Consider the following 142,122-nt stretch of genomic DNA (forward strand, 5'->3'; position numbering starts at 1 on the left):
GGGGCAGCCAGGGCATTTGTTTTCTCTCTAACACTCTGCTCCCCAGTTGCTCAAAATGTTCATCTTCCAAGCAATGGTCACTATTCCAGCCTGGGTCTGTGCAGAAAGGTTGTGTTCTCTGGAAAATGTGAAGGCGTGGTTTGACCAATTATCAGGAAGAAAGTAGGGAAGTTCTCAGCAGCCTTTTGGCCAAAACCTGGGAGAATGAAAGGCTGAAATTAGGCAGGGAGTAACCTCTGCTACGAAGAGCTCTTTCAGCTTATGCCTGCAAAGTTGGCTTTCTTTTGAGCACATTTTGATTGCTTTAAAGTCATGTACTGTGCGTGCATGGTACTTTTTTTGTGTGACTAAGCTCTCAAAGTGAGCAGCTGAACAAGACTTTGCAGTCTGCATGAGTGGCTGATTTCCCTGCACAGTAACGTCTGGTTAAATGTATCGTGGGCTGTGCAAAATGTGCACAGAGCCCTGATCTGGTCCCCTGCAATGCTTGGAGAGGGGCAGAAGACCCTGTACTGCAGCTCCTTGGCAAAGAGCGTGCTGCTGAAACGGCTGGCAGGACAGGCAGGGAAGATGACCTCCCCTACAGCTTTAGGAGCCCTGCAGCTGCTAGTGGTCCTGGGGGATGACTTCTCCTAGACCTTTCAGGGACAATGAGGTGGACAAGAGATATAAAAGCCAAAGCACTGGGAGATGGTAAACCACGTGGGATATTCTGCTCTTTGGGCAAACAGACGTGATGTCCACAGCTAGTTCTGGCAGGCAGCAGTGCTTCAGAGACCTGCAGAACGACACTCCTATTTTCCTTCTGTTGTTCTTTAAAGACAAAAATAAAACAAGCCTTGCCTTCCTCACAACCTAGGGAAAACGGAGGGGAATGGCTGCCTTCTCCAGGATGGGAGGCAGGATTTCTAGCCGGGGCGGGTGTGGAGGCAGCCGTAGGGCACAAGCGACTTGCCCGAGCCATGGGGTGCTGCTGGGCTGAGGCTGCACCCAAGCGCCTGGCTCTCATGCTGCCCGTCTCCCCCACGCCGCCTCCTCTCACCCCGCAGGGGCGCAGGGCCTGAGCCGCCCCCGTCTCTCTCCGTGCAAGCACTGGTGTGTCAGCATCTGCCATAGGCATTACACCCATTAGCGCTCGAGCACCCCACGCTCTGCTGGCTGCTGGACCCCCAAAGACAGCAGCTTCGTGCACGTGGCCATCGCCAGCCGCCCAGGCAAGGCGGGGGAAGGGGCTCAAGCCTAACACAGGGGTTTCTGGGTGCGGCAAGCGGGGACAAGCAGAAACGGGGGTGAGGCCGGAGGGAAGCTCTGAGAAACAAACCTGTCCTGCTCTTGGGCTGTACGCAGAGGTGTGCCAGTGTGTGGAGTGGGGGGTCAGTGCCCTGCCGGTGCCCCCCAAGAGCCAGGGTGGGCTGCTTCACCACTGTGGACCACTTGACTGCTGTTTCCCTCCATAGCCCACTGCTTCCTCCCCCATGGGAAGGGGAGCAGCGTCCTCAGAGGGCTGTGTAGCACCTGGAGATCTTCGTGAGCCCAGTTTGGAGGCCCCTGTCGTGCGCTGCGGTCCTGGTCTGGCTGGAGGACAGGACCAGTAACAGGAGCTGGCAGTGCCGTGTCTGGCATCCCGCGGGATGGGACTCTTGGTCTGAAACCAAAGGGGCCATTTAGCATTGTGAATTATTGAGTGCTTTGCAATGCGGAGGAGCCAAGTGAGCCAGCTGAGGTCGGGCCACCTGCGCTCTACTTTTAGAAATGCTGGCTCACCGGGGGCCAAAACAACCCTCCAGCCCAGCAAAGCAGCGATGCGCAGGCTGGAGCCCCCCGCAGCGAGAGGGATGTGGGGGGTGACGGGAGGCGATGCCAGGGGTCTCGCTGGTGGCGGGCCGGGCGGTGGGAGTGAGGGAGGTGGGGATGCGCTCTCCCTCTGAGGCTGGGGAGAGCAGGCTGGGCAGTGAGCTGTGAGCCTGCTGCTGGTGCTTAATATTTATTAATGACTTGGAAAAGTGGGGGAAGCAGCGAAGCATCAAGTTTTGCAGATGGCATGAAATGATTTAGGTTAGCAAAGACTGTGCAGGCACCTGGCGGGACTTACCCGAGGTAGGTGAAGGGGCAGGTGAACCTCGCTGTTGACAAACACGTCGGGGAAGGCTGCATCCGCGCCGCCGCCGCCTCGCTGGGTTCTCAATTGAACGCAGCCGCCTGGGTGACAGTGGGTGGAGGCTGGGTGTCACCGCACACAGTTCAGTGGGAACATCTGCTCAGTCTGCAGCAGCCGTCTCAAAAGAGAACAAAATGGCTGGCTATATAAAGAACAGGATAAAAAAAAAAACCTGAACGTGCTGAAAATACCACCTTTCTGCTGTCTAAGCAGAGCAGGTGAATTATGGGCTGGAGTCATCCTCTTGCATGAGTACCACAGACAAAGAACAGGGAGCAAAAATGGGCAAAGAAAATGGGCAGAGAAACTGAAAATAGCGACTGTCTTGTTCCCACTTGTATGAGGAGGATTGTGGTGGGGTGTTTGAAAAATAAATACAAATAAGTTTATCCTCCTAAATAAGCCACAATCAAAGAGACATCCATTGACACTGATGGCCAAAATGGCTAATGTGGGCAAAGGGATGGACACTTTTAAGCAGTGCATCATCAGCCCGGGGGATGAGATGGCGCAAGATGCATTGTGCACGCCAAGGCTCCAGCGTGATTCAGGGTAGGACTGGGCGTACGGGTGAATCACAAAGACATTCACGTTCCGTGTCAGGGTTAGGAGTTGGCCTGGCAGGTACCGGGGTGCAGCTCCTAAGAGTTGCCCTTGAGGCTCCCTGCAGCTTTTCCCTGCGGCACGCTAGCGGCCACACTGCGAGGGTGATGCTGAGCTGGGAGGGCAGGTGAGTGGCCCCGGCAGCGATGTGGAGCCATCAACCGGCATTTGGGAGCCATCACCACCTCTGACTTCTTCACAAAAGAGGACTGAGGTGGTGGGCTGTGTCACCAACATAGACAGAGGGGAGAGGTAGAGAAGATTGGGCTTTACATCAGAACTGCTAATCCTTGCCTCTCCACCTACCCGTCGGCAGCCAGGACGGAGGTTCGGTCTTCTCCCTGCAGTGGGGTGACGGCATTATTTTGCGTGGGGCTTTCACTGCCTGTTGCAGACCGCTGCGGGATAAACGCAGCGTGCAAAGGTTGGGCCTTGGCAGCTAATGGAGAAAAACGTGAGTTGGAAATAGCTCGCCTCAGAGATGCATATATTTGTAACACTGAAAAGGAGGTGTTTGTCACCTAGGATCTTAAAGCAGTGGGGCTGTAAACAGCATTTGGTCCCTTGCACCGGTCTTTTTCACTCCTCCAGAGCAAGGCAAAGGGAGTCATCGCTCACCACGCGCGCTTGCTGCACCGCTTTGTAAAATTCTTCTAGAGTGGTTAAATCACTCAAGCAAGACAAGCCTTCGCCTCTGATACGGCTAGGAAATGTGACCTAGTTAAGCCCAGCCGTTTTTGCGTGCGATGAAATGGAAGCGACTTGCGCTTGCTGAAATTTGACACGAGAAATCGGGCATTTGCTGCTCCCCCAGCCAGCGGAGCCACTGAGGCGGCGGTGTGTGTGTGGGTGGGCTGGTGGGTGCACGAGGCAGCACGCTGCCACAGCAGCCCCGTCCCAACCCTCCTTATCTGCTGCCACCCCTACAGCCCTGGCCAGCCCCGCTCTGTGCCTCACTCTCCTCCATGAAATCCAATTAAAGGGTGAAATGAATTTTGGAGTCACTGCTAGGGGCCGGGAAATGTCCGTGCATGGGGGAAAAAAAGGCCTGTCTGCTGGTGCTGGAGCAGCAGAGAACTGGCTCTGGTCTCGTTTTAAGCCCAGCCCCATGGAAAAGCTGCTGCCGTGGCTGCAAGGGAACTATAAACGTACCATGCAGTAACGTTATCGCTTTGGTGGATACTGTAAAGGCTTTGAATGCCCTTTTTTCTTTTTTCTTTTACACTGTGGCCTTGTACCTTGCAGCCTCCCTTGCTGTAATGTGCTGGTTTCTTTTGTAACTCAAATCCTGCCCCCTCCTCTCTCCCTATCTCTTTTAATGGACAAATACCTTTGTTTGCTGCCCATTTCCTGGAGGAAAAAAGACATGCTCTACCATTTGAGGAAAAAAAGCCTTTCTCCCCTCCTCTTCCTGCTCCCAGGGCAGGTTTATGCCTCTAAAACACTGATTAGTGCAGAGGTGACCAGAAAGGAGCTCCAGTGCAGGTTGCTCAAGTGCCTGGAGCTTTTCTCTCGGAGAGAGACTGGCCTTGTGGGAACTGCAGGCTCCTAGTGCCTCTGGAGGAGAAAGAAACTTCTTGGTGCTGAAAGTCATCGGTTTTGGCATTTTCTGTCTCAGAAATAGTTTCCCTTTTGACAGGGTTACACTTGGGGCAGTCCACTCGAATGTACTGCTCATGTCTTGGACCCTCCACGGAGCTGGCATGAGAGCTTGGGGGTGCACCACAGTGATGTGACCTTGCTTACTGCAGGGGGGTTGGGCTCCATGATCTCTCAAGGTCCCTTCCAACCTAAAGCATTCCATGATTCTATGATTCTATGATTTGCCATTTTAGGAGTGCTGTGCAAATGGCTGGACTAGCTGATGCAATGGATCCTTTCCCAGAAGGATCCCCTCCATCCTCCCTCACTTCTCAGCAGCTTTCCTCCATCCCTCCCTCTGGGATGCTTTACCCCTGCGTGCCCTCAGGCTGTGGAGCTCACTGCTGCCAGTTAGGATGGAGGCCAAAAGCACAGAGGGGTTTGCAAAGCAATTAGGTTCAGGGGAGAAAAGGTCCCTGAAGGCTATAAAAGTTGCAGGCGCAGCCCCTGGCTCAAGGAGTGGCTATGCCGTGGGCTGCCAGAGGTTGGGAGGGTTCTCTGGGGGAAGTCACACTCTACGCCTGTCGCGGCCTTTCTGCACTTTTTCCTTAAATGTCTGCTCCTGGCCACTGCTTCAGACAGCGTACCAAGCTGGATGCCCACCAGTCTGGTGAAGTGTGGTCATTCTTACATCCTGCTCTCCTAGAGTTTTCTGATTTTGTTCACCCTCCTCCTGTCTCTCCAGTTGTTTCCCTGCTAGGATGACTTCTCTTTCCCACTCTGCTCTGGCCCTGTTCTTGCCTTATACGATTTGTTTCAACGTTCAGCCCTTGCTTGGCTTCGGCTGCGGGTGACTCATGCTCCGCGCCTTGCCTCGGTCCCACCTCTTGGCTGTCTCTTGGACATCTGCTCTGCGCTGCATTGTTCAAATGTAGCCTGCCTGAAAACGAAGCCCTGCTCTGTCCCCTGACACAGCCCCGTTACAGCAAAAACCTGCCTTCCCTAGAGAGCTGAGGCTTCTCCAAGGCCACAGTGGGCTCCCCAGTGGATAGCATCACCAACAAGGCATTGGTACAATTCAGCTAGTCCTCTCCTCCTATCCCTGGCCTAAAGGTAACTTTAACTATCTCCCAATCAGCCTTGAGTCACAAGAGAAGTAGAGGGATGGAGCAGCACAAGCTCCTGCTGTGCTCATTGGGCTACCCCTGGGTACTCAGTTACAGAGATTTTCAAGGCTCGTTGGGTGCAAGGAGCCATGCACGGCCAGCTACCTGCTTGCACTCCTGCCCGGTGGCTCCATCCCCGCTCCTGCACCCATGTCCTGAACATGCCTTGCTCAGCGCACTCTGCCTGCCTCTCTCTCTTCATCACCCGCCCTGCTGTGGGGTGGCACAACTTCTCTGATGAATTCCCTTCTCGTGGGAGGAGAGGGAGGGAGAGAGCTGCTTTGTGCTACCTGAGGCCCTGCTGAGGAGAAGGGCTGCCCCATCCCTGTTTGCTTCACAAACCAGGTCCCCTGGAGACCCCAATTCCTCAGGGGCACTGAGCACAGGGAGCTCACTGTAGGAGGATGCATTTGTACCCGTAAGGATGGAGTAAGAGTATAATTTCTTTTAGTCTTACTTTCAAGTTTGCTTCCATGTAGGGCTTTGGAGTAAGATGTAGCTAGTCTGCAAGGGTATAAAATCTAACAAAAGTAGAAGGTTGAGTTTCAGGCCAGTATCATTAGACTAGACAAAACTTGATGAATGTGTTTTCTTTCTTCCCCCCTCTCCTTAAATTAATTCAGACCAGGCCAATGTTTCCTTCTTGGTGAGGGATTTCTGAGGTTCTGACTCCATGGAAAGTTTGACTGGCGTGGGTGCGTGGCCAATTTTTGAAGACAGCATTTGTTGAGGGTTTGCTCAGTGCTTGGAGTATAAAACTGAACTAAATATTCAGTTGCTGTGCTAAGAGTAAGGGCTTTATGTGTGTACTGTCCAAACACACAGAAAGGACGCTGCTGCTGCAAACCCAAACCAAATGGCCAAATTAAATACAAAGATATGCGCTTAAGAAACTCTTGTGCAGATCTGCAGTTGAATAACATCTGTGCTGGGAAGAGAGAAAACCCAGGTGCATTTCCGAGTGAAGACTTCCACAGTTTCTTAATGTCAACAATAATAAGTTCTTTTATAGGTGCTTTTCACCTTGAAGCATCTCCAAATGCCTTGTAGATCTGTGTGTATATATATGATTTGCCTGGCAATGAAGGGTAGGCTCTGGGGTGGGATGCAGCAGCCAATGTGTGTTTATCTACAGTGCCCTTGGGCACCTTCTCCTCCTTTCAGAGCCCTGCAGTGCACACACAGTGTTGTTAGCTCTCTCTAACTTCCTCCTCCAACCTCCTTCCTCTGCATTTCTCTAGGCTTTCTCCATATCCCTCCTTGCATCCCTTGCTCCCACTTTCGCCCTTCTGTGCTGCATTTCTTGTGCCTGGACAGCCCTCCCTGCTCTGGCCTGTGCATGCACCATTCCTCTTCCTTGGCAGTCCTCTGCAAAACTGTCCTCCTGAAGCACTCCCCCCTTCCTTCGTCTCCTCCACACTCCTCCGCATGCTTGAACTCTTAACTTTCAGTTGAATTTGCATGCCCTGCCTGTTTCAGCTTGCATGTCGCCTGGGACAGCAAAGATGTTTTATCTGCAGTGACAAATTGCTGCATAAAGTTACAGTGCTACATGAAAAGAACAACCACCTTAATGGTATTGCAATCTGATGGCCGTGATATGCCAGGGAGAAGAAGGTTAAAGAAAACAAAGGTCAGTGCTGATATATTAAGGTCTGAAAGCAAAGAAACATACTTAAAAGGTTTCCTGATCTAATGCTTTGCATCTTGACACTTTCTGAGATCATCTGTTGATTCCCAGAGTCTCCTGTTATAGGCAGACGAAGGACAAACTTCCTTGCACCTCAGGGGTGGCCAGAGCATACTGATCTTAAGAACCATCTAGCAAATCTCCATGGGGCTGAGGCTGAGGCTCCCAGCTTACGTACAAGATTTAAATTGTCTCAAGTGAGGACTCCAATGCCATGTGCCTAACCTCACCCAGCCCCTACCACCTGATCATCTGCCATAACTGTTCACCTTAATTTTTGCTTCTGGGCTGGGCTTCTTTGGGATTTCAGGTGACAATACAAGAGTGAGCGCTGCATGGAGTGCTGGGCAGTTGGCAAGCAAGCTGCCCTGAGCTGCTGCTCATCAACTACCTGGCACTTGCAAATCAGTTTTCCACCCTTCTTCATGCCTTTGTCCCAAGCTTCATCTCTAGCTCCTCAACACAGAGAGTCATTTATGATGTGCTCGTGTAGCACCTCACACTGCAGGAGTGAGGTGTCTATGTGCGACAAAAGTAATGGTTGGCTAATAAGTGATCTTTCTCCACCCTGGGCAGGAGCAGAGCTGATGTCAGTGCAGCAGGCAGCTTGGAGCTGCCTTGGAGCTTTGGTCCATTCCCCCATAGACATAATGGATAGTCTGACTCATGTGGCATGTGTCCATTAGAAACAGGCTTGGGATTGCCCTCACCAATTTCCACAACAAAACGGGCCGGAAAGTAGCCAGGTGACAGTACCAGGCCTCGGCCGTGGGTTCTTCTAGTCAGCAAAACACGGAAAACCAGATAGCTTTGACAGCTCAAAGGTAACTGAATATCATCGGTGTGAAATCTTAGGTTGTTGAATGAGATAGACACGTGAGGACAGTGGAAAATAGGACTGAAATGGACCTTCTGTATCATATTGCCCGATCCCCTGCTGTTTGGGTTAGCTATGGTATCTGTAAAGAACTGCCTCACCTCTGCACTAAAACAAGTTGGAATTTTTGTCCCAATAAAGCCTCCTGGAAGGCAATCCCAGAAATGCGCTTCTTGGACTTCTTCTAATTTCCAGCTGAGATGTATTCCTGGCAAATTTATAGGCACTTGTTCTTGTGCCAGCACTGCCCTTTCACTCAAATAGCTCTTCTCTCTTCCTGGTACTTCCCTCCGGGGTATTTGTAAGCAACAAATATATCTCTTCCCAGACTGCATTTTGCTAGACTCAAGAAACCAAGCTCATTTAGTCTCTTCTTGTAGAAGAAAGCGCTCTCCTCCCCTGGTCATCCTAAGAGAGAAAGGCGCAAAAAAGGCAATTTTAAATTAATTCATCTTTTATATGGACATACAATATTCTGTACTTCTGCAATGGCATTGAAATCTTGCTAGTTCTATTAGAAATCCCTCATCTGACATGTCTTAGGTTCACATTTGTCTTCTCACATCTGCATGCTATTGCCAGCTTACAGTCATTTGATCGGCTAGTGCACTCAGGTCTTTCTCCTCCTCTGTCACTTCCAACTGATGAGCTCCCAGCTGGTAGCAGAAATTCTCGTTATTACTCCCTCAGGGCATGACCTCGCATTTTGTACTATTAAATTTGATTCCATCTCTATTGCTTCTGTCCCTTTTTCGTAGGAAAACTGCTCTGATTAGTCACCATATAATGCCTTAGAGACCTAAAGACATATTCACTATATTTTTATTTTTAGAAACTGTTTGCTGTTTCAGTATTTTCATTCGGTGAATGATGCTGATGTCTCTCTGTATTACCACATCTTTCTAACAGAAACTCCAGGCTGATGTGGAGAAGGGCAGGGGAAAATTGCCTCCCAGATGAAATATATGGCAAGAACAGGTATATTTCCAAACTGTTTCGAGGAAGTAATTTTTTAAGTTATTTGTCACTCTGCTGCACAAAATGATCAGACATACTGTCCAATCAACAGCAAATCAGAAACGTACAGGTATGAAAATGTTCTGTTTCACCTAAGTGTTTTTTCCAAAGTGATCCACTGTTGCTGTGAGTGAATTTACTGCATCTCACTGCTGGGACGCAGCTCTCGTCTGCAGAGCTGTCACAGTGATGGGTCCCAGCACTTTGGTTTTTAACCATTAAAACTATTTTTGTGATGTTCAAAGCACTTCGGAAACAACTCTCTTTATTGCTTAATTGTTGCGCTCAATTACTGTGGCAGTGGGCAGCTTATGAAGATCTGCGATGGTGATGAGAATTCATTTATTCTAACTGCTCTTTCTCAATTACAAATAATGCTATATGGAGACAGTTTTGCCCAGAGAAGGTCTGATGTAATTCAAAACAACCCCCATGTCCTTAAGATGCTGTAGCAGCTCTGAAGGGTGTCTGACACTGCTGGTGCTTTGTAAGGAGACACCTTTGCGTGCTGAGGAAAACTGCCACCGCAAGAGGTATTTTATGGAAAAAATGTATCTCAGGAAACAGCTGGGGAGAGGTGCACACAACAGTACTGCAGAATTTTATTTCCCATGTCTAAATCGCCTGGTATATGTTTGTGAGGTGTTTCATAGGTCTGTGAGCTCTTTACTGCCTTTGTAGGTGTTTGAGCAGCACCTAAAGCAATGGGACGTCCTGCCTTGAGGGGACCGCTGCAAAGTCCATCCCTGCAAATGAGTATTGAGGTTACTTTGGCTGCTTGTAAACCAGAAAAGGCCGATGCATGTAGGGAGCTGTAAGTACTGACATGGTATTAAAACCAAAGGTGGTTTCAGTTTCTTCTCACTTATGCAAATGGGGCATATCCCAGAGGCACAGGACAATTTGCCATGGTGGTCTTCAGATGGACAAAATTGGGTTCTCATGAAAGAACCAAATTTTCTTTCTACACTATGTTCTGAGGATCCCCTCTGTGTTGGGATGCCGTGGGGATGGGGTGTCTGAGGGGAAGATGCTTGCTGTGTGCCCATCATATGGGCGTTGGTGGCACCTCAACGTCCTGGTCAAAGCGTCGGAGGGGCAGGATCTCTGTTCACCCTTTCAAGCTGTGCATTGTGGTTTTTTGCTGGCAAAGACTGTATTTCCTGCCTTGTCCAGACGTGCTAACGAGGCACCCGTGACATCTGACAGGCCTACCTACAGAGATGTGAAAGAAAATAGCAGAGGGAGAGGGAAGGCGAAGCATTGTTTTGGAAGCACGAAAACTTCTGAAACATTAATCTGGTGAATAACTCCCTGCCAACAGAATTTCACTAAACCACTGATCTGAATCATGTCGCAGATGGCATCGTCTTCCAAAGTGTTAGCAAAACACAGGGCTCAACCTTCAGTGGCCATGCATCGCTATTTCTGATCCAGCACAACAACATGCTTTTAAACAACAGAGCTTGTAATAACTGCAGCTCAGGAAAAAAAAACCAAAACCTGTCTGAGATCTGCATAGCTGGCTTGCAGAAGGAGAATTGCCCATTTTGTTCAGTGCGACAGGGAAGATGGGCTCATAGGCTAAAGAGCACCACATGCTCTGATAGACTGTGAGATCCGCTTTGATGCCTTTTTATAAGTGTAAAATCCCAACTGGCATTTGTGAGTGGAAGGCGAAGGTGCTAGGCTTGATAAAGTAGGAGCAGTCATGACACAATTGGAAGGAGGAGGACAAGATTGCATGTCAGCCTCCATTTGTGTTATTTCATGGCTGCAGGAAGAATTTAGGCTTGAAACATTGTTTTAAATACTAAAACCAGTGCGACCTGATGCCAGGATTGATAAATAGTAGTGCTCCTGGGCATGTGATCTCTAGGACCAGAAGCTACATCTGTATTATCTCAGCCTGAGGTCTTTTTGGCACCTGAACATCCATTCTGGCCATGTCTCAGCTTTTCAGTAAGAAGAGATTAATGGTCTCCAACCTCCCTACACCTGATTTCCATGAAGGAGGACACACTGGCTCCAGGTGAGAGCTGTGGTTGCTCTGAGTGGGTGCTCATCCACATGGTCAGCACCCTGAGGAGAGCCACAGCACACATCTGAGGCTCCCTCCAGGCAGCTCTAAAATATGAGCACCTCTCCTGGGGTGCCTGATCTCAGCTGGAGTTTCACAGGAAGCAGAGCTGAGATTTCCATCACCTTGGTTTCCCAAAGAGCGACAGGCCTCCCAAGGACGCCGGTACCTGTCTCCTGGGCTTTGCCCTGGCATATGGCCCAGAGCTACCACTGAGAAGTCTTTACAAAAGATGGCCAGCTTCTGTTAGACATCTTTTGCACACACATCCCAGCACAATGATGCTGAAAGAACAATGCTAAGGATTGCGAAAGCAAGCCCTCCACAAGCAGGAAGGCTATGGACGAGAGCCAGAATAATGGTTGCCTTGTGCAATCTTATTTTGGGCTCTATGAGCGTTTAACTCGCCTGCTATTTTAGCCCCTGGAGCCCTGCCTCTCTCAGTGCACAGACTGCAGCTGCGGAGGGGCTGAACGACAAAACACAAGGAAGGAGGAGGCTATTGCCAGTTGACCTATACTCCTTTTGTTGGAGAAGCTGGAATGCATGTAGTCAGTGAGGTGGAGGCTGAAGGAAGAGGCTGTCTCATTGGCAAGACACCGGAGTGCTGTCCCAGAGAGCTGGACTTTCTCCTTGCCTCCGCTGCCAGGTGCCTGTGGGATATCACGGACATCACTTCAACCAGGCGTTTGCAGGTATTCACTGCCTCTGTGTGCTCTTGTTTCCCAGTGCCTGCCTTGAAAACCTAGGGGTGCTGATCCCTGCAGTGATGGAGACCAGTGAGAACCCTGCTCTAAACCTTGAATGCCATGCTGACGTGCTGGTCCCTGGGTAGGCAGACCCTAGGCAGCTCAAAGAGGCTATCAGAAATGACTGCCTCTTCCCATCAGGTGGTGAGCAGGTGATAATAAATGCAGGAGTTGCTGTAAGCACTTCAGCATTATAATGGTGTTACAGAAGAACCTAAGAGGAAATTAATAGGGCCAGAGTAACCGGATTTGAATAGCATGCAGTACAAAAGGCTGAGGAATCCATCAGCCCGAGGCAAGACCTCTTGCAGAAGATGTCAGCCCAGGCAGCTGAAGTCAGGCAGCGTTAGAAGAAACTGAATATAATGCCAACCTGCATAATAGACACTGCTACCACCTATCACAGTAATGAGATTTCATAAAGAAAAGCCCATCTCGGTGGTTTCCAGAAGGATTTCCTTTAGCAGACAGCTGGGTACCTGGCCTGATTAAACACAGATACAAGTTTGAGCAACTGGAACAGCCTATCATGTTTTACTGTACCCAGGCAGTTCTAGCTAAAAAAGATGCAGCAAACACATCCAGCCCATTTTTAGCTCGTCTCTGAACGTATACACACTGTGAGCTAACTGACCATTTAGTCCCTGCAATGAACATAGTGCAGCATGGGACCCATTAGCAGTCCTTCCATGGGAATGGGCACCCTGCTCAGTCCCCAAGGGTGGGAATAGCATCTTGCAGCCTCTGCCATGAGACAGCAAGAGGCAGGATGCATAGGTTTGCTGTCACCCCATCCCGCAGGCTGATGGAGAAAAACAGGACAATGACACTTCCTCTTGGTTAGAAGACAGGAGCTGCCATAGTGCTTCCCCTGTACTGGAGGAGGACCTGAAAGCAGGACTCGGCCATGAGTCTCTCCACGCTTGGCTCTGCACGCAGTACAGCTGTGATGCTTCATGGCTGGCCAGAGCCACAGGCACAGCCCCATCCCTCCCAGCAATACATTGGTGAGGTTCTTACACCTTTTTGCTGGTTTGAAAATCAGCTACTGCCAGTCTCAGTTAAGGCACTGCCAGCTGGAGTTGGGGCTATGCTTGTGATTTTGATTTGCAATTGCCTGGTGACTTGTCGAAAGCAGTAACAGTCATCAGGGAAAGAGCTGGAGTGAAGCCTTGTGGACACTGGGCTTGTAGGCAGGGAACTCCTCAGACCTCGTCTCTCACGACAGGAAGATTTTGTTTGACTCTTAGAATGATCTGGGTCCCAGTTCCCCTCCTCAGGACTCCACTGCCTCCCTGACAAATGATGTCACACCTCAGCAAGAGAGTGGCTTCTAGCATCTAGCTTTTAGAACTGTCCTACTTTACAGCCAGGGCTCAAGCAACAATGAGACAATCCAGTGAAAAGAAGTAGACAGTGCAATTAAGTGAAGGGATGCCAAAGGCAGGGAAGGTTTAGACTTCTCTCTTGTGAATCTTTGTAAAGCTGGGACTGAGGCAAGGCCATGATTCCTTAAATCACCCAACACCTGGAAGCCCCTGGCAGGCTCACAGCACAGGCAAAATGGATGTTTCTGCTACTGGTATTATTATCATCATCAGTCCTACTAACCAAGCAATGACAGAAAAATGCATCATCCAAGGAACACTGTCCACCCTCGATTTCTGCACAATATGGCTTTAATTACACTCAAAGGATCTAATGACAAATTAGGGCCTAGTCAGTGTGCTTTGAAGTCAACAAAAAGATTCCTGTTGACTTGAGTGGGCATTGGCTGAGGACCACAAGCTACAGGGGGAAGACGGAATCGCTGTGATCCCATACAGGACTCTATTAAGGGATGGTTTTGCCTCCATGAGAAGATCATTGGTGTTAGAGCTAGCAGAACTGAGAGCCCATGGCTGCCAAAATCAGGAGCAAGGATTTACCAAAACTCCTGTGCTGCGGTGTTCCCGTTCACTTCTGATCTGTAGAGGGCTTCCATGGTGGTCCGTAAGTCTCACCACTTACCCGCACACCATCCTGACACATTCCTAGGGAGTCACCCTTCTAGGAATACTATTTTCCTAGTTGTAGAACGGGACCAGGTCATCAGCTCAGGCACCAGCTCAGAATCTGGCCTCTTTTCATATTTTTTTCCTTCATCGAGAAGAGATGGCAATCCACACTAATTTTTAAAACTGGCAGAGCTATCAAATCAGATTCAATTAGGCTCTTTCCTCCCCTTGCACATGCTTGAAATAAAGCTTCTGTTATTGGAGTTTAGCTGACGATGCTTTTGTGCAAGAAAGGAAAGGCTCCAGTTAGTTTTTCTGTAACTGAAGCCATATGGAATTGAAACTTGTTGAATCAATAATGAAACATGTCTGTGTCACAGAGCAGTTTTGATTCCAAGACATACAACGGACTGTTTGCAAAGTCACGTTGCTGGTTAAAGCTACATTTTTTTAAATCGACAAATAATTTAGGGACTCAGCTGCTTAGGAGGATATGGTCTAGCTGATTGCCTGAGAAAGTTTAAAAAAAATCCCCAAACCAGCCTGAGGTTCTCTGTTGACTCGCTTTCATAATACATTTAACTACACTGTGGCAAATGCTTGCCAGCCATTTAGGCAAGTTGCTTAAGATATGTCAAGAGACATGCAGAGTAAAAATGGTTTCAATCTCCTAATTTCCCATCCATCCTTCCCAACACATGCATGGTAGTTGCACTGAGAAGCAGGTGAGTTGCTAATGCAGATTAAGTTGTCCTTTGAGGAGCTACTGCAATTAATCCACCCAGTAACCCCTGAATAAAGAAGTATTTCCATGACACATCAGTGTTTCCAGATTTGGAAAGGACTTGACAAATGCCTAACTGAACTTGCACAGCAAGTCAACTGTGGTAGAGAAAAGAGTGTGCAGCCTCCAGAGGAGGGCATGGAATATCTAAGGTGGGGGGGTGGTGTGGGGGGGTATGTGGTAAATAACCTATTTGCTCAATGGTAGCATTGATTTTATTTTATTTAGGTGCTTGGCAGAGAAGGAGGAGGTTGGAGGATGTCAGAGGTGCTTCAGCAAAGCTTGCTGGTGACTAGGAGCTTCTTCACTTTCATGTAGCATGCCCGTAGCCACCTGAAGTCCATCTATATTACAATATGAGGTATTCCCCCTCGTTTTGGTTCTTGGCCTCAGTGTCACATGGCTTTGTAATGTGAATGTAAAGTAGTATTTTGTGGAACTCAAAAAGCTTTGGTAACTCTTTTCAAAAAGCTGAGCTTTTCTGAATTTCCTTTCTTGGTAGCACTGGGCTAGGTCTGCTCGGAGAATATTGCATTTCATAATCTCTTGGTTCCTGCTGGCCCTGGGTATAAGACAAGCATAAGACCCCCACGCTTTCTGAGCAGGAGGAGCGCTGCATGGTGGTGGACCCCAGGCTGGCAGCTCGGGTTTCTCCTCGGGGACTGTGGGAGCAGATGCCTGGAGCTCCGTTTTTTCCTGGGTTTTCTTTCTTTCCTCTCTGATTCTGTGTTGGGTAATTAAGGACTGAAAGGTTGCCTTAACTGCAGCCTTGGGAATCATATTTTACTGCAGACAGCGTTCCCTGTTATCAGTTATTGTATTACAATAGGGCCTAAAATCCAATGCACATATGACCCTTTCTCGGAAAGGTTTAGTATCGAAACACATTAACCATGGAGACAGATAAGAAGATACCTACAAATATGGTGCACCGTGGCACTGTAAATGGAGGTAACTTGAGCCAGTGTGCGCTGGAAAGAGGCAGGCACTGGTGGCAAATTGCTCAAATCCCAGCAGTTCGGTGCCTCCAGCACAAAATTTGAGTCCTGTAGCAAGGGAATGGAAACGCCACAGGGGACAAAATTGTTACTAACCAAAATAGCTGACATCATCCGCAGTTATATAGGAACCTGCCTGTTGGTAAGGGTATATATCAATTTCCCGGTGTGGATTTTCCATAGTAATTTATCACTCTGGCAAAAATAAAAACCCCAACAAAACCCAAACAAATGAAGTGAAAAAACAAAAGAGCGCAATGTCTCATAATAAGCTCTCTCTGTTGTGGCAGCAGCTGCAGTTTCTCCTCTCAGATTTCTTTTCTGTTATTACTCAGAAAGAATCAGCAGCTGCTTAGGAAATATTCCAGAAAGATTCATTGAGAAGTTCTTGGTTGTTTTTCACATACTAATCTGACAGAGGTAATGTCTTCAAGGAAGGGACTGGCTCTCCTGTTTTTCATCTGCTCCTCATAAATTAGTGGCTTCTGATAATGTGGTTATCTAAAAGGAAACAACAGCAGGAAGAATCCAGAAATAACAGGTCCAGGTGATGGGAGACGAGTACCTTTTTTTTTATGTCACAGAGGGGGTGTGGGAATTGCCTAGGTTATTTTAATGATTGGGTTTGCCTCTCTTTAAAAACTTTTGTTCGACCAAACTGCTTTCCAAGTGGGTGTATCTGGAGGCAACACCCATACGAGGGATCATTTGGAAGAGACACAACACAGGCTCCTCTAAAAGTAGCATACCTTCAGGACATATTAACTCTGGAGTTATTTCGGTGCTGTCATTGTGCTCTGTGCTGTAGGGCTGGAGCCTGCTGCCATCAGAGTCTGGCTGGGGAAGCTGTCGGGGTGGAGCTCAGTGGGACGGTCCAGATCAGCGCCTCTGAACTCCTATTGCTAAACTTCGCTGTTCTTTCTTGTGCGCCTTCTTTTACCTGGGATGCCTGCTTTGACAAGAGCATTTCTCCCCATAATGAGGATGCCTAACAAGAGTCAGAGCTGATGCCTGATCCGAGCCAGGAAGCTGGTAACCGGTGGTGGTTAAACAGGTTGGGGGGATAGAGGTGAGCAATCGTGTCAAGGCTCAGAGTCCCCCCAAACCGTGGCTGGAAGCTGTCGCCCTGAGCCTTTCCCCTGCCGTTGGCCCCTGGTTGTAAAACAAATCACGTTCCCATTTCCAGGTCTCTGGTGCATGAGGGCACTATTCAAACGTCATCTTTTGAATGATGTTTGCCCATCATTCAAAATCAAAGCCTGTCTGCCCTTCCCCTGTCCTCCTGTGTCACGGGCAGCCCCGCCTCTGAGCGCACGCCAAGCAAAATCCAAAGCTCCTGTTGGCAGCCAGAAGTGAAGACATGGGTCTTCACAGAGCCGATATGGAACCTCCAAAGCTCTCAAGACCACGAATCTTGCTGCATGGAGAATTAAATGCAAAAGCTGCTTCTTCCTCTTCTGCTGTTACTAGCGGGTAGGCGGGAAAAAAAATTAAACCTGGTAAAAGCCATTTGGACCTGTGATGTCCAGTGCTGTAAACTGCTGTCCACTGAAGTATAGAGGCCCTCAGCAATGTGGAAGAGATAATTGGAGGTTAATAGAGCTTTTACTGCTGGCTGCCTGGCCAATTATTTCTATGGAAGAATCCTGACTCTTTCCCTTTATTGGAGAGAGTTCATGATTGTCTATATAAAAGAAAGCTGTATTCTGAGAACACATATGCATTTGCATACGGATGGTGTTCTCTTGCAAATTATTTGAATAAAAATAAAAGAAGAATGAAAACAGGAGTTTTCACTCAAGGGAAAAGTTAATGAACTCACTTCTCTTTCTTTCACTCCCTGATTAAATATTATGTTACCATTTTATCTTCGTGCATGAAGAGTAAAGCCCTATTCTGTATTTTGCCAGCTTCATTCATGAAGCTTTGTATTATTTTTACTGCAATAAAAAATTAAAAATTACTCTCTCCACATGAGAAGCAGAATGGAGAAGAGAAGAGCAGTAATTCCCTGCAGTATGGAGGCAGGAGAAAGCGAAAGACGAGACATCCTCTTTTGTTTGTTTGAATAGGCATGAGATGTGCTCCAACATGTGCTGACGGGAGCAGTCGGAGAAGACCGGCTACAGAAGCTCAACAAGAAATGCAACAGGCATTGCCTGCTATGTAAGATATCAGAGAGACCTTCCTTTTTCTGAAGAGTGTTTTTTTTCTTTAATGCTCGTTATTTCTGAGAGCCCGTGGTCTCAGTAGCAGATTGTACTGATGTTTTAAAGTTGACTGCTTGATCATTCTAATTCAGATCCTGTGGATTTTCAGTGTTGGTAGCTAAGTGGATTTCCGTGGATTTTCAGTTAGACCAGCTGAGCACCATTGGACTTCCTGCTCTGCAGTGTTCAGGAAGCTCAGCTATGCTACTGTTCGTCACATGGGGCACCACCTTCTTTTAGGTGGCAGCAGAAGCGCTGGCAACATTCATATAAGTAAGTACGGATTTGTACACCAGAAGATGATTCCAGAATTGGCTTGGCATTTTATTAACACATCAGAAGGCTATTGCCATGGATTTGTCAGTCTCCAGATATATGAAACTTGCTAGGAGTCCCTGTCTAAGACAGAACCAGAAAACTAGCTCCATACAAAAGCAACTTCATGGGGAGTGCCCATCACCTGCTAAATATGGCTGGTTTTCAAATGTTCTTGAGAATGAACATTGTTGCTTTAAATCTAGAAACAGATACAGGGTTTTATAGAGGCTTAGTGTCTGAATGGCTTGCAGTCTTGTTCGATCGGCTGTTGAGATGTAAGCAGAGGCAACATGGAATCACAGAAGAGATATCCATGTGCAGATCTTGTAAAACACAGTGTTTTCTGGGGGAAAACATGTAAATTCCAAGCAAGCGAGAATGAAAAATGACCAAACATGAGAATGGGGAAAGGAGATTTAACGTTTAGAAGTGGACCCCTCCATCCAGGCATTTAATCTGTGCTGCTGTTACTGGCCCATTGCTCTAGGTAGTAGGAGCAAGGCTTCTAGCTGCCAGTCAACCATTTTCTTTTTGATAATTATTCAGATTGCTGTAGAAACGGAAATTATCTCTATTTTCTCACTTCCCAATTGAAAACTGTAATTGCAGCTGCTCCCTCCTCCTTGTTTGGAAGTTTTACATGCAGAGAGTCATCAGCCAGGCTTGCCTTAAATCAAATCTTCCCATGCAGCCTGGGTTATAATCTAGCGAGCACAGCAGCTGCCTAGTCTCAGCAAGGAGAAAAACAACACATTTCTCCAGCCACTGGCTAGGGAATTCCTGCTAAAAGAAAGGGGCTATGCCTTGTCTGATGCCTTTATAAAAACGTAAAGGAGTCAGTTTCCTGAGGGCTTTCACAGATATTGCTAATCATCTTAAGTTGAAACAGGGCTTCCAAAATCAGCATGTAAATCCCCATAACGCACCTTCGATTTCTGTCTCCAAGGCTACCCAGCTGCCCTGATCCTCCGTGACAAGCTCTGGAAATGCCGTGATACGTCCTTTCACACTAGTCCTTCCTTGCTCTTCAAGCCCCCTTGGCCTTGGGTCGTCTTGCTGGCAGGAGACACTGCTCCACAGTATTGCTGGCATGGTGGTGGGTGAAGGGCTGGTCTGAAAGCCCGTGGGAAGTCTGAGTGTTAGGGAATGCACAGGCTTTCATCCCTTCCACCAACAGAGAAATGCTGATTTCCTCAGGGATACAAGAAAATAGCCAGAGCCCCCATGCAGACCTGCCCTGTCTGGTTTTGTTCACTCATCTGTGCAAAGGCTGGATTGGAGATCTCTTTAAAACAATGCTAATAGTATTTATTCATGCTGTTTTTACCAAACCTTCTTATTCTGCTATAAGACATGCAGTTCATGAATAATAGCAACACTCCCCAGTCACAGAAGTTTATTTTGAGGGACACAGGATATGTAGCCTTACTGAACATTTTCCAGTGACTTTATATGCAGACACTGCTTCCTCATAGAGAGCCAAAATCTGCCCTCTTCTGAAGTCTCTTGGGTCTAAATTAGTGAGACTTTTATATATCGTGATTTGAATCTGAATGTGTTTCTTTGCTTGCAGTCCCTGCGGTCACGGAGTAGGCAAGGAGACTGCGCTGTAGTTTACCTTGTGATTTTTTTTTTGGCTGTCCTGGCAAACCACATGATAAGCAGACACATTCCCTGTGTTGCACGTTCTAAAAGTGAACATCCTCAAAGATACAAGATTTGCAAAGGCACAGATGTATGGAGCGGTATCCTAGCAGACTGCAGGAGCCCCCAGCTGATGGTCAGAAGGCTGTATCATCAGAAGGGCCAGGGTGAGATACAGCTTCTCTGAGAAGTTAGCATCTGAGTTCCTTCCCTGACCATTATCCAAGACTCAGAGAAGAAGTGCTGGATGAGCTGATGAGCCTTTTGTACTGCAGATACCCTCAAAACACTGCAGGGTCAAGAGCAAAGTGCCAAACTAGAATCAATGAGGCCTTATGTAGACACTCAAGAATAACAAGCCAACCAGTGGATTTGCAGGCAGACTGTAACAGCTTGTTATCTGATGTTCCCTGGGCACAAACACTGAGACATCTGCAGTTTTTGACCCTTTATTTTTTTCTCTGCTGGCTCAATAGCTAGTTAGATCGTCATCTGACGTGAAAAGAAAACAGAGGAAGAAGACAGCAAATTGCAATAGGCAGGAGATGCCGGACTATTAGGATGCCAAAAGGACTGGAAAAAAGTACACAGGTTGCTTTGCTCTCCTTTATTATTTGTGTATCAAGCGATTGGAGTTTGTTTCTGGAACTCTGTTAAAATCAGAGGTTCCAGTTTGCCAGTTGTCATTGAACTTTTATGTTGGTTTTATTCTGCATGTATTTTGCATCTCTAATCTCTTTGCTTAGCACTGCAAGTTAGAAATGAACCTGAAAAACACACACTGAGACTTCACTGACTTCCCTGATTTTTGTCTGAGAACACAAAGCTCTTTTCATATCATCTCCTTCAGTCCCACCACAGGGAAGGAAGACCCCCCAGAAGACTGACTTCTGGATTGTCCTTTGGACTCAGATCTCTGCTCCTTGGGATGTGGTGGCTGCACTAGCTTATATCATACCTCTTTCCTGTTTCTAGGCTCTCGTTAATAAAGAGTGTGCCCAGATTGTCATACGGGGTCATGATCACCGGCCCCAGCCTAATCTCTTAATTAACTCCTGTTAATATAAATGCACTTGAAAAGATTCTTTTAGCCACAGCGTTCAAGAAATTAGAAGTCCTCTCTTGAAGAGACAGCGTGTTTCTTCTTCCATGGTTCAGTACTTTGACAACACTGTCTTGCTGTATGAGAAGGATTTGCCATATCCTATGGTGCTCACTTCTTATCCCTGGATTATAGATTATTTTAAATCAACTCAGGATAATAGGTGACAGCTCAGTGTATATTATGTGTAGCATTTCAGTCTTGCATAGGCATAGACCTCCTGGCTTCTTGTTTCTGTAATTTCCATGTCTCAGAATAGCCTAAAGTCAAGGTTGGGTTATGCACCTTATGTAGTAGAAGGTAACAATATGTGAGGTTCTGGGTCATGCACCTTATGTAGTAGAAGGTAACAATATGTGAGGTTCTGGGTCCTGCCAGAGAAAGGCACTGTTACTGCTTCCGATTTAATCTGATTTATCCTCATTGCATGGATGTCCTACTCATTGCAATCAAGGTCAGAAAAGGATTTGAGCCTGCTTCTGATGTGGGAAGACAGCAGTCCCACAGGTAAAAGACACAAAGAAGAGCTAAGCTCAGATTGACCTTACTGAAAAAAAGCAAGCTCCCAAAATGGAGTGTAACTGGACTGTATCAAGAGAGTGAATTTGGAGCAGGGCGAGAATTGTACCTGTTCATGTTATAAGCAGAGACTCTCCCCTCCCTCATGACTTCAGTTTTGCCTAGGAGAATCCATATAAAAACAAACAAATGCCAACAGAAATGTTTCTATTGTTTTCCTTCTCTGTTTCTAATGAAAACTGTTCCTTTAAAACAGAGCAATATCCTCCCCTATGATTTTTGCAGTCACAACACAGAAAGGGAGAAAACCTGAAAGCAAAATTGACTCCTTTTGATTTTTCCCAGTTCAAGAGAGGAGACATGCCAGTGGGAAAGAGAACAAAAATCATGCTGAGTAAATCTGGATTTTAAACTGCCTCTAATGATCAACAGCAATCATACAAATATTTATTTCTGGTTTTATAGTTTATTTGTGTTTAAGCTGACAGCAGATCTTTAATTTGATACTCAGTCTTCCTTACATAAAAATTTGTATCTTTTAGATCGGTTCTTTAATTATTCACTTCTGTAGGAGTTCAGATAGCAAGTTGTTGGGGGATAATTTCGTCATACACTGCCTTAGCATGTACTTTCTGTTCACTAATTCTTTGGTTGCTGATGCTCAATTTGGTACTAGAGATCAAATCCTGCTTGCACTGAAGTTGACAAGAAAATGTGCATTGAATAGGGTGTTGATTTTATCCTTACTGTTCATGCCATAGTGGGAGCTGCCATAGCATCTAATGCCAAGTCTTTAATACCTATCTAGTCCTTTGAAGTGCAGCTCCTCACATTGGATAGTAAGCATTCACAATTTCAAACGAAAAGCAAGGGAAGGACCGCAGCCCTGCTGCTGGAAGTGCAAAAGAGAGGTATGAAGTGGGAGGATGTCTCATTTATTGCGTAACAGGTTGGATAACTTTTTTGCATGTGGTTTGCTCATGTGGCATCAGTGACATGGATGCGCAACCCACAGCCACGGACAGGTCTCTGCAACCTGCCTGTTTCCTAGTTATTATGGCTCTAACGTGTAGACCATCATGCAGACAAGCATCTAGAGGTATGCTGCTAAATCTATATGTATACGCAGAAATACCATGATACATGGGGTTTTCTCCTCACGTGTTTAGTGTTCAAAATTTCCATCAAATTCAACAAGAGCTCTGCATGTAATATAAAGCAGCTGTTTATGAGTGCTTAAGTAGTTAGGAATCAAACTTCAGGCAGCCAGATTTGAAAAATGTAGTCAGTCTTTAAATGATGTGCTCTATTGAAAGGAGTCTAGTCTAAAAACGCTCACGAAGTCTGAGAGTTTATGATGTAAAGAAACCTGTAGCATGCGGTGCATGCTTCCTACTTTTCCTGGATTTCATTATGCCTTCCTGCCTCACAGAACAGCTGTAACATTAAACCCATTGAAATTTGTAAAGTGCTTAGAGATCCACTGAAGGGAGGCAGTAGAGGAGTAAAAGGTACTCAATTTTCATTGCTATTATATCAGGCAAGATAGTTTCCAGAGTGTCTTCATAATAAATAAGAATAAATAACTGCAAATGTAGAGTCAGTTCTGTGCTCATTAATAGATATCTTTTGGGCTGTGGTTGAGGAGAATCTCTTTCAAGGAGAAGGTGAGTGTATATTTGAAGATTTGAATTCATATTTCAAGACCTTTCTTGGGGCCATGGCTTGAAGCATCAGGGTGCGCTTTACTAGTGCATGAACACTATCCAGGTCTACTGGAATTTGAATAATAGTGGCAAATAGTTTATTTGACCATTTTCTCCTGTCAAATTTCAACTAGATTTTCAAATAAATCATTCACCAATATTTTTTCCTCATGATTTTGTTAGCTCAATAGCCAGCTGAACAATATTAATCAAATAAATTACTCACTTTTCCCCCATCATTCTGCAAATAATTTATTCACAAATACTTTTTACATGAGGCAGCCAGCTCTAGCCAGGACAAATCAAGGTAATTTCCTACTCTTTTGATCAAATGCCAGTAGGACTTTATCTTGGACAGCTCAATAGAGACAGGTTTTAATGCATAATACATAATGGGTAAGCTGAGTTTTTCACAGTTCTTTGTGAGGTCTCTGCTATTGCCCATATTTCTGTTCAGCTACTGAGAGAGGAATGACAGGGGGGCATATATTTTCCATCCAGGTATGCTCAGAAGCATTTCACAAAACCAACCGTACAGCTTCGAGGGCATAGGGCACAACCGTGGTGGGACAGCCCCTTGGCTGGAACATGCAAGCTGTTTAATAGAGCAAGGCGAAATTTAACAAGAGCTGAGGAGAGGAAATGAAGACAAGCATTGTGCCCGCTCCAAAACACAAAGGGAACCTAGAGGCAGAATGAAATCAAGCAACATGGAATTTGGCCAGCACGCTGGGGATAACATCTCTAGCTCTTGGGAAAAGGGTGTTTAAGGAGCGGTCAAGACAGAAGACGGCACATCCCCATGTAGATGTCTCCAGAACAACGTTCGCGCTGTGGTTCCCTTTCCCCAGGGTTCTCATGCAAGCAGTTTGGAAGCCGCTGACAGTCCCCTTCCCGCCCTTAGTGGCTGCCGAATTGCTGACGGAGCAGTTGAGCACGGCCTTATCTGCCTATCCCTCTCTTTTGTTGTGGAGAGCTTATGGCTGCCACACACCAGCAGCAAGGGGCCTCACGTAGCTAAGGCAATGGGACCAAAAGATTTCTCCCCTGCTAAAGGTTTGCAGCTAGCAATCTGCACTGCACATGAGCAGCACTTTTGCAGCCCCTGCCACTAAACAGGGTGCTGGGTCTTTGTCAGGGTGGGTCCTTCTGCTGTTGGTCGGAGATGTTTGGGACTTCTGAATGCTGTTTACCCTTGTACTCCATGCTGTATGCGGGCCCGCTACGCAGTTGACTTGCCTTTGTCGTCTGCTGCTCAGGCAACAAGGTGGGGAGAACAAGAGTTGTTTATCCATGTTTGCCACGAGAGAAACTTTGCAAAAGCTAGCAAGTATATGCTGGAGGAGTGGCGCCAGTAGAGAGTGGTTGCATGTGGGTTTCTTTAGGATCAGCGTGTGTTCATGTTCATGCAGATATGTGCATGTGTATTATTTAATGTAATCCTTCAATCTTGATGGTTCCCTGAGATTCTGTTGGCTAATCTAGTACCCCAAAATGAGAGATGCCTTCATCCTATGCATTATGCAGGAATCTAGGTATGAAGAAATGTAGGCAAACATTTCTGCAGCATCATCAATAAATGGATTACATGTGGTATCTACCCAACAACAACATGCTAAACACTGAAAGTCAAATGGGATGCCTTCCTGAGAAACAAACAACTGACCACATATTTACTCTGCATCTCATAAATAAACATGGAGAAAGCACAAAAACAGAAGAAGATATTTGTCTCGACTTTATACTCGGAGAAAGCTTTTGACTCATTCTGGCTCTCATAGCTGAACTATACAAAATGGAATTGGCAAGGGGGAAAAATGACATAATCACATACATGTAACAATCCATTGAAAGTAGGGCACACAAAAAAGAGAAGAAAACAGGCTTTGAAGGAGAAGGTAGACTAACACAGCGGTCAGCTTCAGGCCTGCTCTTTCTGTCATCTATGCTGGCGATTTATCAGCCTCAGCGAAACGGTTTTCAAATTGAATGAGGGGTCTCAAACACCTGCTTAAATTGTCACAACATTACGAAACGTATTTTAATGCACCCTGTTGCAAGGCCATGTAGTGAGGAAGGAAGAACATCACTGATGAATGGTAGGATAAAGGTGCTCTCTTGGAAAACACAGATGCAGAAAGAGACTTGGGGATTCAACATGGGTAATGGACTCCACAAGCTTTTTGTGCAGTGTAGGCAGTTAACGGTCTAATTCCATTTTTAGATATGTGAGAAAGGGAAAACCAAACAATGACTGAGAAATGATTTTTACTCCATGCACAGCATGTGTGTATAGACCACAATGACATTGTATCCAGGGTGGGTGCCTGCGAGCCAAAAAACACTTAGAAACATTGGAGAGTCCAAAAAATACTGCAGTGGCTGAAACTGAATCTTACAATGTGAGGCTTCAAAGAAAACAATCTATTCAGTTTAGCAAGGAGAGGTGAGAGGAGCACCATGTATAGTTACTTATCCATGAAAATGGGATAGGTGCGTAGTTTTGTAGACAAAGGCATAACAAGTTCCGATGTCTCGAAGTTGAAGTTAGACAAATTCAACCTTGAAAGAAGCAATTTCCTAGCAGCAAGGATAATTAAACATTGGAATACATTAGTAGGTGGAGTAAGGCACTTGCCATTACTTGGAGTCTTTAAGACGTGTTGTCTTTCAAACTCACTTTGATGCAGCTGCTGGGAAAAAAATCTATGGCTTGTGTATATGGGTCAGATTAATGGGTTACAGTGGCCCCTTCTGTCTGGAAGTCTGACTATACGTGAGGGAATGTGGTTCTTACTAAATACAAAGTAAAAGAGTGAGATGTCGCTTGTTGAGAATACCACACAGGATAGCAGGGGTTTACCTATTCTTTTCACCAGTGTAACTAACAGTGCGTAGCAGTGGTGAAGTAGATGCTGGTATCTGGCAGTTACAGTAAGGGCAATAGGGAGTTTCAGACTGGACAGTCACAAGGAAAATCTTTCCAAGGACATAATGAAAGTCATCAAGTCACTGCTCTAACTTTTCAGCACTGTAATTCAGGTCCTGGACCGGTGGTCCTCAGCTAGCAACAGAGCACAGGAAACAGGAAGCACAGAGCAAACGGGGACTGGGGCTCCTGCAGAATCAGTGGCCTTGTGCATACAGTGAACTTTGCATCCACAACTACTTCCATGTGTAAGTATCAGGATCGCTGCTGCAAGGCTCAAGAGGCACAAGGGGATGTATTTTCAGGACTAGAGTTTGATGAAGGATCAGCAGTTTAACCAGCATGATGGAAGCTGACCAGTAAGGGTGAGAGGCCTTCTAACCTGTTTTCTGAATGTGATGTAAGGGACGTGTCTTGGTTTACAGAAGTGATGTTTTCCAGTGAAGAAAAAATGTGTTTGAATGCTGGCCAAAGGAGGAGAACAGAATGATCAGAAACAGGCTGCAAGAACAAACAGGCATATAAGGGTACTGTAAACATAGAATAAGACAGTCTGGCTTTGTTTGGGCAGCCCTTTCTCAGTCACGCTTGTGGATTCAGCCTCATCTGCGGTTTGGGAGCTTGGAGAACTTCAGTGTGGACAGGGCTAAGTGCCCTCAGGCGCTTCGCGGCTGCAGCTCTGCGAAGAGATCTACTGTGTGCTCAGGTAATTGTGGTTGGAGGGCGAAAGTTCTCCTCATCACTTTCAGGAGGGTCTTGTTTCATTCCTATCAGGCAACACCCTCTCTCCTGTAAAGCATTACAGAATGAATAGCAAAGTCCAACGTAAAATCCAGTCTGATAACCATGCTCGGTTACGAACACAGCGCGCACTTCCTGCTAGTGGGAGCAAACAACCTCGCCCAAGCCAAGGCATGCGCAAGACCAAGGTGCGCTGGAGATGCTAGAATAAAGCCTAAACCAGCCATTTTGTGCAGGAGCAGCAGCCCAACACTGTGCATAGGCTCCAGAGATTCCCCACACAGAGAAGCGCGTAACACGGATCTGGCTCCACGAAACAGCAGAAAATCAGGTAGCCTGAAGGAAGCCTGGGCAGCAAACAGCAAAACACACACAAGGAGAGCACCAATTTTGCAGATAATGTGGCAAGGGGATTGAAAGAGCAGATAACTCTCCAAGTTACTAGGGAGCAGGCCAGCGCCTCAGTTCTTTGTCTTTACAAACAAACAGGAAATTAAATCCCTGAGCAAACAAAAATCTCTGTGAGCAAGCCGGGAAGAAAGGCGGCGAGTGGTGGCATGAATGCCATGCAGCGGCAGCCCCTTGTTGAGTTCGGCAGGAACATGAGCAGGGGAAAAGAACCCCAGTCCCAAAAGAGGGCATGGCTGCTTGTGGGGCAGCTGCCTGGCACCGGGACTGCTCCGGGGAGCGGGCAGGAGCACAGGCCGGCCCACAGTTGCCACGGGTGCCCGTGGAAGGCCAGGGACACGAGCGGGCCCCGGTGGCAGCGTTTTTTGAGACGATGCACGCACGGATGGGGACACGAGTGGACCCTGCAGTTCGGGCTGCGTGACCAGGTGTGAGGGAGCCTCCCTTGGGGGGTGTGTGTGGACCAGCAGGCAGCCCCCGCCTGGGGCTTGTGTGGTGGGGACAGGGCTGGGGGTGACCCCCCCCCCCCCCACGTCTGCGTGGGGGTTCTGTGTGCGGGGACCCTGCGCTGGGGGTGTGTCTGTGAGGAAAGGGGGCACCAGCCCACCCCCACGCTGGGGGTACCCCGTGTGCGAGGACGGCGGGCAGGAGCCCACCCCACCCCACAGTGGCGGGGGCAGGAGCGGCGCCGTGGCGGCCCCACGCACACGCAGGGCCCCACGGCCGCCCCGCACCGGGGACCCCCCCACGGCGCCCCCTCGGGCCACGTGTGCGGGGCGGCCCCGGGAGGCAGGGCAGCACCACCCGGCTCGGCTCAGGGCTGCCAGCCCTGCGGCGGCCGGGCGGGCGGCGGTGGCGGCCGCTCTCCTCCCTTTTAAGGCGGTGGGGGCCGGGCCGGGCCGGACCCCCGCGCCGCCCCCGCTACCTGCGGGCGGGGGCGCAGGGGGGCGGGCGCTGGGGAAAGTTTGTCTCTGTGGTTGGCTGCGCCGCGCGGCGCGGCCGGTCGGGGCGGGCGGGCGGCTCCGTGTGCTCGCAGGGCAGCGGGAGGCGAGCGGCCGGCCGAGGAGCGCGCTGCCGCCGGTCCCCGGGCCGGGAGAGCGTGTGCGCCGGCCATCCCCCTCGCTGTCGGGAGAGGCACCCGCGCAGCCCTGCCAGCATGGGGCGCGGCGGGGAGAGGGCGTCCTGCCTGCCTCTCCTCCTCCTCCTGCTGCTGCTGCTCGGTGAGCCCCGGGGGGTGCGCGGCCGGGTGGGGGGGGGGAGGCCGGGCCGGGCCACCTCGCCCGCAGGTAGCGAGGGAGGGCCGGGCCCGCGGGCGCCTCGGCGGGGGGAACCGCCCGCCCCGCCGCGCCCGCCTGAGGCGCGGCGGAGCCCGGCCGGGGCGCTGCCCTCCGAGGGGCGGCGGGGGCCTGGGCAGCGCCGCCCGCCCGCCGGGCTCTGCCCCCCCGCCCCGGCTGGCCGGGCCCCCGCCGCCTTGGCGCCTTGGCCCGCGGGCGTGAAGGGCCGGCGCTGCCCCAAGGGCTCCGCAGCCCCCCCCGGCCCTCGCTGCTCCCTCCAAGGGCCGGGGCGCGGGGCGCTGCCGGGTGTCTCCCCGAAACTTTCCGGGGCCTCCGCAGAGTAGAGATGGGGGGGGGGGGGTGCTGCGTGGCGTGGTTCCCCGGTGGAGAGGGGTTTCCACAGGCGGCCGGGGCCAGGCGACGGTGTAGCCGTAGTTGCCCTTACGCGACCTGGTGCCCGGGCTGTGGCCGCTCTGAGGTGAGGGCAGTGAAACGTCACCTCGCAGGGCGTGAAGTCACTCGTGTCAGGGCCGGGGTGTGTGTGTGGGGGGTGATCCTTCTCCTGCCCGTCCCACGAGGGAGGCTGCAGGAGGGGCCCCCGCACCCCGGCAGCGGAACCCGGGGCTCTGCGGGCACACGGGTGGTGTGGGGGCAGCGAGCCTGCTCCTGCACCCCCGCTCCTGCCCCCCGGGGTCTGCCGCCTCTGCCGCGAAGTTCCCCTGCGAAGACGTGAGGAGTAATTGTGTAGGTGATGTGTTACGCCGTGTTCGCGTAATTGTGTAGCTGTCGTTAGCTTAACGTGTGGTGGCATTGTTCCTTACCGGTGTCAATGCCAGGGCCGGCAGCGTGAAGAAGTGAAGACACTAGCAAGAAGTACACAAAGGAGTAGGTCGTGGGTTTTGGTTTTTTGCTCCCCCCCTCCCCCCCTTTTTTTTTTTTTTCTTCAACATTGGACTTGTAGCATTGTTGCTAACAATGTTACTGAAGTAGCAGTGAGTTTAACTAGAGAACAAGAAGATTGTTCAGGTAAAATAGTTATGCATAGTATTTAAGTGGTTCCGTGTCAGCTCTGTGCAGTCAAAATTATGTTAGGTGCCAGTGAGCAAGCATGCCCCACAAATTACTACATGCAGTTCTTGATTCAGAACACTTGACTAATGGCAGGTAGTAAGCGGGAGTCTTTTCCAGATTTGGGGTGGAAGGAGTGAGTAACTGAACAGTGCCCCAACCCTGTGCTGCAACGCTTTTCTTTAAACAAAACTCTCTTTGCTGACTTAGTTTGTGCTTGTACTTTTGACATTGCTATGACTAATTCTTTTTCTGAAGTCTGCCAGAGCACTTTCCTGATGGTTCGGCTGTTGAATCTTTCATAGCCAGGTCTGCGGAGCAGATAGTTACAGTTGAAAAGTCAGCTTCCTAAATCTGGGCTCATCCCAGTCTCTTTCCTGAGGCTGCTTGCAGGCAGTGAGGCAATCGGGGCAGAGGGGTGTCCATCTGCAAGTCAAGGTCCTACCACACAAAGGTGTCCACCATGCTTTCTCTTACTTGCAGCTGAGGTTAGTCGTCTCGCTTATCTTTACAATATAGGCATTCTGCCAGCTGGGGAAACAGTGAAGAACTGGAGAGAACACCGTTAGTGTTTTTGTTTAGAAACAGAAAGGGAATAAAATTTTTCAAGAGAACAGTTTAGTAGGACAAGCGGAAAATCAGGACTCTCAGATACTCAAGGTCATGCAGCAAAAAGTAAAAACAATTAAGGATGACGTGCAACAGGAAAGTTGCTTCCTTCTTAATTCCAGACAAAATAATTAGAAGAACTTAAAATGTGCATGCACAGATATTTGGCCACTGTTCATGGTATGGTTTGTCTGGATGTTCTGAGTTGCCTTTTGGTGTGGTTGGTTTTTGGTTTTGTTTTTTTTTAATTGGAATGGTGCTGTTAAAATTGAAAGTGCTTTTTTGTGCAGGAAAAAAAAAAATCCCCTGAACTTTTCAGTCTTACTTGTGGTGTGTGTTGCAGTGTGGTTATCTTCTGATACCATTACTTGTAGCTTCTGTGAGATATTCCAAATGTTAAGAGGTTGGGAAGGTGGTGTTCCTCTCACTCTGGATGGGAAAAGTACGCTTCTGTGAACGTGTTTTCTAGCAGCTCTTTAATAGAGAGACAGGTTGGGACTCTTTGTTAACTAAGTGCTGCAAGTGTGGAGGAATTCTTGTATAAGGGAGGTGGAGGGAAGGAGTTGAAGCGTAGAAGACTTCATCCCTTGCGTGTACTTAGACTTGATTGTTTTGTTTGGATCTTTATGAAATAACCCAGCAAAAGGATGCAAATGGCTGAAGTATTTGGCTGTGACAAATAAGAATGTTTTCTCATCCTTTCTCCTGGATCCGGTATAGTTATAATCTGTTTGGTATGGAGATTGTGGATCCTGAGATTAAGGCTTGATCTAGTCTCTCTCTTTTCTTCCCTCCTCTGGTGTGGTTAGATGCTGAGAGGAGAGGGTAGCATGAGGGCATTTTGCACTGCCATTGCCTGTTTTATGTGTGATTTCATTCTGCAGTCAATCTGCCTAAACCTGTGAAATGCTCCTCTGGAAACCAAAACATCCCTTCTAGGACAAGACATCAAAAAGACAAAACAGGTATCTGGTGGTTATCAGGGCGCGGACTGTAAAGTAAACAGTAAGCCTTGCAGCTCCCGTTTTTTTGGTTTTTTTTTTTTTCTCCCTCTGGTTCTTATTTGAGATTCAAGGTAAGAATTTCAGTCTATCTGAAAAAAGCTGGGTTTTATTTAAGTGCTATGGGGCTTGAGGAGAGCAGGCAATCAGTAGATCCTGGGGGAAAACCATTGATGATGGGTTTCCCAGAGATGGCCTTTTTCTTATTACCGTTTAGACCTGTGTGACACTTGCTGTCTGCTACGATGAAAGTCAGTTCCAGCATGCCAGATCCCCAGGAGCCTTGTGTATACATGAATAGAGTTGTTTCCTACAACTCGTATCCAAAATTCTTTATTGTTTGGGTTTTTTTTTTCCTTTTCCTCAGAAGCTACAACAGTTAGTCATTTGAATCAAGGTTTAATTCAAGCTCTGCAATAGAAAGCTTTTGGTAATTAGTATAAGTTATTGTGATCATGAACTTCAAGGAAAAGCGTGCTTTAATCTTTCCTTGCATTTGCAGCTAAAGTGAAAGCATTAGAAAATGGGAGAGCCTCAAGGTTTAGGGCAGGGAGACGATGTAAGGATGATTGCCCACAGAGCGTTCAAGGTATGTTAGAGTGGAATCTGCTTCCCGTTCCCTTGATGGTGCCTGCTCGCCTGCCGGTGAGCTCAGGGCTGGTGCTGGTGGCCTTTGCCTGCCTGCTGTTGGAAGAAGGCAGGCTCAGATCCTCACTGGTACTCGGAGAAGGAGCTGACAGCTAGGCCTGCCTATCTCTGTTGTAGCTTTAGAGGTGGTTAAAAAGGCTTCCCAAAGGGGAAATACCGACAAGCCAGTCCCAGTCTTAGGAGCTGCAGACTGCTAAGGCAGTAGAAGCACATAGAGAGCGTTGGAATTGGTTGGTGAGGCACGGAAGGGCAGGTGGTGTTGCTGAGGAGGAAGCGCTTTCCGTGTGGTTTTGCCATGTTGATGCGTTTTCTTAGTGTGTAGGCTGTGGGAAGATGTGGGAATCAAAGGACGAGCAGTGTAGCGAGTGTTTTTTCCTTTACACCCCATGTTCTTTTGGGTTGGCGAATGATAGCTTAGTCACCTTTTCTGGCTCTCTTGTGTCTTTGTAAGTTCTTGTCCAGGGCTCCTTTTTAGGGAGTCCGGTTGCTTTTTCTGAAATTCTTCGACCTTGTTCTCCAGGTTTCTTGATTGCTACATTTCAACATAGCAACAGCTTGCTCTCTTTAGGTAGCCTCTGTTGTATTTGGCTCTAATCCCTGAACTGAGGTATAAACCTGCCTGAACAAGATTTGAAGTAAGCAGTAGGGGTCACTTAAAAATGCAGCCACATGCTTGATTAGAGGGGAATGTACTTAAGAAATAATATATATTCATCCATCTAGCTATATAAACAAACATTGGGGACATCTGAGATTTCAGCTTTCACATCTAATAAATGTATGGGTTGATTTGTTTTCATGTGGTGGTTTTTTGTTGTTGGGTGTTTTTTTTTTTTTTTTTCTTCCCCCCAGTCTCCATAATCCTTGCCAAACACTTACCTGCAAAACAGACCTGTATGTTTTTTTAATAGGGAAATGGTTACATATCTCAATAAGATACTTTTAGAAAGTGAACATTTCAATTGTTTGTTTTTTAGATGCCTTTCGCTGATTTTTTTTTTATGTGTGTGGAGTTCTGTGTTTTAGGAGGAAGGGAAACAGACACATTATCTGAAAATGTGAATTCTTTCAGATTATGTATAGAAATCAATCACTTGAAAGTTAAGTTGGAAAGAACTTGAGGAAAACATTACTAACATGAGCTGGGTCAAAGTAGGGGTTATGTCAGTGTCTATCAAGGTCTCTAGTAGTTTCAAAAGAAAGATACTAGGTGAAGGATAAAGTAAGAATCTGTATCATAATGCAAAGAAAAATATCTTTTTAATACTTTGCTTTTGACTTTTATTGGAGATGTTGCAGTTGCTTCCCAGGCCCCTGCTAGGCATCCTGCTTGCTCAGATCTGCAGTAGTGAGTGATCAAGTCTGTTTTCTAGACACCTGTAAGGTGAAATTGTCTAGTGATACCAATGTTTCAATTTCTGTCCAGAATAATAAGCAGTTTCCTGCATGACCCTAGTTCCTAACCTGGACAAGGTACCCCAAAACTGGATCGAACAAGACAGGGAGAGACTGCAACATAAGCAGTTCTTGTCTGGATTGTTAGTATGTCCTGCCCTAAAGAAGAAATGAGCTAGTATCAATGAGATACTAAGCTCCAATTGTCCAGTTTTTTGTCAGTTGATTCTTTAAAAAACCTCAAGTAGTAGCTTTCTTCCAAGGCTTGAATATCTGCTGAGAAGGGCTTCAAAAATAACGCGATGAACTTTTAATACACCTTATGCATTAGGTTTTGCAAGGGGCAAAGGTATAAAATCAGTTTCAGACCAAACTGCTTTTGGGATAGGATGATCTGAAAAATAGTTGCTCAGATGCCAAAAGCCTTGAATAATGTCTTTCCAGATCATCAGCATATCTGAAATAAGATAAGAAGCAAGACGGAAGTTATGGAACTTAAAAAAGTTTCTTAGTTTCTTGAGTTTCATATTAGAAACTGGCTTATTTGTTTACCTGTCAGCTTTCATAATTGTAAAGCATAACTGATTTCTTCTAATGGAAGACTGAGACAGAAAAAAAAGAATTTAAAAAAAAATTTTTTTTTTCCTTCTGGAGTTGGAAGAGGTTTCAAAGCTGGGTTTCTGGTGGAGACCACTATCAGCTTTAACTATGGCATTCTGACTAAGTTTAAAGCCAGCTGGATGGAAGGTAGAACCAGTGTTGCTAAATGCTTTTGTTGAGTCTTGTGAAGTTATAAAGCAGTATGGTAATGCTGGTAGATTTGAGTTGCTGTAATTGCCATGGGGACTGCTTGAAACTTGTGGTAGAGTGTTGCAGTCAGCGCTCCTTTTCTTTACACTAGATGAGGCAGGGAAAGTCTTATGTGACAAGGTCTGAAGAAGCAGCCTGGAGAACAGTATCTTTTGTATGCAGCAATGGCAAAATACTGCTGCAGAAATATGAAGAATTGCTGAAGCAAGCTGAAGTATTTGACTAGTGATAATCTCTTATGGCCAGATGGAATTTGCATGGATGCTCTAAAGGATCTGAACTGTTAGCTGAGCTATGGGAAGAATAGGGAAGCAAGTAAGACACTGAGTCCTGGACAGGATTTCTTTTAAAAAAGGATCTTAGGATGGTTTTTGGAATTAATTGACTTGTGAACTTCAGGAATGAGAACTAATTAAAGACTGGAGCTCCCAGGCAAGCTGTCACAGCTGCTGATAGGCAGGGCTGCCAGCAATGCCTGTAGTATATCTGCTTGATACTTTTTGTTATAAGGGCCATCTCTTAAATTGTTTATTATTCTGCAAGACTTTAGGCATTCAAGCTGAAATTTTCTGGGCTGGGTGTCTCCCACAGGTTGACTTTTTTTCCTAGGACATCCCCTTCCACCTCCCCCCCCAAAAGCTCCAATATTTCCAACCGTTACACTTGGGGAGGGAGCAGGGAGAAGCAGGGTTTTTTTGGGTTTGGTTTTTTTTTTTTTTTCTTTTTAATTCTTGCGTGTTCTGCATGTTCTGGCCAATTCTCCATCCTCACTCTTGAACAAATAATAATCTCAGCTGCTAAGCTGAGAAGTTCTAGCACCTCCATGCTTTAGAGCAAGAGCTGGAAATTTGGCTAGAGAGTTAACTTGCATCAAGAATGTGGCTTTTGCTGTTCTTATGAAAAATGTCCAAATTTGGCCACATTATAAGACTTGGAAAAGCATCAGTTTGTAAATGCTTGGTAGGGAATTAGTCTCAGGTCCCTAGAGAAAGCACTCTGTCATTGCTTTTAAGGTGTCAAAGGATTACAGCTGAAATTGGGGGCAGAGAAGTAGAAGCCTCCTTTTTATTCTGGTTTCAGACTTCTGTAAATGTGTTGTGAAGTCTTTTTTTCCTTTCTCTTTTTCAGTCTCTTTTTTTTTTTCCCTTTTTGTTTTTTCTTTTTTCTCTCTCCCCCTTCTGCCAAATTGGCCAATGCTGGAGCAACGTGCTGGTCTGTGTGGATCACTGATCGTATCTGCTGTGAGAGTCTGCTGCTTGTAGCACAAAGTATATATATCATCTTTCTTATATGTGGCTTTAAAAAAAAAAATCAATGTAAACTTTATGTGTGGTTTTTAACTTTTGTTCTCTGGCTTCAGTTCTTCTCTCAGGCTTTTTCTCAGATGTCCCCCATTGTCCCTTACTTCATGCTGGCTGTAAAACAACTCCTGCTGCTATAGTCGCTCTCAAAAAAAAAAAAAAAAAAAAAAAAAGAGTAAAGAACTTATGCCACTCTTTCTGTTTAACAGGCTTGATTAGTCTGGACTTGCCTTTCTGCCGACTTTCTTAAAGATGTGGTTTAGCTATGCTGCTTAGTGCTTGCTTCATGACTGCAATTTGCATGCTTTCATGCTTTTCGAGTTACTCTTTTCTTGCCGTATCAGTAACCATTAAAAAGAGTTTGGTGGAACCATTACTGGGGGTCATGTTGGTTAGCAAGAGTCCAGTTCTGACAAAAGCTAGCTCTGCTTAGGTTTGCCAGTCTTAAAAAGAATAATTGCCAATGTAAAGGACTTTGTTTCCGTGCATGTTCTGCTGTTAGCTCCAACTGCAGAGATTTAGCATCGTGTTTCAGTCTGTCTTTGATGCAATGTGACTGTGGGGAATCTTTGAGCAGCCTGTAACAGCATTGTTCTCCTACACGCATTAAAATGATTGTTGCAAGAGAGGCATCCACGGGGACCTTTGCCAGCTTGTTATTGATGTGTTCAGTTTCATCTATTGACACACTACCCTTCATTATTACACAGTGAATCCTGTGGCAGTGGAATTTGCTATTAAATCTGCCCTGCAAAAGAGAATTGGCAGGAGCTGCTTTAAAAGCAGTGTGACCTCTGCGTTTGCAAAGAATAGCTTCTAAATACGAAACAGATGCTGAACTAATAGGGGATGCTTCCTAAATTTTCAGGGTACCAAACATAGTGATTTTGAGAAAAAGTCTGTATTTGCATAATTTGTGAATAATCATTTAAGTTTTTATACCCTTTTTTCCAGAAACGTATGTCTAATCAGTACATGTATTCATTTGTGCTTGAGTACAGCAAGTAATACTGAGGTGAAAATAGGCAATTATTTGTTAATAGAAACTGTTAGAATAAGCAGCGAGGAGTTAGTCTTTCTGTCTGTGCTCTAATCCTCTTCCGAGTGCTCGAGGGTGGGTGGGAGACATGGTGCATCTTCCTTTGCCTTTTGCCATTGCCACAAACTATCTTGTGCTTTCAGAGCACCACCCATGATATTTACCCAGATGTTACAACCTCCACCATCTCCCCAAAAAAGCGTTATGTTCTTTAGAAGCCCAGTGGCATACTGTGTATTGGGAGGTGGTGTCAGTGGATGGAATTTATGTCTATGTAAAGAGCCTTTATGTTGTATGTAGAGTGTGCTTGTTCATATTCAGTTCATATGGAGATTTAAATTAATGCGGAGTAGTAAGTCTATTGCATCAACCTTGTTTCCCTTTGATCTCAGGGTTTGGTTCTAGACAAGGCATGCTGTACCTCTTGGCTTAGAGAGCTTACGTGCTTGGAGCGGGCTTCATCAGTGAGAAAATAAAGAGCATGACAGCTTATCCGAGACAAAATCACTCTGTGATTGTCTGGAGGTGGGAGGTAGCAAGGTAAACCTGGGTCTTTCATGTCTATCACAAAGCAGGGTTGAATGGACACGAAAGCTATTGAATAAGCCCTGGTTGCTGGCAACTGTATTAATAGGCACCTGTCAATAGTTGCAAACTGCTGACATCCCTAGGTTTGTGGGTTTATATATTTATTTAAAAAAAAAAAAAAGTTGAGAAAATAGCATGTATAGCCAGGAGTCAATGGGCACAGAAGTGGGCCATTGCTAGAAATTAGAGGTGGAGGAAGGAAGGTGAGGAGGGAGTCCTGGAGCAGGACAGACTTCCCAGAGAGAAAGGGAAGTAGGGGAATAGCTTGTTTAAAATGGACGCATGAGTTAAAGGTGCGTCTGCATGAGATGGTGGTGTTGGGGCAGTTATCACTAAAAACCAGCCTTGGTGAAAAACACAAGTTTCTCAAAACTCTGCAAGCAAATCTTGGAATACCCTAGTTTTCTAAGCAAAGCTTCCTGCTCACCACTGGCAGGTAAATGGAATATCTAATTGTAGACTCCTGCAGAGTTTAAAATAAGGACTGAAGTGTGATGCATGTGGCTGCAGGGTATGCTGTGGCATCTGAATTGATGCTGGTGTCTGCCTTTTGAGTCTAAAAGGGAGGGGCAAGGGGGAGGCTGCAGTACTGTGAATAGAGTTACTGGGTGGAGATGTCCTTCCAAAATAGCCGAAGAAGAAATGAGACTTTAGATGGTACCCTTGTTCCTGCTCATGACCAGCGGGTGCAGGGTGTGTGCCTGTTCGACTTTGCCTCATAAACCTGTAAGGATCAACAGAGATAGGCCAAAGCTACTTAGAAAGGAGCTGTTAAAGGTGATTTAAAGTATTTCTCACTGACCCTGCTCTTGGTGCAAGCAGTCAGCTTTTGGTTTGTATGTATATAGAGAGATTTCTCTCCTTGTCTGAAGCAGAATAAGAAACTAGTCCCCTTACAGTGCTTTCATGGAACATGCATATGCCATGCAAGTAACTGGCTGGCTTCTTTTTCTTCTGTATTTTCTTCTTTTGTGGCACTTCTGGTATTGGTGCATCAGGGTGAGAACTCACTTTGCATATGTGGGTTTGGCCAAAGTCCAGCGTGAATACTGTTCTCACATGAGTGACAGTCTGGGGTCAGCAGTAATCCTCCAGTGTCAGGGTTGCCTTGTTGCTGTAGGATCTTGCTTGCAGTTCAAAGCGGGATTTTGTTCAAGTGACTGTCATAACAGTCGTTTCTTGGAATTACTGCCCTGCAACTGAGGTTTCCACCTCAGAGGAGGCTGCTAGCATGTCACCCTGTGACTGCCACTTGGTCTGAAACAGTGTGTTCAGAGAAGGTGTTTGCTGGGCAAATAATCAGTCACAGAGCTACAGGGTGAGCCTTGAAGAAGAGCAGGCTGTGCATGGAGGTGGGAAGATGTTTGGAGGTTTTGGCAGGGAGGAGGCAAGAGCCAAAGCTGCAGATTCTGTGAATGGCATAGTGATGAGTGATGAAGAGCACTTCATGCTGATGATTGTTTCATCTTGGCCTGGTGGTGTAAGGTCTTTTTTGACCCTGGTGCACAGGAGGGGCGGTAAAAAGAAAAAAATGGTGCCTGAGGTACCTGGGTGTGAGGAGAGGGGCCCATGGGCTCACAGAAGATCTAGCAGTGACACATGCTGGACCTCCTTAGGACCTGTGTGCATTAAATGTATTGAAGGCCTGTTGAGAAGACAGATTGTAGGTTAGTATTCTTTTCCCCTACCTCCTTGCTTCTGTGTCAAACTTTTATGTTGACAGGGTTAATGCGATGGACAGCTTTGGTCTTGAAGCCTTGTGCTGATTGTTGGAGGACAAAGATACCTGATATAAGGGCCCATGTTGTGAATTGGTGGTGGAGGACGACTAGTCTCAGGGAGTTTGGTAATGTGAAGCTAGAGCTTTCTGCTTTTGAGTGTGCGTGCATGGATCCGGCCTTGTGTCTATCTTTTGCTGGGCCTCTGTAAAATGAATTACTGGTTTTGCTTCAGTTGAGTGAACATAACGTCTGCTGGCCTGAGCAAAATAGCAGCAGGTACTGGGTGGTGTTCTAGTCAACAGGGTCGCTCCCTGAACAAAGCTGAGTGAGCTCAGTACCCAGTTTCTGATACAAAACCTCCAGATGCGTGTCGGCTGTGGCTGACACATGCACATGTAGGCTGTGGAGGGGACAGCCCTGTTTGCCCTGTTCTTGACTGTTTTGTTTGTGTGGGTGAGCAAAGAACTTTGGCCTTCAAAGTTATGTGAGTGCCTCTCAGTACTAGTTAACATCACCACTTCCCTCTGTATCCCCCCATCAGTTGTTCTTTTTACATGCATTATAAATTTGAAAGGCTCATGAATTGACGATTGCTTTCAATACAAGGAGATTTTTAACTTGTGGTAATTAATGCTCTACCTTTAAGACCTCCGTATCGTCCTGGATGTACGCCAGCAGACTGTGACAGGAAATACCCTGATGATTGTTCTTGTCTGTTTAGCAAGACCCCTAAATTCCTCACAGGCAATTGCATGTGCCCACTCTCTTGTAATCTGATTATAAAATTTGCTCCTGGATGTTACGTTTATCCTGTTTAAAACGGATCTCTAGTACTTCATCAGAGGCAGTAGGGTATATGGGTAAGTCATGCTGGGTTTGGACACTTACTCTTTGAAGATGTGCAAAATGGAGCAAGTATGGCTACCCGTGCTCTTGTTCTGCTGTGGCATTCTTTGGAAACAGCAGGTTCTTACAGTGAGTGTAGCTTGGACGGTTGGTGGGAGTTTGCGGGGATCTGTGGCTCTGCTTCAGTAGCCTCTGCCGCAGGAGCCTGAGACTGTCTCCTAGCTAGCCTGCCTGTACTGAGGTGGTTCTTCTTTTTCTTGAAAAAGATAGCATGTGTGCTTTGTATCGAAATAGATAAAGGGTAGTGAATACCTGCTGGGAAACTTGAATAGCACTCATTTAGACAAAATTCTGCTTATCTGGTGGGGTATATTGTTGGCATTTTTAGGAGAGTGGAATCTCTCTCTTGCCCTCTTTCAGAACATCTGTTTCTGTGCATGAAGTAATCTTTTGCCTGCCTTTTTTCCTCCGTTTGAATCCACTTCCACCTAAACAGTCTTCTCTGCAGCATCAGAAGTATGAATGCCAGCATGGATTTTGTCAGGTCATCTTGGGTGTTTTGTTCTGCAGGAAAGTCACTACGGGCAGTAGCACTGGAGTGTATGCTTCTGATAGGGCAGAACTGTGGGAGGCTGTGGGACTTGAGCTGAGCTGAGTTTGAGCTTGTTGATGCAGGATGATAGCAAAGGTATAATTGTGCATGTGAAACTTTACAGAGGTTCCTCACTGCATCTGTCTCAGAAGAAGGACCCTGAACGGGGCAGGCAAAAATACAAGTACCTTAAACAAAACTGCCCAGGAAAGATAATTACTCAAGTGTTAAACTGAGTTTTTTTGTTTGTTTGTTTGTTTTTTAAAAAAGACCCTCTTTGGCAAAGAGGGACCTCCTTTTATGATAAAGGCAAAGAGAGGCAAAGAGTGCTTCTTTTCAATCTAGGCACAGACTGGACTTCTGTACTTTAAGACTTCCTAGGAATCCCTTGTCCAAGGCTTATTTATTCCTTGTGAAAGGGACAAAGATCTTGAAATAATCTGTGTTTTGTCTGGGGAAAGGCAAAACCTGATCTAGTTGTGTGCTTTGTACCCTGCATTTTGACTCTTGGTAAGCTTACGCCATAAAACTACAAACAGTGGAGGCATTTGTAGGCTGCTCTTGCATGGCATTATGGCCGGTGCTCTTCTGCTTGAATTCTTTGAAATGTCTTAATTTGATGTTGTGGATTTTAACTGGTTTAAGCTCATGGGAAACGCTCTTCAGATCATTAATCTCTAAAAACCTGTTCTTATTTCTGAAAAATTAAGTGGGGAGGCAGGGGGTGAGGTGAGAGGAAAGTTGTATAGTTAACTAGTTCTGTAGATGCTGTATGTACCACCTTCTATTTAGGTCTTTACTAGCAGCAGGAGTGCCTTCTAGGTACTTTGGTACTTTCTTATAACAGTAATAATACTGATTGCTCTCTAATAATAAACAAACTTTGTTATAGGATAGTGCTGTTAACATGATTTATGACTGCCATACTAACAATAGAGCTAAACCCAGTTGATTTTGTGATGTAGTAAAATAAAAAGTGAGCAGGGAGTATAAATAGCACTTTAAGACTTCAAAGTACAAATTTACAAACAATGAAAAAATTAAGAGAAATAAACAGTTTTGTTGTATTCATGTATGAAGGGCTCATCAGTCTTTTTGTTATGGTTCTTAAATTGTTGTGTATTGCTGGCATTGGACATGGCTAGATGTGGAGCTGGGAGGAGGATCCTTTATTTTTAAACCATCCATTGAGAAGTCCGACTACATGTACACTGCATCTCTTTCTGAGTATTAATGCAGGCATAACTCCTTTTCTTTTGCCCACTGGGGCTTAGATATAACAGTGACTTTTTCAAGCAATGCTATCTTTTCAGATGTTATGAAGCAGGAGAGCAAGGGGAATTTCCTGATATTGCACAGCATTCGGTGCCTTTCTTGCTTATCCTTTTTCTTGGTTAAAATTTGTGAGATCAGGCTTTCAGTTCAGTTTTGTGCAGCCTGAGTTCAAGGCCTAAGTGCCAAATGAACACCTCTTGGGTATAGGTTGGTGTGGTACAAATGTATTTCACATTTCTGTTTTCTTACGTATGGGTCCATGTTTTGTGTTTGCATCCTGAAGGATATGTCAGTTCATGTTGTCTCTGGTGCTAAGGCTGGGTGAACAGGTCTCCTTGACTTGACGTGGCTGCCAGGATATGTTCTGATAAAGGGATCAGGGCTTGCTCTGCACATTGGACAGCAATATTTCGTGCTCCGTCTTTCTTGGCCTAATCAGAAGTACCTCTGGGGAGTATCAGCTCTCCCTGTGCGTTGAGTATATCTTCTTTGTTACCTGAGGGCCGTTTGCCCTCCAGTGAAGCGGGCAGTTCAGAGACACACCTGTTAGCTAGAAATCTCAAAGGTGCTTAAAAGGTACTACTTAGAATCTTCTCTCTCAGTTTAAAAGTGTGGACTACTAATTCTAGTGTCTGTGGCCAAGTCCATCTACAGCTTTCCAGGTGAATTTTAACAACCTTGACTTTCTAAATTGGTGGTGTACTTCTCACTTCTGTTCTTATACTGATCTATATTGTGTACTGTTAGACAGCTGCTGTGTTTGCATCAGACATCATTTCTTTTTGGTTGATGTTAAAATTGTTTCTTTGCGTTAATACAGTGGCTGATAGAGACTTGAGACTTCCAAGTCTGCAGGGCACTATTGCTTTTGGAATGGGTATTTGGAACTTGCAATGTTGTTTTTAGTTCTTACGCTACATATGAGTACCAGTTCAGGATCCAGAAAACGGCTGGCATGCTCTCTCTTGGGATGAAGTTTGGCTGTAAAGTCCTTTGTTCTGTTGAACAATGTACTCTGGGACATAACTGTTCTTCCCAACATAGCAAATGTGAGGAGGCCTAGGGTGAATGCAATCTGCTGTCTGTTTCAATGTAAGCTGATTGTAAGTGCTAGGTACTGAATAATTTCAGGATATCCAAGTTTCACCCAAATATTAACAGCTACTTATTTTGTACATAGGTTGTCTTATTAAATAGTGTAACCTAGAACAGCTCTGCAAGGAGATGGGAGCAGAAAAGAAACAATTAAGTATTTTCCCTCTGGGCATCTTTCAAAAACTGTATTCTCCTCCTCCTGCTATTTTAATGTCATGTTGGTTCTCTGCCCACCTTTCTCTCTTGTTTCATGCTCTCTTCTGATTTTTAAGAGTTACTTGAAAATTCTGTGTTCTTTCTCTCCTTTTTTTTGTGTCTCTCCTCACTGCTGGGCACAGCCTAGTCACCAGCCTGGGTGTCTCTGAGGAGCAGCGGTAGTAAAAGGGTACTTCTGAGCTCCTACTTCCAAAAGCTGTAGAAAGAGAGGAAAGGCTGATACCAAAGATCCATTCAGCCTTGTGTCTTGCCTCTGACAGTGGCCAAGAACGGATGCCTGCCTAGGGAAGAGTGAGCATACCATGTTACTATCCTAGTGTATTGTCTCACGATCACCTGTAGCTTGGAGGCTTCCTAAGTGGTATCCTCCTGTTTAACCTTGGATATTTCCTCCAGGAGTTTGCTGGCTCATGGGTGTTGCATTTGGCTACCTCTGAAGTTTAGTTTTCTCAAATGTTCTGTGTGATGGTGCATATTAAATGATCTCTGACTGTGTGTTAATTTTCCCTTTCCCTTTTATCACCTGTGGTGTTGACCTTCCTATACACAGCATGCCAATGACAGCAGCAAAGTAAATACTTCTGAGATACATTTCTTAAAAGTGGGAATAACAGGAAACATTTTAATACGTGTATTTAGGCATGCTTAACTGAAAATTAGTAGCTAATGGCTGAACACCAAACTTTACTAAGACTCCAAGCAGTAATATGTTGTGATGCAGTCTTTTATTACGTGGCTGCATGTCGGTTTTTGCAAATGTCTAATGGCATAAAATTCTCCCCAAAACCTTACGTGTGTGTGACATTCTGTAGTGCTATGTGTTACTGTGTATACTAGGAAGGCTGTTCAGTATTGGTTGTAGAGGTAAGAGTAGATACTACTGCAAATGCTGCGAGTTAAAACAGGTAACAGTGAAAACTTGCTGGCATATAATCTAAAAGGAGAGAAGACTTTCAATTTGTGATGGGGAACATGAGAAGACTGCTGGACTTCTTCAGCCAGGTACTGAATTGATGAACCTTGCTATTCCGCTACTGGAGATAACAAAATACCTGCACTGAAGACAGGGCAAGGTTTTCAGAGGTGATGGAAGGCTTGAGGCTGTGAGCCTGAAACTTTACAAAGAGACTTGGTTCCCCAGAAGGTTCATGCTTAGGGTTTTTTGAAAATTGAACCTCTTCATTTCTTGAACTAGCTAACTTTGGTCACAAAAGTGGAGTGTTTCTGGGTTTTTTTTATTGCTTGCTCTAGAAGGTGCAAGTACAAAGGAGTTTGTTTCTCCCCAGGACCGGGTAATTGGGAGTGGAGTTGTACCAGGTGCGTATCATGCATGAGGTAGTTCAGCTCTCTGCTAGTTTCCGAATCTTTTGTGTGCTGCCCACATGCACATACCTGCCCACCTGTTCCAGAAAGTCTCTTCTTTTTGTCCAGTAAAATTAATCTTCTAGTAAATTAAACAGCAGCCACATACAATACCATTTCCTTTCACATGTGAGAACAGCTTTCTAGAGGTAGAATTCAGGGGCATGGACAGCTAATTACACAGCTAATTTGCCATCAAGCTCTCAGAGGCAGTGAATGTGAGCAAAGTTTTGACTCTTGCATGCTTTTTTGAAAATTTTGGCTGTTAAATTTTTGAGCAGGGAGAAGCGACATTGTGAAGTGTGGGTGGATTTCCTATGCTAGCCATACATTTGTTCATGGCTTAGCTCACATTTGTGATTTAGGAAAGGGTTTCCATTTCCACACTGAAGTTCAAGTTAAATGTGAACAGCCCTTTAAGTATCATTTAGGAGCACGCAGGCTGCATCTTTCTTACCATTTTTGTTGAGGTAAGGATTGAATTTCTGAAGGTGAATCTCCTCACTGTCCCACTTTCTGCAGGTTGCTTTTTACTGGGAAGCAATCTGAGTGTGCGATTAGGATTCCATTGGATGTAACTGAAGCAGAATTCTCACTCCAGGAGCATATCTCCTGTGCTGCAGGTGCCCTTGGGTCTTTGGCTTATGGCACCAAACCAGATCCAGTGAAAACCCCAAACATGCATAGTGTGATTCTTGGGGCCTCAGCACCAACTGCCCTCTACAGTCTTTTCTCCTTTTGGACTGTGCCAGGTGGTAAAGTAGCCAGTTGTGCTAGTCTTAAATTTCTGTGTGATGGGGGATAAGCTTTTTTGCTTTTTAAATATTAGTGGAGTAAACAAGCAGGCTGTCTTGAGTTCCATCTACTGATCTATACCTTATTCTCAATTTTCAGGAGTCTTAATGCAGCCAATCAGATTGATTTGAATGTTGCTTGTGAAGCTTTTTGCTGTGTTTCCAGAACTGTCCATGTTGGTATTTGTCTCTTTCAAATAATGAAGAGTGCTGTGGCAAGCCTGTTTTTAAAGCCAGCTGTTTTGCAGACCCATCTGGGGGTAATTTTATTTAATGGTCTGTGTGGGTGTTACACAGACCCTCTTAAAGACCTTGACCGGAATCCCTGTGTGCCTTCTAGATGTTGTTTTATGTCCGTGACCTCTCATCTTTTTCTTACCTGGACCTCTTTCCTCCTCTTGCCCCCTCTGAACTGCTGACCCCCTCCTTTGCAAGAGGGGAAACAATACTGTAATGAAAAATGTCTCTTCCTGAAACAGGGGTAATGTCATGTGTCCACTTTTTTTTTCATGCCAGAGACCAGACTAGCTGCCTTTTCTGGGGCAAGAGAGTTTCTCATCGTCAGTGCCATAGCAAATAATAAAAGCTCAGCAGCAACAAGTACTGCAAATACCTTGCAGTCCTGTTCTCAATTACAGAATTAGTTATGTAAATCTTGTATTAAAGGAGGAAGAGCCCTGATGCCTCTTAAATCACCCTGTGTGTGCACGCATGCGTACAATTCCTTTTTGTCTAGGAGAAAAATATCTGTGCTCCTAACACGCAGGCTCCATAGAGATTAGCATACTAAACAGTATTCCTCTGCATGACCTGAAATTGGCTTTTGAGTGCTAATTGGATCTATGGGCTTTGAAAGAAGGGGTTGGAAAACACTGGTCTCTGGTTTTCTAGGTTGCAGACAGCAGTATGGATATGGAGGTGCTGTAGGTGCCCAAATGAAGTTGTTGGGGGGGCTCCTGAGCTACGGAGACACCAGTTGATAGAGCACAAGCTAACTGCTTTGCATTTGCTTATGTCTTCTTTGCCTAGCTGTACATATCTTTATGTAAAGAAACGGGGTGATACAGTGCAATGAGCACTAAGCCTGAAACCAGGAGTGCCTGTGATCTATTCCAAACTGCTCCTGTTCTACTGCATAAGTTTGGTTTAGTTGGTTAATCTGTCCAAATACATCTTCCATGGCAAAAGAGCTGGCAATAGCTGTGCTACTGCACTTACCTGTATGTGCCGACAAGGCACAAGCACTCATTCCCATGCCGTAGCACCCATTCTGTGTGCATCTGTTGTTGGCATTTTTAATGTGGCCGCTTGCTTGGAGATTATTTATGGTGGAGATGGGACTATTAGATAATTAAATTACAGATGAAAAGGATTATTCTATAAGCACTGAGACCCATCCCTCCACTGGCTCCTATGGCTGCAAATCAATTGTCAAGCATGGAGCCAAGGTGAGCCAGTGCCATATGCTGCCTTGTTCAGCAGTTCCAGCAGCCTTGCTGCCCAGCCACCTCCTTCCATAATCTCTCACAACAGCAGATGCAAACAGAGTGAGGCTGCCCTTCAGGATCCCAACCAGAGAGTCTGAGAGCCCAACGTGTGCGTTGGGTTGTTCGGCATTGTGGCTGCTGGCTTCTGTAATCGGGCTTTGCCCTGTTGCTGTTTTTGCTGAAGCCTATGTGATGCCTTCACTCATCCAATGGAAAGCTTGCTGGGAAACTGGTCTCTGTACTGAGATTTGAAATGATTGCCAAAAACAATTTTTTGGGAAGTGGAGATTAAGATTAATAATATCTGGATTATGAAAGCATGTGGCTTTTTTAATCTCATGTTCCGATCCCCTTTAGAATTAAGTTGGCTTTAGACAGGACTTTGTCTGGTATGGATATGGTTTTGGGTTAAATTGCGGTGGACGAGTGCCACCAAATTTAAGCAGATTAAAAAAACCCCAAAAACAGCAACAAAAAAAACCCCTCCCAAACCCCCTAAAAGCCCCCTGCAAACCCAAACACCAAAAAACCCCACCAAAACCCAAAGCAAAACAACCACCCCAAAACCTACCACCTCACAAACCCCCCCCCCCAAAAGCAGCTTTTGAGGTGTGGTTGGCTTTTTTTTTTTTATAATTGTCAATGAAAAGTAAAAGACTTTATATTGGATTCAGCACTTCTTATATTTGAAAGCATTTGAGTGGTTTTTTGGTATTACCTAACATTGAAGATAACTTGGAAAATGAATGATTACTTCACACCAATAAAAATCAATACCTTCTGCTCTGGGAGGAAAAGGGGATGAAAGTAATGGAGATTATTTTTGGAAGACGGGAGGAGGGAGTGTTCCAGGATTTCATTTTTTAGATTTATAATTTGTGAAATTATAGATTTGTGAAATACATGGATACTGCTATATGTGCATCTTTTAAAAAGTCTTTTGACAAAAATACTTTTTAACTAGCTTTTCAGCTTTCTTACCTCTGCTAGGTGCTATGTCCTGTTTAAAATCATGCTGGTTGAAAAATGTATTAGCTTTTATAGTTTAACATGATCTTGTCTGGGATTTGGATTTTTTGTCTTGTCTTGGATTTTCAAACTCAGTGTATGATTTTAGTTAATGTAGATGCAGATTTAGAAATTATCTGTTCTAGTATGATTGTTTTCTCCAGCTAAATCCAAAGAAAGTTCAGTTTAATCCTAGTGGTGTGCTGCATGCCACATAGAGCAAAGAAAATGGTTGGTCTCTGCCCAGAGGAAATTGCAGTATAGAGCGAATGGATTTGGACTGCTCTGCTCAGTTCCAACTGCTTTGGGAAAGATTTAGGATAACAGATTAAGTGCAAGTTAATGATGTTGCAGAACAGCACTGATAATTATGTATATTCCAGTTTGAGGACTTCTTTTAAATATTGGTAAATGTATGCACTCCTCTTGAGCTGGAATTAGTATTACAGTTTTTAACCTGTGTCCTTCCTCCTCACTAAAGAAAATGTGAAGATACTTTAGATCCAGCATTTCTGCAAATATTTGCAGCCCTGCTTGCAACTGTGCTAGCTCTTCAGCTTTGAGTTGTGGGCTTTACTGCTTTGTCGACTGTTTTCCTTAGAATGTAACTTATTGAACCTCTCCTGGCAACACAAATTGCTTCTGAGGCAGAACAACAGAAAATCTCCTGTCTTGCGTGGCAGTCTAAATACCAATTCCAGAGTCCCTGGACTTCTTGGGTCAGATGTCACCAGGTAACCTAAATGGGCTGCTCTGGCAGAGTAGGGTAAAAATGGAGTTCTGTGAGACTATTTGGAGGAAAGTAAATGAAGGTTGTTAGCAGGGACAGGTATTTCAGGTGAGACCCAGGAAGAAGCAGCATGTTGACTCTTGCATTTCATTGGGTTTTTTTTCCTTCCCCTTTTGCTCCCAGCTGCATTTTGGAGACTTATCAAAAGTAGTTCTTTAGATATGGCCTTTTATCTTCAACTGTCAGTCAGTGGTAGGGAAAGGAAATAGACATCATATGTGATGGAGTTGTTTGACATCCAGAGGAATCTAAATCATGATATTTAGTATTATCTCTGCCTGTTAGATGTTTGCTCTGTTTGGACCAGTGGTGCCACAGTTCTCTGCCTGCCACGGGCCGCTCTGTTTGACAAACTAGCCTTCTGCTTTGCACAGTTGGGAAAGGTTTATATGGCTTCTCCTTTCCCCTCTACCTGCTGTATGCCTTGCTCTACTTTCCAGTAGCATACCTCTTCCCACGACTGGGAAGCAGTGATGCACAGTGGGATCTGTGCTGTCAGCAGTCGGCAGTAGTGTTTTAAACTCTAATTAGTACTGCATATGCAACCTGGTTTCTGCATTACAAGCTTCCGCTGTAGTTTACTGGTCTCTTCTTCTTGTATTGTAGCAGGAATAATCCACAGAAGCACTTATGGTAAATTCCCTTGGCTCCTTTTGGCAGAGAATTGAAATGGGTTGTGCTTCAGTGAAAGAGGTACCAGTTAACTGGCTCGTCTTACAAAGGGCAGAGCTGAACAGGTGAACAGTGCTTTTTTCCCCATAGGCAAGAGATAGCAAGAGAGGCAAATCTGCCTGTTGCAGTTGCCTTAGCAGAGTAACATGGCAGAGGAAGGTGGCTTTCCTTCTTGTGAGACAGTTCAGTGAAGTTTTTCCAAAATACATCTTTTTGGGTAGTGATCAGATGATCTGCTGACTATCTGCAGTGATACAGTGTATTTTATATAGTGAAGTATTGTTCTCTCACTGTCCCTGTCTTTTTAGATAACAAGGCCTTGTGACTGCTGTTTCCAGATCTGAACTTGCCAATTACTACGTATTTATCCAAAGTGACAGCATCCAGACACTTGTGTTGGGCAGAACAGATCAGGTCTGACTCAGTGGATGTTCATCTGGCCCATTGCGCTGGTGTGTTTGGTGTATTTAGAGTAAGAGTGGTGGGTTTTTTTGTTGATGGGTGTTCTGGGGTTTTTTAATTTTTTTTTTTTTAAAGGGATGGGGAGAAGCATGAAAAATGTATTTAGTTTTTCTGCTGAGCTCAGGTGTTTGTCTCCCTAGGCTCTAACTATAAACAGCAGTGGGAGAGAAGTTTTTCAGAGAGCTTCTCTCCATTGATGACAGATAGAGCTTAGGTAACTAGCCATATGAGGCAGCAAATACCTAACAGCTAGGCAGTAGGACTCCTGGAAATGGAAAGATGCACCATAGCATAACTTAACTTCTTGACTAATCTGGTGGCCTTCTATGATGGAGTGACTGCATTGGTGGATAAGAAAAGAGCAACTGATGTCATCTACCTTGACTTCCGTAAGTCCCACACAACATCCTTGTCTCTAAATTGGAGAGATATGGGTTTACTGGATAGACTATTTGATGGATAAGGAGTTGGTTGTATGGCTGCATCTAAAGAGTTTCAGTCAATGGCTCAGTGTCCAGATGGAGATGAGTAAAAGTGACGTCCCTCAAGGGTCTGTATTAAGACTGGTACTGTTCAATGTCTTCATTAATGACAAAGATATCAGGACTGAGTGCACGCTCAGTTTGTGGGCAACACCAAGCTGAGTGGTGCAGTTGATTCACTAGAGGGAAGGGATGCCACCCAGAGGGAACCTGACAGGCTTGAGGATTGGGCGCACATGAACGTCATGAGGTTCAACAAGGCCAAGTGCAAGGTCCTGCACATGGGTTGGGGCAATCCCTGATATCAGTACAGGCTGAGGGATGAAGGGATGGAGAGCAGCCCTGCGGAGAAGGAGTGGGGATACTGGTGGAAAGATTGGACATGAGCTGGCAATGTGCACTTGCAGCCCAGAAGGCCAACTGAATCCTGGGCTGCATCAAAAGCAGCGTGGCCAGCAGGTCGAGGGAGGTGATTCTGCCCCCCTACTCTGCTCTGGTGAGACCTCACCTGGAGTACTGCGTCCAGCTCTGCGGCCCTCAGCACAAGAAGGACATGGAGCTGTCGGAGCGGGTCCAGAGGAAGGCCACAAAAATGATCCGAAGGCTGGAGCACCTCTCCTACGAGGCCAGGCTGAGAGAGTTGGGGTTGTTCAGCCTGGAGAAGAGAAGGGTCCAGGGAGACCTTATTGTGGCCTTTCAATACTTAAAGGGGGTCTATAAGAGAGGCGGAGAGAGACTTTTCACCAAGGCCTGCAGTGACAGGACAAGGGGCAATGGTTTTAAACTGAGAGGGTAGGTTTAGATTAGATACAAGGAAGAAACTCCTTAGGATGAGGGTGGTGAGGCACTGGAACAGGTTGCCCAGAGAAGCTGTGGATGCCCCCTCCCTGGAAGTGTTCAAGGTCAGGTTGGCTGGAGCTTTGAGTAACCTGATCTAGTGGAAGATGTCCCTGCCCATGGCAGGGGGTTGGAACTAGATGATCTTTAAAGGTCCCTTCCAACCCAAACCATTCTGTGGTTCTATGATAATCAAGAACTGTGTCCTAGTGAAAGCCTTCTGGTTTGCTTAGGTGCATTTGAAATCCCTTTTCTTGGGGGTGGTGGGTGAGAGGGGTGAATGGGGAAGACAGCAGGTCATTGCTGTGCTGCAAAATATGCTGTTTTAATCCTTTCATGTGAATCTTAATCCACATGGTATAGATGGAGTCCAGCTGGGAAGGTACTTGCTTTTTCACCCAGTGCTGGAGCTGTGGCTTTTCTGAGATATCTCAGATGGCATGGAGCTTAGAGCAATCCAGCAGCCTTGCAGTTTGATAGCATTTCTGAGGCTTCACTTAAGATGCAGTATGCGTTTCTTCATCCTGATAGAGATAATGGGTTTTAAGCAATTACACCCAGGCTAATTCCTTTTGATAAGAGCTCTACATTATCTAAAAAAAGAATCCTAGCCGCCTGGGAAAGAACAATGTAAATGTCTCTCTCATGGACTCTTTCATTCGCTCTTCTCTGATATCTTCAGATGATATGCTGCAGATCTTTCAAGCCATAAAAATCTATCAGTCTTTTTTCAGGTAGGGAGCATTGCATTCAGGGAGGTAAAACAGTACTGTTGGCTTGCAAAGTATGGAGGGAGCCCTGTGTGATTCCGGGCTACTATGGTGATTACAGGTTTGACGTAAGGAATCAAATTTGGTCTCTTTTAAAGGAGCCCCTTGTTCCCTCCCTGTGCAGGCTGTCTGGTTGTAAGGTGTGGGTTACTTCTGCTGATTAGGGTGATCTAAATTTTGTAGTTTGGAAAGAGTAACAAGAGCCTACCACTTTATTTAGCATAGATCCCAGCCCTTACTGTTTGCTTGTCTGCACTGGAAAGAAGAGTATGATGATGTCGTGTGTTAAGCAGGAATGGTAAGAGATCTCACTTCCTTAGATTTTTTTTTTTTTCTTCTTTTCTTTTTGAGACCAGTAAAGAAATTTCAATAGTTAGCTGCATTTCTGGTACTTAAAGAAATTCCTTTTATTCTGCTTAATCACTTTGACTTTTCCTCTTACACATATACAATGTAGGATAGAAAAGTTAATTGATTGCATTTAAAACGGGGGGGGGGGGGGGGGGAAGAATCCCAAAGCAATATGCTGTTTGTGTAAATGTGCCACTTCTAGGAAAATCATGTGATATATTAAAAATAAAAATTGTGTTAACAGTATTGAAAGGTTTTCAAACATTGTAGGCATGTTTGTTGTATCTTGTTCTTTCTCTCCCAGATAGTCGCAGATGCCATTCTTGATGTGTAGCTGCCTGATGATAATTGGAGCTGGGAGAAGAGGCAAGAGAAAAAGGGGAAGATTGGAGATAAGGATTATAATCTCCCATGCTGATATGCTTTGGTTCTTCTTCCCCAGAGAAGAAACTGTGAATGTGTGGCATGCTGTCTGTCCCTTCACCTGCCTGCTTGCTAGGGAAAGTTGCTGAATGGCTCCCAGTGGGAGTCTGATCAGTTCTCTTTCAAAATGGAGGAAGAGGATTTGTGGTGGGACAAAAAAAAGATGCAAAAATAAAATCTTTTTTTTCCTACATTTTGTAAAATGGCTTCATGAATCACAAACAATGTAGTTAAGCAGTGCAGTACAGAAGTGGGAGATTTGGGATTTTGCTAGAAATAGGAGGCAGAGTGCACAGCTTTAATGCTGGGGAATCCATTGCTTATTCTCCAACATGGCACAAGAAGGGCTGCCCCTGCTCAACCCCCTCCTTTATACAGCGCTGCAGCAAAGTGGTGCCTAGATTGAAAATAAATGGAGGAGTTAGGGAGGGAAGATTGTTACCACCATTTGCAAAGTTGGCTACAGTATTTTTTTGCTGCCATAAACTGTTGTGAATTTGAAAGGGCTGCTGTATTTTCTTCCCAGACATGGTAATGTTTACTTGGCAAATGAAACAACCTTTTGTTCGGAAAGCTCTTTTGAGATGAAAGGCATCAGCAAAGTTGTCGCTGTGTCTCCTGTGACTGCCTTGGTTGAGGAGCTGGACTGTGTGTTCTAAGTCTTTCTGATGCAGAGGCTCTAGTGCTTAGTCTGAGCCAATTTACTCATTCTTCAGCTCTTACTTTTTTGGCTTTAATTGGCTTCCTACTGCATGTCACATTGCATTTTCCTTTGGCTGACGGACGTAGAGAGTCGACCTCCTTCTCTGGGCTGCTAAGAGAACATGTTTTCTTATTAGATAGAGCTGTCTAGCGCAGGCTGGAGGAAGCACCTTGTGTAAGAGAGTGCTGAAGCAGAAGTGTGTTCTTTGCAGTGATAATACCTTCTCAGCCTTGTGGGCGACTCCACAGATTACTTATCATCTTGTTCTTGCATAAATGGTATGTAGATGCAAAACCTGTGTGAAGATGAAGCTCCTAGAAGACTTTCCTCATCTATAGCAATGTTCCTAATGCAAGAGGAAATCCTCACCAGCCCTTTCTTTGAGGAGTTGTTTAGCTTGTTGAGAGTTTAAACAGACCACCTGTTCTGTAGATGCTGCACAATTTTGCTGCCTCATTATCTTGGTTATCGTAAAAATGGCAGGTTGCCATTTAATGTACTTGGATTGACTTCACAACCTATATATTCAGTCATCTGCTTTCCTTGTTCTCCTTTTTGAAAGGATTTCACTTAATGGCAGCAATGAGATGGTGCATCTAGGTGATGGGACAATTTAAAGTACTTCATGGACCATTGCTACGGAACAAACACTAGCTCACAACTGCCTAGGCTATGTCTGGGTGTCCTGGTTTTGGCTGGAATAGAGTTAATTTTCTTCCTAGTAGCAGGCATAGTGCTGTGTTTTGGACTTAGTATGAGAAGAATGTTGATAACACACTGATGTTTTAGTTGTTGCTAAGTACTGCTTATGCTAGGCAAGGACTTTTCAGCTTCCCATGCTCTGCCAGGGGCACAAGAAACTGGGAGGGGGCACAGCCAGAATAGTTGATCCAAACTGGCCAAAGGGCTGTTCCATACCATATGACGTCATGCTCTGTATATAAACTGGGGGGGGTTGGCCGGGGAGCAGCAATTGCTGCTCGGGAACTGTCTGGGTATCGGTCGGCGGGTGGTGAGCAATTGCATTGTGCATCACTTGCTTTGTATATTGTTATCATCATCATCATTATTATATTGTTATTATTATCATTACTATTTTACTTTATTTCAACTATTAAACTGTTCTTATCTCAGCCCAGGAGTGTTTCTCACTCTTACTCCTCCGATTCTCTCCCCCATCCCATCGGGGTAGGGGGAGTGAGCGAGTGGCTGCGTGGTGCTTAGTTGCTGGCTGGGGCTAAACCACGACACTGGGCTATCTTGCCTCTGTATTATTAATATGGCAGGCCCCAGTATTATTATTCCACCTTGAGCCACACTTTGCACATGTTCTTGGTGGACTATTTCATGTGTTCCCTTGGGAGAATCTTCTGATCAAGTGCTTGACAAACAGCCATGAAGGCTCTGTGGTTGCCCTACTTTTTGGGTGTTTCTGGCCCAGCCCTGCAAAAGCACCAGTGTTGCCTGGTAGTCCTGTCACCTGTCTAATGACCCCAAGGAACGAGTCCCATCCCTTGTGTTTGTGTGCTGGCCTCCTTACAGGGGCTCCATTACCTTTTGTTTTGGAAAATAGTTCCTTGCAGTTTCATCTGGTGGTCTTGTAACTCTGTAAAAATAAAGTTTTGTATTTAGGCAATTAATCTTGTGCTCAGGCAGGTTTGATGGTCCAGCATTGCAGTTTATTATACAGAGCCAGTTATCGAGTTCCTAGCAAATACACATCTTTGGTGGTCTCAGTGATTCTGAAAAATGCTGAATTGTCAGCGTTCTGTTGTTTTCTGTCAGTAGTGTATATGCTGTTCTGTCCTGGTCCATCTGTTTCTGCAGTTAAATGTGATTCAAGTGAATTCAGTAAGAACAAGTCGCCTTGTATTAGCTAGTGAAATATATTAGGTATCATGAAAACCAAATGTTTCCAAAAAACTTAGAGTTTGAAGCTCTCATATCATGAAAGCTGAACTTCGATTGTTCTGGAAAGACGGAGGGGGTGTATGCAACTAACACAGGGCACTGCAAGAATTAAATATTTGTAAAGTCTCCTCATTTATCTGCTAGAGTAAAATGGAGCTTACCTCTTGCCAAGATCAGTGTTTGTAGCTCTGTGCCTTCTGCTACAGTTATATGAAATGTTAATCCCTAATGCACAGCAAAGAACATAACACCTTGTTTAGTAGCTAGGGATACTCTTGCTGTTGACTGATGCAGGACAAAAGACAGAACTCTGAATTCAGAGCTTGCTTCGTACTGAGTCTCCTGGATCATCTAGAAATGCAGCTCACCCTTGGAGTGTCTGCCCTGTGCACGTTCTTCTTTACCTGTGGGCAGGGCACAGCAGATGCTCTGCAGTAAGTTCATTCTCTTGTGATGCTGTCTCTGTGGGCTCCTGCCTTACGAGAATCCTAATTTATCGTAGCAGTAACAAATGTTATTGTTTGTAAAGTATAAAATTGTAACAGTTACAGGCTGTCCCTCTTCTCCCCTGCAGCCTGTTCCGCTGCCCTTCTTCCAGCTCTGGGTTAAACAGGAATTGCTTGTGGGATTGTGCTGAGGAGGGGGATAGTCGTTGCTTTACAGCAATAGGGTACAGACTCCAAACAGATTGTTCAGGAGTCCCTGTGCCCCTATATTTCCCTTTGGCCTGCCTTCTCTTATGAAGGTGCTAATCACCCCCTACCTTCATTTAGTGTCAAAAGGTCTTTAGTGACCTTGGAAGAAGAGAAACTGAGCTGTCGGTGCTAATCTCAAACACAAATGTGCAGCCCTGGCCACATTAGTCATGCCTTTGTCACCTCTAGATTGGATTAGTGCAGTGCACAGTATGGGGGTCTACAGCTGAAGACACATGCAGAACAGCGTTGTCTGCTTGTTTTAGTGTCATAGGAGAGTCTTTTCTAGAGAGACGTCAGTGTCTGAGGAGTGCCCTCAGTCAGGATCCTGAGCTGACTTCTCTCAGAGGTCTGCTGGAAGCTGATTTGGCTGTCAGGCCGTGCTTTAAAGCTTACCTGCTGCTGTTACTGCTTTCTGTAAGAGGGTAAGTTGAAGGATTGAATGGGCCTACAACTTAAGACCTAGCGAGGAAATATATTGGAGCCCTGCAGCTTGCTTTATTTTTTGTTGGATATTTTTCTGTATCAATGATTTTACTATATGGTGCTTGTGTTTAGAGAGATGTCCTTAATGACATCTGGTTGTGAAGGCGCATTGGCAGTGGAGGCTTTTATCTCTGATTCCCATGTGAATGGTGAAGAGAAGTTCAGCTTCCTTATTAGGACTAGTCAATCACTTGATCAGGTACCTAATAACAATCTTCTGGGAGGGATATAAGGGGTAAGAGATTAACCCCAGTATGCATTACAAATAAGTTTAATGAAGTACTAATGTTGAATACAGAAGGTCATGGCAATGAGGAAATTGGACTATTATGACTAAGCCTGTACATGTGAACAGCCTGCAAAGCAGCGAGTGTGCTGGGAGTTATGAACCGGGGAGGCAAAGACAGTGTCAGTCCTTGGTTCAACTGTTTGCTGAACAGTAACTGGGGGTAAAAATACACTTTTTTTTCTTGTAGTTATGCTCAGTGTGTACAGCTGCTTGTGTAGTTTTTAAATGCCCATAGAAATCTTGATTCTTTAACACATCCTTCTCCTTTGTAACAGGTTCCCCAGTGGGTGGTTTATCTCCATAAGACTAACTTCTTTGCCCACACCTGGATACCTGTTGGCATGGTGGTTCTGAGGCAGTGAGCGGGGTCTTAATGTACAGCAAGAAAACACACAGAGTGATAGGAAGGGAAGGCTCAGCAAGTATATTGGTGTCCATGCCACTAGCTGGTGGCTTTCCCAATGTAGCTGGTGAATTAGAGCAGTTGTGGGTTGCTGGACTTTGTGTGTGTGCGTGTTGTTTGTTTAACCTTGGCTTTGCCTCTGTGGTATCTCAGATCAACCTTTTGGTCCAACTGCTTTTGATGTTGTTACAGCCATCTACTTGGTTTTAGCAAGAACTGTCCTTTGGTGTTCTGGCTTCTCCTGTTCTACCTGGCTGCTGAAATATTTTGCTACAGTTATGGAGCTGGTGGGATGCAGTAAGCTGTTCATGTTTGGAGACTTGAGTTTAGGAGTTTAGGTAGTACCCCTCTCTTTCTGAAAAGATTTCTCTGGTTGGAACTATAAATCAAAGCATTTTGCTCTTTTGGGAAGTAAGAACCTGCCAAAATCCATGTGCAGCTGCTGGGGTTATTCTCTGGGCTACAGAGCCAAATCAACCAGAAAACTCTCCTGCTGTGTCTTTGCCAGGTCCTCTGGCTAGTTTACGTGGTTCACACTTTTGCCTGGAGCATAACATACTGTTTTGCCAGCCTTCTGCAAAGAACTGCTGCTGTTGTTCTGTCCTTATAGAGAGACAGTCCCAAAAAACGTGGTCTGAACACCTTGTGTTCCCCTGCTCTGGAGGGAGCCTGCTCTGCTCATGCTCCCATGTTCTGGGACTTCCACCAAAGAGGAAATGTGTGCTAGAAACAGATGTGGTTGCAGAAATCCATTCAAGCAAACTATGTCTGTTGAAGTAAGTTCTTCCTTTTAAATCAGTTGGGAAAGCAAGGAAACTCACCTGTGTTAGAGAAGCCATGACCCTTCAGGGCAGAAGTGACTATGCTCATTTTCAGAGAAACTCAACTCCCCATTCTTATGGCCCTCAAGCTAGGGGAGAGTTAGCTTCCTACTTTGAACCCTCTACTGATGTCAGCAAAAGACTTATAAAAATGCCTGCTTAGATTATGCCCTCACTGTAGTAACAAAAACCACTTGTTAATGTTGTTTAATTGTCTGTCTTAGCATTTAGGTTGTAGTAGAGAAACTGCTACCCATTGGCTAGTTCTCCCCCTGCCCGCCAATTTTCTCTCCCTCAGTATTTTGTTACCTAAGGTGTTACTAAATAAGCAATGAAACAAAGATTGCCCGCACTAAAAATGGTGTGCTTAGCAGCTCCTGCTCCAGTGAGATTAAATGCTAATGGAAAATATTGCTTTTACTAGTTCTAGATTTCTGCAGAGTGGAGTGCCCAACCTTATTCTATATCTTTTTTTTTTTTCTTGTCAAAGTCTATCATGGTAATTCCTTTGTTAACTGTGTGTTCTTTCTCTCTTCTCCTGCCTAGCTTTCTGCAGAGGGCGTGTTGTGAGGGTGCCCAAAGGTCCTCTTATTCGAGTCGTGGGCACAGAAGTAGTGATCCCTTGCAGTGTTAGTGACTACGATGGACCCAGTGAACAGAACTTTGACTGGGAGTTCTCCCGGGAGATTGACTTCGTGCGGATAGTGAGTACCTGGGATTCTACATTCACCTCTGAGGAGTACCAAAAACGCGTGGGCCACGGGGATATCAAACTGAGACGGAGCAGCAACGATGCTGTGGAACTTGTGATTAGAAACATCCAGCCAACTGACCAAGGGAGATACAAATGTTCCACGCCCAGCACTGATGCCACCGTTCAGGGAAATTATGATGCAGAGGTCCAAGTGAAAGGTATTTCTGAAGAGTGAGGTGTGCTCTAAATTTGTTTTTGATATTGATTATGGACGTAGCCTTAAGAATGTTGAATTTCTGTTGCTTATAAGCATTCTGGGTTTTTTTTCCTTTTTCTTCTCCCTGTTCCTGTTAAATTCTCCTAAAGCCAAAATAAAAAATTGGAAGGTATGATGGCAAAGGCAAGTGAGGTAAAGAAGCAAAGAGAGGCTGTTTACTGTGAACACCACTTTCCTTTTTTCTGTCTAGTAAATATGTAAATAAAAATGGGAAAACTAAGCAGTGGATTTTCTGAAGACATCTGCAAATATTTAATGTCCTTAAGCCTCTGCATAGAGAGGCTAACTTCAGGTAAAAAACACAGCCTGTCTTCTCTCTTATTTATAGTGTCATTTAGGGATCTTTCTATATGAAGGAGGAAATCTTCCTTTTTTCCCTTTAGCATGCTGATACTGCAGTCATTCCCTAGCTTTGCTCTCTCATTTAGGATTCTTCAATAATAACTTGGGAGACCATTTTTTCAAGTGTCTTATCTTTTACTCCCATGAAAATCAAGATGGTTCTGGATAGGACTAGTCAGAATGATGATGTTTGGATGAGAAACTAAAGCGAGGGGAAGGATAAATTAATTTGAATGCTTGTCTTGTCTTGTTTAAAGTGGAGCACTTCCTTTAATGGATTTTCAGCTGAATTTCCCTGTTCCTGGAACGTATTTATGTGTGGAAGAAGGAATGATTGGCCAGGTGTTGCTCTGTGGTAGTTCTGCCTTGTATTTGAACAGGTCAGTGTGGGTGTTCTCTTCTTGCTTCCATTTTATGATGCTTGTGTCTTTTTGTCTTTTTTTTTTTTTTTTAAAATAGTGATTTCCGATGGCTTATTGGTGAGTGGTTCAAAAGCACGTTCCTCGATGTCTCTCAGGCTGTCTGAGGGTGACTCTTTCAAGTTGCGCTGCTCAGCAATTACCACCTCACCGGAGCACACTCACCTGCATGTGACCTGGCAGATCAAAAGTGGATTGACTTGGCGGGACATCCTGTCTTTGACTCATGAGGGCAAATTCCAGTCGGGTCCTGGCTATGAAGAGCGCTACCGTAATGGAGATATCCGCTTGGACACAGGAGCGAATGACACGTATCAGTTATCTGTATCCCAGGCCTCGTCAGTGGATGGGGGTGCCTACAGGTGTCTTGTGAGCGAGTGGGTGAGAGGGGCAGATAGCTCATGGCAGAAGATTCAGGAGAAGAGCGTGGAGATAGCAAGTGTGGCAATCCAACGGACTGGTGAGTGTTACTGATGGGCTGGGGTTACAGCTCGTAGCTACAGCAGTGCTGTGTTCAGACTGTGATACACTGAGAGCAAAAATTGGGTAAGCTGAAGTAAATGAGGAGACATTCCAGGAGAACCCAGAATGCTGTTTGGATAGCTGGCCTGTTTATCTCCGACTCGATAGAAAAATGCTTGGCATAATTTTTCTAGCTTTTATTTTATGAGGGGGGATGATGGCATGGAAGGATTGACTGGAACCTCTTAGATGCCTAGACCTACATTTTATCTTGTCCTTAGTTCACTTCAGATTGCTTCTGGGTTTTATATGTCTTAAATAAACATTGTATTTAATCCCCCAGCACCCCAAACCTTCCCTCTGCTGTCTCATTAACATAGGGTTGTCCCATAGCGCTAAACAGTTGCACCTCCCCTGTAAAGGTGGCTTGTGATTCACATCAGTGACAGAAGTGAAGCTTTTCTGTATGTTGTTTATTAAAATAGCATAGAAAGATCAAGAGAAAGGAGGAAGGCAGTGATAATTTAACAGGATGAATTACCCAGTGATTTTTATCACTGACACTGGATCACTGGTCTGATTGCTCCACCATGTTGGCAGGGGTCTAGGACAGTAATGGTTCTGTTAAACACACCATTGCATGCTTGACTAAGGAGACAAAAATGCATATAGTGCTGTGCTAGGATATCCAGATATCCCTGCCCATACACATTTCAGGAGTAGATGCACTAAGCACTTAATTGCATTAGCATTAGCACTGCTAGTTGGAGGAGGGAAAGTGGGGTGATACATCTTGTCACTCAATAGGTGGAAAAACAGGCAATGATGGTACCTCAGAAATGTGAGATTATGACGATGTTTTAGAAGTGTTCAGGCAGTAAGGGTATCTTTTCATTTTTGTAATCCTTTAATCACTATAGGGAGAACCCAGAACTGCTGTGCTTTTTTTGGCTAGCTCATTTGGATGTAGTTTTAGTATCCTGGTGGTACTTAGCCTGTGAAATTTGACAGGATCAATCCGCCCCCTCTTTTTCAGGGTGTCTGTTACACAGTAAAGCTTGCAGGTGCTCTCTGCTGAGGCAATGCTTGCTTAATTAAGAGCTGTAATTCTCTATTTTGTCTCACTTCTGGAGAGTTTGGTTTAAGTAGGTGGGGTTTAATCAGTGGCTGAAAACAGGGTGAGGATGGCCAGGACCAGCAGTAGTGCATTTTTTTAATGTGGTTTGGGTGTGCGGTTTTGTTTGTTTGTCGTTTGGTTTTGGTTTGGTTTTGTTTAGGGTTTTTTTGCCTTCATCTTTAGTTCTCGGTCATTGGCAGCACTGGCACTTTGTCAGGGGCACGAAGGCTTTTTTTAAAGTTACACTAAATGGGATAGGTTACTTTCCAGCAAAATGTTGTGGAAATTTTTACCTACACATCCTGTCATAGGACTTGAAGAGCATCGTGTGCTGACATCCGAAACCTCTGCACTTGCATGCTAAAATGAACTTGAGTTGTAAATGGTACGCCTGGTTGCTGCACTTCCCTCATTCTCACCTGCTGTAAACTGTGGGGCTGAATTTGTAGAAAGAAAATTAAAAAAACCCAAACAAACAAACCTCCAAACCAAAAGATGAATTATCATATCTAATAAAAAAAGTCATGCACAAGTTACTTGTGTAACTGTGTGGGTTTTTTTCTGTTGTTGCTCTTCTATCTACTTGCCCATCACTTTCATTAAAATGATGACATCTTTGGGCCCGACTTTGTTCTTCTATGTCTTTTTTTAATACTGCCTTGCACAACAGGTATATAACCCTAAGTGAGGCCTTCGGACATGTCTGTAACCAAAAAAGGAGCACTGAGAATATACATATGGGTAAACTCTCTTTAGAGTCCCTCTGTATGCATATACTGCCAGATTCTGAATGCCTGTCACTATTTCATGAAGACAGAAGTGTTCCTTGGAGAAAGGCTGCTCTTAACCTTGCAGATGAGTCTTATTTTGTATTCTGGTATTAGTCTGTTAAATTAACTAAGCTTTCCTACTGGTTCCAATCCCATGATAAGACAGCGAGGGAAGTCCCAGTGAGATACTCATCAGACAGTGGGCTTTGCTTTACTACCCGGGTGGGGCTTGTCTACCCTCTGTTCAGTTTGACTGCTCTGGGCTATCAAGCGGTCAGCGGTGAGACGAGTATTGCTTGGTTTTGTTGGCAATAGTTGTCGCTGCTCAGTTTGGCTCTGGCCTTTATATGTTGTCTCTCATTCCTGATGATAATACTAGAAAGCTTTTACAGATGGGTACCTATTATGTAGTAGAACGTGGTTTTACATAGAAGTCACTAATCTGCACCAGAGACATAGCTGCCTGTTTAAAGCAGGAGTCTCTGTTCTTGCTTGTGGTCTTGGTTGTAGAGCTGCTGAGAAGAGCCACTGCTGTAGCAGCTCTGTCTGCTGGCCTCAGTTGGGACTTTAAGAGCAGCTGCATTACACGCTGTGGGAACAGTGCTGAGATCCAGATCTAATCTTTAGGCAATGTAGAATGAGGGAGTGAGCAAGTGAAGACATGTGGTGGCCAGGTAACTTGGTGAATGATTTGCACTGAGGTTTACAAACAACACACGCGGCACTCCTCATTCACCTCTTACCAGTAACTAAGGCTAGCTATTCTACTCCTGGTCTTAACACTTTCATCCCATGGCTTTCTTTTAACAAAGCTGTGGCCAGCCTGGTAACCTACAGAATGCAGAAGGTCCTGTTTGAATGCTGGCTATGACCATATGTGCTATATATTAAAAAATATTCACTGGCCAGTGGAGGAGTTTGTTAAATGTGTTTTACGTGGCTACTGGCATTGCTTTAAAGTCCCCAGTGTGTGTTGGTCAGAGCAGTAAGTAGAGGAGTCAGCAGTATAAGGAGTTATTGCTGCTTTCTGTTTGCTTCCATTTCATATTTCTGCAACACACCTGAGGTCAGTCAGGACTCCAGTATGTGGCTGTGGCTGCTCCTCATCTAAATCTGTTCTGTTAGAGGAGTTCAAAAACATTTCAGCAGAAACCAAGTTGAGTTCTAAAGTATTTCCTAGTGATTTCAATGGACACTTTCTCTTCGGAGAGATAGTCCCGAAATATCTTGACCCTCCTGTGAGAATGGAAAATCCTGTATGTATTTTCCTGCTGTGTAAAGCTGACGTGCAGCCTGTGATTGGGACAAAGCCTTCATGGACCAGTTGTTGTTGAGTTACAAAAACTCTGTTCTCCCTCCCTTCCTCCCCCCACCCTCATCACACATCCCTTGCTTGACTGATAATATGTACTTCCCTTGTAATAGATCATGCAGCTCAATATCCAACAGGTGTTTGGAGGTAGGGCTACTGAGCTACTTCAGAAGCTTCTGTAATAGAATGTGAAGTCCTGGATAACTTACAGTGGACTTTTTTTAAAAAACAACCAAGAAAAGTTTTTGTTTGAATTTTTGTCTCTTCATTTCTAAGCTCTAGATGTGGTCATCTCAACAAGCAATGTGTCTGTGACCGAAAGAGGCTCCCTGGATCTTACATGCAACATCACAACAGACAGGAGTGGTATTTTTCAAGCAGAGGTGACATGGTATTTTTCTGCGTCACCTGATGATACCTTGTCAGATGCTCAGGTTCTGCTGAGCATGGACCATGATTCTGTTGTCAGTGATTCAACTCTCATCAGCCTGAGCCATGTAGATAGGAACTCCTATCGCTTGTTGGTGCGTGATGTGGATGTGGAAGACTCTGGCTACTACTTCTGCCAAGCAGCTGTCTGGGTACCACTGCACAACGGGAGCTGGCATAAGGTGGTGGAGAGGACATCTGCACCAGTCAGTGTGGTGGTGACAGCATTAGGTGAGTGATTCTGCTTTCAGACTTCATGGGTAATGTACCACTCATTCCTTGGTCACAACAGAAAAGGAAGAGGACCTTGCAGAATCTCTTCTGTGCAAGTTTCTCTCTCGTTTGCATCTGTCATCTATATGCAGGGTATGTCACATACGAAATTACTGATCTATACTATGGGGTTTTGGGTTTGTATATTATAGGGTTTTAGGATCTCTAGTTTAATCTTGGGGAGAGAATAGCTTCAGTTTAGAAGCAATGAAACTCAGGATGGTGTTCCAGGATGCTATAGGTAAGGTATCTGCACCTGCTAAAGTTCACAAAAAATTGGTTGTGTTGGAAGCATGAATGAACGTAGATGTGAGCTGGGGGAGAACTGGCAGAGCTGTAGTACTTGGTGTTTGTTCCCGGCTTTGACTGGATGCAACTGTCTAGGCCTAAACCCTCTCAATGTACCCGTTCAAAGCCTCTTGTCATCAGAAACTGGTGGTACTGTCCCATTACAAAGGCAGAGCTCCTCCAACATAGAAGTACTGAATGAGGCCAGCATATAGAGAGCCTGCTCTGAAGCCTGGTTTTCAGAAATAAATAGCTGTGTCACAAGGTTAAATCCCAGCAACAATGACTTGAAGTTTTGCATTTTAGCATTGTACAGAGCAGCTGAGCCGTGGCTGTTTCCAAGCATACTTGTAATGTGTACTAGAAGTGCGCAAGTGATGAATGTCTTCATTTCCTGTTCTCATTCAGCCATTCAAATTGCACATTCAACTTGTGAGTGTTCCCTCCTTCCCTCACTTGTGTGCATATGCGTGCATGCACACATGTTCAGGTGTGCACAGGTGCACTGCGTGCTCATGTACTCTCTCGTAGTGCTCATACCTGTGTTCCTTACTCTTTGCATTTCAATTTGGCATTATTTGGGAACAGGAGAGAATAAAATCTGCTCTTCAGCAGATACTTGGTTGCTAGGGCAAGGGAAAGTAGAATAAATTTTCAGCATTTGAGGTTTTCAACTGCATCCAGAATTCAGCAGCTCCTCCTCCTTAATGGAAGTTAAGAGCTGCTGGAGTATTAAGTCATTGAACTGTCAGTGAGGCTGTTCTTTGACAGCTGACAGAGTGGAGGAATGAAGTTTATCCAGCCAGCCTTTTATACTTTCTAAATCCTCTGTTTGAGTGTCTGTCAGGAGTGCCTATCTGGAGTGGTGCTGTCAAAGCCAAAACTCTCTTCTTAGCCATCCTTCCCCTGCCCGCAAATAAAACAAACCTGAAGTAATTTTCTAATAACTTGCATTTCTTGCAGCTTTTTCCTTCCTGGGTTCCTGTCTAGAGAAGAGTTTCTTCTTTCATAGTCTTTGTTGCTGTGAAAATATTAATTGGTCTTGAATGCTGCCTTCTTTTGGGGGGAAGGGGAGGTGAGGGGGAATGATAAGAAAATTGCAGGGTGTGAGCAATGTATCATGAGGCCCTGGAGAAGACTAGTCTTTTGTGAATGAGACAGGAAGAGTAGTGTAGCTGTAGGATCTATGGGGGCTTACACCAAAAGTGGGTTTTGGCCACCACCGATAATCTATGCCTTCCTTGCAGCAGAGGAATTCTGTGCATTTTCTTTTTATTTTGCCTTACTTCTACTGAAAATGCGCAGAAACCTGCACTTACGTTCACGGGTAGCAGGTACTACAGACTTAGGCAAACAGTACTTTTATACTTGTGTGTTACCTAACACTGCAGAAATTCACCATCAGTATCACTAGGTACTGTAGTGTCTGGTGTGTATTAATGCCCTTGTTCTTGCTAGATGCAAGGACACTGCATGCATAACAATGGTGAGAGATCTTTTCTGCAAGCTGACATAGCAGCCAGCTTGCTTGATACAATTGTTTTTATCCTTTGCATCTGAAGTCCAAAAGTGCATGTGCACACAGTTTGCGCAGCAGTTCTATTAAGATGCTTTATTATCTTGGCTCATTGGCGAGCTAAGCCTAAGTTTAGCCTTGGATTGCCTTCTCTGTCCCAATTATAGCTTCGGTTAATTGTTTCTAGGAGGGTAAAATGCCAAATAAAACATAAAGCAAGAAATAAATACAGAGCAGTGAATACACTTACAATGTAAAAGCCATGCGATGAGTATTGGCCGAACAGTTGGAAAGCTAGTCTTTTTTCTGAATTATAGTAGACAGCAAGACAGAAAAATATTCTAACAGTAGTAAATAAATATGTATTTCCTTTGTGGCGTGAGGTTCTTGCTGTAATCTTTCTCCTTTACTATCTCTGTAGTCTGAGAGAAAATAGTCATGCAGCTGCCTTATCGCTCTTTGGCTTTGGACAGCCAGCTATTTCAGATTTGAATACAACAGCCCCATTCTTAACCCATGAATTTCAGGCACTCCTTTTCAAGCTTGAGGTATTCCAGCCTCATAGCTGTACAGCACGTACTTCTCTATTCAGACTGTGAAGCTCTTTTGATATACGTGTTTTTGACTCTTACCCTACTTAGTATTTATTATGCTGCCTGCTGAAATTTACTGTGCACCGCTATTGGTGCTGCCTGTGGCCAGTGCCAATGGTGGTACCCATGCCCCCTGGTTTTGGTGGCTGGGTGAGGTGTTTGGTTTTTGGTTTGTTTTCTAACGTGTAGAGACATGACGGGATGGTTAAGTGTGGAAAAGAAGGCATTTCAGGATGGGAAATAGCCTCTTACCCTGGAGAGAAACTGGGGAAATGGGATGTCTCTGGTCAGCCCAAAGCTAGAGAATAACCAGTCTCCTGTTGCTGCAGGCTGCCCCAGGCATTTGAACAGGTGCAAAAGGTGACTGGCTGGGCTGAAACTGAACCCACGTGGTGGGTTCTTGGGGCCAGGCCTAAAGAAGGGAATGAATTTGGTCGACAAGATCTCCTAGTCCTGAGTTTTCTGAAATGGTCTGACTAGACATATGAAACGAAAGGTCTTGTTTGGAAATGCAGTCCTAGGGGTGCTCGTGTCAGACTGGTGCAAGTCTGAGAGCTGGATTCCAAGTACCAAGTCTCCAGCTCTTGTAAGAAAAATGCATATTCTAGCACTCGGCTTCTAGCTCAGGTGCTTTCACAGAGTGGATGTCAGAAGTGAGCAATATCTCTTAATAAGCTCTGGCACTTTGTCCCTTCTGCTTGTAGCTTCTAACCTCTTTCTTCTGGGTTTCCTCTCCTGCAGAACCAGACTATGAGGTGTTTCTGAATGCCTCTAAAACACCCAAGTTTTCAGATGACCCCACAGAGCTCAACTGCAGGGTCACAAATGCACAGGACACCGAAGCAAACATCCGCTTCACGGTTTCCTGGTACTACAGGCAGCGCGTGCGCAGTGACGACGTGGTGGCAGAGGAACTCCTGGCCACGATGGATGCAGACTGGACTCTGCTGCTTGGGGACAGGAGCAGAGAGCGGACTCAGAACGGGGAAATAATCTTCTCTAAAAAGGCTGCCGACACCTTCAGTTTACGAATCCAGTGGACTTCAGAAAGTGACAGAGGGGATTATTTCTGTGTCATCTCTGCATGGAGTAGGCACCGCAACAACAGCTGGGTAAAGAGCAAAGATGTGACTTCTGCACCCGTCCGCATTTTCTGGGCTACACAAGGTAGGAACCTTGCGCCTATTTGCTGAAACACCTGGATAGCTGAGAAAGTTCTCTCTTGAGTAGGCCCGTCAGCCAGAAGGCCTGCTAATGAGCTTTGGAAATGGGGTTCTGTGTTATGAAGAGGAAAAAACGCTATTACCTTGTGTAAAGGCCTCTTATTTATGGAGGGAAGTAACTACTTAATAGCGCTCATCAGTTTTATGCAGCAGTTTGGAGTGGAAGTGCAAACCCAGAGATACGTCAATCAAACTGCTGAGATTTGCAGGAGCTGGGCTGTCGTTGTGGCAGGGGTGGCATCCAGCAGTCATGCTGGCGTCGTTGCCCCCTTTCATGACTTGGAGTATTTCGGTCTCTCTAGGATGCATCTTGCTGCTAGCCACAGGGTTGTCTTGAGGTGAAAAGAGGAATGTCACCCACTTCTCTGCCAGTTTCAGAGGGTTTTTTTTTCCTCTCTTCTACAAGCCTATGTTTAGAAGGGACTTCTGAGGAAGTTCATGGGCATAGTAGTACCGGAGTATCAAAAAATAAGTAGGTGGCAGAGCAAAGACATTCAGTGACTTGTTTGGATCTGGGCCTTTTTTAGGCAGAAGTGAACTAGCTCTGGTCAGTATTTAAACTGACTCTGGGAGCATTTCTTAGAAGCTAAATAGAGTTACCTGAATTGCTTAATGCTGGTTTAAAATGGATGTATGTATCCTGGATGTTCTGCAGAGTGATACCGTTTTGTCTTAGGTGTGAGGTCACGCAAGAGGGTCTGTTGGATAGGGACAGAAGGAATAGAATAACCAAGTTGGCAAAAAACTGCACTTAGCTAAGCTGTATTTATCCTGGTAGATTTGTTTAATGGTCTAGCTCAGGCAGCCACAGGCAGAGAACTGTATTTCAGAGACAAGTAGTTTGAAATCAGTTTAAAGTTGTTTAGGGATAATCCCTAAACAGCGAATTGGAGAGCTGCTGCTGTGATTCTGCTTCAGTGGAGAGAGAAACGGTGGGCTGCTTGTTCAGTACTCCCTTCATCCCCAGGGGTCCAAGCATGGTCCACGAAAAGGTCATTTTTTTTGCTGAAGCTGGCTTCTCCAGCAGGAATGAGATCTCTCATTAATGCTGAGTGCTGGTCACAATTAGTTCAGTTGTTATGCCGCAACACGGAGCATGTGTGTATGTGCATGCACGCGTAATGGATCATCGCCTTCAGAGCAGCTCGAGAGACCAGCTGGAGTTGAAAGTCTCAGCCTGTGTTGACATTTCTGAGGGAAAACAAACCGTGACAGGTGTGAACATTCCCTTGTTTCTGGTTTTGTTCCAAAAGCTCCGCTAATTTTGAAACACAAATGTAAATGTTATAGTCCCCATGCTGAAAAGTATGTTTTGTTGGCAAAACTTGAGTTGGGGGATTTATGATGTGAAAGTGAGCTCTCCTGCAAACACCTTCTCCTCCTGAAAAAGCATGTTATATGTATATAAGGTGGGGGGGGAATATATAGGTTTGATTTCCTGTTCTTCCCTTCTCACCCCTCACGTAACACCCCCCCCTCTTTTAGCAGTCTAGCCCCAGATGCCTTTCTCTGTGTGCCCTGTCTGCTGCCATATCCTATTCGTGTGAGCTCCAGACTCAGCTGTGAGCCCAGTGCTGTAGCCAGCGACTATGAAGGAGTTAATCTGCTGCTGCCTCTGCTCTCTGACTGTTGTTTTGACAAGTATCTCTGGTGATTTGAGTCCCTAACTGCTCCCAATGCTTATAAAAGCAAGCAGCCAGGCTCCCACGTGTTTGCCTAAGGAGAGAACAGAAATTTGCCTCTTCCTTGGATAGCTTGTGCCTACATAGAAGCTTTTCTTCCAACTATTTCATTACTTGCATCTTCTGTGTTAACTTTAGAGAGGTGCTCGGGGGGGGGGAGGACTTTGAAGAAATCCCAGTTTGGAAAAGGTTGTTCTGAGTAGTTGAGAAAGGAGAAAGGGTTTTATGTTGCATCTGTGGGTCAGTCAGCACAGAGGGGTGTTCAGGGTAAGGAAGCTTTTGCTTGAAATGTAAACACCATGTGAAGATGTCAAAGTCCTTTTTGTGTGCGTTGTATAATAAGTTGTATGCTTGCCCATTTTAAATTGAGGTTTTTATCTTCTTTTTCTATTTTGTTCTGTTGGGACCAATGATGCTCACATATCTTTATGCTTACTCAGCTTTGCAAATGCAGCCAATTGCTATCATAGATCACCATTGGTTTTGACATGATCTGCCTGATTTATTTCTTCCCCTCTTTCTTCTACCCTCTCCCTCACCAAGGTGACAAAGAAAGCATCTTTATCTCAACTCAAAAATGAAAAGCATCGATTATATTGTTATTTTTTGCTTATTTAGAGTACAAATTCCAATCAGTAAAAAGGGGTAAAGGAAGGGAGGAAACCTTTTTTGTCTGGCTCTGTAGATGATTTTCAACCCAGAAAAAAGTCTGATAATTTAAAAGATATTTTTATTTATTAATTTGAATGTGAGTACTGCCTATATTTAAAACACAGTTGCTGTTTGCTGTGGAATGCAGAATTGGTGCTTGTTTCCTAAACCAGTGTTGTCAACTTTGGATCTGCATGGAATTCTCTGCAAAAGAGAACATTATGTTTTAATTGAAATTCCAAATCCCAAAGGTACTGTTATTTGGGGTTTTGTTAATACTTCTGTCTTTAATTTACAAAATAATTGTATTTAACATAATGTTACTTGTCCTAAATGCTTGCCCAGGCCCTCCCATCACATTTAATTGGGAGCAAGGGCATCTTAATCTTTCAGAAAGTCCTGCAAATAGAGAACAGGTGATATTTCTGCCACCCACTTGGCTTTACTATTGCTGGTGTATAATAGACACTGCATAGTACAGACATAGAGTTCCTCTTGAGCAAAAAAATTCCCATATCCATGGCACCAAGCTGCCAGGTGTACGTGCCAGTTTGGGTGTACAAACAAGAAGGTGCATTAATTTAGGTGTACAAGCCCCAGACAGGGGTGGCTGGGCTCCTCATGCCCATGGCTGCGTGAGGGTGAAGTGTTCCTGCTCTTTGCTTGGCCAGGGAGCAGGCCAGTGAGGGCGGTCTGGTTGTGTGTGCGCAGCAGTGGGGAGCGCCCTTGCGTTGTATATACGTGTATCGTCAGGCTGTGGTGCCGGCGTCAGCGCGGCTGCTGTAGTTTCAGAGCTCTTGGTATCGGAGCTGCTGGGGCTGCAATGGTACCTCAGGGTGTTGTATAGTCTCCTTCTACGAAGGCAGAGCTGTCATTACCTTAATGTCTGTTGCATTCCCTGTACTTGCAATCTAGCTAGTGCACTTGGGGGATGAAGAAGCCTTTATGAATATTGAGATGGTGTTACTTGAGGCTGCTGATGAGACATTAGGCTCTGAGGTCGCTGTTACAGCCGTGGCCATTGTGCTGCTTTTCTGACTGGTGCCAGTGGAGTGCAGGGAATGTGTCTGCTCTTTCCTAAAGTCTCCTTGCCCTTGTAGCTGTTAGGCTTCTCTAGCAATTTGACTGGCTTTAGATGAGGTGAATACTCTTTTTGGTCACTACCCAGGAAGTACTCTTGAATCTGAGCATGCACTTTGTGGTAGAGAGCAAGAGAATTATAGTGTGGCTTAACCGCTTGGAGTGGCCGGTGATGGAAGGCAGAGGCATGCGCTGCCAGGCTCCAAAGTACCGTTTATGACCCAAATTTTATCTGAATCATTTGGCTAGGACTTCTTCTGCTGTAGCCCTCTGTCTTGGAATAGCACCCAAACTGGTTATAAGCTTTGGGTATGGTTTACTTGGGGTCTCTTCCCCTACCGCTTTCTAACATAAACTTTGATTGCAGCCTCCTGTATATGACTGACCAGGGTGTGTTTTATCGTGCTTTTCATTCATGGAACTTTACAAGAAGGAGGTGAGACTCTGTGTGAGATTGCAGGGGTGTGTGTGTGGAGGGGCAAGCGTGCAGGGTGGTGGTCAAGACACTACTCCTTGGCAATTCTTGGAGGATTAGAAATGAGATCTTGGGATGCAGTTCTTGGAAGAAAATGTTCTTTGACCTCTCTGGCCCATCTTATGCTATAAGATCTGATGAGTAGTTTTTATTAACATAGGAAACGTGAAGAAACTTGCCTTTCCCACTTAACTTTTTCAGATTACTCTTATTTCTAACCTAAGTGCCAAAACTTTGGTTTCTCCTCTTTCCCATAATGTGCACTGTTACACACGGACACAACTACATGCTATTCTAGGTGGGGCTGATTGAGTGCTAATTACATTTCGTCTGCTGCTACTGAAGGAGAACAACTTTGGCACGGAACCATTCTGTTAAGAATGGCGATCCAGGCTTTTCTAGTTGATAGACACGGGGCTTTTTTTGTTTGTTTTTACTTTACTACATATGCAGGTCTCTAACATTATTGCAGATTCAAAAATGTTCCTTTGATCTTTTTTGACTTTTCTTGCAACAAGAAACATTCAGCACCTGCATGTGCTATTTTTTGTGTCCTCTTCTCTATTCTGGTCTGTATTTTTTATGGTCTCATATAAGAGGAGGTGCCTCTGCCTTCTGTATTCATCCAAACTAAGGAATTTTGGGTTTTTAAAAGGTAGAAAAACCCTTTGAAAGGAGTTTCATAAGAATATATCTCCCTCTTCTCTGTTCAGCATCCTAATTTCTAACCCTTTTGAATTCTACCACTGTTCTCCAGCTGCATCTCTGGGCCTCAGCTGTTCTCTTCCACAAAGTCTACAGATAGCGTTTCTGCTACTGTCCTATGCTACCACCACTCCCTTCTCCTTTTCTTTAGCAAAAATAATTGGTAAAAGCATTTTCTGTTGCCCTCAAATGGAAAGTCAAGATAGGATGTCTAGGAGCAAAGTTTGCTCTGTCATTACTGGGGACAAGACACTCCCTGTGTACTGCTGCCTGACCTATGGCTCAGGGAATAGTTGAAGTAAGGTGTTTGGAGCCAAGATAGTAGGGAGAGCTGTGTCTTCTCAGCTGCATCTGTACTGCTCTGATCATGTGAAGGTATTTGTCTTAAGTACGTGTATGAGAGACCAAATGTAAGATTTTTTTTTTTTTGGGTGTCTAGGACCCAGCGCTCTGACATGAAGATCGACAACACAAAGAACATTTGCATCAGCAGGGATTTTTGCCCAGAGCCTCCTCACAAGGCTAGAAAGCAGCAAAGCTGTGCTTCTGCTTTGGGGGCAAAAATATAATTGTCTACTAGATTCCTAAAATATGTGATAAGCTGGTCTGTGCTGGGCTCCTAAATGCTGCAACCTTATGAGGAGGGTAATATCAGAATCTCATGGACACAGAACAAGGGAAAAATGAATTTGAAGTCTAGAATCAGATGCATGATGAGTTCTCGCACAAGGAAGCAGAGAATGACTCTGTGTGCAACTTCAGTTGTGATTGTAGCCCGAGTACCTAAATGTGCAACACTTGTATTCCCACTTGCCTAGCGGGTGGAAGTGTGTGTGTGGGGTTGGTGTGGAATATCAAGTAATTCTGTGCTCAGCTAGACCACTAGAAGCAGCTCAGCCTTCCCCACTCCTGCTGTTTCTTTATATAGCTTTGCACTGTGATCTGCTTTATACAGTACTGATATAAAGTTGTCATACTGGGTTTCTCATCTTGTGGGCTGTGTTTACTCATTGTGAAAACTGCTGCTTGAAGGCAAAACACTGCAAAATGTAATCTTGACAAGTATCTTGTTGCTCTTGTGGGGAGGGCATAAATATTACTGCATTTAGTTCAGTTTTGAGGAATGTGTAACAATCTCACCATTGCTTATTTCCCTTTTCCTGAGAAGTTTCACCTTGCATAAAGGTGATCTGTGTAGTTTTGGGTTTTTTGGTTTTTTTTAAAGACGGGGTTTTTTAAGGGGGGGGAAGGGAGAGTATGCTGCAGCAAAGTAAGTCCAGAAAGTTGAACTGGCTGAATTCTTGCAATAGAGCTACTTCAGGAAGTAGCTGTAAGGTGTGTTCTGCCCCAGCACCCTTTCCTTAGGAAGAGCCTGAATGTGGGGGATGTCTTTTCATCACAGAGCCAGGAGACTAGCAACTCCCTTGCCTTTTATCTGGTTCTGATTTCAGTCACTCTTCATTTTCTCAATTTCTTATTGTGAGCTTGTATTTTTTTGTGTGTCTTGGGGCTGTGGTCCTAGATGTATAATTTTCCCAAACCCTGTAATTAAGGGATTCTTGGGATTGAGGAGCCAGCAGACTTGGAGAATGCTGAAGAAAGGAAAGGAAACTGAGCAGTATGTGTTGCTGGCATTTTTGATGCCAAGTGGGCTGTTGGGAAATGTCAAGGCTTCTGGTAGGCTTGTACTTGGGTGAACACATGAGAAGCAAGGGAAAAGAACACACATGGAGGCAGAGGTATACCAAACTCTTTCAATGCGGAGGTGTGTGTATGGGGGTGCTGGGGATGGAGAATTCTCGTGTTACTGCCAAGTTTTTTGTCATGCAGTTTCAACCGATCTTGGAAGTTCAGCTGTGAATGTGTCTGGATTGCTGTTAGGGTGGATTTTCAAGGAAAATAAAAGAAGCTACACTAAGTGCTGCTGATTCAGTTAGTGGCAGCTTTTGCCACTAGTCATGAGTACTTCTGCAGTATCCTTGTACCCTGTTGCTGAGGGTGCTCTTCCAGATCCAGTGTAAAAATGGGACTCTGAGTTTTATCTGACTAATATCTTTACTCTTGAATAAAAAAGTCCTGGAGGTCCTGTCATGCTATGACCTGTGTATTGCACTATCTGTTCAGCATTTGGTGTTCATTTGAATCCTTGCATCTTGACCCAAACTGTTGTGTACTGGTGTGTGTGTGCTGTTGAGTAGCATTCTGGGATGTCCATATGTGTTTAGATAAATGTGCTGGGATTTGTCTCTCAAAAAAAAGTACTTTGCTTATATGTAATCTTCTAGAATGAAAGGTGTTGCAGAAATATCTGCACCTATTTATTAACCCCTCTCTTGCTGCTTATTTCCTTCCCTCTTCAGATTACACACTTACAGTGGAGGCGGTGAAATTGAAGCCATTCTTTGTAGCAGGCCACACCTTTGAAATGACATGCAAAGTGTCTTCGAAAAACATCAAGACGCCACGCTATTCTGTCCTCATTACAGCTGAGAAGCCACTAACGGATCAGTCGAATCCCAATGGAACCACTCGCATAATCTCCTTGAACCAGGATTCAGTAGTGCGGCTGGAAGACTGGAAGGACCAGACTCGTGTGGATGGCGTGGTTCTGGAGAAGGTCCAGGAGAATGAGTTCCGCTACAGGATGTATCAGACCCAGATTTCTGATGCTGGGCTGTATCGCTGTGTGGTGACTGCGTGGTCTCCAGGTGGTGGTGGCATGTGGCGTGAAGCAGTGAATGGCTTATCCAACCCTATCCAGATAGACTTCCAGATGTCAGGTTGGTACAGAATCTGGCAGCTGTGTGTCTAAGCCAGAAAGGGAGAGAGTTCTCTGACACTCTCCCAGTGGTTTCCATGTCTCTGGGAAATACCTACTCTTTGGAACATGGAAGGGGTCTCCAAATGGTATGATGGCTGAGAGCTTTGCTTGTCCGCTTTGGTGGTACATTGTGTCCTTTGTGGTATTGATTGTTTACAGAAAGATGTTTAATGAATTGGCTTAATCATAACCCCTGGGTTTTTCTTTACTAATGCAGCTTTTACGGTCCTGCAGGCTCAGAGCTGGTTCTCAGTATGGAATAACTGCTGCCACATTTGCCAGTTTTATCACTAGATTGCTGTTAGGTGGTGGCTGCTCTGGAAGAACATTAATATAAAAGTAGATTACTGTTCCAAAACAGACTCGATTAGCATAGCATTAAGTTGCCTGAGCACACCTTCCTGTTGATGTAATTGCAGAAAATGGTCAGGTCAAGGTAATGGTAACATTTCGGCCATCTCAGCAAGTGTATCCTGACACTGGAAGACCTTAGAGACCCCTTGTGGCTGGACTACAAAGCTCCACAAATTGGGGGAAATTTCAGTATCAGAAGTGCATCCTGTTCCTCACATCCTTGCTGAAACTCTCAGCTTCAGCTGTAACGTAGCCTGCCTGTTGAGATTTTTCTCGAGAAGCTTGCTTGTCCTCGTATATTGTTGGGGGGAGGGAGAGGGGGACTGGGTTGGTTTGGATCATCAGAGATGCATGTTAACACTAACTTCCTATCATCCTGCATGGGTGGGAAGTACCGCAGAGTTGTTTTTATAATGGTGGTGCACTTACGAGTGAGGGGCTCATCTCATCATTTGATAAACCAAACTGGTGACTTCTTGAGCAGTTTTGAAGAGCTCTCGGTGTAGCCCAAAGGTGCATCCTATGTTGGAGCTCTCTAGTTAGCTGCTTTATCTCAAACCTTTTGCACTTCCCCATTCCTATTCACAAGCACAGCTTGGGAGAAGGTCTCCCCTCATATCCCTTGTTCTTCATGTGAGTTATTCTGGTTATAATAGTGGTGCTGCAGGGTTTTTAGATGTGTCTGTGACTAGGCAAGAGCAGCCTGACTTCTGGTTGCATCCATAACTAAGGTAATCATTCTCTATGAAGTGATTTCTAAAAACTCAGTCGTCTTTATACTAGGCACGCTGGGAAAAGGACAAGGGCTGAGCATAGGGGGACAGCCTTGCAATGAGGATATGGCTTTGTAAGAAGCTTTGAAATGTAGCATCCTGATACAAGCCCTAATGAAGATGCAGCCTGACCTAAGCTGGCCAGAGAGAGGACATTGACTCAGCTCAGTGCTTCTCTCAGTTCTAGGTAACTTCTGGTTGGCTTTTTGTTTAGTTTTATGGCGAGTTACTGTTCTGAAAATAATCTGTTGTTTGCCTATGCTCCAAATGCCTCTTAGAGCAGCACTGTCACAGCTGAGTATTGCTGTATACTTGTTGTCTTCTCAAGATGGTTTAATGGGCTACAGTTTTAGCCTTATTTCTCTTGGTATCTGGGTCAGACACAGTGGGAGAGCAGCATTTGCAAAAGCGTGATGCAAGTAATCAGCAAGAATGAAATCTGTCCCAGACCCCGCCCCTCCAAGCTCTTACGTGGAGGCTTTCCTGCACAAAAGTGGTGGTTGGTGACTCTCCCAACATTGCTCGCATTATGTCACTTTGAACTCCCATCCAAAAAGTTTGGTGGTGTGCTATTAATATCCATGGTTCAGGGGGAAACCTGTGAGCTATGCAAGGGAGGAAAGTGTGCATGTTGCAGTCTTGACTACTTTTTGCTGTCACTCTCTACTCTCAGCCTCTTCACCCAGATAGGATTTCTGGCCCATAGAGCGAAGAAAGGGAGGCGGCCTGTAGCACTGCCCTGGGAATGTGTGAATTCCAGTAGCAAGGCTGGAGCAGGGGGAGGGGTGGTCCTGAAGCCCTGTCAGCCTTTCATTCTTTACAAAAGAATGAAGAGAGAAATGAGATCCCAGGCACAATTTACTGGAGAGCTATTTCCCAAAATAATCTTGGCATGTAGCAAAATCTGGCTTGAAAACCTTCCTTTCTTCAATTGGTGGATGAACTTTGTGTCCTTCAGTGGTTACTCGGATATCCTTGCTGGACATTCATCTCTGGGCATGATGAGGACATGTGATGAGCACCGTTAGAATGGACTAACTGTGGAATTACTATTTGGAAAATTACTTGGAATCGGGCGTACAAGACAGAAGATGTTTTGTGGGTGTGTTACATTGGTTTTGTTTGCTGAGGGTGTACTGTCTTTGATGCAAACTGTGACTGAGTCAGGGAGCCAGAGATAAATGGTAAAGTTGTTAAGCAGCTATAAAAGCACAGCTCAGATATCACGCCCTTGTCTTGCATCCTGTGGTACAGGCAGCTGTCAAACTTGTTCTTCAGAAAAAGAAGTTGGTGCCAGATTTTCCCTTACGGGAGTGGTGAAAGGCAGAACTGCTGAGGTAGCTAGTGGTTTCTAGGGAGAATAAGAGGCTCCCCAAAACTGGAGGGAAGATACTAACAGGAGAGAGTCAGAAAAAGCAGAGGGGCATGCAGCTCTCCAGGTAGCTGTAAAACCTGGGGAGCACTGCTCTGCTAAATCCTGAGTTAAACAGGTGATGAATAGCCTGTGAGTGGTTCCCTAATAGTGCAATTGACTTGTTAACAGTTTTCCCAACTTTTGGGGGTTCTCAGAGTGTAAGAGAAAGGCATTTTAACTGTGACTGTTGGGGGGGGGGGGGGGGGGGAGATATAATAAGGCAGTACAACTTTGAAAAATAGAAGGTATTCCAGTCTCCTCCGTGCTTTGAAGGCTTGGACTTTGACAGCATTTTTCAGCCTGTACCATGAGGGATGAAGTGAGGAGGTGATCAATACGGAAGCAGCATTTTCAGCAGAAGGAAGCCCTTAAAGGATTTTACACGAAGCTTTTAGTCACAGGAGGAATTTCTTTCTTGGTTGTTTTTATTGATTCCTTTTTGATAGGGCGTGGGGAGGCTTGATAGAATTGGAAATCCTTTCTTCCAGTTTGACTCCCTCCCAGATCTCTGAGTTGAGTGATGTTTCAAGGAGGGGTTTTTAGTGTGCATATGCATTGTGCAATGTGATCTATCTGAATGGCAGGAGGCCTGTAAGCTTTTTATATATGAGCTGGGGACTGCGCACATGAAACTTCAGTGTTTCCTGCCACAATAGGCTTGAAATGTGGCAGTGCTCTGAAATGTTTTTCCATGAACATCTGTGGAAAATGTCTTGCTCAGATTCTTTCCATTCAAAGCAGAACTTGCTGGCTGCAAGCAGAGACCTCCTCTCTTCTTTCTCCACTTGCTGTTGCAGAGGGACGTATTTATTCCATTTGGTTAACGATCTGAAATCTTAATGTAAAGGCATTTGTTTGAAACTTCCTGAACTAAAAAATGAAATGTGGATTTTGTCCACTGAATTATATAAACTGGAAGTTGGGGGGTGGGGGTGGTGAGGAGGAGCCTAGTAGGTCATTAGTTTTCAAATATTCAGTCAATAGCAGATTGTTCTCTGCTGGATATATTTTAAGACCAGAGAGGATCTTGCGGATCCTCTGGTCTGGCCTTGTGAATAACATGGATCACTAGAGTAATTTCATAAAATGAATGCCTGCTGTATGTCCAGTAGCTGTAAGCAAACTAAGCTTATTTGGGGGGCAGGGGGAAGCTGTCCCTTATGAAGACTTTGATACTCTTCAGTGCTTTTTTTTTTTGTTTTCCCAGTCTAGAACAGAAGTTCTGCTATCTCTTTTTCAAAGGTTGCCCAGTAAAGCGAGGGACAAGAGCAGCTGCCAGTGCTTGTCTTGAAATTTTCTCTTAATTTCATTGCATCATTTCTGCTGAAATGCAAATACATCCTCTCTCCTCCTGAACTATTGGATGATGTATGTGTGCATAGCCTTTCTTTCAGCCTGGAACACACTCGTCTTCTCTTCCTTGCTGTTCTGAAGCCAGTGTATCAAGACAGTTTCTTGTAAGACTTGTAATCCTATGCACCCAACCTGAAATCTCTCACTTGTCTTCTGGTAACCTGGAGGTGTTGCTGCAGTGGCAATGCCTTTGCACTGCAAGGGCTGAGCAGTGCATGAGAGAGGCTGTCTCTTTTTCATGCTCCCCTTTGCCTGCAGCCTTAGCTGAGCTGGCCAGCAAAGGTGGGAGTCAAACAGCTGGGAACTTGCTTGAGATCAGAGTGCTTAACTGATGCAGGTCTGTGTCCTGCTATCTGGTTCACATGGCTCCAGCTGGCCTGCAGCTGTTTTTTTTTTTTTTTTAATGCTGAGGCACCTGGTCTCTGTGAAATCCACCTGGTTTATCCTGGCATCATAAATTCTTCTTTGGCATTCGTCCTTTAATTTTCTTTCCCTTTTACCCTGAACCCAGCAACCCAGGTTAGTGTTTAGAGTGTCTTTGTCCACTATACGCTCACAGGGATTTCCACAAAAGTGACTTATTTTCCTTTCCCTTGATGGAAGCAGGGAGAAGGAAGCTTTTAATCTCATATTGAGAAGTAAGGTATGAGAGAGAACCATTTAGAGCTTGGCTGTGCTCTGAGCTGGCTCCCCCTGTGCCATTCAGCAGAGGGCAGAAAGCTCTGGAGAGGCAAAAATAAAAGAACTTTAAGGGAAGCATCTCAATGAGATCTTCAACTCTGGATTACATCTGCATGTGAGCTCATTGCACAGCAATGCATTATCATGCACTTTGGAAGAAGCTGAGATAAACGGGGAGCTGCTGAAATATGAGCTGAGTATTAGTGTTGAACTTGCAGTTGAAATGAAATGATGCCCTGCAATGACCCCGAGAGATACTCAGTTTCAAGAAAGGAGAATAGAAAGATTCTTAAAGGAAAGAAACCTTAATCATGGAAATGAATGAAGAGCAATACAGCAGAAACCCTTTGGCAGGAAAGGCTGGTATTTTCCAGCCACTCTTAATGGGCAGGAACATGCTTTGTCATTGTGTGCCTTTGTGCCTGCGTGCATTAATTTGTAGCTGGAAGTAGAAACCACAGACTGAGCTACCGGGGACTTCTTCCAGTAACAGCTATTATGAGGCTTGGGGTAAAACTTGTTAGGGAACAGCTCCATGAAGAAGCAGGGAGAGGGCAGGGGACTGGAATAGCGTGGGTGAAGGAGCTCATTAGCTGGAGAAAGGCAAGTCATGGGATTCTCAGTTCAAGAGTGAATGATTTGGTGCCAGGGCAGATATGAGTAATATTTTGGAAGACAGAGAACTTGTGGGTTGCATCAGGTTTTTTTCCCCATTGTGGTCCATGGTGCTGGCTGATTGCAAGTAGGGAAGCTGCGTGCGGTGTTTGCAGCCTCCCTGCTGGGTCATGGACTGGGTGCAGGCTTCTTGGGTGGAACAGCCTGCTCTGGATCTCTGTTGCCAGTCAGATTACTTGACCTTTCTCTGCTCTGCTTGTTTGGAAAATAAAGCTAACTCTTGTCTGTGGGGAGTCTATACCTTATTTTTGCAGAGAAGTACTGGCAAAAATGATAGAGAAAAGGCGAAAATGTCACCTAGGACCTGGGTAATTAGGATCTCTTCTGTTGTAAATCTAGATTTTAACTGGCTCTTGGTTATTCTCCCTCCTTTTCCCCTTCTTTTTCTTGCAGATTTAAGGTGTTTGGATTACTGAGCAGGGAAGGAAAGCAGGGAGGATCGGGTGGCATCAGGTAAATAGGGCTCAGGATGTTTTTTATTTTTCTCCAATATGTAAATCCTTAAGCTGAGTAGATTAACTCAAACTTGAACTCCTCCTTTCCACCCTGCAGCCTGTTCAGTGTGAATCTAATTGAGCACAAAAGTAATAAACCAAATTTGGTGCAGCTTATAAACGCTTCTTCCATTTACGTATGTGGAAGAATTTGCAAAACACTTTTTAGCTGGAACCTATATCACTATAGGATTTGGAACCTGGAGTTTCCTTCCTGGTTGCATGAAATCAATGGTTTGAGCAATGAGATCTGCCATAAAAGGAGACATTCAGAAGAAATTACACCAGACAGGGCCTGATCCTGGAACCTGGTTTCTCTTAAAGCACTTCTAGATTTGTACTAGTAAACTTCTAACCTCAGTTTCTTCACTTTCTGTTTAAAATTATATAGTGTTTTTCAAGCATTCAGAAGTCAAGAAATGCTCTGAAAACTCTTTATTCCTGTCCTTACTGCAGATGCTTTTTAACATAAAATTGTTATTACTCTAGTAAAGAAAACAACTTATTTTAGGGTTTGTATCTAAGCTCACATATGGCCTTACTACAATGAGGAACAGAGATTTTGGCTTAGTTTAAATCAAAGGTCCCAACAGAAGATAGCAATTTAGGGGAAGGTTGATGCTTAGCTCTTAGAATTGGGAATGCTGGTTGGTTTTGTAAATCTGTGCTCTTTAGTTTCCATATTAGCTGAGGGTATGACATGTATCTTCAAACCTGAAGTTATTAAAATCCAATTATTTCTCAGCTTTCAAACTCCTGAGAAGCTTTCCTACACTTAACTTTGCTTTGTTCTTGATGAGCTTTACAGGTCATGCTTGATCTGTCAACCCTGCATTTGAAACTGAATTCTGGCTTGTTTATTCTCATGAGTGACCAGTAGGTGCCAATAACAGTATTTCAAACTGTTAAATACAGGTGGCAAGGTGAGCAAAGCCACATCATCTGTTATCTGTAGAGTTCTATTTTTCTCAGTATTAATGTAGCATGAACTGAGATTTCATTGAAGGAGAGCTCATATCACCTCCCCAACCCTTCCTGTGACACTGCAAGTGCTTGAACGTGGCGATGCTGAGACCCTGATAGTCAGTGTCTACTGCTAGTTGCCTGTTATCACATGCCTGCATCTGTAAGCTTGTGATTGAGTGTGTTTTGTTTTGGTGTGTTTTTTTTTTTTGTCTTGGAGGGTAGAAACTTAAGAAAAGCACTTGGGTTTTGTGTGCCAAGCCCTGCTTGGTGGAGTCTAGATCCAGGACCTCTTGAAAACTGCGGTGTGATGATGATGGGGGGAAAAAAATCCCAACAGGATCCCACACCTTGCAGAAGGTTTTTGTGTCACATTTGTGACCTCCTGCGAAGTCCTCAGGAGCCTTGAAAATGTGTCTGGAAGCATCCTGTGTTTGTTCTGGTGCTGTTTTTTGCCCAGGTGCTTTTCCTGAGCCTGCAGGTAAAGCAGATGTCCAGTGAAATAAGGTGATGGTTTCACCTGTAACTCACTAACAAACACTGGTTTGCTGCTGCTTTTTTTTGAGATTGGCATGCAGCTCATTCCTGCTTCTCTCATCTTGCTGCCAGACAGGTTCAGTTGAAGCCAGAGTAAATTGTTTAAGCTGGGGACATAAATCAGGCAAGTTACAATCAGGTTAAAAGCACTGGTAGGTTGGGTTTTTTTAGAATAAAATTGAACAAAAACATGCTGTCCTTTCATGCCTGAGGGCAGCCTGAGGCCCAGGGCATGTGGGCAGAAGGCCTGAGATACTTCCAAAGAAGAAAGATGCTCCTCCTAAGAAGTTGCAACCACACAGTTTTCAAGACTGAACTAAGAAGCTTTCACTGTAATGAAACTTGCTTAGGTTTAAAAAAAAAAAAAAAAGAATTGTTTTCCCTCTTCAGCTGGAGAGGGAAGAGCACAACCCCGACACATCTCTTGACTGTTGAAATCCAGTTCTTCTAGCACAGGACAGTGAATTTTCCCTGGAGGTACAGATGTAATTTGCAGGAGTTGTACCCTGGTAGGGAAATAACCAAAGGGAAATAACTGTTTGTGGCTTACCAAGGGGAAGTACTATTATGAAATGACAGAGCAGCTGCTGCCTAGTAGCAGCCTTCTTACTGCTCAGGAAGCTTTGACTTTTCGTGTAGGAGGCAGGGTAGAGGTGCGCTTGGTGACCCAGAACTGAAGAGTATGTAGGGAGTGCTGCACTACCATGATGCATGGCCTTTCCTGGCTGAGTGACCAAACAAGCTTAGCTTTTACCCTCATGACATTCAGTGGCCAGGAATGCTCAGACTCCACTCTGCATTAGTGGTTTGTTGGCGTGCCAGGGTTTGAAGCCAGCGCCTGCTGAATGCAGTAGATGCCTGGACTTTGGATAGAGGCTGAGGAAGCAATCAGATTAGTCTCTCTCCGTTTCCCCAGAAAAGGATCCCATCATGCTGAGCTTAAGTTAGGGCTGCAGCCTGCTTGTGAAGTCACTACCTGAACAGCTGAACTTCAAAGCGTTCTGGGTCTCTTGTGAAGTCACTACCTGAACAGCTGAACTTCAAAGCGTTCTGGGTCTCTTATTTCCTTAAATATGTTCTAGCATGAGCATGTAGGTGTCTCGGCTGGTAGTCCCCATGTAACTCTACTGCATCTCCATTTATCCTTGCTTGGTGGGGTAACTTGCAATCTTAATTTTTAAGAGAGGGGACTTCTAGTGTCAAAATGGGTACAAACTTCTGGGATTATATGTCTACATACTGCTCTTGTGTGCAAAGTACAACTGCTTCTGGGGCAGAGAAGAGGGCTGCAAGAAATTTATGGTGTAACAAAGAGCAGCACATTGTGCCTAGTGGAAATTGTGGGGGGAATTTTGGAAGCCACAGAAGTAATTACTGCACTGTAATTGGAATTCATTTCTTAGTGTGCTGTGTAATCTCTGCTGACCAAAACAAGCAAGGCCCTTGTAGTCTAGAATAATCTCACCAAAAATGACAGCTCTAGCTTCACGGTACATCCAAGTTTTTTTCCAGAACCTCACTTTGGAGGTGATGTGAGTAAGTATGTGCAGTGTGGTGAGTTACCAGCATAGCTTTCCACAGAACCTGTTGGGAGGGCAAGGGACACGTGGGTTGTCTTGGATGATTTCCTTAAATGTTCTCCATTAAAAACATTGTTTGCCACTGATCTTCACTGGATTTGAAATTTACAGTTCCTGTACTGAAACAGTAGCGTGTAAGGATGGAGGAGGGCAAATCTGCCAACAGTTTTTCTTTCCTCCCAAACCACTTTTCTGTGCTTCTTGCTGTTGCTGCTGCTGTCCCAGAGGTAGCTGAGCCAGGTAGTGATAGCAGCTAATGGAGTCCAGGGAGGGTAAAAAGGGTTACTTCTTAATCTAGAGTCCCAAGTTCATTCTTGGGTTCCCTGGCCCCTTCCCCCAAAGCCATCCGGGAGGCCACCATTAGCATCAGCTTTCCTCCTACTCATCTCCTTAGCCTTCTTTAGTAGAGAAATCAGAAGGGGTATTTTGACACATTCTTCAGTTTCTGCCCTGTGAAATAGAGAGTACTAGCGGTGCTGGCATATCTGAGGAGTTGTGGTTTTGTTAATTTTGTACCAGAGATGTAGTTGTTGTCAAAATTTGGGGAGGTTTTGTTTTTTAACTTATATACCTCAGAAGTCAAACACCACATGTTGTCACGGTGTCTGAGCATTTCATAACAGCCTAATGGTTTTCATCAATATCATCACTGCTTTGCAACTGAAGGGGTTACTGTTCCCTTGGGCTTTGAGACATCTTCTATAGAAGCAGCTATCTGTGGCAGAGCCTGAAGGAAAACCCACAGAAAAGTGTTATCAGATGCACTTCCTGTATTGTCCGTGTTTCAGTTCTGTAGCAGAACCATCTGTATTGTTAAAATACTGTTTTGCTCTAACTTGAATTCCTGTTGACAGCCTCAGCCAAAAAGATCTATGCTGGATTAAGTGGAAGACCTGAACTTTCATGCTCTTAGAGGAGTCACCAGTGGAAGACAGGCTCCTTTTGTCCAGGACAGTAGAAGGCAGACTTGGGCAGCAGCGTCTGTGTTGGGTAACAGTTTGGGTACTTTGTCTTAGTGTAGGAATTAATGTCTAAAAATGGCTAACTATTTTGTGAAAACTTGCGTGATTGCTTACTCCTACGTCAGACCTCTGTCTTCACAAACTAGCAGAGAATACTTCATGCAAGAAAGGTTTTGGACACTGAAGAAAAGCCTGTCATGATTAATTGTGGTTACTCTTTTCTAGGTCCTGTGTTTAATGTCTCGGTGCATTCTGACAACCCGACGATTTACCAGGGTGAACTGGCAGATTTGATGTGTATCGTCACAATGGAAGGAATGGCACTTGAGCCAGGTATTTTGGTAAAATTATTTTACTTGTAACTCATTTGCCTTCACCAGGCAGACTAATGCCAGCAGTTACAACCCTATGTCCTTTGAGTGAGGCTGGAGAATTGAGAACCAGCATTGAAAATCCTATAGAACTAGATACATACAGGAGAGCATGTTTGCTTTACACAGCCCAATTTAAGAGAAGGTTTTTTTGTTTCACATTTTGAGGGGAGGGGGAAAAAAGTGTTCTTACTGCTAAACCCCACTGTCCTGTCTGCACCAGCTGACCACACTGCTGGCAGTCTCAGCCTACAACCACTAGATGGGCCATGAAAACTATTCCTGTTTCCTTTAATTGGGAATGAGGTCCATTGGCAAAACCTGTTAAGAGAAAATGATCATCTGTAAACAAATCTTAAAGTCATCTGGCCAGTCAGCTTCACGCTTCAGAGTGAATTTAAGGCTTAATGTAAACCTAAAAATCACAGTAATTGACTACTGCAGCCTAAATGCAAAAAATGAATGTTTATTGCTGATGCCTTCAAAGGTGAGCCTCCTTTTTTGTGTGGAAAAAGAAAGAAACACAGTACCTAATTGCTGCAAAAAGGGTAGTGAACACTTTAAAAGCAAATTTTTATGAAGAGCTGAAAAGTGCAGAGAATAGCTGAAAACCTAGCTGCTCGCCCAGCATTGCCTGAGCTGCTTTTCATCAAAATGCTGTGAGAATAACTGTGGTTATAATACCCAAAATTTGGGTTTGGAGTGAGCTTAGGGGTTTTTTTAAAGTAATTTTTTCTCTCTCTGAATATAAAAATGTATTTAAAATAAATCTGTAAAAATGTATGAAAATATAAATATATATATCTAAGTATAAAGATGTCATGATTCATGTGAAACTTAGAAATCTAATCGTAAGCTACTACAAAAAATGGTGCTGTGCAGAAAATATTACTTACAATGTAGTAGCTGGTGAGATTGAGTACCGAGCTTAGTAAAGGCCCATCACTTTGAAATTCCAAGATGTCTGTTCTGCATTAAATCTGAGTGTAGTGGGGAAGCAATTTGCTAGATTACAGTTGTGTGCTGCCTGTGAAAAAATTATAGAAGTCTGTAGATTGTATTATTGAAATGCTTGGTAAGGAGGAAAACCTGAGTAAACTTTATTGCTGTCAAAAGATTCATAGCCTGGGATATTGGACGCAGTAAGCAGCGACGTATGCCTGTATGTATACCTCAGCCTGGCCCGCAGTTTCTGCTCAGCAGGAAGCCTCTTCTAAACTGAGGTGTGCCCAGGCTCTTACAGGTATCGTTGCGAGGCAGTACCCAAAGCAGCTGGCTTCCTTTGCAAAGCAATAATTGCTGGCAGGGAGCAGCTGCTGCTTCTGCTGGTGTTCGACAGCTAAAATAAGCTTGGGGTTGCCTTGTGAAAGAGGCCTCAGCATCCCTGACTCGCTTAAAACTTGAAAAGAGGCCACTTAGTAACAGTGGGGCTCTCCTGCCAGTGCTCTGCTGCAGTTGGGTTCGTGATGGTTTTTTGTGCGTTTCATAGCTTGAGACTGGGAGAAGCACTGGCAAGATAAGGATAATCAAAGGGATCAAAGTAAAAAGGTGTCCTCTTTGAGGAGCTGCTCATCAGCACAATTAAGTTTTAACTGAACAACTTCACAAAGGTTCATGGATGCCTGTTGAATTGATAGATGATGCCTGGAGTTGGAAATGGCACTGTTTCCAGCGGTCATGAGCAGCCAGTGCAGAGTTTTAAATGTCAGCACGGTTATCTGTTCCATAGCTGGATAATGTCATTTTGAATGTGGCAGATCTCTGCTTCTGTGGTGGTTTTTTTGTTTGTTTGTTTTGGGTCCTGTGGGTTGGGTTTTTTTGAGTCTATAATGGGGCAGATGAGGCACAGGCAACAGATACGCCTAGAATGGAGTAAAGTATGCCACTATGGCAGGTTTTGAAGGAACCTTTCAGTCCATGCTCTCAGCCTGCAGTTTGCTGAATGAGCAGGATGGCCTAACTAGCCATGCTGTGTGGAGAAACCCCATCTGGGCCTTTCATATGGGCCTGAGAAGCTGGCCCCTCTCCAGTCCTTGCTGGTCCTCTGGATGAGACTGGCAGAAGAGCTGCAGGGAACAGCTGGAATCTATTGCAACATCTGTGGGGTGTACAGACTTCCCTTGTCAGTCTGCTTTCTTGGCCTTGGGAGGTGGAGGGGACTAGAGCAGTGGGATAACAGAGCAGGTTAGGTGAAGAAGGGTCTTAAGGACTCATGATAACAAACAGATGTAGTTCCTCAGTAGTAACCTTATTCCCCTGTATCGTGTCTCTGATCTGTCTCTTTGCTGAGTCAGTATCACAATTTAATTCACAACTGGAATGGAGAACTTGCTTTTTAAATGAGTGCCAAACATTAGACAGACTGTGGAAATAACAGGGCTGTCTCATCCCAGTGGGGAAATGAGTCATGTTGTTAGGGAAAGCCTACACCAGGTAATCAGATGAACAGAGCAAGAGTTGCCAGCATCTCCTAGAAGAAAACAGATGACAGCAGTACAGACATGGTCTTTCTATTTGGGAACATGATGAGAAAGGAGAGCAGAGCAATTGCAGTTGGCTCTTCTGAGGGGCATGATGGTTTCCAAAGGCCATCTACTCTTCTGGTGTCAGACCTGCCGCACGCTGTGTTTTGGGCTCTCTTGTGAGCAAAGAAGGATCAGGGAATTTCATAGGATGTCTTCTTAAATGCACATCCAAAACACTTTGAACGCACTTGGTATGCCAGCCAGCTCTGCTCTTGTACACATAGGCACTCGACTTTGCAAGCATGCATGCGAATTAGTATGTATGCTTCCTGTAATAAGCTGAGGTGTCAGGTGCCACCTCTTCTCCCTCTTCATATACACAGTCAGAAAAATAAAGTACTTCCAAGGAGCTGAGGAAAAGTTAAATGACCAGTCATCTTTGTCAGTGCCCTTCTTTGTCATCTTTAGATTGATCCGTTTGTTTCTGGAAGCGTTAACTTATGGGTTGGACCCTTGTTGGGTAGAGGCAATTCATAATACTCTGTGTGTGTGTTTGTGTGTACCCACCCTGTGGGAAATTTTTAAAAGGATGGAAACGGTTTTGGCGTGACTGCTGCATGCTTTAATTTCCTCTGCTTCTTTGAGACCGTGCTGAAATGGAGTGTGTATTACTAAGCTCAGTAACATGGCAGCAACTGCTCCATCTAAAGAAGTGCTACTTTGGCTTGGCAGCTGTGGTTGGTGTTTTGAATTGATATGAGGGGAGTATGTGTGTGTCGGGGGGAATAGTAGTTCTTCTGTGCCCTGAAGATATAAAAGCTGCTTCTGATACTTCTGTTGAATACACGTTTTTCACAAATGATCTCTCGAGACTTCCCAGATCACCCCTTCTTGGGCTATGTGCTTAGGGATTTAAAAGTATTACTTACTGTGCCTGAAAGGAGATGGTTTTTTATCTGCTCCAGACAGACCCAGTGGGCACGCTGGAGAATTTAACAAAACCAGCTTGTTTACCTCTTGTATGGCTTGAAGTGGTTTGCTCAGCTCTCTAGGAAGCCCTATTCAGCCTCATTTAAATGTAGTAAACAAAAAGGGTCTCAAAATTGTGATTCAGCACTGTAACAAGATGCTGAGAGAGCTCCATTCTAACCGGTGGAAGTGTATTGTTCCTAAGAGCTGGTCTAGAAATAGGATTCCCTGTTTTGAGGAGTGATTGGCCAGGGAAGCAGCTAAGACCCAGACAGCTTAGTCCTGTGTGTCAAATTGAAATGTGCATAAAGATGTGCTTTATGCGTTGATGATCCTCACTAACTGAGGAGGGGAGGATGCACAGCACCACTGTTACTCTGCTCACAGAGCTCTGAAGCGTCCAGCTCCCAGTGCTTTGTGTTCCTTTATGAACGCAGCTGAGTTGCATGCCCTGAGGGCACCGAGGTCCTTGATGGCCTTCTGAGCTTGGCACTGGGATGTTATGCTTTCCTCTAATGTGGGGCACCTTGTCCAGGTGTCCCACACTACTTACAACATTGTGGAGCACAGAGGGAACCAGTGGAAGAAAGCTTTGTAGTGTTAAGTGTGAGTGTGGTTCTTATGGTTGGGTTTGGTTTTTGTAGACTGGGGACAAAAATTGTGAGAGTGACTGGTCAACATTGTGCGCACTGGTACAGATGCTTTTGGGAAGCCTAGTGTGTGACCAGTTTTATGTCAGTAAAACTACATATTTATTAGCACTTGGGACCTGCTAGGCATGTTCATCACTGATCTTTAGAGAGCACCTGACTATGTCCTGGTTTTGCTAAATTTTCCTGTGTTTTTATTGCATGAAAACCAGAGATACATAGAAATGAATTGGATGACTTTGCTGTGCTAAGCTATTTCAGGGAGGATAGTGACAAAGAGTACTTGGAGCCAAATCCTCCCTCTGACTGTCTGTAGTGAGTCACTAATTGCACACTGTGTATACTGACTAATAAAATATGTTGGCATAATACTGTTGTCCCATGTTGTAATTATGGAAGATAGATTCAGCTATTTCAAAATGACAGCAAGTGCCTGCACTCATCTTTGTATGTGGAGGGAAGGGAACCTCAAATTAACTGAGACTGAAAAGGAGGAGTTCTTCAAAGGTAGCAAGTTGCCTGGGAATCTGAAGGCTAGATTCTTCTTTTTAAATCTAAATTTATTGTTTAAAGCTAAAAGCAAGTGCAATGGTGTGTTCAGCTTAGTTGGACTTAGCCTGAAAGGTGTCCATATGCTCCTGTGGTACCTGGAAACACAAGAGCTAATGGCAGTCTTGATGATCTTTGGAAGGAATTGGTTGTTCCCAACATGACTGCCTGCGGACCAGTGCTATTACCGTATTTGGCATAAACAGGCAGCAGAGATGAGGAGTAGTTTATAGAAACAGAGCGCTCTCCAGCAGAGGCCCTGTTTCCCACAGACAGTTGGATGAATACACAAAGCAGGGGTCAAAGTTTGGTGCCGTTAACTGAACATGTGTTTATGGTAATTTTTATTAACTTTAATTTCAAGGGAAGTAGTCCGAGTGCTATGCCAAGTAACTAATAGTAGTATTTGTAGTATGATAGGCAAGAGAGATTGTTGGGAGGGCTGCTGGTCCATATGACCTATGCTGACGCCCATGTAGGACTGGGAAACCTACTCCTGCTGTAGGGCTGCAAAACAGGCAGGGTGCTCTCTTGAGCTTCTGTGCTGTCACACGGAGCCGCTGGCCGTGGCCGGCAGGGCAGGAAACTGGCTGACATCTCAAAACAGTTTGATCAGCCAGAGACTCTGGTAGTAACATTTGCTTCCTCATCTTTTTGTTTTGTTTTTGAAGATGTGTGTAAACCAGTGCACCTTACAGGGGAATTAATTATACCCCAAACAGTGGATGGTTTTTGTCTGCAGTAAGGGATAATGTTCCACCTGGCCAGCTGATGCTATACTTCAAGTAGCAGAGCTGAGGATGTCCCTTTACTAAACTTTAAAATATTATTTTAATTTTAATATTATTTTAAGGTTCCCTTCCTTCCTGAAGTGTTAGCTTGCCTGATGGAGGCTTAAAAATTGTCTTCACTTATATCTGCAAAGAATTTGAGTACAGCAGCAGGCTTAGGGCTTTAATTTTTCCATTAGCCTGGAGATCAAATGTGGAAGTTTAGGAAAGAGCAAACTCAATTAGATGAAAGATCAGTTTTAAATTTCAGGTTGCTAATACTGTATTTTTCAGAGATCTCAATACTAGCAAATGGTGGTTTTATACATTGCCAAAATCATTGAGACTCTCTTAAATGTGAAAAGGTTAAGCCCTGTGCATACATTCTACCAGTACCCAAAACTCAGGAAAGAAATAGTAACCAACCTCTGTTTCCAGTTGGGTCCCATTGGTTTGCTTAGGTGCAAGGAAGGAAGACCTGTTGATGAAGCAAGTGAGCAGACTTTCCTGTCTATGCTCTAGGTCATGCCAGGTTTCAGATTCTGACAGTGTTGTTGTGCTCACATTAGCAAAGAATAGCAGTAGTTTTTAAAGTAGATACTCAGCTACATCAGCCTAATAGGGTTAAGACTGAGATCTGCTAATGGGATCAATAGGATCTTGCACGAACATAGAAAGAGCTAGATGTGTTGATGAACTCTGACTACCTGTCAGCTGTGTTAAATGTTAAAGATGTTGTAAATGCGTTTTATAGACTATCTCCTTGGGTGGTAAAACTTGTGCAGGGCATGATGCCTGGTGATGTGTGACAGTAACCCACAACTCTGGAAAAAAAAAAAAAAGTATAAAAGCATTGTGGTCAGGCTTTGCTCCTGAATGTTTTGTATTTTTGTAGGTAATTTTTTGTGCTCTGTGTAGAATCTCTATTTTAGGCAGATGAAATGTAAGAAAGGAGTCTTTGGGAAAGAGCTGTCTGACTTGGTGGTAGTGTAGGCCCTGCATGAAGATAGTAATTGCAAATCACTCTCTGCTAGCAGATACTTAGCACTTCCAATCCCTTTTCAGTGTAGGTTCAGCATAGTTATAGAACTTATGACACTAGGCCTGCTTGGTGAAAACTTAGATCAGAGATGAAATATAAATTTTAGAATGGCAGGCCAGGAAAGCAAGTAATCTCCGATCTGTTGTCCCTGTAGTAAGTTACCCTTTCTGTGCAGCTACATTCTTCATGCCAGTGGATTTCATTGCAGTTCACTGCTTGGAACCTCCCAGAAAGGATGTGTTCAGGACACTCTTTTTTCTTTTTTTTTTCTTTTTTTTTTCTTCCACTGTTAGACCAATGTTGGCTATGCTCCTTGCAGAATAACCTTTCTGTTGAGAAGTGGCACTGTGAATACTCTTTGGAGCTCACCAACATGTCTGAATTCTTCTTTGTCCACAAATGCAGATGATATGTCCTTTGATGTCTCCTGGTTTGCTGTGCGCTCCTTTGCATTGGACAGAGAGCCCATCTTGCTGGCCTCGCTGGACCGGAGAGGGATTGTCACGCAAAGCAGGAGAAATGGGAGCAGTGATCTCAGCCTGGAGAGAATCAGCCCACTGGAATTCCGTCTCCGTGTACATGGCTGTGAGGACCATGACTTTGGGAACCACTACTGTGTAGTGACCCCATGGGTGCGATCTGCCACCGGCGTATGGCAGCGGGAACCTGACATCAAAGCCAAACCCATCTTTCTATCTGTGAAAATGGATGGTAAGAGATTACAATGTGTGTTATGCAATTTTTTTTTTTTTTTTAACACCTTGTTATGTCTTTCTGTGACAATTATTCCCCATGGCTATTTTTAAAGGTGCCAGTGATAATCTCATTAGATTTTGTTACCCTTTTCTATTGTTTGCAACTTCTGATTCCAGATTCTGTAGACTAGGTAGGCCTGAACAGATCATACTCATAAGACTGGAGTGTTCTCTTTCCTGATCGTCTCTTGGTGATGTTTTACATAGCTGGGGCATCTTTCAGTCAAGGCATAGTAGTCTCTCCAAGTGTTAACCCTGCTGCTGCCTGCAGGAGGAAGCTTTGGTTTGCAGATGGGGCATGCTGAAGTAGAGTCATGTTGTGGTTAATATCAAAGCTGAGAACAGAAAGTCAGAGCTCTGACTCCTTCCTCCCTCTCCTAACCACAAGATGTGCTGCTCCCTGCACTTAGTGCCTTGTCTGCTTTCCAACGTGAGTTGCAGGTGTTGCTAGACTTCATGAGAAGCAAGTTGCACACTAGAACCTGCATTCAGCACATAGCTAAGGAGGAAAATTAATGCAGGAGGGGTTTTGAATTCGTTGCTTTCTTCTCAATATTTCCAGGAAAGGTCATATTGGGAAGTTCCATGAACTTGAAAGGAATCCAGTTTTTTCTCTCCCTACTGTGGAGATAACTATTATAACTGTACTTTCCAAACTCCTTACAGTTCCTGACCCTGCCTTTTAACTGAGCAGTAAGTGCCTACAAATCAAATTTCTTGTTTGGTACCAACTTTGGAGGTTGATTAGACAGGGTTGCCGAGTGGCAGTGAATATACTGTACAAGTAGTTCTAATCAAGCAAAGTGTAAAGGAGTCCACTCCTTGCCGTTTGGAAACATACTACAAAGAGTGCATGCACAGTCTGCCTCTGATGGGGAAACTTTGCAGAGCTTTTGTTTGGAGGAACAGGTGATGGAATACCTCTGGAAACTAGCTCTACTTTGCTGTCTCACTCCAACGTTCCTGTTGTGCTTCCAGCCTCCCTGAGGCTTTGAAATGGTGGAGGAAGAATTAGGGTGAGGAGGTAAGGGAGTCCAGTAAGAGACTAATTTTCCAAACCTCAAAAGACAGAAATGAAGAAGGAAAATTAGTGTAATTTCCTTCTGGAATAATTAATCTGCCCATGGCTGAATAATGTGGGATTTTCTCCTTTTTTAGGCAAGAACAAATAATGGGGATCTCTGAATTTGTCAGTGATATCTAATGACTTTGCCTTCCTCTTTCAGTTCTGAATGCTTTCAAGTATCCCCTGTTGATTGGCATTGGTCTGGCCACTGTCATTGGACTCTTATCCTGCCTCATTGGCTACTGCAGCTCTCGTTGGTGCTGCAAGAAGGAAGTGCAGGAAACAAGACGAGAGCGTCGCCGGCTAATGTCGATGGAGATGGACTGAGCGTGGGAGCCAGACACTTGCATTTCGAGAGAGACTCACAGGGCTCTTGGACTGTGCTGAGACACTCACTCACAGGCCCAGACAAGACAGTGTGTTTCCTCTCTGATTTCAGCCTGGACCTCAAGCTTCTCCTTGTTACACATCATGTCCTGAGAGCATTCAGGCCAATTTAGCGACTCCGAGTTCCCCTTTTCAGCAGCACTTTCTGCATAGGGATCGTGTCCTTCTAATGTGCAAACTGTCGAGCCTTCTTTCAGCAGGGCCCTGTGACAAAATTCACTAAGGTTTTTTTGGTTTTGTTTGGTGTCTCCCCCCGTCCCTGTCCCCCCCTCCCCTTTCTTGGTTTTGAAAAGATGTCCCTGTATGAAAGCATGATGGGCAGGGCAATGGGTGGGAAAGGGACTGGTAGAAGTGTTAGACTTTTGTTGTATTAACCAATCTACTATTCCCCTCTACCCCCATCACACCATTCCCCTTCTCTGTCCACCTTGGTATTTCACAGACTTCTCTGCGTTGGATTGAAGGCTGGAGAAGGTTCCTCTGCTGGTGCCTCATGAGACTGTTCCAGCAAAGAATTGGTTTATGGTTGTCAGCATGCCTTCTTTTCCCTGGCTTTCAAAGGGTTTGCAGTTACATAACATAACTTGCCTGGAGGTCTTTGAGACACTTGCTCTTAGCTGTGGTGAATAGGGGCTAACTTGGCAACCCTGAAGAGTCAATCCTCAGACAAGTGTTTGTTGGATGTCTGCTTATGGCCACCTTCTCCCCCACCCTTCCGCTGCCTTTTCTCCCCACTACAGCTGCTCGTGTTGTGCCTGAGACCCTGTTCTGCTTGTGGCAGGGGGCACATGGTGTCTAGGAACAAGGCCCAGCCTTCTGCTGGCCTTGGCAGAGAGGTGGGACACCTTGCCCCACTGGTGATGGTGTGACTTATGGGGGGGGGGGGGGGGGGAAGAGATGGATCTTTGTCTGCAGTTGGCCCGCTTGATCATGTTTAGAGAAGACTTGTAAACTATGTATTACCAAATGCACAGACCAGACTCTAGTGCTGCTTCTGCCGGTCACTCGGTAACCCTTGAACCAGTGAGCAGAGTCTGAGATCTGCAGTAGCTGAAGTGCAGCTCAGGGTAGGAATAGGAGCAAGCCCAAGAGGGCAGTAAGAATCCTTCAGGTTCCAGTGATTCTGGTCTTGTGCATGGGCCTGCAGCAAGGCTTTCCCCATGGGTTTGAGACCTATTCCTAGGTGCTATAGTATAGAAGTCCTGCTTTGGTCTTCCACATACACTGACCTGGCTCCTTAGTGGGAGCAGTTCCTTTTCCAGGCAGTTCTGTCTTCCCAGCATAGCTGGTGTTTTAAGCAATAAAAGTCAGAATAAGGATACTGTGTATAAACAAACAAGGAAGTAGGACTGTACTGCAACGTGATGTCACAGCCAGTGTTTGGCTCGCATCAAGAAGGGTGAGAAACGTAGAGTTGAGGCCAGGGCTCAATCCCTTCTAGATTTTTTTTTTTTTTTTTTTTCCAAGATAAAAGAAAAGATGCTAAAGGAGAGCATCCATGGAAGGTAGTGGCTGTGGTGTGCTGTTGCCAAGCTAGACATTCGTTACATATTCGGTCTGCTTCACTAATAGCTCATCCCACTGCATATTCCAGAGGAGCTGCAGGTCTAGTATCTGTGCTATGATGGCTTCATTTTGCATTAAGTGTTTGTGGAACCTTGCACTCAACACTGTTGCTATCCCGAAATCAGGCTTTTTTTGCGGTAAGTTTTCTTTGTGTGGGTTTTTTTTCCTGTCTTGCATTGTGACCTTTGTTCTGAGGCTGACACGAGGGTTTTTTCTAGAAGGCTGTTCTGCTTCCCGCATGCAAATGTACATGCAGTCACATACATATACGTATGTATGCATAGAGGTGTCCAGTGATTTTTTGGAAGCTGAATGCGAGACATCCTCAAAATGGACTTGATTTGCAGAGTTGGGGCTTGCAACTTGTTATTTGACTCCCTAAGACATTGCATGTAGTGTTCCAAAGACTGGGACACCCAAAACCTATAAACCTCTGGAAGACTTTGGCCTGAACATTCATAGCGACTTTTCTTTCTGGCCTGATGTTTTCATTTCTGGAAGAGCTCTGAAAAGGCCTTTGTTGCAGGCAGATGTAGAACAGGACAGAAGCAGTCTCTGCCTTCCACTGTGAAAGCCCAGAAATCTGTAGCGATGCTTTCCAAAGGAAGGGAGTTGAGGAAAGGATTCACTCAAATACTACTTTGACAGCGAGAATTTTTCGTCCTTTCCCATCTGTCTGCTGTAGTGAAAACTTGCTTTTTCCTTGGGTGTTATGAAACACCATTCTGATGTTTGAGATGCTGTCTGTCCTTCCCGCACTGATTTAGCAGCTTCTTTCCTGCATTAACATCCGCTTTCTTTGCGGAAGGCCTGTGGCATTGGGGCATCTTGGGAGGAGTGGTAGTGGTGGTGAATTTCGAAGCACAGCATCAGTCACTTTCTGTCCTTGTAGACTGACTCCTTGTTTATGTGCTCTTGGTTAAGTTTTAGGGAGAGAGGATCATGACTGTCATGCAATAATTAGGGAATGAACGAGCAGGGAACCGCCAGCTCTTCTCAAGCACACAACATAGCACACTTTCTCCCTACTGGAAAAAACTCAGGGTTATTTTTGTCAGAGCTCCCTGCTCTAGTGAAAGGTCCCCATGTCCTTAGCTAACACTGACCTTCCTTCATGGCCCATAACAAACCATCTTTGTCATTCTAAGTGAAGCAAGTTCGCTGCTAGCTCGTACCGCTGCCAGCCCCTTGGGAGGCAATGCTGCATCCCCTTCCACCCTGTATTTGCTGTAGCTGGAAGGTTAGAAGCTGAGGGGCTAGACTTACCCCCCAGCTTTCCTTCTACTTGTGCCAACTTTGTATTATCCCCCTTTTTTAAAATAGAGTGGGAATCTTATCTCTAATGAAAAAAAAAAAAAATCTAGGTCACTTTTCATGTTTTCTATTATTATTATTTCCTGTGTGACCGGGGTTTGTGTGAGTGGAGGTGTGTGCATCTGGTTGTGTATTAAACCTGCAGAGTATCAGGAGAGTAAGCTGCCTGAGATGCAGTGCAAGCATCCATATCCTCCCTGCTGCAACCTGTGGTATTGTCAAAGTATCCTAAGGGCTCATGTTGATCTTCCTCTGTTCGCATTGCCACATCTCCTGGTTAAGCTGGTAAATTCCTCCAGGCACTTGGAATTTCGATCCAGGACAAGCTTGAACATCAAATAGCAGAAGGGCAAGATATTTTCTTTCTGTTGTTTTAATTTCAAAGTTATAAAATAAAGTGTTTGGCACAGTTCTGGAATGCAGGTACTGAATAGTTCTAACAATGCTGTGTAAAATGTTTCTTTTTATGTTTAAAATAAAGAGCGAGCCTTTTTGATTATGTCTGTGCTGTGGGTCTGGATGTTTGAACTATGGGCAGTTCTTTCCTTGTACCTTGCATCTATGCAGACACTATTGTTGAGGCAAGGGTATCAAATGTAAACCTTACAGTCCTGTTTCCAGCACTGCTTACCCTGTAAAATAAGCATGAGCCCTGTTTTACAGTAAATTTTAAATATTTGCCTACATTTATGTGATGAATTGGGGACCGTAATTGTTTTCTGAGTCTGTCCTGTTTCTACCCCACTGGAAGTCAACCTTTTTGTTGGGGGAGTTTCCTTTTGATTACCTAGGGCCAGGAGTCACAGTTAGGAGTGTGTGTTCAGTATCTGCTGTAAAACCTGGGCATTAGATGTTGAGTCTTCTTTGAACCCTTCCTGAAGCTTCTCATTTCCAAGGTACCAGGAGGAAAAATCAGTAGTGTTGGAAGTAAACTTCCTGCTTACCTTGCCAATGGCTGAATTTAGGATTATTTTTCCCCCCAGCAACCATGTAAGGACACCATGATAGTACGGCAAGGAGGTGACTTCCTTTCCAACAAGAAGTTGCTTGAGGCAGAAGTAGTTTTGGGAGGCCAAAACAGGTGTTGGCAAGGTCGGTTTGCATTCAGACTACTTCATGCTCTGTTCAAGGTGGCTGCAGTGCAGGCTAGTTGACAGCAAAGTGTGTAACTTTGGCTTCTTTCCAGATGGTGGTGTTGCAGCTGGAAAGCTATCCTCTGTAGAGTGTGCTTACAGGAAGCTGGGAGGTGCCACCAAGCTGTAAGTTTTTACGGGGTGACAGAGACCATCAGCTGAGATAGAGAAATATCATAAATGGTCTCTGATCCCTCAGCAGAGCCTTCGGCAGCTGCAGATGTTCAACACATACATGCCCATGAATAATGAGTGGCATGCTTATGGGACAGCAGCTGTTGGCCTCTAGCTGTCCAGGTTACAGCTTAGTGGTAGGTTTGGCTTAGCTTTATGAAACCCTCTTGCCTCCCCCACCCCCTGGGATGACCTGGATCTTAATACAGTTCTTGAAAGCGTGCTAGGATTTTATCATAAAAAAGAAAATAAAGCCAAAACTTTGATGAAAGGGGATACCTGCAAATAACTGCCTGAGTGTTGCAGTAGATGATGGGAGTTACCAAGTCTCCAGCATCACCTTGTATCTGCCATGGGTTCAACTCAGTTACCTGCCTATAGAGGTACCTAGCTGCCTAGTGTCATAGAGACTGCCTGAAAAGCACGTTTGTGCCAGAGCCTGGGTGTTTAGTTGCTTCTATAGCACCAGGCTCAGGCAACGTGCTTGGCTGTGCTTGTTTCACAGCAGAACCCAGGCCAGTCCTAAAACCTCCACTGGGCTGAAGTTGACTGAAGTGGACTAGCCTGCATCAGAAGACCTGCCTCCTCTATCATGTGAAGGTGAAGTTGGTCATGCAAATCTTCCAAAGAAATGTATGGCTTTTGCCTTTTCAGTGGGACTTTCTATGTTTCTATGATTGCAGGGGGCTGAGGTCTGCACAGCAGGTAACAGGAGAGATGGTGTTTCAAGAAAGAGCCTTTAGCAACGGATCCAAGTTGTGGGACATGCTAACTGAAGAAAGAGCCACTGTTCATTCTTGTGCGAGGTAAATACACCTTCAATACAGCACGTAGTCTTCTATCGGATAACCCTTTGCCAGGCATCTCTTTCCATTACTGAGGAAAACGGCATTAGACCATAGCCAGCAGATGATTGATACTGAGAGCTCCAGGGGAATGCTTGGGTTATTGAGGAAGCCAGGTTCTGTGAATTTCCAGGTCCCTCAGAAGAGCTGCCACAAAGACAAGCTGTTCTCCTCTACCTGGCAGCAGAGCTGCATTCCACAAAGTACCAGAAGTGTAACTGCATGTCTGCTTCCACCTCTGCCAAGGGGGTAGAAAGACAGGACTTCCCAAAGCAGACTTTATGAAAGCAAGTTAGTATTATATCATACTTTGTTCATGTGGGATTTTATAAACTCCAGCATGTACTGGGCCTAGACTAGACCACAGACTTAGTCTGAGTGCACCTCTGCTGGCTTTAGAAGTGAATAGTGAAGCTTCAGCTAGATGGACATGAAGTTCTGTTTCTTGTTGGCAACTTGACCTGGATCATGCCCTTTGGTTCCTTGCTTGTCTGATCCTGCCAATGATTTGGCATATTCAACAGATGGCAAGGAGTCTCAAAGATTCTAAGTGCCTAAAAGTTTCTTAAAGAGTGGGGCTAGGGAGAAGGGAGGATGCTTCCAGAGCTCCTCCAGCAAAGCTAGCAATATATGAACATACCAGTTACTGGGCACCCGAGAACCCACAGAGATGTCTGAGAGGACAGGACTGGTGTTGCCTTTGTGGCTCTTGCCCCTGTGCTGACTTCAGCTCTACAAAGGTCCTGGGCGTGGTGTGCAGCAGCTGGGATGTTAGGGCTATGGTAAGCAGGGAAAATATCCATGCTGCTTAGCATCTGCCTGGATGTATGAAAGCTGTATGTGGCTACGGCCAAATGCAGGTTCTGAATGCAAGTACAGGTTTCAGGTACATCCTCTTTCTTTCTGTCCCCAACCTTGTTTGCTCATTTCCTCCATGGTTTGTTCCCTCTGCCTCCCTTCTTCCATTTCCTGTTCTTTCCTTCAAGATTCTCTTCTTGCCTTTGCTATCTAGACTGATGTTTGTCTCTGCATCTCTAAAGGACCATGTTCTTTTGTGTTCATCTCTCTGAGGAAGAGTGGGGGGTATGTTGTTGTGGTGCATCCTTGAGTCATCTGCTGAGAGCTCAAGCTGCAGAACTCCAGCCCAGTGCCCACTACATACAGATCATCTGCAAGGCTGGCACCATGCACACATGCACATAAATGTTTTGTAGTCTCTTTCCTCATGAGGACTCCAGAGAATATGCAAGGAAACTAAGCATCTCTGATGGGGAAATGACTCCAAAGAGACATTCAGATTCCCTTTCCTAAAGTAGAAGGGACGGATTTTCTTTCTAAGTAAGGTGGGTTTGGCCTGCTTTTTCCTGAGTGGCTGCTTGGTATCATAACACAAATGCTGCTCAGTGTCTGTGAGTTCCAGGCAAGCAACCACTGTGCTGAACATTGTACCTAGTATGAAGCAAAGTCATTCCTCAAGGTAACTATGATGGGATTCATCTTTAACACCCAGGCTAGCCACCCTGGACTTGAGAAACAGATAACTAAAGAATGCAATTTATCTGACCTACCTGAGACATGCATTTTAGAATAAGGAGAACCTGGAGGTACCCATTTCTTGCCATTAGCTGTAAAGGAAAGTGCAGCTCAGGTAAGACATGAGAATTAGGCAAGATAAATGTACAAAAGTATTGGCCAGGCAGGTAGGGGCTGAGAGAAATGAGGTAATGGCATCTCCCTCTAGTGATGGGCTAGGGAAGGAGGGAGGAAGCTACAGTAGATAGCTGTAGTCCTTATTCAACCAAAAGGCACATGATGGGTCCTCAAGATCTCTGTAACAACCATTCTCACATAGCTTATGTTTTTATGAAAATAATTCTAGGATGGATTTTAATCTCTATTTTGTTACTTGTATAACATCTCTGCCTTTGAAATAGTCCTTGGACTACAGTTATCAGGATGGATCCAATCCCCTCTAATTGTGGTTTATATCCTTGCGCAGGCTCCTAGTCTTCAGCCATGCATCTTTCCTGCCGTGTGACTACTGGAGTCAACCACGTCTCATGCTGAGGTCCCTGGTGTGTTATCCACAGTGTCCACTCCCTCTGAAGCTGTCTCTTCTAGTAGCTGTACCAATAGTGAGTGACCAGGCTTCTTGAAGTATTCATATAAATAAGATGAGTCTTCTAGCAATGAAAAGGATAACGTGTCTTTCTACTTTATTGGGTGTTTGGCCTTCTTCCACAGGGACAGACCTTACCAGCTGTTTTCTGTCACTGCCCACTCTCCACCCCAGCACCCCATCAGTGTGGGCCTGACAAGCCTCTTCCCCTAGCTCAGAAATGTCCATCTCTGGTGTTGCAGGGAGAGCCCCTTCAGAAGGTGAGCTCTGAGGGCCCAGCCTGGCAGAAGTATACATTTTCTTTAGAAATAAGATGTTAAGGTCCTTTTGAAGCTGATGGCTTTTCCTGTAGCCTTTCAGGTGCATGCTGAGGTGTCCTTGCCTGGTGCCATTATCTTTTTCTTTCTCCCTTTCTGTCTTGCATTCATCCAGAAAATGTCTTTAAGTTGCTATTCATTAAATTCCCCTTCCTAGACCTGATTGTATACAATGTTAACAAGACGGCTCTCGGGACCCTTGGGCATGGCATTGCTGTGTTTAAACCCTCCCTTACCTTCTGTCAGTGGTGGCAGCAGCATGTCATCTGAGTGTCATCTCTTCCCAACTTGACCAAGGCCCACGTTTCAGTGGTGAGAGATGTTCTCCAAGTCTCAGGGAGTAGCAGGGGGTGCTGCAGGCTCTCAGGTGGAAGGTGTCAGGCAAAAGTAAGATAAGTGCTTCTGTGTTGCATTACTGGGTGCATCCTTTATCGAGCCCTTCAGTGGCAACGCTGAAGACGGAATTGCTTTCACACTGAGACTGACAAGCCGAGCACAAAGAAGTGAGCTCTAGTTTGTACATTTGCAACTCTTCCTGACATTCTCCATTTAATCAAAGCTGTGTGCCCCATAGGCTTTCCCTGGAGTTCGCTGCAGCTCCTGCCTTTTCTTTGAAGAAAACTCGTTTGGCTTAGTGTAAATATAACTTAGCCTTCCTGTGACAATAGCCAAGACATCCTCCTTCCGTGTGAATGGAGGATACCAGCAGCAACAGCATCAGTATTGCCTGCACCGTATTCTGCTGATCTGCTCTTGGGATGCTTGTGCAGCAATGAGGGCAACATGGGGTGGTGGTGTCCAGAGTGCTCTACCTAAATGATGCTGAGGAGGGTGAAAAGGTGGCGGATAGGAACAGAGCATCTACTGCATAGCCTGGTACAGCTGTCTGGTAGCTAAACACATCCAGACCACTAAACAGCATGTTACTGCTACATTTTAGTCAAGGTCCTGCTCTGGCAACTCCTCAGGACCCGAGCTGAATTTCTTTGGACACCTGCGTATGTGTACTTGGAGAGGAGCATCACATTCACAGATGAAGGATGCTTTGGGCGCTTCAAGAGGAACTGAAGTTGGTAGTTCTGGGATTTTAAAAAGGGCCGCTCTGGCTCTGCTATTGGACCTTGTGAAACTGCTGCTTTTCCCATGATCTCGGAGTGGGAAAGAGGGAGTTGTTTTGGGTAGATGAGTGAAGGCTTTGATGCTAGGTGAACTATAAGTGTACTTCTGCCATTGCTACCTTGCTTTATCACTTCAGGAGCGTAGCTGTGTGTCACTCCCATGTTCTTCTTAGTGCCAGGGTGGCCACACTCTGCCTGTGCGGACAGAGCCTTAGTGTCCTGGGTAGTAAAGGTGGGGCTTTCTGTCTATGTAGGTGGTGGGGTTTCCCTGGATAGCCCTTGTGCTGCTCTGTGGGACCTGCAGCCTCTCCTCCTTCAGCCCCAGCCCCGCAGTTGCCTGCCTACAGCTCCCAGATGCTGTGCTCACTGCAGCTGATTCAGGGCGGGGAAAAAATCCATGTGCTTTCAAATTCACATGCTGCCATCAGAGGGAGGCACGTGCTTCCTGAGGGGCCTTGGAGGCTCTCTGCCTACCTCTAGGACTGGGAAACATGTATTTTGTGCATCTTCCACACAGGCCTGTTAGGAGAGGAGCCTAACCCTTGCTTTCCCCCTTGCTTACTGCAGCCACTGGTGCAGGGGGGTTTGGCAGTTGGAGTTTTAATTTTTCCCAGCGTAAATGTATTTAACAATTGGCTGCAGCAATGGCTGTTTAATTCCCTTGCTAACATTTCCAGGGCAGCTATTTTTTTTTTCCAAACCTTCTTGCTTCTGGAAATCCTGTAATAGAATCCAAGCTCTGTCAATCTAATTAGTTTTGAAGTGCAGCTTCTCTGTAACTTAGAGACCTAAATAAGCAGCTTAATAATAAAACCTAGCTTCTCTCCCAACATGTAATACTGTTCTGTATTCCCCCATAGAAATTCACACTGAACAACAGCCCGCTGCGATTGCTTTCCCTCTTTGCCTCTCTTAACCTACCTCCTCTCTTCCCCGGCCTCTGCCCTGGCTGTGTCCACTGGGAACCCAAACAACCAGGTACAACCCTCTGCTGCTTTGCTTCAAATGGTCTTTCATGACGCTGCTTGCTTGAAAGATGCTGATGTCGCTTTGGATGCCAGAGTGGAGAGGTCCGGGGGTGGCGTGTAGCAGCTCCTGGTGCCATGCAGGAGCCGAGGCAGGCAGGGTGGCTGCGCTTGCAGACTGCACAGTGGCGTGATCAGGCCCAGTGCGTGCTGCGGCGGGGTATCAACGGGATTTACGGAGGGCAGGCTGCTAAGCCCCGCAGCCAGAGGAGCGTGGCCTGATGTGGTGCAGGAAAGCGCAGCTGCTGAGGCAATGCCTCTTTGCTGAGGTGCTGCACGTGCTGGCTCATTCCTGGGGTGCTGCAAGGAGCTGGCAGGGGGGAGATGAATTGGCTTTCTCGGTGCAGCATCTCTCCTGGTCCCCAGTGGCACGTTGTGGCTTTCTGCCGCCTGCAGCGAAGGCGAGATGTCCAGGAGATTTATGTCAGAAACACACTGTTGGCCCAAACTACAAAGGTTGATGGAGCTATGGCTATAGAGGAGTGAGGCTTTTCAGCCCTTTTGTGTGGGTAGAAGATTTAAAAAGAAAAAAAATAATGGGGGTTGGGGGCTATACAGCACTTTTTATTTGGATAAGATATGAGGTATGTGGTTCAGGCTCTACTTATGTCCCATTGGCAGAGCAGGTTCAGAGCAAGTGTGTTTGCCCACTGCTGTGGTAGTAAAGCAGGAATAAACCATCCCACTTTCCTGAAGGACTTTGGTGTCTCTGTAGTGCCCTGGCCAATTTTTTTTTCTTGTTTGAATTTTTACAGTAGAAATGATGGTATGAACAAGAGCAAAGGCCAGTTCACAAAAAAAAAAAAAAAAAAAAAAGCTGTGGACATTCTCCTAGGCCAGCCCTGGCTGCTCACTACTGAGAGTGGCCAGAGTCCTAGAAAGCTGCAATTGCACAGGATGGGTGTTTCTCTGCTCCCCAGCCTGTTCTGCTCTTAGATTTCAATTGCCCTTTTTTTTTTTTTTCTAATTGTTTCAGTTCCTGTACCAATGTTACTGTGTTTTTTCAGTGCAAAACAATTGCAACAGCCTTTCCGTGCTTCTGTAGGTTTTTCTTATGAAGACCCTGTCCTTGCCATGCATTGGAGCCATGTCCCACGAGGGCCCAGGACACACAGGATTTGAGTAACCAAAGCAGTCATTCCCACCACCATGAGAAAAGGTTGCTATTTTTTTTCCCCTTTGCTAGACTTCCCCCTGTTCTCGTGACTGTCTGATTTTGCTGGGACTGGTGGGTGGTTTGGTTTAGCAGCATGTCGGTGGGGAGAGCTTTATCCACCGAGATCTCACTTGGCTCAAACAGCCCAAGGTGAAAGCCCACGTAGCTGCGAGGCAAGCTTCCAGCAAACCGAGCCTAGCTCCAGCGGGAGGTGGAGGAGTTGGGCATTTGTGCTCTGTCAGGAGGTTTCTGCCCATGAGAGCATGCCTGGGGGATGGCAGCTGAGCTGGCTGGCCTTGGGGAAGCCAGGCAGCCGGACGGCTCCTGCTCCATAATTGGGGGAAGTAACCAGCTGCCTTTGATGTCTGAGCCGGGCTGAGAAAACCTGACAGCAGACTTCAAAGTCTGTTGTGCCAGCTCCTCTGATTATCTGTAGGCTTCTGGCGCATCCCCCAAGACTGCCAGATTATCCCTGTTAATGCTGTGCTCTTCCCTGCATCCCCCCACCCTGCCTGGCAGCAGCCCCTTGCTTTTGAGGCTGCAACCTCCCTCCCTCCCTTGCTCCCTCCCTCTCCTCCTGCCCCTCCCCAGTCACTATGAGCATGAGGCAACGGCATTTCTGGGTGGGGGACATGTCTCCTGAGATCTGTAAAGTGAAGGCAGAGGAGGCATTTTTGGAGAGCTTGCCTATAACCTGCACCCCTGGGCTGTGTTTCCCCCTCCCTGTTTGATTGCAAGAGCAGCCTGAAATGCAGGGAGCTCTTTGCGGCTGCCCTTTGAAAGGCACCGAGGTTTTTATAGCCAAGCAGGCACTGCATGCCTTTCCCCTCAAAAAGCCTTTGAGGAGCAGGGCTCCCATTCATGCTGCTCCAGGGGAGGTCACGCAAGGAGGAGGGGGCTGTGTTGTCTTTGCCCCCTTTGGCCTCTGCTGGGACCTTGCTGCCTCAAATTAGTCTCTAGTTCCCTCGCCACCTGTGCCTCGGTGCTCAGGGATCCCCAGGGTGCTCTTCTGTGTGAGTAGAGATGTGGAGGGCAGGTCACTGCTGAGGGCTGGCTTGGATGGGGGTGAGGGGATGGCAGAGCCATGGTGCTGAGTAGAGGCCCCAGAGCTCACACTCTTCCCAGAGCAGCTTGCTTTCACCTGGGATGTTGCGCAGCGATGCCAAAAGCTCATGGGGGAACACTCCCTTTTAAGAGCTGTTTTTTTTTTTCTCCTAGAAGAAACAACCTCAGCAGTGGCTGAAAACCCTTCCTGTGCAAAGCCGGATTTGCCCAAGACATAGTTTGAGGTCTGGATTTCTTTGGAAGTTGAGGTTTGTTGCTACTTTTCAGGAGGCAGGGTAGGCTGTGTCCTCCGCTTCAGTGGGTGGAAGCCAGCAAAGAGAGTGGCAGCTGTGGGCAAAGGAGACCGGTATCCTCTGCTGCTCAGGAGCCTTGCTGCCTAACCCCAGGCATCCAAATGGGGTGAGGGGGTTCACAGGGGCTGTATAGCCGGGCAGGGGATCTAGGCGCAGACTCTCCCCTATGCTTCCCTAATTGCTTTTGGGTGTCAGCAGTCTGTTCCCTCTGAAAACCAACACTGACCATGGGGTTGCCTCCTTCATCCTCAATGCCTTCCTCTGTGGCATTTCTACCCTGCTTGTGGGAGGATCCTGCCTTACTCCCATCCCTCCCCATGCTCCTTGCAGTATGCTGGGGGAGCGTCTGGTCAGCAGTTGTGTCTCTGTGAGTTTTTAAAGTACCCGTGGATGTTGCAGATTGCTGCTGTGCTCTTTTAGATAGAGTCTAACTGTACCCTGGCTGCACTGGGCTTGGCAATGCTTTCCATGCTGTATTTCTGGTGGTGTTTTTCTGGAAAGCTTTGGCCTAAAGTGGCTGAGCAGCATCCAAAAAGGATGCCTGCAAAGGGATCCAGGGAGGGAGAGGGATGGAGAATGGGTACGGAGGCATGCAATTAAAGATGGTCATCACCTGTGTGAAAGCCAAAGCCAGTGCTGTGGGCAGCCTGACCTCTCGTCTTGTGCTCTGAAGTGGGAGATGGTGGTACCCTGCTGGGGTGTGCTGAGAGGTGGCCCTGCTGCTCAGGTGCTGGCGGTGGCCAGGCTATGCTGAGGGCTGGGGGTCAATAGCATTTAATCGCCATGGCCCTGGTGCAGCACTTCAGCTCACCAGGCAAGGTGCACGGGCACACACACTGTCTAGCTTGGAGGAGGCGAGTCTTCTGCTCGCTGTGGGTATGGGCAGGGACCCTCTGTGCTATCCAAGAGGTGTATTTCCCCCTTGCTTCCTGTCCTGTGTCTTCCCCAGCAAAATAAGGCAAGGGGATCTTTTCTTCCTGTGGATCTGGCTTCACTGATGTGGTTTTTAATGGCAATGTTGTCTTTGTAAAGGATTCTCTGATCCTCTTCCTTTCCCCTGCCTTGTGTTGTTAATAGCCCTGCTGTATGTCTGGTTACACTGATTTCCCAGGGAGGAAGAGAATAAGTTTTAGATTGCTCCGTCCAAGGAAGAGGGAGCTGTTGGTTTTGTCCACAGAGGAGCATCACTGCTGGTGATAGGGCTGGGCCAGGCAGTCCTATTCTCCCCGGTTTCTCTATTGCAAATGTAAACAGCGACTCATGCATCATTAGAGTTGCAAGCTTGGAGTTAAACTGTCCCCATGTGTACATTTATCTGCACACTGACTGTCGGAAGCTCACTGAGGTTGAACTCCAAGTTTCCTTTCTATTTACTCTCTCACTGTAGCAGAGATGCTTTTCCCTTCTCCAAAGTGGTAGGCAGGCTGGCTTACTATCAGCAGGATCATCCCCGGGGCACTGCTGGCAGCAGGTTGCTCTTGGAAAGCAAACTTCTTCATCCCTTGCCTCCAAGATGGGACGATTTAATCCAGCAGCAGGGAATGGAAGCCTACCACACAGTTATGGCTCTGTGCATGGCCGTGTCCTACTGCCATGGGACACGGGTCCTCCTCACCAACAGGCGCCCTGGGGCACTCCACCGCTTGCCAGCCTCTGCTGTATCTGCTCACCTCCTCTGAGGAGAAAGCGCATAGGTTTCAGCCCTCCATTGCACCCTCTTCCCCCAAAACAGGTGCTACTCCTTTGCTCCATTTCATTGCCATGAGGGTGTGTGGCAGGGGACGGGTGAGATCTTGCAGTGACCTCTCTGCCTGCTGCGACAGCCTGTCCCCCCAGCCTGGATTTGGCTTTCTGGAGAGCTCTGTGGTGCTATGGGAGCTGCGTGTGCAGGCTGGCGAGGAGCCGGCTAATGGAGGCGTGAGCCTTGCAGTGAGGAGTCTCTGCCCCCGTCTCCTGGCCCCACAGGCTGTCATATGAATCAATTTAGTAAACGGGGAAAGGAGGGACCTCATGTTTGTTTTGGTTCGTTACATGAATCTCGTTCCCTCTAGGAGTCCTGTGGGATCAAGCAGAAAGACTTGTTTTACGGTTGGTTTTTGCTTGTGAATCCCTGAGCTAATTTAGCTGTTCAGTGGGAGCAGCGTGGCTCGGGGTAAATGCTTTGTGCCACCATCCTTCCTGGGTGGGGGGGAAAAAACCGCAAACAACAACACCCCCCCCCCCCCCCCAAACAAAACCCAAAACTAAACAGACCCCCCACCCCTAAAACCCCTAAAAACCAACCCCCACCCCCCCCCAAAAAAAAAAACCCAAGCAAATTCTTTTAGAGAGTGTCTCTGGTTTGAGCCCCTCGTGACTGTTTGGCTGCATGCCCCAGAGGCTGGGTTTTCCCTGCCCGGGATGTGCCCCCATCGGCCTCCCACCATGTCCCTGGCACCTGCTGGCAGGAGCAGCAGCATGCCTCAGGCCACGCGCTGCCGACGGCATGATGCCATGTGGCAGCTGATGCAAACGCAGTGCTTGCCGCTGGGGCTGTGGCCAGCAGCCTCCTGGCCTCAGCCATGCCAGTGCAGTTTCCCCGTGGTCTCACTGCCCCGGCGAGCAGTGCTGGTCCAGGATCCTCTGCATCTGGGTGCCTGCCCATGGGACGTGCTTACAGGGGAGCATTCCCAGCTTATTTCTGGCTGCATGGTGATCCTTCAAGAGCTGATAAGCCACCTGAGTTGGGCTGGCTGTTATGATGGAGGGTCTCCTGCTTGTGTAGCCGATGAGCTGGTGGGGGTGCTGTGGAAAGACACCCCACTTGGGGTGCCCCACTGCATCCTGAGGCAGAGCTTGGTCAGCCATCCTTGGGGAGCATTGTGCCAACACAACCTGTACCTGAGGCATCATGCTGCTGTCTGCAGCTATGGAAAATAAATAGCTGGGGGGAGCTTCAGCCCTAGAAATCTGCCCGATCCCTCCCTGGTGTCTGGCCCCTCGCCCCCTCTGTTAGCAGGGAGCAAGTTACTCCATGCAACAAAGCAGGAGTGGCAAGGCAGAGGGTCAGCCTGAGTTGCTGTTGGACAGCAAAGCCACAGCCGGTAGTGCCAGGCACCTGGCACACGTACAGTGGCAGGAGGGACCTTGGGCATCACCCTTGCCCAGGAGGTGCAGGGCCAAGGTGCCAGCCATCACCCCCCAGAGGTGTATTACGTCGCAGTTGCACCCCGCTCCCAAACTGTTCCTGACGTTTCTAAGCAGAGGAAACCACTGCTGCCTTGCAGCTTCCTCTCAGCCGCTTTCAACATAGCGGGTGGCTGTCACCATCGCTCATGAGAGCCTGCCACTGCCGCTCTGGGAGAGGACCCAAGCAGAGCCGTTTCCCATGGGGCTGGCACAGTGCCTGGCAGCTGCCTTCCTCCTCCTCCTCCTCCTCCTCCCAGGTGAGTGCCCTGCCCAGTGGCAGGGGCTTTTCTGGGGCAGGCAAGGGGGAAGGTAAAGCACCTGGGGCTGGGGGGCAGCACCCCCATGGATCAGAGGTGTGGGCCATCTCCCTGGCCACTTTGCCTTCCTAAAGTGGGTGGACAGGACCTTTCTGGGTGGGTGGCTCAGCGGGGCACTTTGCTGGAGCTGCGGGGTGAGGACGGCCCTGCTGTGGCCAGCGCTGCTCCAGCTCACTGGCTATGGGAAGAGGTGTGGCAGCATGTTCTCATTTTGGCACTGTGCTTTCACTCCAAAGTGATGGCCCAGACCCTGGCATGGTTTTGGTGAGGGGACGTGCATGTCCCTGTTGCATGGCTGCTGGGGGTGCGGAGGGGGTTACCTCACCCTCCCCTTCCCTTAGGAGGGGGTTTCTGAGGGTTTCTTAGGCTGTGCCACCAGCAGCTCTCTTCCCTGGCCTGGTCTCCATGGTTGGTTTTTGACTTGGTACCCATGTCCTCTGGGCATATTGCTTGGAGTGCATGCTGGGCACCAGAATAGAGCAAGGCACCACTGGGAGCTCTGTGGGAGCCATCACCTCCCCAAACCCTCTGCAGGCAGAAATAGAGGGAGCCCTTGATGCCTCTCAGTACCTCCTGCCTTTGGAGGAGCTCTTGCTGGCCCCCTCTCCCACACCCTCCCTGGTTTCTGTCCATGGAGTACCTCTGCATCACCCAGCCTGCCCGTTCCCTCTGCTTGTCCTGTTCCCTTGGCTTCTGCGTTGCATTTTCTTCTCTGGCAGAAGTCATTTCTGGCACTTGCTCTCCTCCCCCCACATGTGCTTGGTCCTCTTAATTTTAGCACACCACAAGCTTCCTCCGGTGATCTCAGCCTGGTTGCTGCTTCCTCTGAACAGCTGGCTGAGAGGTGCTCTCCAGCCACGAACAAGCTTGACAGCCCTCTGGCCATGATGCTCTGGTCTCTGTCGTGTGACCCCCAGCATGCTAGGAGACCAGAAAGTTTGGAGGCCTGTTGTTACAGGACTTGTTCTTACAATTGCAAGGGGTGTGAAGTCTCTTGGACTTCGTGCCTCAAAGAATGAGACTGCACAGCAATTCTTTTCAGTATTACATTGCGGTCCTGTGCGTATCCAGACCCACTGCTGTTTCGGGTGTGCAGCCCTTGGGGAGCATATACCCCTGCAAACACTGCAAGTGCCAACTCTTTGCTGGCAGGTTTGAGCACTGGCCAACGGGTGGTGACGGTGCAGAAGGGGCCCCTCTACCGTGTGAGAGGGTCCCACATCACGCTGTGGTGCAAGGTGAGCGGCTACCAGGGCCCGGCGGAGCAGAACTTCCAGTGGTCCATCTACCTGCCCTCGGCCCCCGAGCGGGAGGTGCAGATCGTCAGCACCATCGACCCCTCCTTCCCCTACGCCATCTACACCCAGCGTGTGCACAGCCAGGGGATCTACGTGGAGCGGGTGCAGGGGGATGCCGTCCTGCTGCACATCACCGAGCTGCAGCACCGGGACGCCGGCGAGTACGAGTGCCACACGCCCAACACTGACGAGAGGTACTTTGGGAGTTACAGCGCCAAGGTGAACCTCTCAGGTGGGTCCTGAAAGAGACCCTTGCTCCCTGCCGGGCAGGGGTGCAGGCAGGCTTCTGCTGTCCCCACCTTTGCACAGGGGAGAAGTGCTTGTCTCTGGGGCTCTGATAGAGGAGCAGTGGGGGAAAGCGGTGATTAATGGGACTGGTGAGAACAAATTTTCCTTCTCTCCCTACTGTGGGATTGCTATCCTACCCCTGGGTGGCCAAGGTTGGGATGCCCAGATGTCCCCTTGCAGGTGGCTCTGGCTGTTGTCTCCTAGCCAGGGCAAGGGAAGGGAGAGGAAGCCTCTGCTGTCTGATGGCCCAACTTTAACTTCAGCTCCTGATGCAGCCACAGCATTTCACAGATAAACGCTTAGGAGGTCAAGATTTTTCAGGCTCTGTGTGTTAGCTGTTTGTGTCTTCTCAGGTCAGGGTGTGGGACTTGACGCAAGCTGGATACCCACAGATGGAGGGAGGTAGCAGCTGCTGCAGAGCCCTGGGAGAGGGAAGGCAAAGGGAAAGGCCCTACTGTGAGCCCACTGCCATGTAGAGTTCTACATGGCAGTATGGTACTTCCGCTTGGTATTCATCCCTGTTTCCTCCTTTATCCTGGTTTTACCAGCCTACACTTGGGATCATGAGGGGCTGGATGTTAATCTCCCTGGGGCTGCCTAATTAATACTGCCCATAGTTTGACTGAAGAGGGTACTGCAGAGAGATTCACTGTGCTTTCTTCCCTGCTGAAGTTTTAACCACTTTGCACCTTGGCATAGGCTGATGGAAGCCTTGTCAATCAGCTACAAAAGATGTTTCTCCTATGCTGTCAGATCTCTTAGGGCCTGGCCATGGTTTTGTAGTGGCCGGCAGGTTGCCCATCAAGGCCAAGAGATGACTTTTCCTGTGACCTGCTGCTGTCTGTGTTTCTTCCCCATGCTCAGTGATCGCAGACACCCTCTCAGCTTCCATGGCGCCCCAGGTCCTCACCCATGCCGAAGGGGACGCGGTGGAGCTCATCTGCGAGGTGTCCAAGTCCACCGCCCAGCACACGCATCTCTCTGTTGGCTGGTACCATCTCCAGGGAGCAGGAGAGAGCCACGCTGAGGAGGTCCTCACCCTCTCTAAGGACTTTGTTTTGACGCCAGGGCCCTCTTACGCGCAGAGGTTTCTGGCAGGGGACGTGCGGCTGAACAAAGTAGGGAACACCACCTACAAGCTCTCCATCGGGGGAGTGGAGCCGTCCGACCAGGGGCAGCTGTACTGTGAGGCGGCCGAGTGGATTGAGGATCCCGATGAGACGTGGAAGGACATCTCCCGCAAGCAAACGGGGAGGACATCGCTGGCAGTCGTGAGCCAGGGTAAGGCTCTTGCGAACTCGCGTGTTGGCTCCAACTCCTTTGCGCGCTGAAAGCCCTGTAACAGCAGCCTTCAGTGGCTTTTGCCTGCCTCTGCTGCAGCATAGGGACCCACCGGTGGGTCTGGCTGCCTCTGCCAGGCACAGAGGGGGCGGGCGGGCTGGGCTTAGGGCTGTGGCAGCCTCTGGTTTGGGAGCTGTTGGTGCTTCTTGCTTTGGAGGTTCACACAGCTGAGTGTCTGACACTGGCAGCGATCGTGCAACCTCACAGGCCCATGCGAGATGTTAACAGAGAGTAGCGTGTGCCTGCAGCAGCCTGGCTCCTTGGCAACATTAAGCCCCATGTGCGGAAAACTGTGTTATGAGACTGGCTCGAGGGTCTCATGGCCTCAAGAACTGAAGTATGTAATAGTCAGCTGCCCATCGCAGTGCCTCAGCCATGGGCATCAGGGGATGTGGAGATGCTCTGCATGTGCTGCATGGCTCTGGTGTCTGCTGGAGGTAGCTTGTCTGTCCGTGCTGTCACAAGTCTCCTGGTCTCCAGAGCAACTGGTGTTGCTGCTTATTGGACCATCCCTGTGTCTCCTCCTACTAGTTCATATATGGTGGTAATGGGACTGTGGGTCAGACTGTGCTTTGAAGTAGGTGCACTAAGCTCCTGGCTTATGCTCTAGGAAAACGTAGTATTAGGTATTTAGAAAGAGGAGATTTAGACCTGCTACCACATATGAGATGGATTAAAATAGGAAAGTATGAAAACGAGCCCCTTGCCGGTGCTGCTCAGCTGCCCCTGCTCCACTCTGTCCCTGCCAGGCACCTCCTGTTCCCTCTACCTAGCAGCTTCCCATGGCTCCTGGCATCTGCAAGCTCTGCATGGCCTCACCCAGGGCCGGTGGGAAAATCCCTCTCTCCCCGCTTCCCTGGGATGATTACAGCATTGTGTGTTTGCTGCTACTCCTCTGAGTGTCCTGCCCGCCGTCGCTCCTGCCACAAGCCCTTTGCTGGCTGCGGTCCCTCACCCTGCTTTTCCTCCAGTTGTGTGTGGGTAACTGTGCCCAGAGGGAAAATCTCTCTTTCCCACCAGTAAGTTTCACCTCAAAGCAGCCAAGGCAAGGCTGTGTCTAGTTGACGCCCTTTAACGTAGGCAGTAGTATGCTATAAAATAGGAGCAAGTCTCTCACAGAAAAGATGCCTGGGGAGGTGGTGTACCATGTCCCTATGCCTCGGGGAGGATGGAGGAGGCTGTAGAGCCAGGGTGGTGAGGGGAACTGGTGTCTCACAGAAGGGTGGTGAGTCAGAGCAGGAAACCAAAGAAATGGATGGGTAAGGACCAAACATCCCATGTGCAGCTCAGGGGGACAAGGTATTGGGGGAGGGGAGGGAAATGCAGTCTGCCACTGTCAGAGCCTGGTTCCAGAAACCTGGCTGACTGGCAAAGCTTTATTCCCCTTATTACGCACTGTTTGCAGCAATGGCTTTCCATGTCTGCTGCTGCCTGGCAAGCAATGACAGTCAGTGCACTTTCCTGCACCCGCTTGTTTAAGAGGGTTTGTTATGACTGGTAGTGTGTGGCTTCAGGTACCGGTGCCACACTATTTCTTAGAAACAGAGAAACATTGTCAGAGTTTAATATTTGCACTATGGTAGCCATTAAGGGTAGAAGGGAGGCAATGGTGGTAAGAGGACAACACGGTGGTTGTATTAGAGTCGCTGTTATTGTCAGAGGGAAACGGTGGCAGGCGTACGAGCCCTTCATCACATCTGCGGGGCTGGGGGCTGCCTCCAGCGCCCCGTGGGAAGCCTGGGCTGTGGGGCTGAGCACCCTGTTGCACCGGGAGCCAGCGACCACTCTGACTGTGGCCAACTGCTCCAGCAGTTTCCATAAACTTTCCAGCAAATATTTGGGAATGCCAAACATATCTGCAGTGGCTGGGATTCCTGTTGGCAAACTGTTTATGAACCGTTGTTTAAATTCACAGGGTGCTCTGCTTTCAATAAATTATTTGAGCCCTTCCAGTGGCAGTCTGGGAGCTGTTCTGTTTTACCTCCAAACTGCAGCACATAGCCTTGCCCTTGTTGTTAGACATGGGGGGCACCACAGTGACCCAGGGAGATGAAGCAGCATAAGCTGGGCTGCCTGCCCAGGGAGTCGGGGCTCAGCCTTACCTTCTGCTTTTTAGTCATGCCACTGTTGTGTGGGGTCACAGTGCAGAGTTTTGGGGCACCCCGTGGGTCTCTGCCTGCAGCCGCTCTCCACATGGGCTGAAGCTGGGAACGGGGGGCATTAGCAGCAGAGGCTTTGAATGCCCAATGAGGAAGGTGAATCGTATCATAGGACCCAGAGACAGGGTCCTTATCTCGGGTGTGGCTGACTGCCCAAGAAGGTATGTCAAGATGACTGTGCTCCCCTTCTTTGCTTGACTGCTGGCCAGTAGCTGGGGGCAGAACAGGGGCTAGGAAATGACCTCCACCTCTTCTTGCTTTGCTCTGACCTCACTATGTTTTGACAAGTCTTGACATTTCTGCTTTCTATAGGAACTAACCCAAAGCCTCTCCAATTTTGAGAGCGTTTCTTGCCCACAACCCACAGCAACCAGTGAGGGCTGCAGCATCCGACACCAGCAGCGTCAGATTCAGACAAGCAACTTGAATGTCAGCACTCCGTGCACCTTCTCCCACCACAGACAGCAGAGTTAAAACCACCACTGAGTGATAAAGCCCCTTTGTGCCCTTTTCTGGTTTAAAGTATATTTGTTACATGAAGTAGGACAGCTCCAGGAGGTGAGATGGAGCAGCCCCTCACAAAAGCCCCCCACAAAAGCTGCGTTAGGGCAGCCCTTGGTTCGGATACCTGAGCTGAGCTGGGGGTGGCTGTGACCTGAGGCCATCCCGATGGGTGCTCTGCTCGGGGTGGGGGTTAGCTGCCCCAAAGTGGGGAGCTCAGCTTCTCAAGGCTCTGGTGCTTCTTCCACCTGCGGCTGCTGGTTAGTGCCTAGAGCTGGCAACCGTCTCTCCATGGGCAAAATTTTCCATCCTGATCACTTTTCTAGTGAAAGAAAATGTTTAAATAGAGAATTCCCTCCTGTTTCCCTCTGCATGGCCATTGGCGCTGCCAGGAGGGAGGGAAGTGTGGGCAGGGCCACCCAGCACCCTCTTTGCTTTTGACTGCCCACAGACAGAGACCTCTCCGTGGACATCACTGCTGCTGAAACCTCCCTTTCTGAAGGTGATACCCTGCAGCTAAATTGCATGGTGGGAGCTCAGAAGAGCAGCAGCAGGCACTTCCAAGTGCTTTGGCTTCTCAACAGCGTGGAAGTGGCCAGGGTTGATCCCTGTGGGGTATTGATTTGGAAAGAAGAATATGAGAAGAGAGCCAAGCTGGGGCAGCTCCGAGCATTCAAGCAAAGCAACATGGTTTATGTCCTCACCATCTATGAGGTGGGGCTGAAGGACAACGGTATGTACCACTGCTCTGTTTCGGAGGTGAAGACTGCTGGAGACTTTCACAGCATCCAAACCAATCTGTCATCAGGCATCCAAGTCAACGTGAAGCCGATAGGTTAGTAAATCCTAATGGCTGCTGTTCTGGGTAAAACCTGCAGTGAGTGCTGACTGGGGAACGCTTTAAGCCTGGCCTCATCTTGGCAGGGGTAACACACCTGCTGTTTGCAGTAAGAGTACAAATATTGCATAGCTTTTGGTAGATAATAATGGAAAAAGCACTTGCTCTAGCTTGGCATGACAGATGCAGCAGCTGTCAACAAAGTGTAAACTTTGCAGTGCTCAGTCTCTTTGCAATAAGTTTTGGGGCAAATAGGTAGAGTTCTGGGGAGGTTGGGTCCTCCTGTGTCTTTGGTACAGAAGACTGTGAGTAACGCCTGTTGCTACTCCTGAGGATCACAGGATGACCCAGCAGAACGGGTACTTCTGGATGGGGGGATCATTACCATTTCCATCAGGGTGCTCTCTCTGTTTTGGAGGGATGACCTGTGAGAAACCACTCTCAGACAGATGTGTAGGAGACTCTTGGTTTCCTTGTCATAGCTAGATGATGGCTATTCTGATGTAGCAGGAGCTGCCTGTTGGGACTCTATTTCTTAAGTATTTCTTTATGTATCCATGTCCCAGGAAAGAAATTAAAGAAGGAAAAAAAAAAAAAAAAACAACCAAACCACAAAGCCCTCTCCAAAGTTATAAGAAAAGTCTGGTTGACAATTTCAGAGAATTCCTTTCCTTTTTCCAATGTCAAGATTTATCTAGTCTCTCCATTTAATGCCACAGTATCTCTGGCTTTCTCTGAGGACCACAACATCCCCTCCCACACAGTAACTGTTGTTTGCAGAGAGCAGCATGCGCCTGTCCGTGTCCACCAGCACGCCGCAGGTCATGGCAGGAGATGCCTTGATCTTCCTTTGCAAGGTGCAAGGAGCGACGAGCCCCGTGTCTGTGCAGTGGTGGCACCTGCCACCGCAGCACCCGGGTCCCCGGGTGCTGGTGGCCACCATGGATCGGGATGGCACCCTGAGCCTGGGCAGCGCCTACCAGGATGGCGGGACTCGGGGGAGTCTTCGGCTGGAGAAAGCGAGCTCTGGCACTTTCACCCTGGTGATCCCCAACACGTTGGACGAGGGTGACAGTGGGCGGTACGGGTGCAAAGTGACGGAGTGGTCCCGAGGCCAGAGCTGGACAGAGGAGGGGGAGACAGCAGTGACAGTCAGCTCCATGGGTGAGTTGGGCCACCCCTATTTCTGGGCTTTCGAGGCTGGACACGCTGGAGGCAAGGCTGGAGAAGCGGGTGGACACGTCTGCTGTGCCCTGAGCTGTGCTGCTGCTGCAGGGTGACCGGGGGCTGATCACTTGGCCCTGGAGTGCCTCAGTTTCCCTGTTTCTAGCAGGGTGCTTGAGTCCTCCACAAGATGTTTTGAGAGACAAGTGGGACACAACAGCTAAAGTGCCTGGAGACCTGAAAGGCAGTGCTTGTTCAGCAGGTCTTTCTGACTGTCTCCTTAACTTGAAATACAAAATATCTGTTCTAGCAGCATAATTACTTGCAGTAATTAAGCTCAACAAAGGCACTTGCCGAGTCATATGGTGGCCTTTGTCAGAGATACACCCCTGGTGCTGGCATCTGATCGCTTCTCCTGCCCTCCTGTCAGAGCACAGAGCCGCTAACCTCTCCAGCATGCAATGCCCACATCATTTCTTCTTTTGACTGCTGGAATGGGTGCCTTGATGGAGAGGCAGCTTTTGGCTGTGATTTAGGGTGTTTTCCTTTCTTATTGCTGGTCCAGGTGCCTGAGAGCACCGTTTGGGCCACGGGAGTTGTTAGCCTTTTGCGGAGTGTGGAAAGAAGCAGCAAACAGGGCAGCAGCATCAGCAGAGGATCCCCAGGTCCCTGCCATTGGGGTGGGATGGGGGAGCCTGGAAGAGAGGGTACTCAGGGCTGCCCGGGGGGCTGGGGGTGGGAGAGCAGGGGATGAGGTAGGAGAGGCCAGGGCCTGCATAGGTTTGGAAGAGCACAGTGAAACTCAGGGGAGAGTGGCAGCGGCAGAGGAGCAGCAGGACTGCTGGCTGCCATGGGGCTGCGGTGGCTGGGGCAGCGGGGACGGCACTGCATGGGAAGGGTGACGACGAGGTGGCACGGGGCAGGACTTCTGTCCCGGCACCAAGGACTCTCTCCTCCTGAGCAGGTCTTGGTCTGCATGCCACGCTGAGAAGCCGAATTGCCACCGTCGGATACGGGCAGAGTTTTGAACTCGTCTGCCAAGTGAGTGCCAGCTACACCCTTGAGGAGGTGCCGGTGTCTGTGGGGTGGCTCTTCCAGCCCAGCCCACCCACAGGCCACTACCAGGAGCTGGTCCGGGTCCTTCCCAGCGGCACAGTGGCCTGGGGGGCAGCGCAGGCACGCTTCCAGGGGAAAGCCCAGCTGACGAAGGCTGCCACCTCCTCCAGGCTGCACATCCACAATGCTGCAGCTGCTGACGAGGGGGTGTACCAGTGTGAGGTGGAGGTCTGGAGGAGAAACACCCTGACGCTGAAGCAGCCAGCGGCCACCACCAAGTCCAATGCCGTGGGGATAAAGGTGGTGCTGCCAGGTAAGCAGCGCCATGGGCGCTTCTTTGGCAGAGATCTCTCCTTCTGCAAATTTAAATCCATCAAACATGCCAGGGGCAACCAGGACCACTGATGGCTGGGGTGTCCGCAGCCGGGTCACCTCCCGGGGCTGCACAAGACAGTGCTGCCTGTCCTGTTTCTTCCTCAGCACCCACAACTCCTGATAACACTCTTGGAGGCAAGTTTGGTGTTGGGGAGTGGCAATGTCTATTTGTTTGCAGATTATGCCAAGTATATAGGGATCAGTCCTGCCGCTAGGATTTTAAGCCTTGTTTCTGGGAAGAAGTAGTCCCCCCCATGGAGCCCAGTTGAATGCTGGGGGCATGAAGTGCCTCCCATGGTGCGGGTTTCTGGGGGGCTGGAGGGTAGCGGAGAGAGACAGGCCACCGAAGCTGGTGCTGGGAGATGTCTGTGCCCCCCTGAGCTTCTCTCGGTGCATTTGAGGTGCGCTGAGAACGCACCAGGGCTCTCTGCTGGGCTGGGAGCCAGCATGGACTGCAAGGTGCAGCCAGCTCTGGGTAGAGGTATCTCCTCCTGGGCATGGCTGGGCTGTGTAGCTGGGGGCCCTGCCCAGGGTTCCCTTTTACGGCCACCTCTGCAGGCAGGGTGCGCGCCACTGCCACGCCTGCCAGCATTGCGCAGGGAGCCTCGTGCTCTTACAGAAGAGAGAATTTGCAGATGCACGGCAGCCCCGTGGCCATCCCGCTGTGTGCCTGCTCCCCACCGCCCCTGGCAGCAGCACGGTGTCGGCTTGCCCTGCTCGTGTCTGGGGCTGCTGGAGGAATTGAAGGGATTGTCGGGGCCAAAATCTCTGAGCCTGTGGAGGCAGGCATGAGAATATGTTTGGGTTTTTTCCTAGTGTCTGTTCTGCCAGCAAAGGAGAGTTCTTGCTCTTTTTTCATGCATTAAGTGCTCAGTCCTCTTATACTTGGAGTTTTGGGATCACAACCCAGTGAACTGAAATTATGTGTTTTCTGTGTTTTTTAACTGATGGGTTTGCTGTAGCGTAAGCTGATATGTTCCCTTCCCTGTTCGGGCTCGTTTCCATGGTGCTCTCCCTCCTGCTCCGCTGCTGCTCTTTCCTCGCCCCTGCAGAGCTGGGTGCTGGGGTGCTCCGTGTTACACCTGAGCTGCAGCCAGCCTCGGGTGTGGGGTGGTCCTACGGGAGGCTAGGATTGACAACAGACAGCGGCTGTGGGTGTACATTACTAGTGTAAATGGCATTAAGATTGATAGGTGTAATTGTAGATCGTCTACACAGAGGAGGCGGTAGCAGCGGAGCAGCAAGATATTACGATGTTTGGCTCCAAATGTATTGCAGCCATTACTGGATACTGCAATGTTGTAAAGATGGTGGGAACTGGGAGGGGGTGATGTACAGTGGGAGGTGGCTGATGGCTCTAGTACTGGAGCCAGCAAAGGATATTTGGGAAGGTAGAGAGTAACTCTGGGGAGGAAGCCGGCTCTAGCAGCAATGGGATAAGGTGAAACTGCAGAAAAACAAAGCTGCGAATTATGAAAATCACCAGCCTGTTTCTTCGCATATAAAAATCTCATAGTTGGAGCCTGCAGAGATACACCAGTTCTTGACTTTTGCTTCGGCAATTTATTTACCACTCAGTGTCAGTCGGTGCTTTAGTTTAAATGCCACTGTGGATCTGGCCTGTAGCTTCAGACAGGAGGGACATGCGTGAAAAGTCGTAACAGGAGGGGAAGGAGGACATAGAATCATTTAGGATGGAAAAGACCTTTAAGATCATCCAGTCCAACCATTAACCTAACACTACCAAGTCCACCACTAAACCGATTAAGGGTAGAATAATAATTTCATGTTTCCTGGTTTGGTGGCTGGATTATTTTTTAATGAAAGTAAAACTAGGAATCATTAAGGTTGGAAAGCATCTCTAAGATCATCAGTCCAACCATCAACCCAACACCACCATGCCCACTAAACCATGTCCCAAAGTGCCACATCTACCCCTTTTTTGAACACTTCCAGGGATGGTGACTCCACCACCTCTCTGGGCAGCCTGTTCCAATGCTTGACTATTCTTTCTGTGAAGAAATTTTTCCTAATATCCAATCTAAACCTCCCCTGGTGCAGCTTGAGGCCATTTCCTCTTGTCCTATCGCTAGCTACTTGGGAGAAGAGCCCAACACCCACCTCACTACAGCCTCCTTTCAGGTAGTTGTAGAGAGCGCTAAGGGCTCCCCCCAGCCTCCTCTTCTCTAGGCTGAACAACCCCAGTTCCCTCAGCTGCTCCTCATAAGACCTGTGCTCCAGACCCTTTAGCAGCTTCAACAGGTTCTTTCCATCTCCGACTTCTCAAGTAGCTCAGCATCCGACCCTTGGTGGGGTCCCATAACTAGTGCCCTGGGCAGGCAGATGCTGCCCAACCCTAGCAGGGATGCTCTCGCCAGCCTCTTAGCGCAGCCGCCCACGGTGGCTTCCCCCCAGCTCTGGAGTGAGCTGCGGGGGGCTTTGCACCAGCTGGCCCTCCAGCCATCCGGCCCGCACAGGTTGCTGCAGCAGCCGTGCCCTTCTGCGTGTGCCAAGGCTCCCGGGCCAGGCAGAAAGCGCGGTGTCAGCAGGCAGGGTTCACAGTGAGATGGACAGTGAGAGGCTTGGCTTGGTTAATTAAACTGAAATCGAAAGGGAAAACAGCGCTATGTCTTTCTGTGCCAAAGGAAAAGGCAGGCAGCTGCTCTGCCCTTTTCGGTAATTGATCTCTTGTGGGAGCGAGAGGAACAAGAGGAGGCTTGGAGTTGAAAGAAAGGGGCTTTGCAGCAAGTGCTCTGCTTCCTCTCGAGGTGATCTTATCTGAGACCGTAACAGCAATTTTTCTTATCAAAACCAAGTGCTCACAGTAGTGGTTCCTGTGGCTCCTCTCTGAGCTGTAGTAGCTTTTGCTTCTCCAGAGTATTTTCTGCCCTGGTGGGTGTCAGGCTGGGCCATGCTCAAGTGAGAGGCCACCCCGGGCAGTTTGCCGTCTCCTGTGCTGGCACCTTCTCTGGGTTTGGGGAAAGGTTCTGGGTTTCACTCACCCGCCCCTGACTGCAGCAGCACTGCCGGGAGGAGCTTACTTAGAGGGAGGCACACGTTTTGGTCCAGCATGGCCCTATAGATGACTTTTCTGGGGCAACTTTTTGCTGGGAGAGGTGGCGGAGCGGCTTGCCACAGTGGCGGGGCGGGTCTGCCAGCATGCTCTCGCTCACAGCTGGAGCTGGGGGAAGGCACATCCGTGTGTCTGACACGGGAAGGCTGTCCCTGACATCTACCACATCCCCTGCTCCTGCCTGTTCCTCTCCTGTGGCCTTTGAAATGGGGACAAAGTCTCCAGTTAAAGTACCTGGGAATATTTTTAGTGTTTCCTTTGGCAGAGTTCACTTCTGGGTCCCTTCTGGACTTCAGCAGGCTGGCTGAGTGATATTCCTGCTGTAATGAGCAGCTGAAGTTAAGAACTGAGTGTCTTATTTTTTCCAGTGTGATCAGCTCACCTGTCACAAAAACACAGGATGGCTGAGGTTGGAAGGGACCTCTGGAGGTCCTGTGGTCCGACGCCCTGCTCAAGCGGGGCCAGCTAGAGCTGGTTGCCCAGGACCAGCTTTTGAATACCTCCAAGGAGGGAGACTCTCTGTGCTTCCCTAGAGCTGGCTCTGGGCTGGGTGCACTTTTAACTGCTGAAGTTGGAAGACATCAACTTGCTTCTGGTTCCTAAATATGCCCAAGTCTGCTTGGTCTCTGCATGTGTGGATCTGATGAATTTGCCCAGCTTCCTAACTAGGGTGATTGCCTTCCTGTCTCTTCTCTTTCTTACCCTTACCCATTCCTTTAGAGCAGGGCGTGTGCACTGGGAAATGCAGGACAGCACTTTGTTGATCTCTTGGGAGCATCCACTTCCCGGTGCCAAAATCCTCACCACTGGGGTGAGGCAAGTAAGCAGATATTGGGACTTATGGACGTGCAAGTCCTAGTATGGAGGAAACTGTCTACCTTTTGGTGAAAATGCGTCTGTCTGCAGTGTGGAGAGAAGAGGAGGAAGTGCAATAGGGTGCAAAGAGAAAAAACAGCCTAAGTGGATGTGAGCTGGGAGATTTTGTTGGCAAATTTGAGATGTAGGCAGAGGCAATGCACAAGGGTGTCAAGGGCCATCAGCTGGGATATTTTGCAGTGACTGGCCTCAAGAAAGACAGTGATGGCCTCTGAAGTAGATTGCTTGAGTTTCAAGAAGAAATGCTTGAAGGAAGGGGAAATGTGTGGCCGTTCTCCTGTGGTGTCCCTCTTCCCGCTCAGCCCCTGTAAAAGAAGCCACAGCTCTCTCCTGGTCCACAGGCTCTCTCCCTAACCCACTGCCGCTGCATCCCTTGGGGAGGTGCTGTGGAGGACAGCACCCTGCTGAGCCTGCAGCTGAGGGCCTGGGGCTGAGATGCTCCGTGGGGACATCTCAGCGTGTCCTCTGCAGCCCGTCCCCAAACCAGCACCCAGGGGCTGAGCTTAAGGGAGCTCTGTTGCCCCCAGCCTCTGTGGCACAGAGAGTCCAGCTGCTCAGCTCGGTCACAAGGGAAATCCTGAGAATGGAAACTCTCCTACAGTCCCTTGAAACCCTGATGGTGTTTCGTTCTGAGTAATTTCTGTCTAGCCATGGGTAGATATCTGTGTGTACTCCTTCACCTCATTGCTGGCCCCAGTCTGACAGAGGTGGTGTCTCAGCGTGGAGGGGAGGGCGGAGTGGAAACGCAGGCAGTCGGACGCCCTTTGAAGAGACCAGTTTGCAGCCTTTCTGCTGCTGGAGGAGAAGGAAAGGCGTCAGCAACGGGTGATGTGCGGCAGGAAGGGGGTCCCTCAAACCAGAAGCAGCACAGGCGCATCAGCTGGGACCGACTGTGTACCCTGCCAGGGGGGCAGAGCTGCAGGCAGCACTGGAGCTCTCCTCTCCTGAGCTGTTCAGCACTAAATTGAATGATTGCTGGGTATAATCACAGTGGATGTTCAGGACTGTGCTATGTGGTTTCCGGTTAATAACCACAGCAAACGCCTGAGATGGCAACTGCTAGCAAAACCCACGTAGGCTCTGTAGTCTCTCTGAGATAAAAGACGCTTGTTCACAGTCTCCAAAGCTGTGGGGTGGTTTTGTCACTTATGTGTGAGCCTGCTGATAGGACCAGTGGTAGACAGACTTTTTTGCTTCAGACAGAGGCTTTGCCTCTGAGCTACAACACAGCAGCTGCTTCCATCCACCCATTCCTGCCCCGTGGTCCCCCAGGCGCCTCCTCCGCTATTCCCCAGCCCCGTAGCACCCAGTGATTCCCTGCCACAGTTTAAATAAGGGTGTGTGGTTTTGCTCTTTCCCTCCTTCCCCTACTCCCCTTAGCATTCCTACTCCAGCATCCCCTAATGGGTCTTTGTCCTCTGAGCACCCTCTTCCTCCCTCCTCTTTTGGTGAGTGTCTCAGGCCAGGCTTATTCCTCTCCTTGCCAGCATTCCTGTATTGGCAGCTGCAGCTAGCGTGATTATTTTGTTTCTTCGTTTTAGAAAGCAAGCTTCAGGTATCTACGAAGGAGAGCTCTGTGGAGATTGCCGGCGGTGCTGACACAGCCATTGAGTGCAGGATTGTGTTTGCCCAGAATAATTCTCAGTTTGCTGTTACCTGGTACCTCCTACCTCCTCCTCCAGCAGATGCAACCCCTCTGAAAATCGTAAGGGCCGACTACAGCAGCATACTGGAATACGGGGCTGAGTTCAGCTCTCCTGCACAAAAGTCCCAGTTCCTGAGCCAGAGGGTGTCCAGCAATGTTTTCTGGCTGTGGATACTCTCTGCGAACCCCAGGGACCAGGGCAAGTACTACTGTGTGGTAGAGGAATGGCTCTGGCTGGTGGATGGCTGGTACAAACTCGGAGAGGGAGCATCAGGAAGGACCACGCTGGAGTTCAAGCTCCCAGGTGAGCAGCGGTCATCTCTCACATAGGTGCTGCTGGAGGACATTGGACCTATTTATGATGGGGGCACCTGCCAGACCTCTCCTAAGCTGGCAGGGCTTAGGAGAACCAGCAGCTCTGGCTTTGGATCTGAGACTTAGGGGTGCAGGAAGTGTCACTGCCTCTCAAAGGGAAATAGGGAATTAGGAGGATTTACTGCAGCCTCCCAAACCAACCCAGCTGGTATTTTTGCCACTGGCAGATGATGTCTAATGCTTCATAACAAAGTGAATTGTGGCATTTTCTTTTCCCTCCAACACTTGGTGCACTCTGTTGGTTGTACAGTGCTGTGAATAGAGAAGTAGTTCTTTCCTGGTACTCCTGAGCATCCTGAAGCAAGAGACAAAGTTTTCCCTACTCTGCTGCACATAGCCACAGAGAACAAGGCTGAATGTTCAGCTGCTCCTACCTTGGGTGCTGCACTGCTGGGGTGCACAGTGGGTCTCCCTGGCTCAGTCCTTTCCTCTGTCTCAGCATGACCTGGCTAATGGTTGCAGCCCTAAATAAAGTGGATCAGAGAATTCCAGCTTCCTAAATAGCTTTTGGTCCAAAGGATGCCTTATCGCTTATTTGGAGGGGGAGGGAAGTATGACAGCAGAGGGTTGTGAACAAAGGGCAGAGATGATGGGGCAGGGGGAAACACCCCAGGGAGAATGTGTCACCCTAGGGAGCAAGGGGGCCTGTGGGTGCCCTGCTAGAGGCTCTTCCAAGAGGCCATCCCAATCTCCCATGGTTTGCTCTGGAAGATTTCCATCAGCCTGTAGGCACAGACAGGAGCATTTCTATGGCAGTGCAACACTGCAATGTCTCTTTCTGCTTGCCTTCTGCCCTAGAGCGCAAACTGCACCTGGAGAAAACCAACCACAGCATCTCGGTGAGGGAGGGCGAGGAGGTGACACTGCAGTGCCTGCTGCAGGGCACCCACCCGCCCGCCTCCCGCCTCTCGGCCACCTGGTTTCAGGGGGAGGAGAGCGGCCGTGCCAGGCCCCTGCTCACCCTCCACCATGACGGTGCCATCGAGTACCCCCAGGAGAGCCTGGCGGGGAGGCTGCACCTCCGCCGCCCCACTGCCGGTGACTTCAGCCTGACGCTGCGCAGCACGGAGAAGGGCGATGCCGGGGTGTATCACTGCCAGGTGCAGAAGTGGCAGCAGGAGAGCGAGGGGAAGGACTGGGCTCCGCAAGCCTTTGCGCACTCGGGGTACACTCGGCTCACCACCATCCCACCAGGTAATGCTGCTGGGCGTGAGGGGCTGCTCACCCCGTACCAGTTCCCCCTTAGCCGTGCTGGGGTGTGTGAGGGGGTAATGGCAGTTCTCTGTTGGCGATGCCGGCTGCGATGGCAAGGATGCAGAGGGACTGGGAGGACTTGCTCAGGGATCGCAGTGGGGGTCAGTGCTGGGGAGGTCACCAGAGTTGTGTTGGGAGCCAGGGGAGGGAGGGGAGCCCTTCAAGGGACACGTGCTATGGGCCTGGCAGGGGAAGGCAATAAGATACTGTTCCTGATCTGCCAGGGCTGAAACCCAGGTGCTTGGCATTGTAAACATTGGAGGTGGTGGTCAGATTAGACACCAAGAGCTCCAACTGCAGGGCACATGGTCCAGAGGGTACCATTGAGTCCACTTGTGTCTGCAGTGCTTTGTGGGCTTGTGGGCTCTCTGCAGGACCATGGGCACAAACCCCTGCTCTCAGTCGTCCAGAGCACTATTTTGGGGAAAAAATTCTTGGTGTGATTTTTCTGGCAAGTCCATCTCCAGTGAGGTCTCTTAAAAACAGCCTCTGTCCTCTTGGGGTGAGTTGGGGTGCATGCCAGATGCAAAAATAGAGCTGGATTCTGCATACAGAATTTCAAATAAATAAAACCAAAGATTTCAGTTAGGCACACACAGTATTTTTCGGGAGGTAAAAAGTACTCTCTTGTTGCCTCTTTGGGGAAATGGGAGGCTTGGATGACCCATGTGGAGGAAAAAATATGAACTGTGAAATCAGCCATGTTGCACCCAGCTGAGAGGATTCTGCAGTTCTTCTCGTGCCTTTGGCCCTGGAGTTGCCATGCCTGAAGCCAGCCTGGGTGCCCACACGTGTTATAACTTCTGCAGCAATTACCAATGCTGACCATCATGGAAGAGCGCAGGGAGACCCTGTAGAGCCCTCCCTTGTGCCTGCCACTGGCACAGGCACGCACAGAGCCTACTCACATGAGTCTGAGCTACAGCAGAGCTAATCTGGATTTAATTACATGGGGAAGGACTGACAGCGCTTCATTCCCCTGCTGTTATGTTCCTGCTGTTGTCCATCACAGCTCCCTGTAGCACTCAGATTTCTCCTTCATCAGCTCCCTCTGTCTCTTGTTACCTGGTAGTGGTGGAGTAACCATTGCTAAAATTGCTCAGTAACTGCTGGAAAATTCTTCTCCAATTTTTGTATAAGTGTTTTGGCCAAGTAGTTTTCATGTCTTTCACAAAATCCAAGAGATTAGCTGGGTGTTCTCTTCTGCACTCCCCCCATGTGTGTTTCTCCAGTGATGCAGGTATCTCAAAATGTCCCTCTGGCTCACAGATTTCAATGTTTCAGAGTTTTCCAAGGGGTAAGGACACAGCCATGTGCAAGTATACCTGTAACCAGCAGTAACTTCATCTCTAATCCCTGATGCTACCCTTTCGGATACCTCCCTAGTACTAGAGAGGCATTCATGTGGTGTTGTTTTGCCTTGTTTTCCTATGGGAGAGTAAATGCTGCTTCCGTCTGTGTGGATGGGGCACAAAGCTTCAGAGGTAGAGAGGTAAAAGCCGGTTTCACAGCCAGCAGTAGCCCCCAGGTTCGTTCATCCCTAGGGTCACACCTAGCCCACCCCTGTGGACAGCTTCAAATCAGCAGACCCCTATGCTCAGTACAGTTCTGCAGAGCAAGTGGAAAGCATCTGCACATGGGTGTTGGGTGAGGAGGAGAATTGAGGAACAACACTTTGAGATGGATAAAACAGACCTTAAAGGAATTGGCATGACCCTTCATGGTAGGCCAGGTACATCTGAGGTCAGTTTGTGGTGTTGAAGCTGTGTGTCAAGTGAGGAGATTTTGATGGCCAGGATTAGTTGGTGGCTGTAAGGAGCCCGGGACAAAAATGGAGAGGCTGCAAATGAGAGCTTTTCAGCTAGCATGGGGCTGACCAAACCCAGTCTTTCGCAGTGCCCAGAAGGTCCACCAGCAGTACAGGCAGCCTCCACCTCAAGTGGGGAGCTGTTCTGCAGGAGCTGCCAGGGATGGGGCTCGCAGCTGCCTGCAGCTCTGTGTGGCTGAAATAGGATAGCAGAGTGGCAGATGCAAGGAGGGGCAGGCGTCTGGGGAGACAGGGACCTCCTTGATCTGGTTTCCTTTGCTTTCCTCTTGTCCCTCCTTGTTCTGTTGTGAAGCCTCTGGCAGACCTCTGCCTCACCCTGCTGTCACTGGTGTCAGGCAGGGACCCAGGGGGTGAAGGGTACCTGGCTTCTCCTTACTGAGCCCAGCCTGGAATGGGTTAGCTGAAGAGCCGTGCTGTCTATGTTGGGATGCTTCAGCTGAAGGAGCCAGGACCCTATCTGACCTCCCAAAACAAGAAATTGAGGTAAATTGCCTGGTTTCTCTCCCCCTTCTCCTCAGGTAGCCAGTATGAATTCTTAAAAATTGGTAGGTGTTGAAGATTGAAGGAAAAGTTATAAGAAGATAACCTATAGAAACAGTAGAAGAGAGAAGCTCAAACTAGCTTGAGGCCTCACTTGTTTTTTTCCCCTCCCCTCCTTTCTTTTTCCCTCCAGAGTCAACTGTTTTTTCTAGGATCTGCTCATCCCCACCACTGCTGAACTTCATCCTATACTTACCACTGATTCTGATACTTCTCCTGGCCCTTGCTGGCTTCTGCTGGTACTTCAAATTCAGAAAAAGCAAAAAGGGCACAGGAGACCAGGTGATGGAACTGCAAGGGGCTGGAGAGGTCAAGAAAACCTAGCTGGTCTATAATGGCAGATGTAACTTGAAGGAGCAGAGCTGGACAGCTGAGGAGGACTGAGTACTTGCAGAGGGGCTTTTTATTGTTTTGCAGTAGTTCTTGCAATGAATCTTTGAAATCGCGTGTTTACTTTCAATGGAACGAAGCAGCTTTGAATCACTAAGCAAATACAGTTTTCATAACAGGTGTTCCTGTCTCATAGGTTAGGTACCCACCTATTTCACACTCTGTTCATTGCAGTATGTTTGAGGCCCTTGCTGTATGTGTCTCCCAGTGTGGATGGAAGTGGTGTTATTCTCTTACAGGTATAAGGGAAAAACCAGCTCTTTTTGCACTGTGACACAAAAGTATCAAATTGCTGCTTATTTTGGGTGACTTGACAAAATCTATGTGGTGCACAGGCAAAAACCCAGGGGCAGAGCCTGAAATGGAGTGTTGGTGTCCCATTTAAGGCATTGCACTTGCCTTTGCCCATCCCTTGCTGGGGAAGCTCTTGGACACTGTCCCCTCGTTCTGAGAGCACCTGTGCCCAAAGAGCACCTTCTTCAAAAGGAAATGGGTCTTCATCACAAAACCTGTCACAGGAAGGTGAGGACTGAGCAAGGCTGGCTGGGACTGAAGAAAGTCCATAGCAGGAGCACCACAGCCATCCATAAAAAAAGAATCCTGTTGACCCAATAAGAGACCTGCATGGATTCTTGGATCCCAGAAGGAAGAAGCAGACACCAAGACATCTTGGAGATGACTGTACAAAGACTTTCCAGTTCCTTCCTTTGCTGGGACTGCTGTAGAAGACAGCATTCAGCCCCACATGCATGGGCTGTCTGTGGGTCAGTAAGCTGCACAGCTGCAACCTGGTGTTAGACACCTCCAGGTTGCACCATGGGATGCAAGCGGGATCAGCCACCAGCAGCTTACAGCACAGGAGCAGCCTATATCTGTAAAAGGTTATGTGTGTAATGTAGTAGTAAATTTGGAGTACTTCTTGAGCTGAGCTGCTGCAGAGCTGGTGCCAAGCTCCCCATTGCCTGGAGAGACTTCCTGGCAGACTCCCAGCTGTGCCTTAGGGCACTATGGTGAGAATATGTAAATCCCTAGGGCTCTCACCTGCGTATAGATGAGGTCTTACTGGTCTGCATGGTGGACGGACAATGAAACCCTGCACCTTCCGTCTTGGGGAGGGACCTTCCTGAGCATGTACCCCTTACACTAGCTGCAAAACCACCTGAGTCGTCCTCCTCGCTGCCACTGAGTCATATGCAGACTGTGCCCCAGAAATTTGCCAGTAAGACACTAAGGGGTCTGTTCCTCCTGGCAAAGCCATGTGTGTGCTTGTGGGACAGCCGCTGTATGCCCTGGGATCCAGCTCAGACTCACCTTTTCAAGGCTGAAAAGCTGTGCTACCTGAAGGCTGGCTGGCTGATGCATTAGAGGAAAGGTACTCAACCCCTACCTCTGTGAAGTGAGCCATGGCCCCAGCGAGTTAGGTCAGGTGTCAGGGTGACACTCAAAGCACCATCCTCAGACAAAAGCAGCTGTATGGGTATCATGGCAGACGTTTATGGACCTGCTTCCTTTGATCAGAGGGAGCGTTGGAGACACCACAGCCCCTCCTGGATGATCTGTTCAAGTCCTTCACTTTCCTTGCAACTAGAAAAAGCTGTCTGCCCTGTATCACAAGGAACTGGAAGGTGCTTCAGTCCCTTTCTCCTTGAAAAAGCACTTTTTGCGTAAGTTTGAAGACTTACTGCTCCCGTTTCCCTGTTCAGCCACCTCCTCTGTCTGTACTGGTTGGCCCCAGCTTGCTCAGCCTTTCCCTGCGGGTTATGTTTTCTGGATCTCGTGCAGGTTTTCCCTTTGCTGCCCTGACCCCAGCTGTCCCTCCTGCGGTGTGAGTGCTCAGAGCCTCACGTGGGGCGCTCTGCAGAGGTTTCCCCCCCTGCCTTGTGGATTACGTCCCGTTTACTTATCCCAGTAGGATGTTTGATTTTTCTGTGTGCGTGTGACAGCGTGCCACTGTTTGTGCTTGACTTGCAATTGGCAGGCTCCTCTCCTGCAGGTTTGCTGTCTAGCAAGTTGTTTCTCCACTGTGTGTTCAGGCTGTTGACTTTTCCTATCGAATTGAAGTACCGTTTGCATGGGTCTGTTAAAACAGCTTTCTGCACCAGTTTGCGAAGGATCCTGCTGTCTGTTTGTCTTAGTCCTGTCTCGATAATTCTTTAACTCGCGGATCAGTTTCAGTCTGTTTTGACAGAGAAGCAGATGTTCCTAGGACATTAAACTCCTACAAGTCTCATGAAAAGTGGTACCTGGATGAAGGAGAGGAGGCAGGCGAGTTGTCCCACCAAGGGAAGGCTGCAGTGTGGTTGCCTGACAGCCAGCCCTGAGCCAGCCGTACGCTGGCTGCCTGGCACCCAGCTCATAATTAGGGGATGCAGAAGGGAGATGTAGGTGTGTTAGGGCGTGCCAAAGGAAAGAAGGTACCATTTTTGACCGTAAACTATTAACAGTTAATCTGTGCACATAGTTTATCTACCAATTTTGTGCTGTCCCTCTGTGTTTTTATTTGGATTGTTTCCTTAGCTTGCCCAAAAGAGCATACTTCACCTTGGGAGCATACTTCACAAGCCTTGGTAAAGTCAAGAATACATGATGCCTACTGCTTACCCGTTCCCACAAGGCTTTCAGCCTTCTTGCAGGGGAGGTTAGATAGGTCTGACATGTTCTGTTCTTGTTTAAAACAAACAAAAAAAAGCTTCTTTTCTTTTTTTCTTGCATTCTTCTAGGTGCTTGTAAGTACTTTGACTCTGTATCTCCCTGAGGGTTGCAGTTAAAAAGATGTGGGTGTTCAGTTTCCCTTTCTTTTTAAAAATAACTCTGCCTTTTTCTTGTCACTTGGTGTCTCGCACCTCTTCAGGTGTTACTGCAGCAAACCACTAGCAGACAGCTTTGACAGCCCATTCTTTACGTGTCTTAGGATGAAGCTCATCAAGACTAGCCTTCTGCTCAGAAATCTAACTTACTGAGGTTGCTACTCATTACCAGAGCACTGGGGCCGTGGTGTGGGACAGCCCCTACCCTGCTGCAGTGGTCACACGTGTGGGTCGGTCTCCACAAGCCATGCAAGCCCTATGAGTGACCTGGCTGGGTTTGGTGCACCCCCCAAGCCCATGCTGGCCCCTCGGTCGGCCACCTCGGCACTCCGTTGCAGGGCTGTGGAGGCATCTTTGCTGCCATCTGAGCTTAGCGTAAAAAGCTGAAGACTCTACTGCAACATGAGATTTTTGCGTCTGGTGAACTGAAGAAGAAGGTGGGCAGAGAGAGGGAAGTTTCTCCATCAATGGGGCACTTTCTTCTGTTCTGTTTTGGCTCAGTTAACCAGAGGCCTATGTAAGTAGCAGCTTTCTATTCGTGTGGATTTAGAGGTTTTAATTTAAGCTTGTAAAGTGTGCCTAGGGCCTTGATGAAAGGGTCTGCAAGAAGAATGTGTGTTTTTGCAGTGGTGGGGTTTTTTCCCTTTCCCCCCCCCCCCCCCCCCCCCCCCCCCGGCTTTGCTGGATCACTGCCAAACCTTTCGGCTATATTTTTTAAGATGCATTTTTTTCCACGAGTGAACTTAGGAAAAGTTGTAACTTATCACAGCAAAAAGCTCCAAAACAGTCCTATTTTTAAAGAGAACATTTCACTCTGCTGAGGTAAATGTATGAGAGGGAGAGAGATGTGTGTGTGTGGTGGGTCAGGGGATGGTGTTGATTTTGCTGCTGGGGCTCTTGGCCACCTTCACCCACCCCTATCGCCACCTTTTTTCCATGTGCAGCCTCTGATGTAAATTAGAACAGCTGATAAAATATATATTTAGCTGTTATAGCTTCATGGGGGGGAAACAGTGCAACAGCGCAGACCCTGCAGCACCGGAGAGCCCCAGATGTGCCCTTGCCCAGGGAATGTCCTGAGTGAGGGCAGCATGTGCTGGGAAGGTCCAGGGTCCTTTCATAGGCTTTAAAGCAGCTTGAAGGAGCTACAGGGTAATGCAGAGCTGGGTCCAAGAGGAATTAATCTGCTGGGAAGCAGTTGCACGGGGCTATAGAAACACAAGATCTGTGTTGTGCTCTTGTGTTTCTATAGGAAGGTCTGGAAACCGTAGGGCTAGGGGAGAGCGGCACTGCCTCCCAGGCAAGTGCGCACAACCCTGCAGCTTGGCAGACCCTCACTGTTCAAAAGATGGGTGATGTGAGGGCGGGACGGGTGGGAATATAACCCCTGTGTTGCGTTGCCTTCCTGGAATGCTTTTATGGCACCTGCCTTTGGGCAGGAGCAAGGCCAGTGCTCGGTGACTGCCAGGGTGGCTCGCCCAACATGCAGTGGGACAAAGGATCGCACCAGTGACTCTCTCACCTGAAGATGGGTGTGCTGAGGACCTTTCATTGCAAGGGTCCTCTATCCTGTGAGGAGGGAGGGTGGGTGATGCGTTAGTTGCTGTGCTGGAGCGATGGGAAGTGGCTCACAAACAAGGAGATGCTTTGCATCCTCTGGCAGCCGATGGCTCGGGGTTTCCTGGCCTGCCCTGCTCCCTGGGAGCAGGGGGCACGGCAGCAGCGTGCTGTCCTGAACTGCCAGGGCAAGGTTGTTGAGAAAGGTTGCCAAACTTTCAAGAAATGTTTCCAAACAAATGACTTGGAGTTCTCCTGGGATGTCCCCTCTCAAGCAGCATCTCTTCATTCCTTCTTATTAACTCTGAGTTGGTTTTGAAATCTGACATTCAGTTTTCTTCCTGTGATAAAATATTTAAAAACTGGAAATAAAAGATGCAGTTTTGATATGTGCTTTGGTCTCACTTGATGCCATTTGCATTCCAGCTGTTTCCTGCAGCCCCTGCTTGTTTCATGTGTCCTTCAATCTTGGTCTTTGGCACCTCAGACAAAGCACAACTGCTCCTATGACTCTAAATCTTCCTGAACCACTAAGAAACAGCTGCATCCTATCTGCCTACTGCTGATTTTTGGTCCTTCTCCTCCAATTCTCTGCCGCCTTCCTCTTCTGGCAGATAATACAGGATTACAGTCCTGTAAGTCCTTGCCCCACAGCAATGCTTTCCAAGGTGCAGAAGTAGTACAAACCATGGGGCTCAAGGTGGGAAGGATGTGCCAAAGGTAATGCAGTATCTGGCTCGCTTTGCTACCACAGCAAGCAGGAGGGACCAGCTCGGCATCCTTTCAGCCAGCTGCGCTCGCCAGCAAAGAGGCTGGTTGTTCTGGTGTGGGACTGACAAGATTAATGGCTCCCTACCTGCTTGGGCATTTAAAAAACAAAACAAAACAAAAAAAAACCCCCAACTTTTGTGGGCATCATTTAAATCAAATATAAGCGTGTCTCTAGCAGTTCCTATTTAGAAATGCAAACAGGAAAGCAAGGCCCAGACACTACTTGCTTCTGCAATCTGGACAGGAAACAGAACACCACAGGCAACAAATTTGAGCATGTGCTCATCTGGGCTTTCTTGCTTTCATTCATTCATTACATTTTTTTTTTTTCCCTGTGTGTTTCTAAGGAGAGTTATACGTTTATAAAAGACACTAATGGGGAGCTGAGCCCTCCTCTACAGCCAGTGCCAGTGAGCTCTCCAGGGACATGTGGGCACAAGCTCACTACTGCCATTGCAAACTACTTTCAGCTTTATTTAAAAAGAATGATCGGAGCCAGGGATATTTCTCTTTTAGTTGACACTGTGCTCATTCCCCCTGCAGGCACCAGGAGCCGGTCCTGTGCCTGGGCTGCTTGGCAAAGTGAAGGGAGAGGGAGGGAGCTGCTCCTCCAGCATCCCTGGAGCCTGCCCTCACGATGGGTGCCGTCCTCAGACCCCTCCTTGGGGACCATCACGAAAGCAAAGCACGGTGGGGGTGGCTGCAAAGGAGGGGGTGACCTGGTCTGTGGCCTTGTGGTGTTGTACGTGTTCCTTGTAGGGGTGGGGCAGCATTTGTTTCTGGGACTGTCGACTAAGTGTGAAAATTCACTGGCGGTGGTGGGGAATATTGGGTTTATCGTTATTTTAAATGTGAGGGAATGAATGGGTGAATGCTGGGGGCAGTGTGGCAAAGCACGAGGGGCTGTGACTCCTCGCAGCCCCCTCATGGGATGCTAATAGGGAGCAGAGGCCCACTGTCCCATTTGAAAGAGAAGGGCCATGACCAATCGCTGTTAAATGTGGCAGTAATGCCTCACGCAGTAGCCGCGGGATAAAAGGCAGAGGCAGCCTGAACTGTAAAGACGTTTCATTTCCCTGGTAATGAGGGAGACACACTGTGGCAATGAAACCGGGGGGAGAGAGACCATGAGATGCTAATTTCTGTTCCTGCTGCCGCTGCTGCTTTGATCTGAAGCAAATGCCCGTTTTAAATTGCAAACGGATGCAAGTCAGATATCATCCAGCCAGTGGCTTACAGGCTTAATGAAGTGGGACGTACGCTTCTGCCTGATAATGTTAGGAGAGGCAGGCAATTCAGGGAGGAATTACTGAAGGTCTAAATTAGAGATGGGCAGGAAGGATGGGGATGTCGTGAGGTAACTCTCACACCATCAGTGTGGCACAAAGTCCCCTGCCTTCCATCCTCAGGAAGCTATGCCTGTGGCTAAGCTCCTAGCCCCTCTGTGCCTAGAGGGAAAGCTATGAACATACTGTCCCGCTATTAAGCGTCTTTGTTTTAAGGCACGCATCCTGTAAAGGCAATGTGAGGTCACCCTGCTCTTTGGTCTCAGAGTGTGAACATCGATTCGGTGCATTCCCCAGGTGAGGTAAAGGTACGGGAGGCTAAGTAGCTCATTCTGTGCTATCACTTGGACATTTAATTGGACTTGAGCAAGACAAAACTTGTTGTGACTGGACTGATGAGGCCTTTCTGGGGCAGACCCAGAGGCTCCTGGGAACGGGGTCATCAAGCCAGACACAGTGATCTGGGAGCCTGGTAGCTCACACTGGAGAACTGCATCTTCTTGAGCCTCTGTTACATGCAAAGATAAGACCTGTTTTGAAGAATGAATGTCCAAAGGGCTATTTATTACGCTCTTCGCTAACAAAAGGCACTTGGGCCCTAGGATCAGGCCAGAGTTTGTTGTATATCTTGTGTGGTTACTCAGAGGCTTGGATGGCTCTGCAAGCTGCTACGCTAGACTAGCCAGACACAGCAAGGCTGCGGGACCTGAAGGCAGCTGGAAAGCTTGACCTCTGCACCAAGCAAGGAAGAAATGACCAATGGCTATCGAAAAAGGCAGGTGTGGCTCACAAATCTATTAGGTCCTTTGAAGGAGTCAGCGAGCATCTGTGTGAGAAGAATCTCACGGATGTAGTCTGTGCGGAGCCAGAAGAGTCTCCACAATGTCCATCATCAAAGGATCTTACAGAAACTAAGTAACGATGGGATAAGACTGGCAGGTCTTTGCATGGATAAACTATTTGTTAAAAGTACAAGGCAGAAAAGAAAGTAAATATTTCTGGCGGAAAAGAAAGTAAATGGTTCTGACAGAAAAGGGAAGTCACCAGCGATGAGACCTGTGCTGCTCAATGAACGTATAAAAGGCCGGGAAAAGAGGATGACTACTAAGAGAAGAAAGATAACAATAAGTTAGTCAAGGCATTAGGAACAAGGGCTGGCTCTGATGAAATGCACGGGGGTGTTATGAGACTGAGTGGGCAATGAAACAGCAGATGACATTTCTGTGTAGGTAACTGTAAAGTGAGACACGGTGGCAAAAAATCAGTCTCTGCTTCACGTATAAAATGATGGGCTCTGAGCTGACCATTATCATTCAGAAGATCTTGATGTGAGAATAGCCAGGTATACGTAATATCTGCCTGATGTTCAGAGCAGCCGAGATAGCAAACAAGAAGTTGTGACTTATCAGGAAAGAAATGCAGGCCAAAACGGAGAGCATCATTTTGCCGCTGTGTACACCCGCGGCGCACCCACACCTTCTGTGCGGGGCCGTTCCTCCACCCCCAGAGAGGACAGCAGACCTGGCCAGGGTGCAGGGAGGGCTGGCAGGGACTGATGAAAGCCATGGCACAGCTTCCAGGTGGGGAATGGCTGAACCACCCTGCGGCCTGTCAGTCTGGGGGAGATGACCCCAGGCTGTGAGAGGGGTCCCAGATGGCAAGGAAAGGGTTGACTGTCTTTCCTCCTCTCCCTGCATGAGAGCAGTGGGACACTGAAGAAGCTAGCTGGCAGCAGCCTCAGAATGAAAGGAATGAGAAGGAGCAGGGTTTTCACACAACATATAGTTAAGCTAGAAAGCTTGTTATGGGATGTTGTGCTGTAATTTTGTGTTTTCCAGGAGAAAACGAACAAGAAGGGAATCTACTGAGCATTGCTAACTGTGAAGTAGCCGTCCTGGTAAGTCCTGAGCTGTGGATTGGTAGAGGTTTGGGGAAATACTGTTGTCCCAAACAGGGCTCATTCACCTGATGCGCAATAAGCCAGTCTTCACGCACCGAGACAAGATACTGTTTTATTTCATTTCTGCGCAGAGATGGGTGCTAGGTGGTAATTCCACAAAGCTAGCACACCTACCAAAGTTTTCTCTAACTTTTATACACTACAATTAACACACCACACCTATCTACTACATAATCATTAAATTAGCTAAGCATACTTGTCTCTCTTAACTGGTTCATATCTTCTTTGCTTAAATTTAAAGGTACGGTGTGATTTTAACTTACTACACATGCTCGAGGAGAGTGGGGGGGGTAGTCTTTCTAGTTTTTAGTTGAGTTGGTGGTCGCAATCTCCCCCTGCCAAAAGTACCTTTCCCCCACTTTCCTTCTTGGCAGATCCTTAAAAAACTCTTCATGGTTTACTAGTCAAGACAATAATACATCACCTTGTATCCTGTTCCTGGACAATTTGTCATTTGCAATCTATTAACCAAACAAGGCATAGATAGAGTAAGACTTTACAATGGACATTCTATAGCAGCATCAATTTTAGGTAACAGTATCACATATGACTGCTCTGCTTTTGTCTTATGCTTTAGGCCTGTGCTTTTGGCCATCTCTCAGACAAGGTGAGGAGGTAGATAGTCTGACCATCTAGACTTTTTTTATGTTCTTATTCTATGTTTACTTTGTAGCTGTACATATAACTGTGTAAGGTGGAAAAAAAAAAAAAGGCACAATAGCCCCTCTGCCTTCTATACTGCCTATCAGGGCTTTTTTTTTTTTTTTTTTTTTTTTCCCCTAAAAATGCTTCCAAAAGCATTAAAATCCTCTTTCAGTAGAGTAAATCATGTTAATCTGTAGGTCAGTAGGCAAGATGAAGTTTTCAGATTATCCTTTCTTTTTCTACGGCATCTTCCGTTCAAGGGCTTTGCACCCTCACAATAGCATAGTTGAGAATTTTCTCTGCTTAACAAATGGGGGAACTTAGACACAGTAGTTTGCTGTGAAACAAGCAAAGAAATCAGAAATCTGCTTTTTTAGAACATCTCTAGAGAAGGAGACAGGAGGAAAGACTGACTCCAAAAGTGAGAATCAAAGGGAAAAAAATCTCTCTGCTGGACCCAAAATAAGTTTCCATAGAAACATTTTTTTCTGAAAATGAGTTACTGCAGTATGAAATTAAGATTGTGGATCTAATTCTGCAAAATATTTAAGCATGTTCTTTGCTTATCCCTATTCAGCTCAGGATGCAAGCATGTGACTTCCATGGAGGCTTATGTGCTTTATTTGATGGAGGTAGAAATAAGGACAAGCTGTGTTGAATTGGGATCCGGGCTTTCTTGTGCTTCATCACCACTGACAAACTTGCAACTTAATTTTTTATGACAGCACGTGTTGCTTTGCTGCTAAAAGTACAGACCCCAGTGCATAGACCCCAGTGCTTCAGTATGGGAGTTGAGCACAAAGTTCCAGCAGACTCTTCCCACTAATGGGGAGTGGAGTCAGCAGAGTGTTTACATTGCTGGGTACTTTATTGTTTCGTTAATTAACTCCTTTTCTATTTACATGCAGATTTAAATTTACATGGGATATTTATTCTGTAAATGAACGCCATGGTGATTATCAGATAATTAACTGGAGAATTGATGGCATAAGAGGTTGAGATTTGTTCCTAATCTATCTTTTGTGCACCTCTATTTATGGCCTATAGACATTTTAAAGACAGGATAGGTTCTTAATATCTTGCGTGCTAATTGCTTTTATTGTGACTGTGTGCTGGTAAGTGATTGGTTTTAGTTTAAGCTGTTTAAGGCTGTTTTGTGTATCTTTTCCCCTCTGTTGTGACTTTATGCTCAGCCAAATTAATAGGACAAATAAGGTCTGACTCAGAGTTTTATTCCCATTTGCTATACTTGGAATAGGCAAAGCTTTTGTGTAGCTAAGCTGCAGCTACTCTTCTTCACACCAACTTTCCATCTTCTTGTCCCCTCTGTATTTCACACTGGCTTTCAACTTTTTATTTGGGGAGGTGTCTATTTGTAGACCACCCCACCTCCCCTGAAACATTTCACAGCAGCACTTTAAGCCCACTGATAATAGTGCTTTGCGACTCTCTTCAGATGCCGAAGAACAAATAATCCTCATGGAAATTGTATCTAGTTTTCTTATTCCCTCCCCTGAGCCCCTGTGCCTGTCCCAGCCAAAATAAACTCTCAAGGCATTTAAACAATCCATCTTAATGTAATGTTTGACATGGAAACTGTTGACTTGTTGTTGAGGCCATATGAACAATCTCCCCTGGTTGTCACCCATCAGGCCACCAGTGCTGTCACTGCACCAGGCTCTCACGTGCAGCGGGGTGGTGATGGTCACTGGCGGTGAAGCTGGTGCTGGAGCCCACGTCATCAGCAAAGGGGCAGCAGCTGCTGAAACTGTCCCTTAGCACTGCTGGGCTTCCATTTTCCCTTACAGGTGGAAACTATTCTTTCTCAAAATTTTCTCTGACAGGGAGGTGGAAGATGTGCTTCATCTCCCAGAGATTCAGTTGTTTCTCAGTGCTTGCTGAGAGCCACACTCACTTTGCAGGCGTCCTCCCCTCCTCCTCCCCACTTGGGGACAGATTTTTTGTTTTGTCAGTGCCTGCCACGCTGTTACCATCAAAAGTGCATGCTAGTGATGGCAGCAGTTATGTCTCTCACTTGGTGGTGGTTTTCAGCTCCAAGCTTTTCAAGGTCTATGGAAAGGATGCTATCAAAGGAAATCACATCCCTCTAGCAAGACCAGTGAGGGGAGCTGTGGGTGCCTGACAGACAGTCTTTCTCCTTGGATGCTTTCAAATCCCTGAAGAAGCCTGTGCCCTATGTCTGCATACGAAATGTTGAACAAATTTGCATGGGAAGAGCAGCTTTTGTCTCCCTTTTGGTCCAAGCGGGGCCTCTGATCCCACATACCTGGCAGCAACCACCACCCAGTGCAGAAAGTAACCCTGCCCACTCCCCAGCTGGTCTTGTCTAGATCTCCCCTCAGAGGTGTCCCAGGCCCACGAAACAAGCCATGGTGCTGGGCCCACCTTCCTCCACATTGCAGGTGTGTGCTGGGGGGGTACATCCCCATGCGGGCCATCTCTGCTGGCCTCCTCGCCAGGCACATTTCCCTTCTGAGCTTGCAAAGCTTGCTGTTTGCATGCCAAGTTGAAGTCATGAGAATGAATTAAAAAAAAAAAAAAAAAAAAAAAAACAAACCAAACTATTTTTAATCCAGTGTTGAGATCTCTTACTCTTGGCTATTTTTTTTTCATAATTGGTTCTGTTTTCTGCTAATGATTTGAAATTTAGCATCTATTCCTGCCTCAGAGTGTTACTTTGATAACCGGTGTTAAGGAAGAAGATTAAGACTGTTGTTAGCAGTGGAGGCTGCAGGACATATGGGTGCTGCAGGCATGTTAGTGATAGACAGAGAACTGTTTTGAGGCAGTGGGACAGATTGTCTGGGAATCCTGGCTTAGTAGCAATGAAAGGCTGATGAGGTAAGTAGTGGTGGGAAAATCCTGTTAGGGAAGGAAAAGCAGACTGGAACCAAGTGATCACAGGATGCCTGGTATTGACTATACAGTTTCTCTACAAAATTGAATTCACTTTTGGCACAGAAATGGGATTCTTATTTCTCTCCCTATTGCACTTGCTTCATTAGCAGGCTTGTAAGGCACTCTGAACTTTTCAGCATTTAGTAATGGATTAGGACCAAAACCTCATTCTGAACCTTTGAGGCAGTTGGTTCAGGTTTGGATCAGACGTTTCAACCTCCTTCTCATTTGCAGGATGAAGGGTCCAGAACAGTGTGATCCAGGACAGCATCCCCAGATCTGGTCCTTGTTAACAGATGTTGGAAAATCCAGTGCAGAAACGTTCCTTGCTGAGCTGAAGGGGAGCTATTTCCGAATTCAGGCAGGGCAGTACGAGCAATAGAGATGTGTACATACACGTATGGTGAAACCTGTGGGTAACTACCAGCACCGTGTCTCCAACATTGGGAGCCGCCCTGTAGCCAGAGTCTATGTTTCCATGTTGGCCATGTTTTGCAGCACTCTTTCTAAAGCACTTCCCTGGCTCTGTTTGGATGATTTGTTGCTTGTTCCTCTACAACAGGTAGATTAGCCGTGATTTATTTGGGATAGGGTTGTGACTGGTGATCTGTGTGTTCTTGTGGGTGTAGGAGTTGTGTGATCTCATGGTGAATGGTGATTGCTGTGCAGCGCAAGGGGAGAGATTAGGATAAACAACACAGAGGAGTCTGGATCTACCGGCTGAATGGGTATGTGGGTGAGATATCCAAAATCCTTCAGGTAGATTCCTAAATACAGCCTTTCCCACTCCTTGCAACACTCCCTTAGGGGCAACAAAGTGGCAGGCTTGTCTCCCTTTTCACCCTCTGTTTTTTCAGGAGGAGATGGGGTGACAAGCAAGGGGACAGTGCAGTCATGGTTCCCCCTTGTAAGAGGCAGGGGAGGGGACCCTGAGAAGGATGGTTGGAGGCAGTGTCCCTCGGTAGCAGGTGAACTGCCCAGGAGGGGAGCTGCACAGGGTCCAGGAGGTGCAAAGACCTGGAGAGAGGCTGGGGTCTGGAGATGGGATGAGTCTCATAGAAGCATAGAACAGCCCAGGTCAGAAGGGACCTTGAAAGATCATCTGGTCCAACCTTTCGTGGGAAAGGGAGCCTAGACGAGATTATCTAGCACCCTGTCCAGTCGCATCTTGAAAACCTCCAGCGATGGGGACTCCACCACATCCCTGGGGAGGTTGTTCCAGTACTTGATTGTTCTCCCTGTAAAAAATTTATTTTTTATATCAAGATGAAACTTCTCCTTGTGCAACTTGTACCTGTTGTCCCTTGTCCTCTCCATGTGGCTCCTTGTGAAGAGAGAGCCTCTGCCTAATTTGTAGCCACCCCTTAGGTACTGGAAAACTGTGAGGAGGTGTCCACTGAGTCTTCTGTTCTCCAGGGAGAAAAGACCTAACTCCTTCAGTCTTTCCTCATAGGGTGGGTACTCCAGCCCTTTGATCATCTTCGTGGCCCTCCTTTGGACACTCTCCAGTCTGTCTGCATCTTTTTTTGAATTGTGGGTACCAGAACTGGACACAGCATGCTAGATGTGACCTGAAAAGAACTGGGTAGAGTGGGATGATCACGTCTCTATCTCTGCTAGTAATGTCCCTGCAGATGCAGCCCAGGATCCAACCTGCCTTTGTTGCTGCAGTGGTACACTGCTGACTTGCATTCAGCTTGCCCACCAGGACCCCCTCATCCTTGAGTCCTTCCATACAACCGAAGTCAGGAGAGCCCTAAGGGGTGGATGGTTTGTGTGCAGGGTTTGTGTTTTCTGCAGAGGGTACAACTCAACTTGGCTGGGTGCCATGCTGCAGTGCCTTGCCATCCCCCAGGGGAGAGGGGAGCCAGCCACCAAGCAGGGGTTGTAGGGGTTTGCACACTGAAGGTGGACAAAGTAATTGCAACATCAGTCAGGAAGTCTTTGATGCTACAGGAACCCCAAGGTGTCATGACACAAGTATTTTGCTGGCCTTGCAAGGGGCTCTGCCTGGGCCTGGAAGAGCATCTGCTCAGCTTTGAGCTCGGCGAAGGTGACACTAAGTCAGGAGGGGCATGCTGCAAGAGGCAGGGCATCTCCCACAGGGCAGCCCCTGGTTCTCGCTG

At 46.9% G+C, this 142,122-nt stretch overlaps 2 protein-coding genes across 2 annotated transcripts; both read left to right on the plus strand.

Annotated features, from left to right (window-relative positions):
• The first annotated feature begins 27,042 nt into the window (after positions 1–27,042).
• PTGFRN (prostaglandin F2 receptor inhibitor) lies at positions 27,043–93,380 on the plus strand. The gene is given in 12 exon segments (XM_075712019.1): positions 27,043–27,057; positions 28,071–28,320; positions 28,323–28,402; positions 28,404–28,497; positions 58,048–58,413; positions 59,274–59,693; positions 63,171–63,554; positions 66,735–67,160; positions 74,170–74,589; positions 84,642–84,749; positions 91,638–91,943; positions 93,214–93,380. Coding segments are annotated over 12 exon segments (3,036 nt in total).
• A 15,552-nt stretch (positions 93,381–108,932) lies between these two features.
• Positions 108,933–127,985, plus strand: CD101 (CD101 molecule). The gene is made up of 9 exons (XM_075724003.1): positions 108,933–108,990; positions 110,203–110,580; positions 111,501–111,917; positions 115,089–115,472; positions 116,256–116,639; positions 117,604–118,008; positions 123,561–123,968; positions 124,838–125,233; positions 127,795–127,985. The coding sequence occupies exons 1-9, from the start codon at positions 108,933–108,935 to the stop codon at positions 127,983–127,985; spliced, it is 3,021 nt and encodes a 1,006-aa protein (XP_075580118.1).
• Positions 127,986–142,122: the final 14,137 nt, after the last annotated feature.

Source organism: Pelecanus crispus, chromosome 1 (assembly GCF_030463565.1).
Source record: "Pelecanus crispus isolate bPelCri1 chromosome 1, bPelCri1.pri, whole genome shotgun sequence".
Lineage (NCBI taxonomy): Eukaryota > Metazoa > Chordata > Aves > Pelecaniformes > Pelecanidae > Pelecanus > Pelecanus crispus.

What these genes read in the sequence shown, in the direction of transcription:
- CD101 (XM_075724003.1), top strand. Translation starts at nt 108,933, where the DNA reads ATGGGGCTGGCACAGTGCCTGGCAGCTGCCTTCCTCCTCCTCCTCCTC. An exon ending in GATAAAGGTGGTGCTGCCAG is followed by an intron (nt 118,009 to 123,560) that starts GTAAGCAGCGCC and finishes TCTTCGTTTTAG; the next exon opens with AAAGCAAGCTTCAGGTATCT. An exon ending in GCTGGAGTTCAAGCTCCCAG is followed by an intron (nt 123,969 to 124,837) that starts GTGAGCAGCGGT and finishes CTTCTGCCCTAG; the next exon opens with AGCGCAAACTGCACCTGGAG.